At 43.2% G+C, this 144,179-nt stretch overlaps 1 protein-coding gene and 1 non-coding gene across 2 annotated transcripts; one reads left to right on the top strand and one right to left on the bottom strand.

Annotated features, from left to right (window-relative positions):
- The first annotated feature begins 20,352 nt into the window (after positions 1–20,352).
- JCAD (junctional cadherin 5 associated) lies at positions 20,353–91,907 on the top strand. Its single transcript, XM_023548811.2, has 5 exons — positions 20,353–20,416; positions 23,178–23,240; positions 47,048–47,387; positions 80,644–84,395; positions 90,164–91,907. Exons 3-5 carry the CDS (start codon positions 47,107–47,109, stop codon positions 90,196–90,198), a joined length of 4,068 nt encoding a protein of 1,355 aa, XP_023404579.2. The 5' UTR covers positions 20,353–20,416; positions 23,178–23,240; positions 47,048–47,106; the 3' UTR covers positions 90,199–91,907.
- A 22,146-nt stretch (positions 91,908–114,053) lies between these two features.
- Positions 114,054–114,160, bottom strand: LOC111750876 (U6 spliceosomal RNA). The gene has a single exon (XR_002785933.1). It is a non-coding gene; the product is annotated as a U6 spliceosomal RNA (small nuclear RNA).
- Positions 114,161–144,179: the final 30,019 nt, after the last annotated feature.

Here is a 144,179-nt window from a genome sequence, read left to right on the forward strand (position 1 = left end):
CTAGTCCTCGCCTCAGACTGGTGTGTCCCTTTAGTTTCGTTTTGTTTTATGGGCCTGTCTAATCTTTGGCTGAAGGGTGAACCCCAGGAGTGACCTCATTATTGAGCTGAAAGGGTGTCCGGGGGCCATACTCTCAGGGTGTCTCCAGTCTCTGTCAGGCCAGCAAGTCTGGTCTTTCTTTTTGAGTTAGAATTTTGTTCCATATTTTTCTCCAGTTCTGTCCGGGACTGGAAACCCTGGTGGTGTAGTGGTTAAGTGCTGTGGCTGCTAACCAAAGGGTCAGCAGTTCAAATCCACCAGGTGCTCCTTGGAAACTCTATGGGGCAATTCTACCCTGTCCTATAGGGTTGCTATGAGTCAGGCTTGACTCAACGGCAACGGGTTTGGTTTGGTTTTTTTTGTCCGGGACCCTCTGTTGTGATCCCTGTCAGAGCAGTCAGTGGTGGTAGCCAGGCACCATCTAGTTGTACCAAACTCAGTCTGGTGGAGGCCGTGGTAGACGTGGTCCATTAGTCCTTTGGACTAATCTTTCCCTTGTGCTGTTAGTTTTCTTCATTCTCCCTTACTCCCAAAGGGGTGAGAACAGTGACTATCCTAGATGGCCGCTCACAGGCTTTTAAGACCCCAGACACTACTCACCAAAGTAGAATGTAGAACATTTTTTTTTTAATTATGTTAAGTCAATTGAACTAAATGTTCCCTGAGACCATGGTCCCCACAGCCCTGAGCCCAGCAATTTGGCCCCTCAGGAAATTTGGATATGTCTATGGAGCTACCTTGGCCCTGCCCTATACAAGTTGTGCTGGCTTCCCCAGTATTGTGTACTGTCTTATCCTTCACCAAAGTTACCACTTATGTATTGTCTATTTAGTGTTTTTTTCATCCCCACCCCTCCCCTACCTGGTAACCATCAGCGATTGTTTCTTTTTGTGTATAAACTTTTTTGGTACAGTAGTGGTATCATATAATATTTGTCCATTTGTGATTGACTTATTTTACTCAGCAAAATGCCCTCCAGATTCATCCACGTTATGAGATGCTTCAGAGATTCATCGTTGTTCTTTATCGTTGCATAATACTCCATTGCGTGTATGTACCACAGTTTGTTGATCCATTCATCTGTTGATAGACATCTAGGTTGTTTCTATCTTTTTACTTGTGAACAATGCTGCAATGATCACGGGTGTGCCTATGTCTATTTGTGTGTTGGCCCTTATTTCTCTAGGATATATTCCTAGGAGTAGGATTCCTGGATCATATGGTATTTCTATTTCTAGATTTCTAAAGAAGCGCCATATGGTTTTCCAAAATGGTTGTATCATTTTGCATCCCCACCAGCAGTACATAAGAGTTCCAGTCTCCCCATTGCCTCTCCAATATTTGTTATTTCCTGTTTTTTTGATTCATGCCAGTAATGCCAGGGTGAGATGGTATCTCATTGTAGTTTTGATTTGCATTTCCCAAATAGCTAGTGACTGTGAGCATTTCCTCATGTGTCTGTTGGCCACTTGAATGTCTTCTTTGGTGAAGCCTCTGTTCAAGTCCTTTGCCTATTTTTTAATTGGATTATTTGTCTTTTTGTTGTAGAAGTGTTGGGTTTTCTTATAGGTTTTAGAGATCAGACCTCATCTGATTTGTAGTAGCCAATTTTTTCCCCCCAGTCTGTAGTTTCTCTTTTTTACTCTTGGTGAAGTCTTTTGATGAGATTGAGTGTTTAATTTTTAGAAGATTCCAGTTATCTAGCTTATCTTCTGGAGCTTGTGTGTTGTTGGTTATGGTTTGTATCCTGCTAATGCCGTGTATTACGGCCCCTAGCTTTGATCCTATTTTTTCTTCTATGAACTTCATAGTTTTGGACTTTATATTTAGATCTTTGATAATTTTGAATTAGTTTTTGTATGTGGTGTGAGATACAGTTCCTGTTTCATTTTTTTGCAGATAGACATCCAGTTTTGCCAGCATGATTTGTTAAAAAGACTGTTTTTTCCCCATTTGATGGACTTTGGAAGCTTGTCAAAGATCAGGTGACCATAGGTGGATGGATTTACATCTGGGTTCTCAATTCTGTTCTATTGGTCAATGTATCTGTCATTGTACCAGTAGCAGGCTGTTCTGTCTACCATAGCTGTATAGTAAGTTCTAAAGTCGGGTAGTGCGAGTCCTCCTGCTTTCTTCTTCTTCTTTCGACAGTGCTTTACTTATCCTGGGCTTCTTCCCTTTCCATGTAAAGTTAATGATATTTTTTCAATCGCTTTAAAGAACGTTGTTGGTATTTGGATCGGGATTGCATTGTATTTGTAAATCACTTTGGATGGAATTATCATTTTCACAACGTTGTATCTACCTAACCATGAGCAGGGTATGTTTTTCCATTTTTTTGCAGATCTCTTTTGGTTTCTTGTAGTAGTGTTTTGTAGTTTCCTTCGTATAGGTCTTTTACATCCCTGGTTAGATTTATTCCTAAGTATTTTATGTTTTTTAGGGGCTATTATAAATGGTATTGTTTTCCTGATTTCCTTTTCATCATTCTCTTTATTGGTGTATAGGAATCCAACTGATTCTTGTATGTCTATCTTGTATCCTGCTTCTCTGCTGAATTTTTCTATTAGTTCCAGCAGTTTTCTTGTGGGGTCTTTTGGGTTTTCTATGTATAGTATCATATCATCCACAAATAGGGACAGTTGAACATCTTCATTGCTGTCTTAGTCATCTAGTGCTGTCATAACAGAAATGCCACAAATGGATGGCTTTAACAAAGAGAAATTTATTTTCTCATAGTCTGGTAGGTTACAAGCCCAAATTCAGGGCGTCAGTTCCAGGGGAAGGCTTTTTCTCTCTGTCAGCTCTGGAGGAAGGTCTTTGTCCTGAATCTTCCCCTGGCCAAGGAGCTTCTCAGGCCCAGGGACCCTGTGTCCAAAGGATGCACTCTGCTCCTGGTGCTGCTTTCTTGGTAGTATGAAGTTACCCACTCTCTGCTTTCTTCCCTTTCCTTTTATTTCTTGAGAAGTAAAAGGTGATGCAGGCCACACCCCAGGGAAACTCCCTTTATGCTGGATCACAGAGGTGACTTAGTAAGGGTGGTGTTACAATCCCACCCTAATCCTCTTCAACATAAAATTCCAATCAGAAAATAGAGGACAACCACACAATACTGGGAATCATGGCCTAACCAAGTTGACACATATTTTTGGGGAGACATAATTCAGTCCATGACAGGTACCAATTTGGATGCTCTTTATTTCTTTTTCTTGCCTTATTGCTCTAGCTAGGACTTCCAAGACAGTTTTAAATAGGAATGGTGTTAAAGGGCATCCTTGTCTTGTTCCTGTTCTCAAGGGAAATGTTTTCAGCCTCTCTTCATTATGATGATGTTGGCTGTTGATTTTGCATAGATGCCCTTTATTATGTTGAGAAATTTTCCTTCAATACCTATTTTATTGAGAGTTTTTATCAGAAATGGGTGTCAGACTTTGTCGAACGCCTTTTCTGCGTCAATTGAGATGATCATGTGATTCTTTTCTTTCTTTTTATTTATGTGGTAGATCACACTGATTGATTTTCTAATGTTGAACCATCCTGGCATACCTGGTATGAATCCTACTTGGTAGTGGTGTATTATTTTTTTGATGTGATGCTGAATTCTGTTGGCTAGAATTTTGTTGAGAATTTCTGCATCTGTATTCATGACAGGTACTGGTCTGCTATTTTCTTTTTTCATGGTGTCTTTGCCTGGTTTTGGTGTCAGTGTTTATGCTGGCTTCATAAAATGAATTTGGAGGTACCGCTTCCTTTTCAATGTTCTGAAATAGTTTGAGTAGTACTGGTATAAGCTCTTCTCTGAATGTCTGGTACAATTCTCCAGTGAAGCCATTTGGGCCAGGGCTTTTTGGGGGGGGAGTTTTTTTTTATTATTATTATTACCTTTTCAATCTCTTCTTTTGTCATGGGTCTGCTCAGATTTTCCATATTATTTTGTGTTTGTTTGGGTAGGTAGTGTGTTTCTAGAAATTTGTCCATTTCCTCTAGGTTTTCAAATTCGTTGGAGTATAGTTTTTCATAATACTCTGTTATGATCCTTTTTATTTCAGTTGGGTCTGTTGTCATGTCTCCCATTTCATTTCTTATTTAGGTTATTTCTGTCCTCTCCTGTTTTTCTTTTGTCAGTTTGGCCAGTGGTTTGTCGATTTTGTTTATCCTTTCAAAGAACCAACTTTTGGATTTGTTGATTCTTTCCATTGTTTTTCCATTCTCCATTTCATTTATTTCTGCTCGATCTTTATTATTTCCTTTTTTCTGGTGGCTGTGGGATTCTTCTGATGTTCTCTATTTGTTCAAGTTGTGTAGCTAATATTTTGATTTTGTCCCTTTCTTCTTTTTGATGGGTGCATCTATTTTTTTTTTATTTTTATCTATTGCTATAAATTGACCTCTGAGCACTGCCTTTGCTGTGTCCCAAAGGTTTTGGTATGATGTGTTTTCATTCTCATTTGATTCTAGGAATTTTTTTACTCCATCTCTGATTTCTTCTATTACCCAGTGGTTTTTAAAGATGGTGTTATTCAGTTTCCATGTAATTGATTTTTTTCCCCCTTGCTCTTCCTGTTGTTAATTTCTACTATGAGGGTGTTGTGGTCAGTGAAGGTATTTTGTATTATCTCAATGTTTTGAATTTTGTTGAGAGTTGTTCTGTGGCCTAAGACGTGGTTTATTCTGGAGAATGTTCCATGTATGTTGGGAAAGAATGTGTGTTTTGCAACTGTTGTGTGGAGTGTTCTGTATATGTTGATGAGGTCAAGTTGGCTGATTGTGCCCTGTAGCTTTTCTGTATCCTTGTTGAGTTTCTTCCTAGATGTTCTGTCCTTTACTGAGAGTGGTGTGTTGAACTCTTCTACTGTCTTAGTCATGTAGTGCTGCCATAACAGAAATACTACAAGTGGATGGGTTTAACAAACAGAAATTTATTTTTTCACAATCTAGTAGGTTACAAGTCCAAATTTAGGGTGTTGGCTCCAGGGGAAGGCTTTCTCTCTCTGTTGGCTCTGGAGGAAGTTCCTTGTCCTCAATCTTCCCCTGGCCAAGGAGCTTCTCAGGTGCAGGGACCCCATGCCCAAAGGACATATTCTGCTCCTGGTGCTGCTTTCTTGGTGGTATGAAGTCTCCAACTCTCTGCTTGCTTCCCTTTCCTTTTATCTCTTGAGAGACAAAAGGTGGTGAGGACCATACCCCAGGGAAACTCCCTTTACATTGGATCTGAGTAAGGGTGGTGTTACAATCTCACCCTAATCCTCTCAACATAAAATTACAATCATTAAATGGAGGACAACCACACAGTACTAGGAATCATGGCCTGACCAAGTTGATACACACATTTTTGGGGGGACATAATTCCATCTATGACATCTACTGTTGTTGTGGAAAGGTCAATTTCTCTTTTCAGTGCTGTTAAGAGTTTGTTTTATGTATTTTGGAGCCCTCTCATTGGGTGTGTAGATGTTTATTATGGTTAGGTTTTCATGATGGATCGTCCCTTTAATGATTATGTAGTGCTCTTCTTTGTCTTTTATGGTGGATTTTGTTTTAAAATCTATTTTACCTGAGATTAATATTGCCACTCCTGCTCTTTTTTGGTATCTTTTCTTTTTTTTTTTTATTGTACTTTAGATGAAGGTTTACAGAGCACACTAGTTTCTTTTCAAACAATTAATATGCATATTTTGTGACAATGATGGCTGACTCCACGACATGTCAACACTCTCCCTTCTTGACTTTGGGTCCCCACTATCAGTGTTCCTGTCCCCTCCTGCCTTCTTGTCCTTGCCCCTGGGCTGGTGAACCCATTTAGTCTTGTTTATGGGCCTGTCTAATCTTTCACTGAAGGGTGAACCTCAGGAGTGACTTCAGTACTGATGTGTTTGGCATTTCTGATGTGATATCAGCTTCACTTTATGCAAGGATTTTTATCCAGAATAAATGTAGGCTCCTAGGGTGAGTTAAGGGTACAGCTTCTGACCAAAATCTAACAAACTCAGAGGAAACTGGGATTATTCTATCTCCTTAGCTGCCCATTGGCTCTGACACAAACCTTAAATCAATTAAGCCATTCCATGCATTTGGGATAAAGCTGTGTGAAATGTCACTAGACTGACAAGTTTAACGAGAGTACCTTTCTCAAGAGTGTTACTGAAAACCTTGAAAGTAGCGTGTAACATTGTCTTCTCTGTTAAAGAGCACTGTTATTGTCCTAACAGATTAGAGCAATCCAATTCTAGTCCATTCTGGATTCCAAGTCCTTTTTCTTCCTGGGAAGATAAGATGTGTTATAGAAGTCTATATAGGTTTCTTATTTGTGTAACCAGAAGTGAAATAATCCAACTCTCTGAAAACTAGTTTGGAGTGGGGAACGGAAATGAGGGGGCCTACCTGCCTTAGAATAGACAGGTATTCGTTCTTATATGAGAAAACAATATTTTGTTGAGATGCGATGGATAAAGTGGAGTACCTAGATGGTGCAAACAGTTAACATGCTCACCTGTTAACCGAAAGGTTGGAGGTTCAAGTCCACCCAGAGGTGCCTTGGAAGAAAGGCCTAGGGATCTACTTCTGAAAAATCAGCCATTGAAAGCCCTAGGGAACACAGTTCTACTCTGACACACAGGGTCACCATGAGTCAGAATCGACTTGATGGTGACTGGTTCATGGATAAAGTAAAAGAGATGATGGGTATGCCACAGTAATCTTCCCCTCCCACCACTCACTCTGTGGATTGCAGTCATGCCCTCTGAACCCGTTCTGGATTCTCCCTCCTTATGGAGATCTCTGGCAGCTACAGATCCTGTGTTCTTTCCCAGGAAATCATTGCTATTATCTGTTTTGGGTGGATGCCAAGCGATGCCTATCAGCACTACCCCTGCCAGGACCCACTGAATTGTGAGGTGAGCTATGATCAGCTTGGGAACCCAGGGGGGAAAGCCCCAGATAGCCAGGTGGGCTCCAGATACACAGAGAGAGAGTACTCGAGCTTGAAATCACTGAAGTCTCAGTGAGTTTATAATATGGTCACATTACTTTCCAGTTGGCCAGTTATCTGCTTGGCACCCCCCATTTGGAAGAGAAAGGTGAAGGGCAGGGAAGGATTGTCCTATCCACAGGTACAATATGCATCAATGTCTAGAAAAAGTTGTGCCAACTTGTCATGCTCCTGTAGGCCTCAAGGAATGTTCTTGATTTAGTATCAGATGGCTATTTTTTCCATTCCACCCTTTTTAAGATTTCCAAAATGTTTGTTCATCCTCTTGCCATTGGTCCAAAACTACTTTTCTAAACTCTGAAAGCTAGTGCTTTCAGGCATGTGTGCCCTCTTCAAACACACATGTGCATACACACACACACACACACACACACACACATGCTCAGATTAAACTTTAAAACTTCACATTTCACATTAAATAAGAATCCTTTTATTGAAGTGTTCTCCTGAAGCCTTGTGATAGTTGGGCTTCCTGGCAGAAAAAAGGTAGCTCTGAATACACTGCCTTACATACTTGGGAGCTCTGGTGGTGCAGTGGTTAAGTGCTATGGCTGCTAACCAAAAGGTCAGCAGTTCAAATCCACCAGCTGCTCCTCGGTAAAAACTATGGAGCAGTTCTACTCTGGCCTATTGGGTTGCTATGAGTCAGAATCGACTCAAGGGCAACAGTTTTGTTTTGATGCAGTTGAGGCTCTTTACGATATTTTCATAGACTGGAGGAGCTCTGACACTTTGTTTTAATCTGAAATACAAATACTCTTATTTTCATCAGAAGGAAGGAAGGGAGGGAGGGAAGGAGGAAGGAAACCACAATCTTGTTTTCCAACTAAAAGGCTAAGTGGGATGGTCCTTCCTAAATTTCTTAATCATCTGTTATCTCTCTAATACTTTTCTGAAAAGAGAAAATAAAAAAGGAAATAGTTTCCTTCTTTGGTTCTCAGCAAATGAAGGAACTATGCTGGTAAGTTATATTTAGCCACCAGAAATTGAAGATACTAATAGCTCCCGTTTGCAGAGTGCTCTGACATGCCACGTGCTTTGCATTTCTCCCATTATTTCTCACATGAAGCCCATGAAGGGTGTGGCAGAACAGCTGACGTTTACAGAGTGTTGACTGTGAGCGGAATGCTCACATGCAGCATCCCATTTAATCCTCACAACCAGACTGTGGGGTGTTCTCATATAAGCCATCTGAGGCTCAGAGAACTGAAGTGCTTTGCCCAAAGACACATAATTATTTAAATACAGGATCGAGAGCCAACTGAATCCAAAGTCTAAATGCTCTTTCCTCCAGATTATATTACCTCCTGACAAGCAGGAAAAATGTGGAAAGTACCTCACTGTGAATGCGTTCAGTTCCCCAAATGTGGCAGCAAGTTGCTTTGTAGTTAATGAGATCTGCTGAGCCAGTGAACAGGTATTACTAAGAGAATATCATCTGTATCAAGTTAATATTGTTGTTCTTAGCTGCTGTCGAGTTGGCCTCGACTCACGGTAACACCACGCACAATGGAATGGAACACTGCCAGGTCTTGTGCCATCCCTGTGATGGGTTGCAGATCGGACCGTGTGGGATTAGTCAAAAGCTGTGGTTCTCAAATGATGGTGCAGGTCGAATCAGGAGAATTAGTTCAAAATGCAGATTTTTGTGCCCCACCGCTAGGTTCCTAGCCAATAACAGCAAAAAGCTTGCATTTATTTCCCCAAATGGTCCACAAATGTGCTGATTCATACTTTGATAGAGTGGGACTATGACATTTCCAGTCTTAATGGTCTATTTTGTGAATGGCACTTGTCATCAGGCATCTTGCCATTAAGAAACTTACCACCTGGCATGATGAATGAGGCCTTTATGCGTGTAGATATGCCGCAAGGAGGCAGGCACTTATTTTGAGATATTAGTAGAAACAGCATCTAATATAGTGTGGAACACAAAATAAATCATGTAACCTAGAAAATGAGAATGTTAAATAATTATACTTTACAGAGTAGCAAGGAACTAAAGGTGTTTTGTCGCCCTTAATTTATATGCCAGGCAAGTGCCCATGAGTCCTATGACTGGTGGTGCAAATGGTTTGTGCTCCTGTATTAGCCTAAAGGTTGGTGGTTTGAACCCACCCAGCGGTGGCATAGAAGAAAGGCCTGGCAATCTGCTTCTGTAAAGATCACAACCAAGAAAACCCTGTGGAGTAGTTCTACTCTTACACACATGGGATAACCATGAGTCAGAATTGGCTTGACGATGATGGGTTTGGTTTTAAGTGCTTATGCTACTAGACTCTGGTCACAGGCCTTTATGAAAAAAAGAGTTTATTTCTCTGTCTCTCTTCTCCCAAAGAAATGATGTATTGGTATCTGTGGGATTCTTTTTTATTGTCTTTATGTTAAGGTTTCAAATCTAAATGTAAAAAAAATCTACCTGTCTTTTAACTTTTATGTATATTTCTTAACTAGAGTTATTAGGACCTTAAATTTTTACATCAAGTGGCTGAGATCAGATTTACCCTCCTGCAATTGCTTTGACATTATAATATTTGTCCTCGCCTTTCTCAGGTTGTTACCATCACCCATTCTCCATGTTCTAGGGCCTTGTTTTCACTACAGTTCAACAAATAGAAAAGCTGGCAGAAGTAAAAAAAAAACAAACAAAAACCTATATAATATTTATATATAAAAGCCCTCAGCTGCTAATTGAAAGGATGGTGGTTCAAATCCACCTGCTGCTCTGTGGGAAAAAGATGTGGCAGTCCGCTTCTATAAAGATTTACAGCCTTGGAAACCACATGGGGCAGTTCTACTCTGTCCTATAAGGTCACTATGAGTTGAAATCAACTTGACAGCAATGGGTTTACATATATGTTAGAAATAATGTACTGGAAGGCTATCAGGTAGCAGCAAAAACTAGCAATTGGGAAATGTTCTTCTACATTTTTTATTAATTCTTCAATCTGCAAAATCAATCAAACTCCATATTCAGATATGCCTACTGACTAAATAAACAGGTGGCCCTGACTACACGTAAGGCAGTCTTCTCTGGGAAAGGTAGCCGTATTGCTTATGAAGAGCATCTGTTCCAAGGACTTTTCATGTTATGGCTCCAGCGTATGCTGTAAAAGAGGGGGGAAAATCGGAGTGGATTTAATACTACATCTGTGACGAGTTAAAAAAACTCCAGGTATTTGGTGGTTTCAGCAAAAAGTTCTAATATACATTCTAGGCATCAAAAAGTATAGGGAAAACTGTCAAAACATTTAGACAAACAATTAATGCATTCACTAGCTTGAGAAAATGAAGAAGTACCTGCAGTCCCCTGCAGACTTGAAAACAGCTCTCTGATCATCCTTTCACAGGACAGCGTGCTGTAGCCACTGCCCAGGTTCCCACAGGGGGAATGGAGCCTGCAGTGAGGACATGTGTGGAAATGGCAAGTCCCGTTACCTTGTCAGCCTGGTTGGGAAGAGCCTATAGGTTATCATAGGAGCAGGGGAGGGGGCCTGACAAAGGAAACAGAGTTATCTAGGAGCTTAGAGACACAGTCGCTCCAGCTAGATGAGACACTGGGTTTCAACTTTTGTTATTATTTTTAAACTATTACTGGTGAAAAGTTGATTCTCATTTGATTTATTTTCTTGTCTCTGAGTTACATTTCCTGGCTCTTAGTCACCTTCCTGCAAACCACTGATTTTCCTCTTTGCCCTCTGTCATTTGCATGCTTTGATTTTATTTGCTTTTACAAAATTTAATTTTGTTGTATTAAGCAAAACACACAAATAGCATGCAATCTGCTTAATGAACACATTATCCAGAGACTTGGGAGGCAAAAAAACAAACCAAGCAATCAAAAATAATAAAGGAAAAAAAACAGAATTTTTGGACAGTGTACTGAGTTTAAGACAGAACATGGAAAACACAAAAGTAAAGCCCCAATCACATTTAAATCAGGCAAAGAAGTCAAGAAAATCTAGGTATTTTCCTTACATGCTGGCCATTTTGTGTCTTCTTCTTTGGTAACCCTTGGCCCTCGGCTGATACCTTTTTTGACCCCCTTCATACGGTTAGGATTAGATATGCATAAAAATTCCCTGTTTCCATAATGTGAGTTTGTAATCATTTTTTACTTCAAAAATATTCAACAGTTCAATTCAACAGACAGTTGTTTCATCAGTCTGTACAAAGGAATGGTGCTAGGTTTTGGTGAACATTTCACCAAGGAATGAAGAATCTAGTTGTTGTTGTTGGGTACCATCAAGTTGATTCCGACCCCACGTAACAGAGTAGAGCTGCCCCATAGGGTTTTCTTGCCTGTAATCATCACAGAAGCAGATTGCCAGGTTTTTTTTTTTTTTCCCATGGAGCCCTTGAATGGGTTCTAACCACCAACCTTGAGATAGTAGCCGATAGCTTAACCATTGTGCCACCAGGGCAGAACTCAATATGTACGTAAACAACTACAAGATATGGCATGATAACTGCTGTGCCAGAAGTATAAACAAATTGCTATGGGAGTTTTAAGGTGGCAGATAAGTAAAGATCTGGGAAGTTTTTTTTGATATAGATTTATATTTTCATCAATACTCAATTAGAATAACTACTTCAAAAACAGACAACCCTGTTAATAAATGCTACCTTATATATATATGTAGAGAAGCCCTGGTGGCAGTTAAGTGCTCATCTGCTAACCAAAAGTTTGGTGGTTCAAACCCACCAGTAGCTCCACAGAAGAAAGATGTGGCAGTCTGCTTCCATAAAGATTTATAGTCTTGGAAAACCTATGGGGGAAGTTCTACTCTGTCCTATAGGGTAGCTATGAGTTGGAATCCACTCAATGGCAATGGGTTTGGTTTGGATTATATTACATGCAAGAACATAACCCAAAGCCTAGCTTGGTGTCTGGCATATAAGAAACATTAAAACAAAATTAGTTTTTATCTCTCCCTTCCCCCTTGATGTCTTATTTCTGTTGCTAGCCGTCACTGACTTAATGAAAGCCCGATACATCACTCTTTCCCCCAAATGGAAGCATTTCCTTACATTTAATGTTGGTAACCAACTTGATTCATAGTTGTTCCTATAGTTCCCATCTTTTAAATAAAAACTCACTGGGTTAAAGAAAGTACTCTGGTTAATTTTGTTTGGTTGTTGAACAGCTGGTGTGTGATAGCAGGAGAGACGGCCCAGGGGTGCCTGGTGTCTGGACCACTCTTGTGCTGGCCACATCTCAGTTTTCTTAAGGCCACATTGGCATCTCCTTTGTGCCAATGGGAACCCAGCCAGCCATTGTTTTTCCCAGAGGGCAGCAGCACCACTCAAGGGTTTTCCTTAAGAATCTGGCAAAGCATTGCAGACTGCAGGCAGGGGACATGCTTTGAATGTTCTGTCAACCATGGATGAATAGCAGCCCTTTGCTATGGGTGAGTGGTGACAGCAATTGGGAGTGAGGCAGAGAGGCTGGTTTCTAATCGTGTGTAGACTTATGGGGAGAAAAGGGGACAAATAGATAGCAATAATTAGGAAATAATTTTGCTCATGTAGTAACCGTCCACATTCAGTCTCCTTGGAGTGAAAGTACATGATTGAAAAAAAAAATTGTTATGCTTTTCTTAATTCCCAGGGTTGTAAGCTTTCTGTTTTTGGTTAGTGTCAAATCTTCTAAGTCACTTTAGTATTTGTTCACAAGGGGCATTGCTATGGTATTTTTTATCATCATATAATGATGTTGATGCTACTGTTTTTTGAGGGTTTATTATGTGCCAATCATTCTGTTAGGCTCTTGACACACATTATTTCTATTTCCTGTGCTCTGTCCCTGCTTCTCAAACTTTAACATGTGTAAGAATGATCTAGGCATTCACTTAAAGTACAGATTCCAGGGTCTCACATGTACAAATTAAAAATTCTGATTCTGTGCATTGTTGATGGTACTCAGGAATCTGGCTTTAACCAAATCTCCCAGTGGATTCTGAAGTTGGTAGTCCATGGAGTATATATACTTTGAGGAACAGATTTCTACTTCATGGTAAAATGTAATTATGTAGCATAGCTGCTGAATTAATATAAAGCAAGTCGATATCTAAAAATAAGTTTGATTAACACATGTTGACATAAAAAAAACCTTTCTAGTTTTTATATAACCTTCATTGTCTGACTTTCTAGAAGAAGCCAACAAGAAGGACTTCTAGATTTTCTTAAGAAAACTAATCTTTTAAAAATAAGAATGGATATTGCTTTGTCATTGTTACTGTTGTTGTGTGCCATTGAGTCTATTTCAAGTCATAGTGACCCCATATGACAGAGTAAAGCTGCCTATTGAGTTTTCTAGGCTGCAATCTTTATGGGAGCAGATTGCCAGGTCATTCTTCTGTGGAGCCACTGGGTGGGTTCAGACTACCAACTTTTCAGTTAGCAGCTGAGAGCTTAAACATTGTGCCACCAGGGCTCCTTTGATAGTGATTTACAGACAAAGAAAACCATTGGGGGATATCTTAAGCAGCTAAAGGAAACCTTTAGTAGGTCATCAGAGAAGAATTCCAAAGCAAGAAGGATGAGGGTTATTCTAGGTCCTTTAAAGAGTAAAGAGCCATGTTAAAGAACCAAGGGGGTGTAAAAGACCTATACAAAGAAAACTATAAAACAGTACTGCAAGAAACCAAAAGAAAACTACATAAGTGGGAAAACATACCACGTTCATGGATAGGAAGACAACATTGTGAAAATTTCAACAGTACCCAAAGTGATCTACAGGTACAATGCAATTTTGATCCAGATTCCAACAGCATTTTTGAACTACGTGGAGAAACAAATCACTGACTTTATATGGAAAGGGAAGAGGCCCTGGATAAGTAAAGCATTAATGAAGAAGAACAAAGTGGGAGGCCTCATACTACCTGATCCTAGAACCTATTATATAGCTATGGTAATCAAAATATCCTGGCACCAATACAACAAACACATAGACCAGTGGAACAGAGTTGAGAGCTCAGACATAAATCCATCCATCTATAAGCAGAAAGGACCAAAGTCCATTAAACGAAGGAGGAGACAGTCTCTAACAAATGGTGCTGGCATAACTAGATATTCATCTGTAAAAAAATGAAACAGGACCTATACCTCACATCATGTACAAAAACTAACTCAAAATGGATCAAAGGCCTAAATATAAAACCTAAAATTATAAAGATCTTGGAAGAGAAAATAGGGCCAATGTTAGGGGCCCTCCAAAAAAAAAAAAACCATTGCTGTTGAGTCAATTCTGACTCATAGGGGCCCTAATACATGGCATAAATAGCATAAAAACCACAACTAACAATGTACAAACACCAGAAGAAAAACTAGACAACTGGGAGCTCCTAAAAATTAAACACGCTCATCAAAAGACTAACCTACAGACTAGGAAAAAAAATTTGGCTACAACATATCCGACAAGGGTCTAACCTCTAAAATCTACAAAACACTTCAACACCTCGACAACAAAAAGACAAATAATCCAATTAGAAAATGGGCAAAGGATATGAACAGACACCACCAAAGAAGACATCCAGGCTGCTAACAAATACATGCGGAAATGCTCAAGATCATTAACTATTGTTAGGTGCCGTCAAGTCGGTTCTGACTCATAGTGACTCAATGTACAACGGAACAAAACACTGCCCAGTCTTGCATCATCTTCGCACTTGTTGTCTCTGCTTGAGCCCATCGTTGCAGCCACTGTGTCAACCCACCTCGTTGAGGGACACCCTCTTTTTCACTGACCCTCTACTTTACCAAGCATGATGTCCTTCTCCAGGGACTGATCCCTCCCAATAATGTGTTCAAAGTATGTGAGACAAAGTCTCACCATCCTGGCTTCTAAGGGGGATTTTGGCTGTACTTCTTCCAAGACAGATTTGTTCTTTTTTTTTTTTTTTTGGCAAAAAAAAAAAAAATTTTTTTTTTATAATATATTCAATATTCTTCACCAATACTATAACTGAAAGGCATCAATTCTTCAGTCTTCATTATTCACTGTGCAGGTTTACACACAGAAAAAAAAATTCTTTGATGGTTATGAGGATGGAGAGGGAGGAGGAGGGGAAAACACTAACTAGGTAGTATACAAGTATCAACTTTGGTGAAAGGAAAGACAACACACAATAAAGGGGAAGTCAGCACAACCTGACCAAGGCAAAAATGTAGCTGTTTCCTAGACACATCCACACAACTTGAGGACCAAGTTGCTCGAACTGAGGGCTGGGGACCATGGTCTCCAGGGACATCTAGGTCAATTGGCATAACACAATTCATAAAGAAAATATTCTACATCCTACTTTGGTGAGTAGCATCTGGGGTCTTGAAAGATTGTGAACAGCCATGTAAGATACATCTATAGGTCCATACTGTCCAGAGTAAAGGAGAATGAAGGAAACCAAAGGCATGAGGAAAAATATTAACCCAAAGGACTAAAGGACCACATGAACCAGAGCCTTCACCAGCCTGAGCCCAGAAGAACTGGATGGTGCTCAGTGACCACCACCAACTGCTCTAACAGGGATCACAACAGAGGATTCTAGACAGAGAGGGAGAAAAATGTACAACAAAATTCAAATTCATGGAAAAAGACTAGACTTACTGATCTGACAGAGACTGGACCAACGCCAGATACTATGGCCCGGACACTTTGCTAACTCTGAAATGAAACCACTCCCAAAGCATACTTTTCAAAGATTAAACCAAAAAAACCAAACCCAGTGCCGTTGAGTAGATTCCAACTCGTAGCGACCCTACAGGACAAAGTAGAACTGCCCCATAGAGTTTCCAAGGAGTGCCTGATGGATTCGAACTGCTGACCCTTTGGTTAGCAGCCATAGCACTTAACCACTACGCCACCAGGGTTTCCTTCCAAAGATTAGGCAGGCCTATAGGAAATCAACTTGATGGCACTGGGTTTGGTTGTTTTCTTTTAATAAAACAAATAATAACATATGTGAGGTACATGCTTCTTAGTTCAATCAAATATACGAGACCGAATGGGCAACTCCTGCCCGAAAACAAGACGAAAAGTCAGGAAGGGGCAGGAAACCTGGACAAATAGACACAGGGAACCCGGGGTGGAAAGGGGGAAAGTGTGGTCACACTGTGGGGATTGCAACCAATGTCACAAAATAATATATGTATAATTTTTTAAATGAAAAACTAACTCGAGCTATGAACTTTCACCTAAAGCACATGCAAAAAAAGGTGCAAGGGTTTTGTCTTTTAAAGCAAGTTGTTAAACATTCTCTTTCTCTGGTCATTGCATATCTGCCTCTACTGACTCAGTAGCCCACGTTCCTTCCTGAGTCTGTGAAATCCCCTCTCTAGGAGTCCGACGAAGGTGGGTACATTTGGGCATCCAGGGAGGGATCCCTGCCTGTATTCCCAGGCAGTGTTAGGTTTCTAACAGTTTCATGCCGAACATTGTCTTAGATCTTATTTTATAGTTTACATCATATAAATAATAGGTATTTTTTCTATGTTTAAAATTCCCAAATCAAGTAGGTGGGAGAAAGGGACAGAAGTTGCAGGATGGTGGGAGTGGGCAGGGATTAGGAGAAGGGATGTGTTTCTTCTTATGATCAAAATAAAACTTACACAGGTGCTTTCTGAGGTACAAATACCTGACTTGTGAAAAAGTTCTTTTTTTGTAGGCATTATTACATATGTATATGTGTCTCTATGAGTCGGAATTGACTCGACAGCAGAGTATTTTTTTAGATGTATATGTGTGTGTGTCTTTATCTGCCATCAAGTCAGCTTTGACTCATGGTGACCCTATACATAATGTGTGTATACATATAAAAAAAACAACATATATAATATGTTATATATAACATGTTACATATGTATAACACACATATATGTGCCATCTTCATGATTGTTGGCATATTTGAGTCCAGTTGGACAATATTCTGTTATGATCTATAGGGTTTTTATTGGTTAATTTCCAGAAGTAGATTGCCAGCCCTTTCTTCCTAGTCTTAGCCTGGAAGATCAGCTGAAACCTGTTCACCATTGGTGACCCTGTTTCTATTTGAAATATTGGTGGCATAGCTTCCAGCATCATAGCAACACTTAGGCCACCAGAGTGTGAGAAACTGACAGATGAGTGGTGGATACACACACACACACATTGGTTTTTCACATCTCTTCCACACTATCCTATCTCTATGCACTGGTAGACCAGTGTGGGAAGTTGTCTGACCCAATTGATGTTCCTCACCATCTCTTATCTTCATTGCCATGGTCCCCTTTTCCTCTTCCTCTCTCCATTTAGAATTCAGATTATTGCTCACTCACATTCGTGTAGTTTTTAAACTCTGCCTTCCATCCTATTCATAATTGCTCCCCTTTTCTATCCTCATTTCTTCATTCTGCTTGTTCATTTGAAATGGCCTTAGTCATGGCTGGAAAGCCTTAGAGCAGAGCTGATAATGTATATCTGTACTGAGGAAAGAGGGAAGTCAAACATTTTGAAATAAGGCCATCATAATAAAGAACCATGAAAATCTTTGAAATCGTGAAGTCATCTGTTATGGATTGAATTGTGTCCCCCCAAAATGCGTGTCAATTTGGCTAGGCATGATTCCCAGTACTGTGTGATTGTCCACCATTTTGTCATCTGATGTGATTTTCCTATGTATTGTAAATCCTACCTCTATGATGTTAATGAGGCAGAATTAGAGGCAGTTATGCTAAGGAGGCAGACTCCAATCTGTAAGATTAGGTGGTGTCTTAAGCAAATCTCTTTTGAGATATAAAAGAAGCTAGCACAGAGATGGGGCGGGGGAGGGGGTGTGGGGGGGCTCATACAGCCAGGAAAGGTGCAAGGGGCAGAGTGTGTCCTTTGGGCATGGGGTCTCTGTGCTGAGAATCTCCTAGAAGAGCGGAAGATTGATGACAAGGACCCTCCTCCAGAGCTGACAGTGAGAGAAAGCCTTTCCCTGGAGATGGCGCCCTGAATTCTGACTGGAAGCCTCCTAGACTGAGAGAATAAACTGTTTGATAAAGCCATCCACTTGTGGTATTTCTGTTATAAGCAGCACTAGATAACTAAGACATCACCTTTTTCAGAATCTCCAGTATCTCAATCTTACCTTCATCTAATTAAATTTGCCTTTACCAACCTTTCTGCTAAAACAGTTGTGGTAGGATGCTTTATTTGGTTTGATTTAGCTTAGTTCCTAGCATTGCAACGATGTTGTTTTCTAGTGCAGCTATACCACATTTCAGCTACATTGTATAACTTGTGTGGGGTTGACCCAGAAACACAACAATATAACATTGTTCTACCCAGAAGCAGTTTCTAATCTCAATTCACTGGCCCTTAAGAGATTTTGGGGGAACTTTTGGCTCTCTGTCTATGTAGCTACACAGCTCTGGGTAATACAGGTATCCCACAACAGCAAAAGTTATTACATTGAATTGACAAATTGAGAAGAAATAGGAATCAGATGTTATTGAAGCAATCCAGCTTTGAAAGATGCTTTTATAATAAGTATTGTCACCACTGCTAATGACTGTGACTCCCCAGAAAAAACCTCCTGCATTTCATTTTCCACTTCCCCCCTCATCATTCCCTAGCTTGGAGATGATGCCCTTTGTGTTTCTGCCTGGCAACAACTTACCTGTCCTTTAGTTCACTCCCCAAAAGCCTTCCCTGGTGGCTCCAACCCAAGTGGCATAAGTAGTACAAACATTAGCAGTCAAGGCTAACATTTTCAGCATTCTTAATATGCGCCTGACACACTGCTAATTTATTAAAAAAAAAAAAAAAGCTGTCACTGATTTCTCCTGATTCCCCTATGAGGTGGCTGTTTTATTAGAGAAGAGATGGAGGCTAAGGGAATTTAGGTAACTCATCTAGAAAGTGGTAGAAGCAGCCAAAATTAGGACCTAAGCTACCTGACACTTGAACACTTGACTGTGCGGCCCACTGTCAACTCTTCATCTGGTTTTCTCAGATGCACTGTTGATAAAATACACAATACAGCACTTGTTTACAGTGTTCTCTCTTTTCCAACAATAGCGTGTTGGCTTTTTTTTTCTACTAGACTATATACACTCCTCATAGTTAAAAGCTGTATGGTGGTTCTTCCGAGTAAAGGTCTTAAGCCAGATTCTGCAAGTTGCTAGCTAGGTGCCTCCCTGAGCCTCAGTTTCTATAAAGTAGCACCCACCTCATGGGATGGTGGTGAGGATTAAGACCTAGGAAAGGTTCAGTCTGGGGACGCACATGGTGACAGTAGAAATAATTTGAGGAGTTATTGCAGTTAGCACAGTCCTAAATCCATGCTGTGACTAAATGGCTTTCTGAAAACTCACCTTGCAGGGAAACCAGTCTGCTCACCATCCATTTTTGCTTTGGCGGATTTGACGTAACCCAAACCCTTCTGTCTCTCCCCAGCAATTTAACATTGTATGTCTTCTCTCTGCCTCCCAAAGCCCAAGGACTTTTGCCCCTGACCAGGCCCAGATAGCAGTCTAACCTTTCTGCCCTCCACTACTGCAAGAGGAACCTGGAGGCGGGGGTGGGGAGTCAGGAAACGTTCATTCCTGTGTGAACTCTCCCCCTGATCTCTTCCTACTCTCGCCTTGAGGAAAATTATACTCTGGGCAGGCTCAGTGTCCTCATCTGTCAAGGAGAGGACAGGCCAGCTGACTTCTAGAGTCCCTTCCAGCTCTGCAGATGACTCTTAGGTGTCTAGCTGTTGTCAGCTCTGTCCTTGTTTTCAGCTCTTCATTCATCCGCGTGTGTGTGTGTGTCTGTGTGTGCGAGTTTACATGTATCTGTGTTTATGTGTGTGACTGTATGAGTGTGCTTGAGTTGTGTGTTGAGTAGGTATGTCTCTGTGTTACTGTTTGTGCATCTGAGTACAAGTATTTGTGTGTGTGAACACTCACAGAGGGTTGAAACTCCCCAAGCCCAAGTGACAGGAAACGAGAGGGGAGTGGACAGGCCACCTGTGCCTTCCCCAAGACCCAAGAGGCGGGGAGGGCGGCCCGCGCACGTCTCTGGGCTCCCCTACCGCCCTCCCGCGGAGAGAGCTGGAGCTCCCGGCCAACGCAGCGGGGCCCGGGAGGTGGGCGGGCGGTAGGCGGGGTCGGGGCGATGGGTGGGGCCGATGGCGGCGGCTCCGGACGGCTCGGCAGCAGGGGCGGGGAGATGGGCGGGGCGATGGGCGGGACCGGAGGCGTTGGCTCCGGGCATGCTCGGCAGCGGGGGCGGGTCGTGGGCGGGGCCGGGGCGGTGGGCGGGGCCGGCGGCGGCGGCTCCGGGCATGCTCCGCAGCGGTGGCTGCAGGCGGGCGGGTCGCGCTGGTCCCCGGCCGGCCGGAGCGGCGGCGGCGGCGCTGGGCAGCATGAGGGAACCGCTCGGTAAGTCCCAGCGTCTCTCGTCCTAACTGACTTCCACCCTCCATTTGACCCCCACCGACGGCGCTTCGCGGGCCTCGCCCGCAGCCTCCGGCGCTTTCCCCAACTTCTGCAGCCCAGGATTTTGCTCCTTCCCTCCCCTTCCTCAGGGCTGGGGGGTGTCAGGTCGCACCCACCCAGAGCCCCCGCGCGGTGCCCCAGCTCGGCAGTCGGCCACGGTGGGCCCCCGGCGCCCGCAGCTGTGGGGTGGGGGCGTCTGCTGTGTTGGGGAGGGGAGTCCCCCGCCCTCAGGTGCCCATCCCAGGGCGGGGGGACGGGGGTCCCCGGCCCCCACGGTCGCTCCGCGGACCGCCGCTGGCGTTGGCGCTCGCGTCGCCCCTCCGCGCGGGGAGGGCCCTGGAGGGCGGGGTCGCTCCCTGTCGGAGCCGCCCCCCCCCGCAGCCCCGGGTCCAGCCAGCCTACTCTCTCGCCTGCGCGCCGCCACTTCGCTGACATCTCCACCCCAGGAAGTGTCATGACAGCCGGTCCTTGGAGTCCCCGTGGCCCCCCGGTTCCCACGCCAGCCAGGGAAGCCGTGCGGCCGGCAGCCGGGACCTGCGCGCGGGGCGTTGGAGCCGCCTGTCTCCGCGCGGACCCCTGGTGGCCGCGCCCTGGGCGGGGCTGGGCGGTCAGTGCCCGGCCCCGCGCGCGCCCACAGTCCCGCGGGTTAGAGCTGGGATTAGGGCGCTAATCGCTCTGTGCCTCCCAGCGAGTGCCCGGTGCAACTCGGCCGCGCGGCTGCCTGTGGTTGTTTAAAAATAAAAGGGGGTGGATGGGGAGAACGGCCTGAAAGTGCTGTAAATCCCGTTAATCAGCTCGTTTACGGGATCTGGAGCATGCCGGCGGTCTTGGCTCTTAGATCCCCGCGAGTACCGCTCCGATTCCCCCTATTCTCTATCTCAGTGATTTCACCATGAAATGCCAGGGTTTTCCTGCGCGCCCAGACCACAGCCGCCGCTCAGCACCTACAGTTAAAAGCGCGGCTCTGGCTCTTCGTCACTGGCAATGGAAGCTGAGCGCCTCGGATTCTTCTGGGGGTTTGAAACTGAAGCTGTGATTTCACTGCTGTAGAAAAATAAAAAATAGAACAAGAACTTTACGCCAGCACAACCTGTGCACGCCCTAGTCCTTGCACGCCCCCACTTTCTAGGATCAGAGAATTTGGGGGAATTAGCTTAGGCAAATCTATCTGCCAGCACCACCACCTACTCCACCATCTCCCTCACCAAGTCCCATTGCCTGGCTCTGCCTTAGGGAGAGGGGTGGGGCAGTGTGGACCACACAGCTCCAAGGTTTTTCGTGCCCCTGACAATCTAAAGTGATGTTTCTCCCACGCTTTGTGTTTTCCTGCTCTGATTTTTGTCTTTTCAAATTTGCAAAGAATAGGCATCTCAGGGATTTGGGGTGAGGGTGGGAAAATGGGGGAATCCTGAGAGGGGTGGGTGGTGGGATTTCAGGCCCTGAGAAATGCTCTGACAAAAATAGCAGACTTCACAGTGTAAACTGAGTGGTCAGGGGCTGTCCAGGTAAAATTTAAGAAGAACTGGGCTTTATGTGAGTAGTTTAGGGTTTAAGATGACTGGATTAAGGCCATTCAGCAAGGCAAGGGCATGTAAAGTATTTTTTGAAATCATACCCCGATTCTGTTTCTTGAGACTTGGATTGGAACTTGGGAGCTTGGTAATTCATTTGGCTTTCTAGAGTGTTCTGTGGGTTTGGATTTAATTGTTTACCTTGATAAACCCACTGCCTTCGAGTCGATTCTAATTCATAGTGACCCTGTAGATATTAGTGTCTAATCTTAGCCACCATCTAAACAAGCTCCCTGAGGGTTCTTCAGTGTTTCCCTGGGCAGGCAGCATGTAGCAAACTGTTTTAACTCTGGCTGGAGTGGGCAAGCAAATATTTGTTGAACAGAGGCCTTTAATCTGCTGAGCTTTCCTTGGGCGAAACTTCACCCTTTGCTGCAGAGACTGGAAGGTCAGGCCCTTGGCGAGAACCAAGGGATTTAGGAGGATTGGGTGGGTGGAGGAAGCTTGTTTCAGGAAAAGAAAAAAAAAAAAAGAAGTTTGTGTTTCCACCCCCTTGGAACATAATTTAAGATGTCTGAGTATCCACATGCTTTGGAGGGCTTGACAAGCTGATCAGAGTTTATCTCTTAACCCATCTGAGTGGTCACAGATTCTGGTATTGTTCAGTAGCTACAAAATTTAACTGGAGATCAGGAGTGAACAAGGAAAATAAACAAGGACCGATTTTTCAGTAAAAAGGAAAAAAAGCAAACATGGTAAGAACATGGGGGTCTAATAAAAAAAAAAGGCAGTTTAAAAAATGAATCCTGGAAATACTATCAGTAAGTAAAGAACTCCCAGGATTCTGTGGTTCTCCCACGTTCTCATTGTACTTGCTGCAAGAGCCCGGTAGTTTGGGAGGGCAGTAAACACAGCCAACTGTCCTGCAAGAGTCCAGAGTTTGTTTTAATGAGCTTGGCCAGACTCCATGCTAATTAATCCAGAGAGAGTTTAGAACACAGAGTTTAGAGTGAAACAATTGTTCTGTTGTGGTTTTTATTTTGATAAGCAACGACTATCTCTGAAATCCTCTGGCCCTAATGCTGAACCCATTACTGCAGTTTATTTGGTTTTTAACAGATGTTGTTTTTCACCGTTAGGATGGAAAGGGTTATCTCGCTCATTAAAACCTTGCTATTGTGCTTTGTTTCAAGGGTCTGCTGACTTCAGGAATGTCGAGGGCCCCTCACTGGCGAAAACCAGCCGTCCAAGGAAGGGTAGGTCTGTCTTCCAGTACTTTGATATAGCCCTTAAACACTAAAAGTCGTTCAGATAATACCGGAAACCCCAGAATACTAAAACTTCATTTATCTTGTTTTGCATTTGGGTTATTACCTTTATTTTCTTTACGTATATTTTTCAACAACTTTCGGTAGAGAGTATGGTTGGCTACATTGGCAAAGATTTATTATCAGACAACCACATATCTTATAGTTGGCTTATTGGTTATCTATTTAGAGCTTACCTATTACGCGTGTTTCCTCTGTATGTAGATGAAAGAATTTAGATACTTTTATGAAGGGACACCAAGAATATTTCATAGAGCAGGGAAAATAGCAAGTACATGTATAGGAAAAATAGTTGGAGAAATAGAAACCTCACTGTTAACTGGTGGCTATCTCTTGGTAGACTGGGATTCCTGGGAACTTTTACTTTTTGCTTAAGTAATGAACTTTGCAGTGTTTACTTTTGGAATAACTTTGTATGAATTTTGTAATTTGAAAATTAATAAGAATATAAAAATTATGTGAAATAATTTAAACTGTCCCAGTTTTATAAGACCTTGACTGTTTTATTCTAAAGAGATTTAAAAACAAAACCAAAACTAGTGAAAGTTTAGTAGAATATTTTAGAAAACTTTACATGTGGTCCTTGACATACATGATGATAAAACCAAACCAAACTGATTGCCATCAAATTGATTCTGATTCATAGCAACTCTATAGGACAGAGTAGAACTGCTCCATAGGGTTTCCAAGGAGCCACTGGTGGATTTGAACTGCCGTCCTTTTGGTTAGCAGCCGTAGCTCTTAACCACTACGCCGTCTATATGATGATAATGGAATAAAATTCTAACCTATTATAAATTTTACAGTTATTATTGCAAATAGCCAAAAATCCCAGAAGATTTAAAAAAAAAAAACCTCATCCAATTTCTGTCCTTTCTTTAATGACTTCTAATCTTTCAGAAATGTTAATGAGGTACTTAGGGCCTCATAAAAATGGGATGAGGAAGCCAAACCAATAATTGTGTGATACAGAATTTAGAGTCGAACGAGAAAGCAGGAATGTGTGTGTATTCACGTAAGTTGTGGGGAGAAAAGCAAAAAAGAGGAGTTAGAAGAAATACTGTTTATGAAAAAAGTAAAGGGCATAATACTGGGCATTTTCCCTCTTTGCTGTCTTTTTGCATCAATGTCTTAACCCTGACCCAATCCAGCAAGATTAGCATTCGAGGATCTTAGACCCAAGTTTCTCGTCTCTCTCTCTCTCTTTTTTTTGGTCACCTTTAAGAAATCTAACTTGGTGATGGATGGATGCCCTATTAAAATGATGACTTCACAGATTAAATATGCTTTATTATGAGATTTTTAACAGCTTTTGGGCCCTGGCAGCACTGCTTTTTGCCCTGTGGTATGGGAACAACGGTCTGTAAGAACTTATTGTCCCAGGACTTCAACTGGAACTGTGGAGTTGCTTTATTTAATCATTAAGACTGAAAAGGGAAATGGCAATCCTATTGCTCATAATAAAATACGCAGTTCTCCCGTTTAAAAAAAAAAAAAAAAAAGCTGTAGGAAGCATCAAAAATCCATGTATCAGCAACCTACTTAGTTCTGGCTTGTTTTATGTCTTGGCTATTTACCTCTTGTATAAAGAAAGTACTTTGTTAAATATTAATCATAACATTAGACCTAAACGTTGTCAGTTGAAGAGCTATTTACACCAAACTGCCAACAATTTAAGAAACCAATTACATCTTAAGTATGGAATGTCAGTGAATACAACTTAGAAGTTGTAAATTTTTTAGAGGAGTGACAGTGTCTAATCAAGACCTTTAGAATACTGTCTGAAATTTTGCATTAGTTTTTTGCAAGCAGCAAAAAAATTCTAGGCTTACTAGGAACAGGTTAAGATTTTCTATAGCAAATAAGATGCGTTTACTATATACAGGAACTTATGTAATTAGCTATTCATGTATTATTTTCTTCAGGGTTGTTTGTCAGTTGTCAATGAGTCTTCCAAATACGTAGTATATTTTCAAAGACATATTTTCCTAATCCCACCTAGGCAATTCTTTCTTTTTAAATGCCCCCCTCCCCCATGATGAAATAACATTAGTTTAAATTATACCAAATTGTCAGTATTTGATCATTTTTGACCTAGTACATTTCAGGGCAAACAACAAAAAACCAAACCAGTTGCCATCCATTCAATTCCGACTCATAGCAACCTCCTAGGGTTTCCAAGGCTTTAAATCTCTATGGAAGCTGACTGCCACATCTTTCTCCTGTGGAGGTGCTGGTGGTTTCAAACTTCTGACCTTCCTGTTAGCAGTCAATTGCCAGAGTATGGTAAAATACAGTAAAGTCTAAAGGAAAAAAAAAAAAAAAACAGTCTGATAACACTGCTCATATTTTGGCGTGTTTCCTTTTAGTGTCCCCCACCCCATGCCTCTGTGTGTGTCTGCATGTGCACATGCACATGTCAGTATATATACTTGTATATGTGTATATATGTATATGTGTATTTATGTATGAAATTGGGATCACATGGAATCTACTGTTTTGTAGCCTGTCCTAATTATTTAACATGGTATTGTGAACACTTCCCTGTTCCATTATGTATTTGAAACAGTAATTTTATACATGTGTACATATTATAGTCTACCTTCTGAATATATCAGAATTTTTTAAACCATCCCTTAAATGGATATTTAGTCTAATTTTCCATTATTAGAAATGAAACTTGGATAAGCATCTTTACATAAAATTGTATGTATCTGATTATTTCATTAGCGTGGATCCCAAGAAGTAAAATTACTAGTTCACAAGATTTCAAAAAATTTTAAGATTTTATTATATATTAATAATTTTTGAGGAAGAAAATTATTTCCTTAAAGGAAACACCCAAACCCCCACGTTTGTACACCCACAAACAGGATAGCCCATGTAGCTCACCATAATAAATATTACTCTCTAAAAGCTTTAATAATTTGATAAGTGAATGATGGTATTTTGGTTTAATTTATATTACTTTGCTTATAGGTAAGGGTGAACTTTTTTTTTTCCATATTTATAATTGGGTGTTTGTTACTTTATTAATTTTCACTTCATATTCAGGGCAAATTTTTAAAAGGAGGGGAAGGTCTAGCTGATTTAATGAGCTTATTAATATTTTGTTTCATCTCAATGTCTTAAGGAACCCTATAAGTATAAATATCAGAATAAAAAAATTATTTTTATACATGGAAAATAAAAAAAAAATTTTTTTTTTTTTGAGGAGAAAATGGTACTTGTCAAATAGCATTCACTCATTTGTCTCAACCTCTAGTGATGAGAGTATCCCTAACTGAAATAACACCACTTAGACCGTAACAGAAACCCTGGTGGTGTAGTGGTTAACAGCTACGCCTGCCAACCAAAAGGTCAGCAGTTCGAATCTACCAGGCACTCCTTGGACACCCTATGGGCACGGGTTTGTGTCTTTTTTTGTTTGATTGTTTGTTTTAGACCTTAAGATCCATAAGGGAAGGTGTTGGTTGCATCTCATCTGTCTTTACATTCCCTAGCACAGAGCTCAGTGCCTCGCACATCCAGTGCAAAACACGTCCTTTGATCAATTTAAGTTGGAAGGAGTGTGCAGCACCTACTTCCTTGGCCTGACTCCCCTGCCCACCCCAGCCCCCCAGTCCTTGCCTCCTCCTCAGCCCTGTGGCTGTTCGGCTCTGTTCTCCTGGTTGGCCTCTGCAGGGTGCTAATGAGGCCAAGGTCAGAGATTCTATCTTCCTGTGACCTATTTAGCTTTGTTCTGTGTCGGGACCACAAGCTGTACTCTCTTTGCTGTGGCCAGCTGTCTTAGAAAGATATGTTGTTCATCATAATGGAGAACACACTAGAGAGAGTGGGTAGATTTCTACAGCTAGGGGAACTCTAAAGAACCTCTGGTTCAGCCTTCTCATTTTCCTCTTTCAGGACTGAGGTCCAAAGGGGTTCTCTCCTTTTCTCTTGTGTGGCACCTCAGGCTCAACTCAACCCAACAGATATATAGGTGGAGAAACAGAAATTCATTCCTACAATGAGGAGGGTGGACGAGTCAACTCCATGTTTAGATGCTACAGGATTGTTAATAACTTCCTAAATTTGCAGTCCTTTTCATTTGAACATAAATGATACATCCACTATTTAAAGAATAAAGAAGTCTGCCACACAGTAGGATTACTTTAAGCGGTATCATTCAGGTTCTTTGGAAGGGACAAATAATTTATCTTTGATAAAAATCCATATGACAGTGATTTTGGAAAAAGGAAACTTTGTCAGAGTAGCCTGGTTAAAGCAAAATTAAATTACCTATGATCCTCTCAAACCCGTAAGTATTTCCTCTTTCTGTATTTCTCTCAGTGAAATGACCATTACTCCAGTCACCAAGGTGAAAACCATTGTAATTCTTCCCTTGAAAATTACTCTTTTGTTCCTTTTTCCCTCTTTTCCCTGTACAGTACAGTATAAGGGGCTTTTAACTACTTGGCCTCCCTTATTTCCTTGCTCTAATCACTTTCCTTCTATGCTTTCCTGCCAGATTCATCTTAAAGCAACTTTCTCTTGCCCAAACCCTTTTGTGGTTTACCATTGTCTACTCAAAGTCCAAATTGTATTAATATTGCAGATAAGAGTCGCTATTTCTATATATTTTTTTCTTTCAAAAAAATTTTTTTTATGTGGCTGTTACTCATTGCTCCCCGACTTATCATAGATGTAGTTTATTTGTTTTTCAGCTTCACACAACAAATTCAGGGGTAGCTGCATGTTACCAACGAAGAGCCTGAAACCCAAGGTCTGCTGCAGGTCACAAAGCAATTGCATGGTATATTTGTGAAGTAATCATAGTTTTGAGTGTTTAAAAAATAATACTAGTGTTGCAGTCAAGACACTGCCCTCAAGTGAGGCATCAACCCTTGTATATCTGTGTGTGTGTCTGTATGTGTGTAAGGAAAGAAGTCAACTCGAAGAGCCACCCCAGTCCCAGAAAATAAAGAATTCTTTTCCTTTTTGGTACACAGTTTTTATTTTACTGCCACCATTGTTTCAGTCTTTTCATGTTTATATTTGTGCATTATTTGGAAAATTAGGAAACTTTTTGTTGCTGCTAAGGAAGGAAATAGATGGGTAATCCTAAAATAGTAGCATGTGCTTTGAAGCTAGACAAATCTGGGTTCAAACCTTGGGTGGCTGCTTGGAAATCATATAACCTGAGATTCTCAGCCTCAGATTTGTTGTCTGGAAAATGGGCACAGTCATATCTGTATCAGCAAATTTTCTGGAGTATAAAATGAAATAAAGCATGCAAAGCAACTAATATAGTATTTGGCATATTTGAGGTACTCAATGGGTGGTTGCTATTATACCTTGCATGTATATTGCTATTCTGAGCTTATAGGGTAAGCTTTTCCATGTGATTTGTGTGTGTGTGTATATTTTTTTTGGGGGGGGGAGGGTGGTAGATTAACCATGAATTGGAGGATGGCCTTGGTGAACAGAGACCTGTGTGTCTACTGGCGAGCTATTTTGAACACTTGACAGCTTGTCATAAGCATTTTCAAGGGGGGCAAAAACTAAGGGTAGAACACAAACCTAGCGATGGCATGAAATCAATCAAACAAACAAAAGGCCTATCTGGAAAAACCTGACTTTTCAGCACCGTCATTCCTACACCGTCCTTTAAACCATCTAAATTAGAGATTGCATGCTAATAAGTATTTCTTTTTTGGTCTCATCCCATGAAAGGGTGATTTAAACTGTCCAACAGAGGTGAGCAAGAGAATTGTCACTGACCCTGTCTTCCCCCCCCGCCCCAGTTGAGTGTCACTCGTACTTTGATGCCTTCACTGCTTCTTCAAATACAAGTTCTAAAGGTTGTCAGTGTGTATTTTAATAACAGAAGACAGGAAAGCCCCCAAAAGTTTACATTTGTCTTAACTATTTTTTTCTGCAAATGTTGCACACTTGTCACAAAATCTACTACGAAAAGAGAATTTTTATAATTCCAGGCTTTCCTCTTTCTATATACCCCATTACAAAGTTTATTTTAATCAACAGCTTGTTTCGCATACCTCAATTTGGGCAATACCCAACGAGGGAAGGACACGGCTGGAGGCAGGTAAGAGGTTCTCTGAGTCAGGTGGCTGGGTCTAGCCCTGACTGCTCTCTAGTTGAACAAACATTACCACTCTCTTAGCTGTGTAGTGCTGCTATTAACAGAAGTACCACAAGTGGATCATTGCGTCTAGTTTTTGAGATAAGTGGCAGACCCATCCATTTTACAGATGAGAAAACTGAGGCTCACAAGTTAAGTAACCAGATAAAAGTCACCTAGCAAGTAGAAGAGCCAGGGTTTTCGGTTTCCAAGTCCATGGTATGTTTACTGTACTCTGTCTCCTCTCTCTGTGTGTATGTAGGAGAAAGACTTAAGTAACTTCCACCTGAGATGAGAAGATGCTGTTTAATATACATTGTGGTTCAGTGGTAGAATTCTTGCCTTCAATGCAGGAGTCCTGGGTTTGATTCAGGCCAATGTACTTCCTATGTAAAACAGTACAGTGGTACGGTGGCTAAGCATTCGGCTGCTGTGCAAAAGATTGACAGTTTGAATCTGCCAGCTGCTCCTTGGAAACCTTGGAAACCCTGCTGGCATAGTGGTTACGAGCTAAGACTGCTGAAAGGTCAGCAGTTCAAATCCACCAGATGCTCCTTGGAAACTCTATGGGGCAGTTCTATTCTGTCCTATAGGGTCGCTATGAGTCGAAATCAACTCGATGGCAACAGGTTTGGTTTTTTTGGTTTTACCCGTCTCTCAGTGGAGGCTTAGGTATTGCTGTGATGCCGAACAGGTTTCAGCAGAGCTCCCAGACCAAGGTGGACTAGGAGAAAAGGCCTGGTGATTGATTTCCGAAAAACCAGCCACTGAAAACTCTATGGATCACAACGGTTCGGTCTTGTGCATGGGGTTGCCATGAGCTGGGGGCCAGCTGAACAGCAGCTAACAACAACAACCAGTCAGAGAAATAGATCCCTAAGGATACATATCTCGTTTACTGGATTGTCAGTGTTTATCGTGCTGGTAGAGTTTTAAAATTGCCATATGATTTTTTTTTTTTAATGGTGGACTTATTCTATGAATATATGGATTAGCAAATAACAAGAAAACCTGAAAAGAAAAATAGTGAAGCCAAAAGGGGGAAAAAAAAAAGCTGCCACCTGGCTTTCTCAAACCAAAGAGGAAGAGAGAATAGAAGTCTCAGCATTGAAGATCCAAGTAGTTTCAAGGGATTTCAGGTTTCCCTTTTGCTTCAGCAGTTTGGGTTTATCTGACAGCCGGTGAAACAGTGGTTAGAGGCTTTGGGGTGCCAAGGCCCTAGTAAGCTGTAGGTAAAGTGAGGCAGGAAGCAGAAGACAGCACTTTGCCTTAAGGAGATTGATTTCTTTTTATGCTATGCTCTCAGAACTCTGAAAGTAGCTTCGGTTAGTAGCTGGGAATTTTCTTGGAAATGATAGACTAGCCACGTTTGCTATAGAGAACGGAGCAGTGAACTTGTTAGACGAAGGAGTTTCTCACAGGTCGATGGGATCTTTGAACCTGAAAACTGTTTCGGAGATCATCTGGTTCACCCGCCTGACTATCGCAGGAATGACTTCTGTATCAGTGATTTTCGAACTCTAAGTGGGGACCCACTAGTGGATCATGAAATTTGTTTAGTGAGTGGTGACCATCATTTTTAAAAAATTAAATAGAACAGAAAACAGGACAGTGCATTTCAGGCTGTAAAGGTAAAATATTTTTCATTTAATGTCTCAGTTGATGTGTGTGTACACACCTACATCGGGTTGCTATAAAAACAAAAAAGTTTAGTATCCACAGTTACCTGAACAAACCAGTTGTTGTCCAGTCGATTCTGATTCATGACACCCCCATGTCTATCAGAGTAGAACTGTGTTTTCCGTAGCTCATTTTCTGGAAATAGATCACCAGGTCTTTCTTCCAAGGTGCCCCTGGGTGGACTTGAACCTCTGACCTTTCGGTTAGCAGCCAAGTGTGTTAGCTGTTTGCACCACCCAGGGACAGTGACTGTAACCTCTGTTTAAGAATCTCCTGGGTAGCGCGCTCACTGTTTTCAGAGGTAGACCCGACCTTGGTAGACTGTGCTGTTAAAGTATTTGTTCTTATGTGAAGCTTAAATGTTTCCTCTGCATTAGTGTAAAAGAAGATATTGCCCATTAGATATTTAAGTTGGTAAAGTGGGGCCATTTGTCTTTTGTAGTTGTATCCTTGCTCAGCCAATACCAGAACTTTCTTGCTTATCTGAGATTATATCTAGGCATCCACACTATCTTGGCCAGTCTCCTAGATGTTTTACTGAGTATGTGATACAGTGGAGTAGGAAAAAGTAAACATAGTGAAGAAAAAAGTTCTTAACTGGCTGGAAAATTATACTTACAAGGTGATCTTACAGCAAAGCCTGGAGGTAGAGCATTTTTGACTTAGAATTAATCTTCCAGAAGCCTTCTGTGGCCTCTTGGACAGGGTCCCTTACATGTCATCCTGTTCTTACCACTATCATCGTGCTGTGACGTCATGGACAGGTTGCGGGCTCCCTGCCACTAACAAATGTGTATGCTGTGTTTTCATTGCCTGTTTTCCAGTTGTCTCCTCAGCTAGACAATAAACTCCTCATGGGCAAGGAACATGTCTTATTCACTATTACAGTCTTAGTGCCTGGTGCTTTATCGGCACTCAGACTATGTGTTTTAAAGTTTGGAACTATATAAAAGAATGTTGTTCTAGGTGATCTCTTATGGAGGTTGAAATGTCCATTTACAAAAGACTAAATATGTGGGTGATGTAAAGCTGGCCTGAATTTGGAAATTGAAAGTAACCTACCAAATGATACGGAAGGAATTAGGAAATGGTCTAAACTACATGGTAAAAATTAGTACTAATGTGAAATCTTTCCATAAAGCAAGTAGCCCTTCAAAGACAAACTAGAACCATTGTTGCATAATAAGTCCATGATCTTATATATGCGTGGCGATTTGCACTTTTGCATATTCCTATGGGGCCTCAGGATGGCCTCGTGAGATGGGAAGATAGTGATATCCCATTTCGCAGATCAGAAAACTGAGGCTTGGTGAGGTAAATGACCTACTCCAGGGGCCATAGCTAGGAGTGAGTGACAGGTGCTGTTGTTAGGTGCTATCCAATCGGTTCCAACTCATAGCAGCCCTGTGTACAGCAGAAGGAAACACTGCCTGGTCCGGCACCATCCTCACAATTCTTGCTATGTTTAAGCCCATTGTTGCAGCCACTGTGTCAGTTCTTCTGGTTGAAGGTCTTTTTCACTGACCCTCTACTTTACCAAACGTGATATCCTTCTCCAGGGACTGGTCCCTCCTGATAACATGTCCAAAGTATATGACACAAAGTCTCGCCATCCCCACTTCCAAGGAGCACTTTCATGTACTTCTTCCAAGACACATTTGTTTGATTCTTCTGGCAGTCCATGTTATATTCAGTATTCTTCACCAACATCATAATTCAAATGCATCAATTCTTCTTCAGTCTTCCTTATGCATTGTCCAGCTTTCACATGCATATGAGGTGATTGAAAATATCATGGCTTGGGTCAGATGCACCTTAGGCTCAAAGTAACATCTTTGATTTTCAACACTTTAAAGAAATCTTTTGCAGCAGATTTGGCCAATGCAATAACTTGTTTGATTTCTTGACTGCTGCTTCCACGGGTGTTGATTGTGAATCCAAGTAAAATGAAATCCTTGACAACTTTAGTCTTTTCTCTTTTTATTGTGAAGTTGCTTATTAAGCAAATTGTGAGGATTTTTGTGTTCTTTATGTCGAAGTGTAATCCGTACTGAAGGCCGTGGTCCTTAATCTTCATCAGTAAGTGCTTCAAGTCCTTTTCACTTTCAGCAAGCAAGGTTGTGTCATCTGCACATTGCAGGTCGTTAATGAATCTTCCTCCAGTTCCGATGCCACATTCTTCTTCATGTAGTCCAGCTTCTTGGATTATTTGCCCAGCATACAGATTGAAAAAGTATGTGAAAGAATACAAACCCTGATGCACACCTTTCCTGATTTTAAACCACAAAATATCCCTTTGTTCTGTTTGAATGACTGCCTTGTGGTCTATGTACAGGCTCCTCATGAACACAATTAAGTGTTCTGGAATTCCCATTCTTCGCAATGTTATCCGTAATTTGTTATGACCCACACAGTCGAATGCCTTTGCACAGTCAATAAAACACAGGTAAACATCTTTCTGGTATTCCCTGCTTTCAGCCAAGATCCATCTGACATCAACAATTGTATCCCTCCTTCTATGTCCTCTTCAGAATCTGGTTTAAATTTCCCGTGGTTCCTTGTCGATCTATTGCTCAACCACTTTTAAATTATCTTTGGCAAAATTTTACTTGCGTGTGATATTAATGATATTGCTTGCTAATTTCCGCATTCTGTGATATCACCTTTCTTTGGAGTGGGCACAAATATGGATCTCTTCCTGTTGGTTGGCCAGTTAGCTGGCCACATTTCTTGGCATAGATGAATGAGCACTTCCAGTGCTGCATCCATTTGTTGACACATCTCAATTGGTATTCCGTCAATTCCTGGAGCCTTGTTTTTCCCCAGTGCCTTCAGTGCAGCTTGGACTTATTTCTTCAGCACCATAGGTTCTTGATCATATACTACCTTGTGAGTGATTGAATGTTGACCAGTTCTTTTTGGTACAGTGACTCTGTGTGTTCCTTCCATCTTTTTTTGATGCTTGCTGTGTTGTCCAATATTTTGCCCATAGAATCCTTCAGTATTGCAACTTGAGGCTTGAATTTTTCTTCTGTTCTTTCAACTTGAGAAATACCGAGCATGTTTTTCCCTTTTGGTTTTCTAACTCCAGGTCTTTGCACATTTCATTGTAACACTGCCTTCTCGAGCCACCCTTTGAAATCTTCAATTCTTTTACTTCATCATTTCTTCTTTTTGCTTTAGCTAGTCTACATTCAAGAGCGAGTTTCAGAGTCTTTTCTGACATTCATTTTGATCTTTTCTTTCTCTTTCCTCTTTTTAATGACCTTTTTGCTTTCTTTGTGTATGATGTCCTTGATGTCATCCCACAACTCATGTGGTGTTTAGTCATTTGTGTTCAGTGTGGCAAATCTATTCTTGAGCTGGGTTCTAAATTCAGGTGAGATATGCTCAAGGTCATGCTTTAGCTCTTGTGGATTTATTTTAATTTTGTTCAGCTTTAACTTGAACTTGTATATGAGCAATTGACGGTGTGTTAGTCAGTCCCTGGCCTTGCTCTGACTGATGATATTGAGCTTCTCCATCATCTCTTTGCACAGATGTTGTCGATTTGATTCCTTTGTTTTCCATCTGGCGAGGTCCGCGTGTATAGTCACCGCTTACGTTGTTGAAAAAGGTCTTTGCAATGAATAAGTCATTGGTCTTACACAATTCTATAATGAAATCTCCAGCATTGTTCCTGTCACCAAGGCCATATTTTCCAAATACAGATCCTTCTTCTTTGTTTCCAACTTTTGCCTCCAATCACCAGTAATTGTCAGTACATCTTGATTGCATGTTTGATCAATTTCAGGCTGCAGAAATTGGCAAAAATCTTCAATTTCCTCATCTTTGGCATTAGTGGTTGGTGGATAAATTGGAATAATAGTTGTATTTAGTGGTCTTACTTGTAGGCCTATGGATATTATCCTGTCACTGACAGCATTGTACTTCAGGATGGATCTTGAAAAGTTCTTTTTGGCTATGAATGCAATGCCATTTCTTTTCAATTTGTCATTCCTGGCATAGTACACCATATGATTGCTTGATTCAGAATGGCCAATACCAGTCCTTTTCAGCTCACTAATGCCTAGGTTAAAGATCTTTATGTGGTCCATTTCATTTTTGATGACTTCCAATTTTCCTAGATTCATACTTTGTACATTCCATGTTTTGATCATTAATGAATGTTTACAACTGTTCCGTCTCATTTTGAGTCATGCCACATCAGCTAACAAAGGTCCCGAATGCTTGACTCCATCTACATTCTTGAGGTTGACTCTGAGGAGGCAGCTTTTCTCCAGTCGTATTCTGAGTACCTTCCAACCTAAGGGACTCATCTTCCAGCACTATACCAGGCAGTGTTCCGCTGCTATTTGTAAGGTTTTCACTGGCCAGTTTTTTCAGAAGTAGACTGCCAGGTCCTTCTTCCAGTCTGTTTTAGTCTGGAAGCTCCACTGAAAACTGTCTACCATGGGTGGCCCTGCTAGTATTTGAAATACCGGTGACATAGCTTCCAGCATCACAGCAATACCTAGTCCTCTGCAGTATGATAAACTGACAGCATTTGTCAGCACTAGAGCTGGGATTAGAACCCAGGATCCCACCCAGTACTGTGCATTTTAACTATACATGCAACCAGGTTGTGAAGTGTAATGTTACAGTAACAGTCACGATAACTTACATTTTGTCAATTTTGGGGGTATGTGTACTCTGTACAGCAATCCTTTGAGTAAGTTAAAATGGGAATTATGAATACGCTATTTTTTTTTAATTAGGTAGTGGTTGGATAATAGAGTTAAATGCTGTTGATTTAGAAGGCTGGTATCTCAGATTGGAAACAGTTTATTTTTATTTACTCAAATGATTTATTTTTTGTTGTTGAAAACATACCCAGCAGAACATACACCCATTTAACAATTTCTACGTGTATAGTTCAGTATCACCGATTACTTTCTTCAGTTGTGCAACCATTTCCACCCTCCTTTTCTGAAATGTTCCTCCACCGTTATTATAAACTCACTGCCCTCTGAAGCTTCCTAGCTAACCTTGGAGAGAAACTTTAAAAGGGCTGTCCTTCTAGTCCAGGAACACTTTGAATGCCCATGTCCTCTCGGAGTCTCAGCATTCCCTCATGGGGGCTAATGTAATTGATGTGTTAGTGATGGGCAGCTTGCTACATCTTGAGGTAGCCCATTCCATCTTAAGTAGATAGAGATGCAGTGCAAAGCTGATGATAGTAAGGATTAGCACAAGCGTGGGATTGTCTGTTAGGGGAGGAGGTTAAAGTTAGTGTGGGTGTGGAGATGTTAGGATGGAGAAGGTAAGAGTGTAAGCCCAGGGATGAGAAGCCATCTATGAATTTGAATGGCGGCTAGGAAGGGGCTGCACTAGTGGGTTCTCCACTAGGGCTGTGGCTGTCCCCCACGTGCCTTCTCCCTGACCTGCCAGCTCTGTGCACTGTGGGCAGAGGCACTTGTACTTCCTACTGTTGTGTCCCACTGGCCTTTGAGAGATGAAAACAAATGAGTTTCCAACAGTTAAAACACTTTTCACCTTTAAGGTCATAGTGTGCCGTTTATGAGTTTAAATCATTTTTGAAAGATGTTTTTAGCTCCATGCCATTTAAGGTAGTATAATTATTGTGCAACCTTGTCCTTATTGGACCAACTTGCCTAGCCCCAGCGATTAAGTGCTCAACTACTGTACTAGCCGAAATGTTGCCAGTTCAGACCCAGCCATAGGCACCTCAGAAGACAGGTCTGGCGATCTACTTCTGAAAGATCACAGCCTTAAAAACTTTATGGAACAGCTCTACCCTGCACACGTAGAGTCATATGGGGGCACCAAGAGTCAAAATCAACTCAACGGCAACTAACATCATACATATTTTGTGGGGCAATTTCTTCTTTAACACCTTAACAAATGGACTGCATCACCAGCCAACTATGGGTTGGATTCTGGCCTGGTCCTTGGTGTGTTAGGCGTCCAGTTTGAATGCAGTGTAATTTGCTGTTCTTTTAAGAGCCTGAAGCATTAAGAGAGAGAAACTCTGTGTCTAAGGCCTAAACTGTGGTGTGGACTGCACGTGTGACACTGAGCCAGTGGGTCTAGGGACCTTGGCCTACCAAAAAACAAAAATACCAAACCTATTGCCATTGAGTCGATTCTCACTCATAGAGACCCTATGGGATAGAGTAGAACTTCCCTGCAGAGTTTCCAAAGAGCACCTGCTAGATTCAAACTGCCAACATTTTGGTTAGCAGATGAGCTCTTAACCAGTGCACCACCAGAATTCTGTTGCTCAGTGATTTCTTTACTCCTGGTGTAATTGTACCCAAAGTCTATTCTAGATGCCACCTCCCCCTCTCATACACATGTACACACAATTTATTTAATGAAGTCCTAATCATCCTTTAAAACCCAGGTCAAATATCACTTTCTTTCATCTGTGCATTTAGTTAGCGTTATTTATTGAAAGCATACTGTGAGAGAAGCTAGGGATATAGGATTGAACCAAACATCACGCTCGCATTCCATATGCCACAGCATTATCTACACGCCCCTCTTATAGGACCTGCATGTTGTTCGTAATAGGATTTCTTACCTCAACAGTAGTAGCCCAGTGACTTGCTCAGCCACACAAAAGAACAAGTGCTTGCTTCCCTGGCACTTCCATTTCTGTCTAAGGGAATGACCCAAGCCAGACAGCACTCTAAAAGACATAGCAGAAGACATGGGGCCAAGATGGCAGAATAGCCAGATGCTTCCTGTGATCCCTCTTACGACAAAGACCTGAAAAAACAAGTGAAATGATTATATTTATGACAGACTATGAGCCCTGAACATCAAAGGCAAAGTTAGAAAATGGACTCAGCGATGGGGAGGGAGAGACGGTTCAGAAGCGGAGAGGAGTTGCCAGACCTGAATTGCTGGGATTCCTCAGGCACCATTCCCAGGAGTGGGTGCAGCTGCCTGGTGGTAACATTTGGCCGCGGTTTCCTCAGGGAGAAGCAACCAGCTGCACAGCCCACTCACACCTCCGGAACCAGAGAAGAATAGTGCTCTTGGCAAAAGCTAAGTACTTGTGTATATTTTAACATGCCCCCAGCCTCCAAGCCAGCTTCAGTGGCTGTTGATTTTCCTGGGCCTGAGATAGGCCCTACTGAGCGCACTGAGCCATCCTCCTGGCCTTGGAGTAGGAATAAATTCACAATTGGGGGAAAAGATAATTTGCCAGCTCCACAAATCTGGGGAGCTCAGGACAGAAGCGGATCCTGTGCAGGCATAAACGGTCCGTGAACTTTGAATACCTTTCCCCCTGCATGGACCTCTGTGGGCCTATTATCAGGAGAATAGGCCCTTGTTGGCAGACTAACCATTTCAGCTGTGAGGTGAAGAGGTGGGTGTTTGATATTTGAAAACTGCTTTGCCTGTTGAGCAGGGTCCTCATCTACCCACATCAGGGTCCTAAGGACTGGTGGCTCCACTCAGATCACCCAGCCACCTGCAACAGAGGTCCAGGGATAACTTGTACCCCTTGGTCCTTACAAAAAAAGCATTGGGTGCCCATGGTCTGTCTGCAGAACACACCCACCTGTACACCCTAGGGTATAGGGACATGCTTTCCTCACAGACACTCAGGGGATGGTTCTCAGCCCCCTGCCTTGTTCAGAGTGTGACCCCTTGCTGCAGCCAGACACTGGTACCTACACCAATCACCCCTGCCACTCTAAGACTGTAGGACAGAGCCTGTACCACACACTTGATCAGTTATGTAGACACCTGAGCTGAATTCATATAAGAAAAGTGAATGGACTCCTAGACTGATATACCTGATAATAGCTCTAGCCATCTGGTGACAGGACGTCAGAGCTTCAAAGGTGAAAATAATCCAGCTAGCTCACTCACGCAACCCATTTTGGTATGTCAACACAAAACAAAGCAATAAGCCAGGATACAGTAAGCAAGCATGAAATAAACTAATACAATAACTTAAAGATGGCTCAGAGACAACAGTCAATATCAAGTCACATAAAGAAACAGACCATGATTGCCTCAACAAGCTCTCAGAACAAAGAATCAGTGGATCTTCCAGATGAAGGTACCTTGCTGGAATTACCGGATGCAGAATTCAAAAGATTAATATACAGAACTCTTCAAGACATCAGAAATGAAATTAGGAAGGAGATCAGGCAGTACGTAGAACAAACCAAGGAACACTCAGATAAAGTAGTTGAAGAAATTAAAAAGGTTATTCAAGAACATAATAAAAACTTTAATGAGCTGCAATAATCCATAGAGAGAGAGCAATCAGAAATTCCGAAGATTAACGATAAAACTACGGAATTAGACAACTCAATAGGAAGTCAGAGGAGCAGAATTGAGCAAGTGGAAGGCAGAATTGGTGAGCTTGAAGATGAAGCACTTGGCACCAATATATTTGAAAAAAAAAATCAGATAAAAGAATTAAAAAAAATGAAGAAACCCTAAGAATCATGTGGGACTCTATCAAGAGAAATAACCTATAAGTGATTGGAGTACCGGAACATGGAGGGATAACAGAAAATACAGAGAGAATTGTTGAAGATTTGTTGGCAGGAAACGTCCCTGATATCGCGAAAGATGAGAATGCTCCTCGAACTCCACATAAGGTAGATTCTAAAAGAAAGTCACCAAGACATAATCAAACTTACCAAAGCAAAAGATAAAGAGAGAATTTTAAGAGCACCTAGGGATAAACGAAAAGTCACCTACAAAGGAGAGTCAATAAGAGTAAGCTCAGACTACTTGGCAAAAACCATGCAGGCAAGAAGGCAATGGGGAGACTTATATAAAGCATTGATGGGGAAAAAAATTGCCAGCCAAGAATCATATATCCAGCAAAACTTTCTCTCAAATATGAAGGTGAAATTAGGATATTTCCAGATAAACAGAAGTTTAGGGAATTTGTAAAAAACAAACCAGAACTACAAGAAATACTAAAGGGAGTTCTTTGGTTAGAAAATCAATAATATCAGGTATCAACCCAGGACTAGAACATAGGACAGATCAATTAGAGGTAAACCCAGACAGGGAAACCACAAAAATAAATCAAGATTAAAAAAAAAAACAAAACGCTCAGAACAGGGAAACAGCGATGTTATGTAAAAGAAGACAACATTAAAACAATAAAGAGGGACTAAAAAATGTAGTCATAGATCTTTCGTATGGCGAGGAAGACAAGGCGATAAAAAGAAATAAAAGTTAGGTTTAAACTCAGAAAAATATGGGTAAATATTAAGGTAACCACAAAGGAGACTAACAATCCTACTCAACAAAATGAAATACAAGAAAAAAATAGAGACACAGCAGAAACAAAATCAATAACAAATAAGAGGAAAAGGCGATATATAAAGATAACCTACTCAGCACGAAAAATTAAGTGGGAAAAAGAAACTGTCAACAACACAAAAAAAGACGTCAAAAGGACAGAACTAAGCTCATACCATTTTGTAATTATGCTGAATGTAAATGAACTAAATGCACCTATAAAAAGACAGAGAGTGGCAGAATGGATTAAAAAGCACGATAGGTCTATATGCTGCCTAGAAGAGACACACCTTAGACTTAGAGATACAAACTAAAACTCAAAGGATGGAAAAAAATATATCAAGCAAACAACAATCAAAAAAAAAGCAGGAGTGACAGTATTAATTTCTGACAAAATAGACTTTAAAGTTAAATCCACCACAGAGGACAAGGGGCACTATATAATGGTTAAAGGGACAATATACCAGGAAGATATAACCATATTAAATATTTATGCACCCCCAATGAAAGGGCTGCAAGATACATAAAACAAACTCTAACAGCATTGAAAAGTGAGATAGACAGCTCCACAATTATCGTAGGAGACTTCAACACACCACTTTCAGTGAAGGACAGGACATTCAGAAAGAAGCTCAATAAAGACACGGAAGATCTAAATGCCACAGTCAACCAACTTGACCTCATAGACATATACAGAACACTCCACCCGACAGCAGCCAAGATTACTTTCTTTTCTAGTGCACATGGAACATTCTCTAGAATAGACCACATATTAGGTCATAAAGCAAGCCTTAGCAGAATCCAAAACACTGAAATATTGTAAAGCATCTTCTCTGATCATAAGGCCATAAAAGTAGAAACCAATAACAGAAAAAGCAGGGAAAGGAAATCAAACACTTGGAAACTGAACAATGCCCTGCTCAAAAACAACTGGTTTATAGAAGACATTAAGGATGGAATAAAGAAATTCATAGACTCCAATGAGAATGAAAACACTTCCTATCAGAACCTTTGGGACACAGTGAAAGCAGTGCTCGGAGGTCAATTTATATCAATAAACACCCACATACAAAAAGAAGAAAGGGCCAAAATGAGAGAATTATCCCTACAACTTGAACAAATAGAGAGCAACAGAAGAAACCCTCAAGCACCAGAAGAAAGCAAATAATGAAAATGAGAGCAGAATTAAATGAAATAGAAAACAGAAAAACAATTGAAAGAGTTAACAAGACTTAAAGCTGGTTCTTTGAAAAAATAAACAAAATTGATAAACCATTGGCCAAAAACTGGAGAGGAAGCAAATAACCCGAATAAGAAATGAGATGGCTGATATTACAACAGACCCAACTGAAATTAAATAATCAGATTACTACGGAACATTATAATCTAACAAATTTGAAAATCTACAAGAAATGGATGAATTCCTAGAAACGTACTACTTACCTAAACTAACACAGACATTGGCAGAACAGCTAAAAAAGACCCATAACAAAAGAAGAGATTGAATAGGTAACCAAAAAACTCCCAACAAAAAAAAAGCCCTGGCCCTGATGGCTTCACTGCAGAGTTCTACCGAACTTTCAGAGAAGAGCTAACACCACTACTACTAAAGGTATTTCAGAGCACAGAAAAGGACAGAATACTAACAAATTCTATGACGCCAGCCTATCCTTGATACCAAAACCAGGTAAAGACTCCACAAAAAAAAATTACAGACCTCTGTCCCTCATGGGGAAACCCTGGTGGCGTAGTGGTTAAGAGCCATGGCTGCTAACCAAAAGGTCAGCAGTTCAAATCCACCAGGTGCTCCTTGGAAACCCTATGGGGCAGTTATACTCTGTCCTATAGAGTTGCTATGAGTCGGAATCGACTCGATGGCAATGGGTTTGGTTTTGGTATCTGTCGTGAGCTTAGAAGCAAAAATCCTCAACAAAATTCTAACCAATAGAATTCAACAGCATATCAAAAAAATAATTCACCATGACCAAGTGTTGTTCATACCAGGCATCCAGGGATGGTTCAACACTAGAAAAATAATTAATGTAACCCATCATATAAATAAAACAAAAGACAAGACCCACATGATTTTATCAATTGATGCAGAAAAGGCATTTGACAAAGTTCAACACCCATTCATGATAAAAACTCTCAGCAAAATAGGAATAGAAGGAAAATTCCTCAGCATACTAAAGGGCATTTATACAAAGCCAACATCATCCTAAGTGGACAGAGTCTGAAGGCATTCCTCTTGAGATCAGGAACCAGACAAGGATGCCCTTTATCACCACTATTATTCAACATTGTGTTGGAGGTTCTATCCAGAGCAGTTAGGGTAGATAAAGAAATAAAGGGCATCCAGATTGGTAAGAAAGAAATAAAAGTATCTCTGTTTGCAGATGACATGATCTTATACACAGAAAACCCTAAAGAATTCTCCAGAAAACTACTGAAACTAATAGAAGAGTTCAGCAGAGTATCAGGATACGAGATAAACATAGAAAAATCAGTTGGATTCCTCTACACCAACAAAAAGAACATTGAGGAGGAAATCACCAAATCAGTACCATTTACAGTAGCCCCAAGAAGATAAAATACTTAGGAATAAATCTTACCGGAGATATAAAAGACCTATACAAAGAAAACTACAAGACACCACTGCAAGAAACCAAAAGAGACCTACATAAGTGGAAAAACATACCTTACACATGGATAGGAAGACTTAACATTGTAAAAATGTCTATTCTACCAAAAGCCATCTATAGATACAATGCAATTCTGGTTGAAATTCCAAGGACATTTTTTAATGAGATGGAGAAACAAATCACCAACTTCATATGGAAGGGAAAGAGGCCCTGGATAAGTAAATCATTGGCACTGGGTTTTTTTTTTTTTTTTTTTTTAAACTGAGAAAAAAGAATAAAGTGGGAGGCCTCACTCTGCCTGATTTTAGAACCTGTTATACTGCCACAGTAGTCAAAACAGCCTGGTACTGGTACAACAACAGACACATAGACCAATGGAACAATTGAGAATCCAGACATAAATCCATCCACATATGAGCAGCTGATATTTAATAAAGGCTCAAAGTCTGTTTAACAAATGGTGTGGCATAACTGGATATCCTTCTGCAAAAAAATAAAAACCCATATCACATACCATGCATAAAAATGAACTCAAAATGGATCAAAGACCCAAATATAAAATCTAAAACAATAAAGATCATGGAAGAAAAAATAGGGGCAATGCTAGCAGCCCTAATACATGGCATAAACAGTGTACAAAACATTACTAACAATGCAACAGAGAAACCAGATAACTGGGAGCTCCTAAAAACCAAACACCTATGCTCAATCCAAATACTTCACCAAAAGAGTAAAAAGATTACCTACAGACGGGGAAAAAGTTTTTAGCTATATTTCCTATCAGCATCTGATCTTTCAAATCTAAATGATACTGCAAAAACTCAACTACAAAAAGAGAAATAACCCACTTAAGAAATGGGGAAAGGATATGAACATGCATTTCACTAAAGAAGACATTCAGGTAGCTAACAGCTACATGAGGAAATGCTCAAGACCATTAGCCATTAGAGAAATGTAAATCAAAACTACAATGAGATTCCATCTCACTCCAGCAAGGCTGTCATAAATCCAAAAGACACAAAATAATAAATGTTGGAGAGGTTATAGAGAGACTGGAACACTTAAACAGTGCTAGTGGGAATGTAAAATGGTACAACCACTTTGGAAATGGGCTTGGCGCTTCCTTAAAAAACTAGAAATAGAATTACCATACGATCCAGCAATCCCATTTCTTGGAATATATCCTAGAGAATTAAGAGCCTTTACACAAACAGATATATGCACACCCATGTTCATTGCGGCACTGTTTGCAGAAAGAAGATGGAAGCAACCAAGGTGCCCATCAATGGATGAATGGATAAGTAAATCATGGTATATTCACACAATGGAATACTACACATCGATAAAGAGCAATGATAAATCCCTGAAACATTTCATAACATGGAGGAGTCTGGAAGGTATTATGCTGAGTGAAATTAGTAAGTTGCAAAAGGACAAATATTGTATAAGACCACTATTATAATAACTGGGGAAATAGGATAAACAGAGAGGAAAATATTCTTTGATGGTTATGAGAAGGGGGAGAGAGGGTGGGCCGGAGAGGGGTTTTCACTAATTAGATAGTAAACCCACTGCTGTTGAGTCGATTCCAACAATTAGATAGTAGATATGAATTATTTTAGGTGAAGGGAAAGACAACACACAGTGCAGGTGAGGTCAGCACAACTATACTAAACTGAAAGCAAGGAAGTTTCCTGAATAAACTGAATGCTTCGAAGGCCAGCACAACAGGGGCAGAGGTTTGGGGACCATGGTTTCAGGGGACATCTAAGTCAATTGGAATAATAAAATCTATTAGGAAAACTTTCTACATCCCACTTTGGAGAGTGGCATTTGGGGTCTTAAACGCTAGCAAGTGGCTATCTAAAATGCGTGATTGGGTCTCAGCCCACCTGGGGCAAAGGAGCATGAAGAACACCAAAGACACAAGGTAATTATGAGCCCAAGAGACAGAAAGGACCACATAAACTAGAGACCTGCGTTGGCCTGAGACCAGAAGAGCTAGATGGTGCCCAGCTACAACCGATGACTGCCCTGACAGGGAGCGCAACAGAGAGCCCCTGAGGGAGCAGGAGAGCAGTGGGATGCAGACCCCAAATTCTCATAAAGAGACCAGACTTAATGGTTTGACTGAGGCTGGAAGGACTCCGGAGGTCATGGTCCCCAGACCTTCTGTTAACCCAAGACAGGAGCCATTCCCAAAGCCAGCTCTTCATACAGGGGTTGGACTGGACTATGGGGTAGAAAATGATACTGGTGAAGAATGAGCTTCTTGGATCAAGTAGACACATGGGACTATGTTGGCAGCTTCTGTCTGGGCAGGAGATGAGAGAGCAGAGGGGGTCAGAAGCTGGCTGAATGGAGACAAAAATAGAGAGTGGAGAGAACGAGTGTGCTGTCTCATTAGGGGGAGAACAATTAGGAGCACATAGCAAAGTGTATATAAATTTTTGTATGAGAGTCTGACTTGATTTGTAAACTTTCACTTAAAGCACAATAAAAATTAAAAAAAAAAAAAAGACATAGCAGGAGTGGGTCAGGAATGGCACAGTTGCTATGGAGATTTTTTCCATTAGTGCAGTAACTGCCAGAGCTTGTCCACCTTCCATAAAATATGGGTACATAAAAATGGAAAGTTACAGACCTCCAAAGTCTGACATGCTCCATGCTGACAACTGGGGCGTTTGTCCAGTTGTAATCTAGCATGTGAAGAGCGGGAACACGCACAGTCAGCAGAGTTGTGTGATGGACCCCAGCAAGAATTCCCACCGACAGGAAGCGCATGCGTCTTCCTTTCACCTGCGCACCGGCCAGCAGGCATTTCCTGGCCATTGTTCTTGGTGCCTGCAGCAGCTCTATTTCCCTCCACTAGCCTGCTGTGACTGGAGCTGGCCTCGCTCTCAGGAGAGCCTGACTTTGGTGTGCATCTTGCTCATGCCAGGGTCACAGCCTCTGTGGAGTGACTCACGCACTCTGTGGAGGCTGTGGCAGATGCCATCCAACCAAAACCTGTTCCTGCTCTATTAACAAAGGGAAGACTTAGGAAATTAGGCTCCCTTGTGTGAAAATAAACATGGCTGCCCCACCTCTTTTCACACATGCGCTCTTAAGTACATTTCTGTCCATTTTTATTCTTCTCTCTTGGTACTATTGCCTTTGGGTGGCTTACTGCCGGGAAAGTCGCTGCTGTTGAATTATGGACACGCTTGACTCAGAGATGCCAAGCTTTTCCAAAGCCAAGACCCATAGGGGCAGAATTTGATTCTTAAAGGTTTCATGTGGAAAGGAGAACTTTCAGATTGTGTAGTGGGCTGGGTGTGTATGCTTGATGAGTGTGCTATTTGTTTTCTCATTATGAGCCTAAAGCCTTAAAGTCTATTTTCAGATGCTAGTTAACCACCATGTGGTAGAGTCCCTGGCAATTTCCATTTAGACTGCTTTCTCCAAATTTGAGCATGGCTATTTGTTGATTAAATATCGCACTCTGCCCTTTTTGAGCAAAAGGTATGTTTGCGACATGAAAGCAGGGAAGTATAGTTAAGATTAAGCTGGACGTTGGCAGTTTCCGTTTTTAGAAACATGAAGCAGTAATTGCAGGTTCGGGGCCTGTATTTATTTTATCCTCACTCCACATGCCTGTTGTTTTTAGATGAGTGGGGCAAGGGGATGGTGGATACGGTTAATCATTTCATTGCTTAAACACTATTCTGGAATCTTCTACAAGAGGCATTCATCAGACAGTGAAATCCTCAGAATTACTACCACATCCTGTAGAGCCAATGTGGCATCCACCCACTCTACTTGAGAAAGATTGAGTGTGGCTTCAGGTAGAGCAACCCACATTTCTTCTTTACCTGCAGAGATGCTGTGGTCATCAGCCCTGGTTTAGTTTGGTGCATGTAGAGGGAGGAGGAGGGGACAGACTCAATTTTAGGGAAAACTGGTGACACAGGAGTGGTGACTCCTCACAGACAAAGCTCTCTGTCTTCCCCCCTCAGTGATGGATCCTGCCACCAAGATGTTTCTAGTGACTGAGCTTTGATAGACCCAGTGCACCATGTACAGTGTAGAAGACCTCCTGATCTCTCATGGATACAAATTGTCACGGAACCTTCCTGCACCACGAGAGGACAGCAATGAGGGGCATCAGCCTGAGGTGACGAGAGCTAGAGCCGGCCGCAGCTTGTTGAACGGGTATGAGAACGATTCTGCAGCCTTTGCACCAAGTAAGAAATCCCTGGGGAGAGGATGCCTGGGTAGCTCCGAGAGCTGCTGTGGCACCCCTAGAAGCTACAGGGAGCCCCAGAGTTCTTCTGCTTTCAGAGCTTCGGAGGCGGGGTAAGTCTCAAGCTTAACCCATCATTTTCTTTTGATTTGGATTTTTGCCAGTGGATTATTTATGTAAGTAAACTCCTCCAGCACCTTATATTTGACTGGGGTCTGGGAGGCAGAGAGGAGCTCAGGGACAAGAATCTTTTTTTTCACAGAGGCATTTGGAATGTTCTGGCAGCACCTAGCACAGGGCCTGGCTTGGAGCAGGCCTTGAATAAATAGTAGTTGAGTACCAATCGCTAGAAAAAGATATCCTGTTTGGTAAAGTAGAGGATCAGCAAAAATGTAGGAAACCCTTGATGAGATGGATTGACACAGTACCCACAACAATGGGCTGAAACATACCAACAGTCAGGAAGGTGGTGCAATACCAGGCAGTGTTTTGTTCTGTTACATATAAGGTCATCCCGAGTTGGAGCTGACTCAATGGCAAACTAACAACAACATCAAGTGAATCCTATCATGCCAAACACTGTTATTTTAACATTTGGCTTCTTTGTTCCTTTATAATTTCTTCATATGGCCTCAGATAGGTATCATTTTAAAACTCTACAAAAGCTAGTTCATGTCATGCACACATTCATAGTACATTTGGCTTTTTAACAGTTTCAGTATTTTGTACGTTACAGGGAGTTGAAAGGGGGTATGTATTCCCCTCCATTTGTGAGAAAGAAAATCTGTCTTCTGATATATTCACATAATTCTGTTGGCTTCCAACCCATCTTTCTCTTGCACACACACTGGCCCTAATATGGGTATCCCATCTGAATACCCATATTAAACATCTGTGGGTGTTTCTTTACATAAAAAAAGAGGGCAGTTGGTGGGGTGGACAGGGTGGTTGAAAAAAAAAAAAAGGAAATTTAGGCAGCTTGCTGCAGAGCCAGCCTGGGAGAGGAGTCTTGAAACTCCATCAGAGCAGTTTTAACCTAGAGGAAACTTTTGTCATCACTTCATAAAAGAGTGTTTGTGCTTTAGTGCTGCCTTGGGAGCAGGCACAGATTGGACAAGAAGGGCCGTGGTCATATACAGCATGTTATGTAACTGTGTGTAACAGGCAAAAAATGGACAGAGGAAACAGATTGAAGCAGAGGCCTAACTTTAAGAGCAACAAATAAACAAAAACGGCAACGAATTAAGTCCAAGAGGACTGACCCTAGTCTGCTATGGTGGTGGTGGTTGTTAACTGCCGTCAAGTCAACTCCAACTTATGACGCCCTCATGTATAACAACGAAATGTTGCCGGCTCCTGGACCGTCTTCACGATCGTTGTTACAGCTCCATTGTTACAGCTACTGTGTCAGTCCATCTTACTGAGGGTTTTCTAGCAACTGGTACTCAACCACCTTCTCACAGACAGGATCTTCGTTGTTGGTTGACAACTTTCAGGCAAAAGTGGGAGGTATTTTGTTCTTAGAGTTCAGAGCACTCAACACCTTGGTTATGGAGTCAAAGCGAAGGCAACAGCTGTTTCTTCACACTCAACGTAGTAAAAGCAGGTTCATGTAGCCCAGTCAGAACTACTTCTCCATGAAGGGCAAGTGTTGTTATTGATGGTGCCAGGTTAAGGAGGAAAACGCAGAATGGAAAAGGACTTGTAGCCACTTTTATTTAACTCTGCCCTTCAAAACTTGTATCTGTGTCCACACCACCTTGGGCGTAACTCTGTTAACCACGTTCCCTGCAAAACATGCCCACCCTGGCTCCTGGAAAAGGGAGCTTATAGATGAGTTGGCTGTGGGTTAACACAAAAAATCACAACAGTTGCTGTTGAATCGATTCTGACTCAGTGACCCATGTATGTATGGAAGAACTGTTCTCCGAGGGTTTGCATGACTGTGACCTTTCAGAAGCAAATCCCTAGACCTTTTCTTCTGAGGTACCTTTGGGTGGGTTCAAACTGCCAACCTCTCAGTTAGTAGTCCAGTGCTTAGCTGCTTGGGTGACCCAGGGACTCCTGGCTGTGGTTTAGGACAGCCTGAATTACTGCTACATAAATTTATGCTTGATTTTATCTCACCAGCTATTGTTTGTAGCTTGGTGCTGAGTACGTCTGTGCTGTCCCTCTTGGATTTCAGGGTACTGAGGTTGTACTTTGTCTCCTCTTTCTTGTTGTGTTTCCAGCAGAGCTTGTCTCAGTACTGGGTCCCCAGTGGTTGTTTAACATATGCTAATGGATCCAATGTATTCTTTCCACCATTGTAACAGCTGTTGAAAAGCAGGAGGCTCAATTTATAATGAGGTAAAGGCAGTGACCGTGGAGTCCCTATGAATGTGCCCGGTAAACTTGAGGGAGCAGATCAGAGTTGGGTCCTGGAGCGGGAGGCCATACATAGAACCCGCTTTAGAATTCTGTGTTGGAAGTATGGCTTCCAGCCTCTTCCACAACTTGCTTAGAGGTTTCTAGCCCAGGGACCACAAGAAGCCATGAGCTGGCCTCTGCATGGCCAGACATAATCAGATCTGAATGAGATCTTTTCTTTATGTCGTTAGCGAAGCGCTCAGATTAGTGGCTCTGAGTAGCACTGGGATGTGTTTGTATAGATGACAGAGCATTCAACAGATCTGGCCTATTTTCTGTGTTTCTGAGGTTTGCTGATTAACCTGGGAGGTGGATAGTAGCTTTTGGATTGAAGGTTGCCTTGTAGAGGAGAAAGAGAAAATGCATACGTGTTTGCAAAACTCCACCCCAGTGCCCAAAGTCTCAGATAACAGCTGCAAGGCTTGGTGGGCTGAGATGAAAAGGTGTTTCCTTTCTTTAGTAGACGGTAGACCACTTGGCCTTGAGAAAACAGGAGGCAGATGGAAAGTTAGGCGTGGAGCACATTTACTTTTTCCATCAGAAAAGACATGCTTTGGGAGGTGATTAGTAGGTGCTAACAGATTTTTTTTTTTTTTTAAAGATTAAAAAAAGAAAAAGGGAAATCTACTTTGGTTCCCATGAATTCTGGATCAGAATGAATAAAGATACTTTGCCGGATCCCAGCTCCAGGCACCGGACAAATGCAGCTGCGTTCCCGCCGCCCGGCCCGCACAGCAACCTCTGTGGGCTGGCTTCATGGTCTGGGGGCGGATGGTCCCTCATGGCTCTAACTTCAAGCCATCGGGGTGACTGGGGTGTGTCACAGGTCTCCTCTCCCTGCAGTTCTTGGGTGGGTTGAGGCCTGCCCTAGACTGTACCCACCACGGAACAGGATAGTCCTCAGGCCCCACTAAGTCCCCAGGGAAGATGGAGGTCAAAGCTAGGGAGGGTAACGGGCATCCAGGGGCAATCTCTAAGTTTGCGTTCCCCCCTCCACCTCATCAACAGGGGTGGGGTGGGGGGGTTGATTCACCAGCCCGCCTCGTCTGGCACCCCCTCGGACTCCCACCTGGGCAAATGCCCCCTCTAATCCCCTACTCACTACGTCTCTGGGTCGAGGTGGTTCGGAAGGTCCCAAGGGCTGAACACAGGTCACTTTGTTTTATTTTGGTCGGGTGGCTGAGGTGTAGGCAGGAAGGCAGTATCCTTACTTTATAGATGAAGAACGTGAAGCCTAGAGAATGTCTGCAGCTCTTCAAAGGTCACCCAGCGAGGTTGTGGAACTCGAGTCCAGGCCTCTGGAGGCTGCTGCGCTGAAGCAGTGCTGGCCTGGCTGACCTCTCTCTGCAGGAACCCTCGTCCAGGTGTAAAGGGACGCACAGCTCTGTGAGGTCCTTCTGCCATTGCCCTGTGTCGGGCTGACCAGCTCGCTTCCTTGTCCTCCTCCCCCTCTATGTGCCGTGGATGTGTAACAGCTCTCGGACACACTGTGGCCCTTTCCTGCCTGTGGGAGCTGTATGAGGAGTTCATCCTGCCCTGCCTCTGTTGGCTAAACGTACACAATACTGCTTTGGGCACATGGTTGAATGCCACATAAGTGGAAAGCCGTACTGTCTGCAGTCAGGCTTCGCTAGAACATGAAGATTCTGTGGGGAGAATGATCAGAACTTGCTTTTCCTCTGAAAATTAGCATCATCTTAGATTGGTGTTTCCAGTTTAAGGGCCAGTTATAGTCAAAAGATGCACTCAACTACTAACCTAAAGGTTGGTGGTTCAAACCCACCCAGTGGCACCACGGAAGAAAGGCCTGGCAGTCTGTCTCCATAAAGATTACAGCCAAGGAAATCCTATGGAGCAGTTCTACTCTGTAACATATGGAGTCACCATGAGTCAGAATTGACTTGACAGCAGTGGGTTTGGTTTTGGTTTTGGTTTCTAGCCAGGAGACCTTTTAAAAGCAGGGCTTCATCACTCTAAATGGAGAGAGCCTGAAAGCATTTCCCTTGAGAACGGGAACCAGACAAGGATGCCCTTTATCACCGCTCTTATTCAACATTGTGCTAGAGGTCCTAGCCAGAGCAATTAGGCTAGACAAAGAAATAAAGGCATCCGGATTGGCAAGGAGGAAGTAAAATTATCTCTATTTGCAGATGACATGATCTTAATACACAGAAAACCCTAAGGAATCCTCCAGAAAACTACTGAAACTAATAGAAGAGTTTGGCAGAGTCTCAGGTTATAAGATAAACATACAAAAATCACTTGGATTCCTCTACATCAACAAAAAGAACATCGAAGAGGAAATAACCAAATCAATACCATTCACAGTAGCCCCCAAGAAGATAAAATACTTAGGAATAAATCTTACCAAAGATGTAAAAGACCTATACAAAGAAAACTACAAAGTACTACTACAAGAAACTAAAAAGGACCTACTTAAGTGGAAAAACATACCTTGCTCATGGATAGGAAGACTTAACATAGTAAAAATGTCTATTCTACCAAAAGCCATCTGTACATACAGTGCACTCCCAATCCAAATTCCAATGACATTTTTTAACGTGATGGAGAAACAAATCACCAACTTCATATGGAAAGGGAAGAAGCCTCGGATAAGTAAAGCATCACTGAAAAAGAAGAAGAAAGTGGGAGACCTCACTCTACCTGATTTCAGAACCTATTATACAGCCACAGTAGTCAAAACAGCCTGGTACTGGTACAACAACAGGGACATAGACCAAGGGAACAGAATTGAGAACCCAGATATAAATCCATCCGCATATGAGCAGCTGATATTTGACAAAGGCCCAGTGTCAGTTAATTGGGGAAAAGATAGTCTTTTTCACAAATGGTGCTGGCATAACTGGATATCCATTTGCAAAAAAATGAAACAGGACCCATACCTCACACCATGCACAAAAACTAACTCCAAGTGGATCAAAGACCTAAACATAAAGACTAAAACGATAAAGATCGTGGAAGAAAAAATAGGGACAACGTTAGGAGCCCTAATGCAAGGCATAAACAGAATACAAAACATTACCGAAAGTGATGAAGAGAAACCTGATAACTGGGAGCTCCTAAAAATCAAACACCTATGCTCATGTAAAGACTTCACCAAAAGAGTAAAAAGACCACCTACAGACTGGGAAAGAATTTTCAGCTATGACATCTCCGACCAGCGCCTGATCTCTAAAATCTATATGATTCTATTAAAATTCAACCACAAAAAGACCAACAACCCAGGCAAGAAGTGGGCAAAGGATATGAATGCGCACTTCACTAAAGAATGTATTCAGGCAGCTAACAGATACATGAGAGAATGCTCTCGATCATTAGCCATTAGAGAAATGCAAATTAAAACTACGATGAGATTCCATCTCACTCCAACAAGGCTGGCGTTAATCCAAAAAACACAAAATAATAAATGTTGGAGAGGCTGCGGAGAGATTGGAACTCTTATACACTGCTGGTGGGAGTGTAAAATGGTACAACCACTTTGGAAATCTATCTGGCGTTTTCTTAAAAAGTTAGAAATAGAACTACCATACAACCCAGAAATCCCACTCCTCGGAATATACCCTAATGAAATAAGAGCCTTCACACGAACAGATATATGCACACCCATGTTTATTGCAGCTCTGTTTACAATAGCAAAAAGCTGGAAGCAACCAAGGTGTCCATCAACGGGTGAATGGTTAAATAAATTGTGGTATATTCACACAATGGAATACTATGCATCGATAAAGAACAGTAACAAATCTGTGAAACATTTCATAACATGGAGGAACCTGGAAGGCATTATGCTGAGCGAAATTAGTCAGAGGCAAAAGGACAAATATTGTAAAAACAGGGCTTCAAACTAGTTCCTTCCAGTTCAAAACCCTGCTGAGAACTTGCGTTTCTAACAAGTTCCCAGGAGATGCTAATGCTGCTGGTTAGGGATCGAGGCTGAGAACTCCTAGTAGAGCAGTGGGTCTTGAAATGTATTATGCATAAGAATCACCTGGGGATCTTGTTAAACTGTAGATTCTGATTCAGTATATCTGGGGGTGGAAATACAAATCTTTCGCAGGGATTTGAACTGGAATGAACCAGGTCAAAGCCCTTTTTAAAAACAAAAAAGGAACACGGACATGGAGCATTGGGTAGCTTTCCCAACATGAAGGATGCTTGTTTCATAACTTGTTGAAGACACTGTGCTTTGTCTTACTAGATCAAGTGAGACTGAGCACCGAAGATGGGGAAGAGGGCAGTGGTGGTCCACTGGCAGAATTTTTGTCTTCCATGAGGTAGACCCGGGTTCAATTCCCAGCCAAGGCATCTCGAGCAGCCACCACCCACCTGTCAGTGGAGGCTTGCATGTTGCTGTGATGCTGAACAGGCTTCAGCGGATACCTTCCAGACTGAGAAGGACTAGGAAGAAAGGCCTGGTGATCCATTTCTAGGAAATCAGCCAGTGAAAACCTTATGCATCACAACGGCCCGATCCCATTGTGCATGAGGTTTGGGAACTGACTTGACAGCAGCTAACAACAACTACAGAGATGGGGAGAGAATGATGCGTCCACTGTGAGATGCAAAAGAGCTAGTGAACTTGCCGGAAAGTTCTTAGGCTCAAGTGGTAGGGGCAGGACAGTGAAGCACCTCTGTTTGGACACAGTTTATACCAATTAATGATTAGATCATTTTCCAAAATTAAATATCAGAGTGTTTCCTGCCCAGTCTTACAGACAAACACTTTATGAACATTGAAAGCACAGTGTGGACCCTAAGCCCTGGCTGTGCAACTCCCACCAGTGGTCGTGATGGTTATTTCGTGTGTCAGCGTGACTTGGCTGTGGTGCCTAGCCATTGGGTCAAACCCCAGTCTAGACGTTGCTGTGACGGTATTTTGTAGATGTGATGAACATTTACGGTCCACTGACTTTAAGGAAAGGAGATTACCCTCAATGTGGGCAGGCCTCATGTAATCAGTTGAAGGCCTTAAAAAGCTGAGGTTTCCCGGAGAAGGAATTCTCCAAGATTGTAACATAAAAATCCCGCCTGAGTTTCCAGCCTGCCGCCTGCCCTGTGAATTTTGGACTTGCCAGCTCCCACAATCACATGAGCCCATTCCTTGCTAGTTCGTTACACTCTCTCTCTCTCTCTGTGCGTATGTATGTGCATACATATATATATGGAGCCCTGGTGGTGTAATGGCTAAACACTCAGCTGCTAACCAAAAGGTCATCGGTGGGAACCCACCAACAACCCAACAGAAGAAAAGACCTGGTGATCGGCTCCTGTAAAGATTACAATCTAGGAAATCCTATGAGGCAGCTCTCCTCTTTCCTGTAGGGTCGCTATGAGTCAGAATTGACTCAACGGCATGAGCCAGCGGCACAGAACAACTATATATGTGTGTGTGTGTGTGTGTATATATATATATATATATATTTTTTTTTTCTGTTTCTCTGGAGAACTGTGACTAATACAGGGTCTCCTGTGCCCTCCTTTCCTACATAGCCAAAACCCAGTGTGTCAGCGGAGCACTGCTGGCTACCCCCCAGAGCCTGACCGGCCTTTCCTGCGCCTGGCCCTGACTCTGTGTTAGTGGGGCACTGCTACCCTCCCAGAGCCCAACAGGGCTTTCCTGTGCCAGCCCCCGACTCAGTGTGCCCCCCACACTCTATCCCCCCTGCCTAGAAAACACCCACAAGCCTCTATACCCCAGCTGCCGCTGAGAACCCCAACTTGTCCCCATGGGCCTCATGAGGTTCAGCAACTTTTCCAGGTTCCTTTAGTGGAATGAATGATTTTCTCCTCCACATTCTTCCAGCACTTTCTCCTGGCTCCAGCATTGTCAGTTTCCTGAAGACTGGTGCCTTATCTAATTCCTCTCTGACTTTGCTAATTCCTGATACAGGATTTTGCATTTAGGAAACACTCAACTTTTTAAAAAATAAACCCCGTGGACCAAACCTAGTATTTATATGCAAGGCAGTTGTGTTAGTGCTGAGTGCTTCAAATCACTGGGCTAAAATAGAAGTAGAGAAGGTTGTCCAGGCAGAGGGCCTGTGGGAGGTGAGTTTGGGAAGGGCCATTGGCTTCTACGTTGTTCCCAGTGGCTTCCATCCTTACCTGCCAACTCCTTGGGGAGGAGTAGGGAGCACTGGAGGGAAAATAAGTCAGAGACACGGCAGAGCTTGGAATTGGCTGAAGAGTACCTGGTGCTTGTTTCCCACCTCTGTAGATCTTTTGGATGCAAGAAACTGGGACCCACCTGAATGAACAGAAAGGGAGGGGCTGTCGTAAGGACACAACAGAGAATCTCATCGAGTCTCTGTAGGTAGAAAATGAGGATGGCCCAGACTCATCAGAAGTGGGATTGAGGAAGCTGGGAACCAAGATGGCTCTGCCCACAGATGTCTCTCTAAGTTGTGGATGTTACTCTGTGGGATTCATTCCAACTGTCCCTGTCACCATGCTGTCGCTTGTCTCTGCATCTCTCTGCCCTTCCCTACCCTCCTCTGCTAAACAGCCTGTTCACCTCGCTGATGGCTACTCCTCCCCAGTCATTGGCTGATGATGACTTTCATACTTCCCTTGACTTTGGTTTCATTGATGGTTTAGTTGCAAAGCCCACCATGGACTACTGTCCTTGTCTCTTGGTTTAAATTTCTGAGAGAAGGAATCAGAGGGCCAGTGGATGCTCTAGCCTTGATCAGGGTGTCTGTCCTACTCTACCAGTGGGCAGAATGGGAGAAGAGGGACTGGCCCTGGGAGGAGAGAATGACCAGACATCACCAGACATGGATGGCTGGGCCTGACACTCACGAGGGCTGGGAGGAGGACAGTAACTGGCCAGCAGGGTTACTGTCAAAACAGGCTGTCATCTCTCTTCACAGACCATTCATTCTGTAACTCTAAAGACGTGGCATAATTCCCTTTTAAAGTCATTTACTTCACAGAGAACTCATTTAGACAGTAGACCTCTTGTAAATAGTCTCAGTAACAGATTGCAATGATGAAACGGGCCGAGGCTTTGCACGAAAATCACTCATACAGTACGGGGGAAAAAAACCACAGGACATGTCAGATGTCAGTACCGTATTATTAATAGGCTTATAGCTAGAAAGCACTGAGTGTCTGTAAAGCTGCAGACAGTTTGCTACATATGAAATGATTTAATGCTAGATTTTCAATGTATTCAGACTTTTGCCAGGTAGACACTGACAGATACTTACTAAATGTATTTTATATGTACCATTCCTGGCTTCTCTCTGGCAATATGAAGAGAGGATGCTTCCGAAAGCTTGTGTTTATATCTTCACTCAAAGATGACCATGGGAAGTATTCTTTCAGTTCAGCACTTCTGTTGTTTTTGTTGTTGTTAGATGCCGTCAAGTTGGTTCCGATTCACAGTGACACTGTGCACAACAGAATGAAACACTGCCCCGTCCTGTGACATGCCCACAGTCATTGTTATGCTTGAGCCCGTTGTTGCAGCCACTGTGTCAGTCCATCTTGTTGATAGTCTTCCTCTTTTCCGCTGACCCTGTACTCTACCAAGCATGATGTCCTTCTCCAGGGACTGATCTCTCCTGACAACATGTCCAAAGCATGTAAGACATAGTCTCATCATCCTTGCTTCTAAGGAGCATTCTGGTTGTGCTTCTTCCAAGATAAATTTGTTGGTTCTTTTGGCACCCCATGATATATTCAGCGTTCTTCGCCAACACCACAATTCGAAGGCGTCAGTTCTTCTTCTGTCTTTCTTATTCATTGTCCAGCTTTCTCATGCATATGAAGCAGTTGAACATACCTTGGCTTGGGTCAGGCGCACCTTAGTCTCCAAGGTGACATCTTTGCTTTTCAACACTTTAGAGAGGTCTTTTGCAGCAGATTTGCCCAATGCAATGCGACTTTTGATTTCTTGACTGCTGCTTTCATAGATACTGATTGTGGATCCAAGTAAAATGAAATCCTTGACAACTTCAGTCTTTTCCCCATTTATCATGATGTTGCTTATTGGTCCAGTTGTGGGATTTTTGTTTTCTTTATGTTGAGGCGTAATCCATACTGAAGGCTGTAGTCTTTGATCTTCATCAGTAAGTGCTTCAAGTCTTCTTTCTTCACTTTCAGCAAGCAAGGTTGTGTCATCCACATAACGCAGGTTGCTAATGAGTCTTCCACCAATCGTGATGCTGCATTCTTCATTGTATAGTCCATCTTCTTGGATTACTTGTTCAGCATACAGATTGAATAGGTATGGTGAAAGGATACAACTCTGACACACACCTTTCCTGACTTTAAACCACTCGGTATCCCCTTGTTCTGTCCAAACAACTGCCTCTTGGTGAGGTTACTCACTAGCACAATTAAGTGTTCTGGAATTCCCATTCTCCCCAATGTTATCCATAATTTATTATGATCCACACAGTCGAATGCCTTTGCGTAGTCAATAAAACACAGGTAAACATCCTTCTGGTATTCTCTGCTTTCAGCCAAGATCTGTCTGACATCAGCAGTGATATCCCTGGTTCCATGTCCTCTTCTGAATCCAGCCTGAAATTCTGGCAGTTCCCTGTCGATATACTGCGGCAGCTGCTTTTGAATGATCTTCAGCAAAGTTTTACTTGCATGTGATATTAATTACATTGTTCCATAATTTCTGAATTCGGTTGGCCAGGTAGCTCTCTTCCAAATGTCTTGGCATAGATGAGTAAGCACTTCCAGGACTGCATCCATTTGTTGAAACATCTCAATTGATATTCTGTCAATTCCTGGAGCCTTGTTTTTTGCTAATGCCTTCAGTGCAGCTTGGACTTCTTCTATCAGTACCATTGGTTCCTGATCGTATGCTACCACTTCAAGTGGTTGAGTGTTGACCAATTCTTTTTGGTATAATGACCCTTCTTTGATGCTTCCTGCATCATTTAATGTTGTTCCCATAGAATCCTTCACTACTGCAACTCAAGGCTTGAATTTTTTCCTCAGTTCTTTCAGCTTGAGAAATGCCGAGCATTTTCTTCCCTTTTGGTTTTCTATGTCCAGCTCTTTGCACATGTCATTATAATACTTAACTTTGTCTTCTCGAGCTGACCTTTGAAATCTTCTGTTCAGTTCTTTTACCTCATTATTTCTTCCTTTTGCTTTAGCTACTCGATGTTCAAGAGCAAGTTTCAGAGTCTCTTCTGACATCCATTTTGGTCTTTTCTTTCTTTCCTGTCTTTTTTAATGATCTCTTGTTTTCTTCATGTATGATGTCATTCCACAACTCATCTGGTGTTCAGTCTTTACTGTTCAGTGGGTCAAGTCTATTCCTGAGATGGTCTCTAAATTTGGGTAGAATATACTCAAGGTCATACTTTGGCTCTCATGGACTTGTTCTAATTTTCTTCAGTTTCAACATGAGCTTGCATATGAGCAATTGATGATCTTTTCCACGGTCGGTCCCTGCCCTTGTTATGCCTGATGATATTGAGCTTTTCTATCATCTCTTTCCACCGATGGAGTCGATTTGATTGCTGTGTATTCCATCCAACAGTCGCCATTTATGCTGGTGAAAAAAGGTATTTGCAGTGAAGAAGTCTTTGGTCTTGCAAAATTCTATCATGCGATCTCTAGTATCGTTTCTATCACCAAGGCCATATTTTCCAACTACTGATCTTTCTTCTTTGTTTCCAACTTTTGCATTCCAATCACCAGTAATTATCAATGCATCCTGACTGCATGTTCAGGCAATTTCAGACTGCAGAAGTTGGTAAAAATCTTCAATTTCTTCATCTTTGGCCTTAGTGGTTGGTGCGTAAATTTGAATATTAGTCATATTAACTGGTCTTCCTTGCAGGCATGTGGATATTATCCTATCACTGACAGCGTTGTACTTCAGGGTAGATCTTGAAATGTGCTTTTTGAAATCAATGCAACGCTATTCCTCTTCAAGTTGTCGCTCCTGACATAGTAGACCATATGATTGACCCATTCAGAATGGCCAATACCAGTCCATTTTAGCTCACCGTTGCCTAGGATATTGATGTTTATGCGTTCCCTTTTATTTTGATAATTTCCAGTTTTCCTAGATTCATACTTGTACATTCCATCTTCTGATCATTAATGGATGTTTGCAGCTGTTTCTTCTCATTTTGAGTCATGCCACATCAGCAAGTGAAGGTCCTGAAAGCTTGACTCCGTCCACATCATTAAGGTCACCTCTGCTTTGAGGAGACAGCTCTTCCCCAGTCATCTTTTGAGTGCCCTCCAATCCAAGGACTCATCTTCTGGCACTGTATCAGACAGTGTTCCGCTGCTATTCGTAAGGTTTTCACTGGCTAATTCTTTTCAGAAGTAGACTGCCGGGTTCTTCTTCCTAGTCTATCTTAGTCTGGAAGCTCAGCTGAAACCTGTCCTCCATGGGTGACCCTGCCGGTATCTAAATACTGGCGGCATAGCTTCCAGCATCGCAGCAACACACAAGCCCCCACAGTACAACAAACTGGCAGACACACAGGGGCAGTTCTAACTAACTATCTATTTATGCACCTACTGTCTTTTTGCAAGGCTTGCTTGCCTAAACACACAGACACACACACGTGTGTATATGCACACGTACACATGAAGATTAAGGTGGGGAAAAGAGGAAGTGGGCAAAGGGGGGGGAAGCTAAGTGTTATCTGTACGTGAAGGAAACTGCCTGCTTAGAATGCAAGTCGCTGCAACTGAATAATACTGAGCTACCGTGAAAGCTTGTAAAAGCCTGTTATCAGACATTCAGGGCTTCCTTAATGTGTTTCCTTTAGAATATTATAATCAGAGGAAGCTGTAAAATAACTTAACTTAGCAGAGGTTTGAATCTGGAAGTCACACCATAATAGGTTCTTCTCTACTCAGCCCCAGGAATTCTGGTAAAAATGTTTGTTAGTTAACCATGAGAATGACTTGTAATTATCTCACGTCATCAGCGGCGGTTGTGCTAATTGCAGACTTAGCCATCTAGAAGAGTCTCTGATGTCGCGGTCTGGGGCCCTCATCTTGGGCGGTGCATACTTGATCAGTAAGCGTCTATTCTCCACGGTGCTACTGGATATGGTAAACAGTTGATTTTCAGAAGCTTTGTTAGCTTCTCTCAAATCATATCCTGCTTATAATGATTTTCCAAAAAAGGAACGCTTCAAGTTGAACATCTGTTTCTAGGTATCTCTTTCTCTTTATAAAATTATAAATCCATAAACATTATTCATCTTTTAGCTGCTTGTTTCATATCTTAAGTTTCTTTCTTTTCTTTTTTTGCCATTGAGTTACTTCTGACTCATGGCAACCCTGTGTGTGTCACAGTAGGACTGTGCTCTGCAGCATTTCCAGTGACTGATTTTTTGGAATTAGATCGCCAGACCTTTCTTCTGAGGTGCCTCTGAGGGGACTCAAACCTCCAACCTTTCTAATTAGCAGCAGAGCACTTAACCATTTATACCACCGAGGGATTCCAATCATACATATATATACATTTTTTACTCTCTTTTTGTTATCCTGAAGTGAATGGAATAATGTAACCTATCTCACACAAATCCACATAACTTAAAGCCCAGAGAATGCCAGTGACTTGTCAAAAGCCCAGTCAGTGAGGCAGTGGAGGGATGTCAGGCTCTGTGGACACACACCCCAGGCCACCAGGAGGCTGCTGTGCTAAATCAGCGATGTCCTGGCCAAACTCTCCCCCTGTGAGGCCTGTTGCTATTTGAACCGGTTGCCAGTTGCCATCAACTCAGTTCCAACTCATGGCAACCCCTTGTGTGTCAGAGTAGAACTGCGCTCCAGAGGGTTATCCGTGGCTGATTTGTCGGAACTAGACCGCCAGGCGTTTCTTCTGGGACACCTCTGTATATACTCGAACCTCCAAACTTTTGGAGAAACAAGCACATTTACTGTTTGTATCAGCCAGGGACTCAAGTGTTGTTGTTTTTGTTGTTAGGGGCCATCCAGTCACTTCTGACTCATAGCGTCCCTGTATACAACAGGATGAAACACTACCCAGTTCTACGCCATCCTCACAGTCCCTTGCTATTTGAGTCTGTTGTTGAAGCCACTGTGTCAAGCCATCTCGTTGAGGGTCTTCCTTATTTTCTCTGACCTTCTTCTTCACCAAGCGTGATATCCTTCTCCAGGGACTGATCCTCCTGATAACATATCGAAAGTATATAAGATGAAGTCTCACCATTCTTGCTTCTAAGAAGCATTGTGGCAATACTTTTTCCAAGACAGATTTGTTCGTTCTTTTAGCAGTCCATCGTATATTCAGTATTCGTCTTCAACACCATAATTCAAAGGCATCAATTCTTCTTCGATCTTCCTCACTTACCGTCTGGTTTTCACGTTCGTGTGAGGCGATCGAAAGGCTTGGGTCAATACACCTTAGTCCTCAAAGTGATATCTTTGCTTTTTAGCACTTTAAAGAGGACTTTTACAGCATATTTGCCTGGTATAATGTGTCATTTCATTTCTTGACTGCTGCATCCTTGGGCATTGATGGTGAATCCAAGTAAAATGAAATCCGTGATAACTTCAGTCTTTCCTCCTTTTATCATGATGTTGCTTATTGGTCTAGTTGTGAGGATTTTTGTTTCCGTATATTGAGGTGTAATCCATACTGAAGGATGTAGCCTTTGATCTTCAGTAAGTGCTTCAAGTCTTCTTCACTTTCAGCAAACAAGGTTGTGTCATTTGCTATTGCAGGTTGTTAATGAGTCTTTTTTATTTTATTTTTGTTGTGCTCTAAGTGAAAGTTTACAGCTCAAGTCAGTCTCTCACACAAAAACTTATATACACCTTGCTATGTACTCCCAGTTGCTCTCCCCTTATTAAGACAGTCTGCTCCCTCCCTCCACTCTCTTTTCGTGCCCATTCCACCAGCTTCTAACCCCCTCTATCCTCTCATCTCCCCTCCAGACAGGAGATGCCAACATAGTCTCAAGTGTCACCTGATCCAAGAGGCTCACTCCTCACCAGCATCCCTCTGCCCAGTCCAATCCCATTGTCCAGTCCAATCCCTGTCTGAAGAGTTGGCTTTGGGAATGATTCCTGTCCTGGGCCAACAGAAGATCTCGGGGCCATGACCGCAGGGGTCCTTCTAGTCTCAATCAGACCATTAAGTCTGGTCATTTTACAAGAATTTGGGGTCTGCATCCCACTGATCTCCTGCCCCTTCAGGGGTTCTCCGTTGTGTTCCCTGTCAGGGCAGTCATCGATTGTATCTGGGCACCATCTAGTTCTTCTGGTCTCAGGCTGATGTAGTCTCTGGTTTATGTGGCCCTTTCTGGCTCTTGGTCTCGTAATTACCTTGTGTCCTTGGTGTTCTTCATTCTCCTTTGGTCCAGGTGGGTTGAGACCAATTGATGCATCTTAGATGGCCGCTTGCTAGCATTTAAGACCCCAGTCGACACTCTCTAAAGTGGGATGCAGAATGTTTTCTTAATAGATTTTATTATGCCAATTGACTTAGATGTCCCCTGAAACCATGGTCCCCCAACCCCCGCCCCTGCTATGCTGGCCTTTGAAGCACTGAGTTTATGCAGGAAACTTCTTTTTTTTTGGTTTAGTCCAGTTGTGCTGACCTCTCCTGTATTGTGTGTTGTCTTTCCATTCACCTAAAGTAGTTCTTATCTACTATCTAGTTAGTGAATGTCCCTCTCCCACCCCCTCTTGTAACCATCAAAGAATATTTTCTTCTCTGTTTAAACTATTTCTTGAGTTCTTATATAGTGGTCTTATACAATATTTGTCCTTTTGCAACTGACTAATTTCACTCAGCATATGCCTTCCACATGCCTCCATGTTATGAAATGTTTCACAGATTCATCACTGTCCTTTATCGATGCGTAGTATTCCATTGTGTGAATACACTGTATTTATCTGTTTATCTGTTGATGGGCACGTTGGTTGCTTCCATCTTTTTGCTATTGTAAACAGTGCTGCAGTGAACATGGCTGTGCATATATTTGTTCTTGTAAAGGCTCTTATTTCTCTAGGATATATTCTAAGGACTGGGATTCCTGGATTGTATGGTAGTTCTATTTCTAGCTTTTTGAGGAAGCGCCAAATCCATTTCCAAAGTGGTTGTACCATTTTACATTCCCACCAGCAGTGTATAAGTGTTCCAGTCTCTCCACAACCTCTCCAACATGGATTATTTTGTGTTTTTTGGATAAATGCCAGCCTTGTTGGAGTGAGATGGAATCTCATTGTAGTTTTGATTTGCATTTCTGTAATGGCTAATGATCGTGAGCATTTCCTCATGTACCTGTCAGCTACCTGAATATCTTCTTTAGTGAAGTGCATGTTCATATCCCTTGCCCATTTTTTAATTGGGTTATTTGTCTTTTTGTAGTTTTTTGCAGTATCATGTAGATTTTAGAGATCAAGTGCTGATTGGAAATGTCATAGCTAAAAACTTTTTCCCAGGCTGTAGGTAATCTTTTTACCCTTTTCGTGAAGTGTTTAGATGAGCACCGGCGGTTGATTTTTAGGAGCTCTGAGTTATCTAGTTTTTCTTCTGCATTGTTAGTAATGTTTTATATACTGTTTATGCCATGCATTAGGGCTCCTAAGTCCCTATTTTTTCTTCCATGATCTTTATTGTTTTAGATTTTATATTTAGGTCTTTGATCCATTTTGAGTTCATTTTTTGTGCATAGCGTGAGGCATGGGTCTTGTTTCATTTTTTTGCAGATGGATATCCAGTTCTGCCAGCACCGTTTGTTAGACAGACTGTCTTTTCCCCATTTAACTGATTTGGGGCCTTTGTCAAATATCAGCTGCTCATATGTGGATGGATTTATGTCTGGATTCTCAATTCTATTCCATTGGCCTGTGTATCTGTTGTTGTACCACTACCAGGCTGTTTTGACTACTATGGTGGTATAATAGGTTCTAAAATCAGGTAGAGCCAGGCCTCCCACTTTGTTCTTCTTTTTCAGTAATGCTTTACTTATCCAGGGCGTCTTTCCCTTCCATAAGATGTTAGTGATTTGTTTCTCCATCTCATTAAAAAATGTAGTTGAAATTTGGATTGGAATTGCATTACATCTATAGATCGCTTCTGGTAGAAGACACATGTTTACAATGTTAAGTCTTCCTATCCATGAGCAAGGTAGTTTTTCCACTTCTGCAGGTCTCTTTTGGTTTCTTGCAGAAGTGTACTGTAGTTTTCTTTGTATAAGTCTTTTACATCTCCGGTAAGATTTATTCCTAAGTATTTTATCTTCTTGGGGGCTACTGTAAATGGCATTGATTTGGTGATTTCCTCTTCGATGTTCTTTTTGTTGGTGTAGAGGAATCCAACTGATTTTTGTATGTTTACCCTGTATCCTGATACTCTGCTGAACTATTCTATTAGTTTCAGTAGTTTTCTTGAGGATTCTTTAGGGTTTTCTGTGTATAAGATCATGTCAGCTGCAAATAGAGATACTTTTACTTCTTCCTTGCCAGTCTGGATGCCCTTTATTTCTTTACCTAGCCTAATTGCTCTGGCTGGGACCTCCAACACAGCGTTGAATAAGAGCAGTGATAAAGGGCATCCTTGTCTGGTTCCTGATCTCAATGGGAATGCTTTCAGGCTCTCTCCATTTAGGGTGATGTTGGCTTTGTATAAATGCCCTTTAGTATGTTCAGGAATTATCCTTCTATTCCGATTTTGCTGAGAGTTTTTATCATGAATGGGTGTTGGACTTTGTCAAATGCCTTTTCTGCATCATGTGATAAAATCATGTGATTCTTGTCTTTTGTTTTATTTGTGTGATGGATTACATTAATTGTTTTTCTAATGTTGAACCATCCCTGCATACCTGGTATGAATCCCACTTGGTCATGGAGAATTCTTTTTTTTGATATGTTGTTGAATTGTATTGGCTAGAATTTTGTTGAGGATTTTTGCATCTAAGTTCATGAGGGATTTAAGTGTGTAATTTTTGTGTGTGTGTGGTGTCTTTACCTGGTTTTGGTATCAGGGATATGCTGGCTTCATAGAATGAGTTTGGGAGTATTCTATCCTTTTCTATGCTCTGAAATGCCTTTAGTAGTAGTGATGATAACTCTTCTCAGAAAGTTTGGTAGAACTCTGCAGTGAAGTCATCCGGATCAGGGCTTTTTTTTGTTGGGAGTTTTTTGATTACCTTTTCAATCTCTTCTTTCGTTATGGGTCTATTTAGTTGTTCTACCTCTGTTTGTGTTAGCTTAGATAGGTAGTGTGTTTCTAGGAATTCATCCATTTCTTCTAGGTTTTCAAATTTGTTAGAGCACAATTTTTCATAGTAATCTGATATGATTCTTTTAATTTCAGTTCAGCCTGATTTAATATTGCCCATCTCATTTCTTATTCAGGTTATTTGCTTCCTCTCCTGTTTTTCTTTTGTTAGTTTGGCCAGTGGTTTATCAATTTTATTGATTTTTTTCAAAGAACCAGCTTTTGGTCTTGTTAATTCTTTCGATTGTTTTCTGTTTCATTTAGTTCTGCTCTAATTTTTATTATTTGTTTTCTTCTCATGTCTGAGGGTTTCTTTTGTTTCTCTTTATTTCTTCAAGTTGTAGGGATAATTCTTTGATTTTGGCCCTTTCTTCTTTTTTGTATGTATGCATTTATTGATATAAATTGACCTCTGAGCACTGCTTTCACTGTGTCCCAAAGGTTCTGATAGAAAGTGTTTTCATTCTCATTGGATTGTATGAATTTCTTTATTCCATCCTTAATGTCTTCTGGAAACCCTGGTGGCATAGTGGTTAAGTGCTATGGCTGTTATCCAAAGGGTCGGCAGTTCGAATCCGCCAGGAGCTCCTTGGAAACTCTATGGGGCAGTTCTACTCTGTCCTATAGGGTCGCTATGAGTTGGAATCAACTTGACGGCACTGGGTTTGGTTTTGGTTTTGGTAACGTATTCTATAATCCAGTCTTTTTTGAGCAGGGTATTGTTCAGTTTCCAAGTGTTTGATTTTCTTTTTCCTGCTTTTTCTGTTATTGATTTCTACTTTTATGGCCTTATGACCATAGAAGATGCTTTGTAATATTTCAATGTTTTGGATTCTGATGAGTCTTGCTTTATGACTTAATATGTGGTCTATTCTAGAGTATGTTCCATGTGCACTAGAAAAGAAAGTATACTTGACTGCTGTTAGGTGGAGTGTTCTGTGCATGTCTATGAGGTCAAGTTGGTTGATTGTGGCGTTTAGATCTTCCATGTCTTTGTTGAGCTTCTTTCTGGGTGTTCTGTCCTTCACCAAAAGTGGTGTGTTGAAGTCTCCTACTATTAATGTGGAGCTGTCTATCTCACTGTTCAATGCCGTTAGAGTTTGTTTTATGTATCTTGCAGCCCTGTCATTGGGTGCATAAATATTTAATATGGTTATATCTTCTTGGTATGTTGTCCCTTTAATCATTATTTAGTGTCCTTCCTTATCCTTTATGACGGATTTAACTTTAAAGTCTGTTTTGTTAGAAATTAATATTGTCACTCCTGCTCTTTTTTGATTGTTGTTTGCTTGATATATTTTTTTCCATCCTTTGAGTTTTAGTTTGTTTGTGTCTCTAAGTCTAAGGTGTGTGTCTTGTAGGCAGTATATAGACTGATAGTGTTTTTTCATCCATTCTGCCACTCTGTTTCTCTTTATTGGTGTATTAAGTCTATTTACATTCAGTGTAATTATGGATAGGTATGAATTTAGTGCTATGATTTGGATGTGTTTTTTTTGTGTATGGTTGACGGTTTCTTTTTCCCACTTAATTTTTTTGTGCCGAGTAGATTATCTTTATATATTGTCCTTTCCTCATATTTGTTGTTGTTGATTTTGTTTTTGCTGAGTCTCTATTTTTTTTCTTGAATTTTATTTTGATGTGTAGGTGTTTGTCTCCTTTGTGCTTACCTTATTATTTACCCCATTTTTCTAAATTTAAACCTAACTTTTATTCCTTTGTATCACCTTGTCTTCCTCTCCATATGGAAGATCTGTGACTACATTTCTTAGTTCCTTTTTATTGTTTTAGTATTGTCTTCTTTTACATGATAACATTGCTGTTTCCCTGTTCTGAACATTTTTTAATCTTGATTCATTTTTGTGCTTTTCCTGTCTGGGTTGACTTCTGTTTGTTCCACCTAGTATTCTAGTCTTGGGTTGATACCTGATATTATTCATTTTCTAACCAAAGAACTCCACTTAGTATTTCTTGTAGTTTTGGTTTGGTTTTTACAAATTCCCTAAACTTCTGTTTATCTGGAAATGTCCAAATTTCACCTCCATATTTGAGAGACAGTTTTGCTGGATATGTGATTCTTGGCTGACAATTTTTTCCTTCAATTTTTTATAGAATTCGTACCATTGCCTTCTTGCCTTCATGGTTTCTCCCAAGTAGTCCGAGCTTATTTTTATTGACTCTACTTCGTAGGTGACTTTTCGTTTATCCCTACCGGCTCTTAAAATTCTTTCTTTCTCTTTGGTTTTGGCAAGTTTGATTATAATATGTCTTGGTGACTTTCTTTTAAGATCTACCATATGTGGCATTCCATGGGCATCTTGGATAGATATCTTCACATCTTTCACCATATCAGGGAAGTTTTCTGCCAACAAATCTTCAACAATTCTCTCTGTAATTTCTGTTATCCCTCCCTGTTCTGGTACTCCAGTCACTCATTATTTATTTCTCTTAATAGAGTCCCGCATGATTCTTAAGGCTTCTTCATTTTTTTAAATTTTCTTATCTGATTTTTCTTCAAATATATTGGTGCCAAGTGCTTACTCTTCAAGTTCAGAAATTCTGCCTTCCACTTGCTCAGTTCTGCTCCTCTGACTTTCTATTGAGTTGTCTACTTCTGTAATTTTATTGTTAATCTTCTGAATTTCTGGCTACTGTCTGTCTATGGATTTTTCCAGCTTATTAAATTTTTCATTATGTTCCTGAATCTTTTTAATTTCTTCAACTGCTTTATCTGTGTGTTCCTTGGCTTGTTCTGTGTATTGCCTGATTTCCTTCCTGATGTCTTGAAGGGTTCTGTATATTAATCTTTTGTATTCTGCCTCTGGTAATTCCAGGAAGGCACTTTCATCCAGAAGATCCCTTGATTCTTTTTTTTTTTTTTTTGAGAGCTTCTTGAGGCGATCATGGTCTGTTTCTTTATGTGATTTGATATGTACTGTTGTTTCCGAGCCATCTGTAAGTTACTGTATTAGTTTATTTTATGTTTGCTTACTGTGTCGTAGCTTCTTGCTTTGTTTTGTTTTGATATGCCCAGATGAATTGCTTGAGTTAGATTAATTATTTTCACCTTTGGATCCCTGACGTCCTGTTCCCAGATAGCTAGAGGTGTTATCAGGTATATCAGTCTAGGAGTCCATTCACTTTTCTTGTATGAATTCAGCTCAGGTGTCCAGGTAGCTGATCATCAAGTGTGTGGTACAGGCTCTGACCTATAGTCTTAGAGGGTCAGGGGTGATTGGTGTAGGTACCGGTACCTGGTTGCAACAGGGGGTCATGCTCTCAACAAGGCAGGGGGCTGAGAATCGCCCCCCAAGTATCTTTGAGGAAAGCTTGTCCCTCTTCCCTAGTGCATACAGGTGGGAGGGTTCTGCAGATGGACCATGGGCACCCAGTGTTTTTGGTTGTAAGAATTGGGAGGTAGCAGTTATCCTCAGACCCCTGTCGTGGGTGGCTTGGTGAGCTGAGTAGAACCACCAGTCCTTAGGCTCCTGATGTGGGTAGGTGAGGTCGCTGTTTAATTGGCAAAGCAATGTCAAACATCAAATACCCACCTCTCCACTGCACAGCTGAAACAGGTGTAGTCTGCCAACAAGGGACTATTCTCCTGAAATAGGCCCACCCAGGTCCATGCAGGGGGGAAAGTTATTCACAGTCCATGGACCATTTAGCCTGGACAGGATCTGCTTCTGTCCTGAGCTCCCCTGGTTAGTGGAGCTGGAAAATTATCCTTTCCCCCAATTGCGAATTTATTTCTTCTCCAAGGGCAGGATGATGTCTCTAGGCGCTCAACAGGGCCTATCTCAGGCCCAGGGAAATCAGCCGCTGAAGCCGGCTTGGGAGCGGGGGGCACAGTTAAATATACGCAAGTACTTAGCTTTTGCCAAGAGTGCCGTTCTTCTCTGATTCCAGAGGTGTGAGTAGGCTGTGTGGCTGGCTGCTTCTCCCTGAGGAAATTGTGGCCAAACATTAGTACCAGCTTGCCGCAGCCACTCCAGGGAATGGTGCCTGAGGGCTCCCGGTGATTCAGGTCCGGTAACTCTTCTCCACTTCTGAACTGTCTCTTCCTCCCCCTGCCCCTCAGTTCATTTTCTAACCTTGCCTTTGATGTTCAGGGCTCCTAGCTTGTCATAAATATATTCGTCTCACTTGTTTTTCGGGTCTTTGTTGTAAGAGGTCTCGCCAGAAGCACCTGTGTATTCTGCCATCTTGGCCCCTCCTCCCCTGTTAATGAGTCTTCCTCCACATGTTATGTGTTGTTATTTTGAGCTCTTCGACAGAGAAAAGTGTGTATTTCTTGTGCTGGTGTGCTCATGAACACACATGAAGACTAGACCCCCATTTTCCTCAGTGTCATTTTGTAAATTCTTCTGAGTTGCTTTGTTCTCGTTCATAAGCATGTAACCTCCAAGGAGTGTTTTCGCTGGTTCTCGCTCCTGCACATTTTCCCAGGTTGCTTGACCAATACCGGTTTCTCCCCGCAAGAAGCAGGTTGGACCTTTTGAACCTGTGATCCTGGAGTACAGTGGTAAGAAAGTACTTTGAGAGTCTGTGCAAAGACTTGAGCAGCAGCACAGCCTGGAATTTCATTTGTCCGGGTAGCCATGTCATCACCCAGAGGAGAGTTACTAGTGCTGAGTTTCTTCATTGCTTAGAGATTTGGCTTTGCTAATGAGCTAGGAAGTACCCAAGTGAGACACACTGGGTGGTAAGGGCATGAAACATGGGTCTAGGAAAGACCTGAGTTGGTCTTCAGGGCCATTCACTTTGCTTCCAAGAGGCCTGTCCCTCGGAGTTCTTGACCATGAAAAGCCTGGACTAAAGTCTGGTTGACATACTGATATGTACTAGCTGTGTGATGTCAGGGCCATTCTTTAGCTTTCCTGGGGCTCTTGTCCTCATCTATACACTGGAGAGAGCAACTAGAGGGTCTCTGCAGCCCCTCAGACATTCTGCTGTATTTGCTCCCTAGTGGCTACCCCCCTCCAGTCTTCATGACTCTAAGGTTAGCTTCCAAAGCGCTCAGTAAAGTGTTCACTGAATAAATTAAAGTAAGAGGTGGTGATAGTAACGTGGAAGGGAAGTGAGAAACTAGGGCTTTTTGATTGCTGTTATATTTTGTTTTTTCTCTTTTATAGTGACAGTATATGGACTATAAGAGTGAAGACATTTTAACATGGTATAAATCTGATATAGCCTTACTAAAGAAAAAAAATGTGAAAATACTGAAACCCTCTGCCTTACCAATTGAATTTACACAGGAGAGAATAGATTAGAGCTTGTGCTTCCTGCTTTGCTTTAATAAACTAAATATTAGTTTGTCCTGCAGCATCACTATGGAAATGGGTGGAGCTTTTTCCTTAGAGACCAACCATCACCCGGGAGTGGCAGTCACGTTCTGACAGCTATATCATTGTTTCCTGTTTTTATTGATTACAACTTAGGAAAAGACAAAATGGATCTAAAATAATCATCAGTAAGATAAACACTCAGTTCTTCTCCTCTCTTCCCTTTGTGCTGCCCGTGCCCCAAGCCCTGGGTGATGAAAGGCAAAAGAGTTTCAGAATTATCTCCACCACTGAGAATTTAAAGGTCTAGTCCCTGGATGGTACAAATGGTTAACACACTTCGCTGTTAACCAACATGTTGGAGGTTTGAGTCCACCCAGAGGTGCTTCGGAAAAAAGGCCTGGTGATCTACTTCCAAAAACAAAGCCACTGAAAACCCTATTATGGAGCCCAGTTTTACTCCAAAACACGTGGGGTCGCCATGAATCAGCACCGACTCAATGGCAACTGGCTTTTTGGTTTCAGGGTATTTTAATGGGTTAATCATGATAATAGCTAAAATCAAGTGTTTGCTATGTATTAGAGACTATACTTAAATGTGTCATCTCATTTAATCCCTCTCAACAAACCCACAAAGGGAGCCATGGTTGCCATCCCCTTAACACAGGTGCAGAAATGGAAAGAAGTTGTAAAGCTGTGGTGTTGGCATGTAAACCCAGGCAGCCAGGTCCCAGGGCAGACACATATGCCCTCAGGACAAATTTACCACGAAGTGGTCCCTTGTTGTTGTTATTGTATGCTGTCAAGTTCATTCTGACTCATAGTGACCCTATAGGACAGAGTAGAATTGCCCCATAGGGTTTTCTTTGCTGTCACCTTCTTGGGAGCGTATTGCCAGGTCTTTTCTCCTTCGAAGTCAGGACAAGTGGCCCAACCTGTGGCAGTTCTGTTTGACCTGACTCAGCTGTCTTTGGGGGTTGGCTGCATGTCACTAGGCTCCCCCAGGCCTAACCCAGGCAATGTCTTTTCCTTCTACTTTTTTCAGCCTAAGCCCTTCCTTGCTAAAGCTAGGAGATTAGTTAGAATGTGATTAGGAACCTGTGCTAAATGAGGGTACAGCTACTAAGCAGCCAGATGGGAAAGCCCCACATCTGGGAAGGAGGAAACAGCATCTGCTGCTACTTCTACTGGGGCTTTCCCTGGTGACATGGGCAGGGAACCATTTCTCTGCTGATTCCTGTCCCTCACTGGGAAGACATTCCCTGAAGGTATGGCTTTCTCATAGGCTCTAAGGATGAACCTATGTCATGATGGTAGACCAGGTTATTTTTTCTGTAGCTGCAGAATGGTAGAAAGGTCTCTCCTTGGGAATCCTTGTGTGGATAGGAATGTTTGGGCATGTCCTTCTGGGGAGGCTGCTGCTGGAGTTAGGAGGACTTCAAAGTGGCTTCTTGCCTTCAAATGCAAAGTCATTAGTGCGCCCTTGCCATTTTAATCAGGAAAATGGGTGGTATAATTGAGACAACTAGAGTTCCTTGGTGGTACAAACAGTTACTGCACTTGGCTGCTAACTGAAATGTTGGAGGTTTAAGCTCACCCAGAGGCACCTCAGAAGAAAGGTGTGGTGATCTACTTCTGAAAAATCAGCCCCTGAAAACCCAAGGAGCACAACTCTACTGTGACACACATGGGGTCATCATGAGTTGGTGTCAACTCCACCACAGCCGGTTGTTTTTATTGAAGTAACTGGCTTGAATCAGAGATGGGACGTTTGTAAAATAGGTTCCTTCTCTCATAAGTGAAGCTGTAGGAAGGATGTTGTTCAAAGGGGGACAGGGGTCACTACCAGAGGTTCTAGCACTTTCTATTGAGGACGACTCAGTTCGTGAAGTCAGTGGCTCACACCATGGGTGGTCCTCCACCAATTCCTACCTACCTGTTCTCTGTGTTAATATTTTTCTTCTTCCATGCAGATCTTATACCCCCCTTCCTTCATTTTTATTCTTTTGCCCCCTCCCACTTCCCATTTCGTTTCTCTCTCTATGGGTGGGTTTGTTAATGGTTCACATTGTTGTTGTTGTTAGTTACTGGTGAGTTGCTCCCCGACTCATGGTGACACCATGCACTGCAGGATCAGTCCATTGTGATCCATAGGGTTTTCAGAGGTTCATTTTTCAGAAGTCGATTGCCAGGCTTTTCTTCCTAGACTATCCTGTCTGGAAGCTACTCTGAAACCTGTTCAGCATCATAGCAAGATGCAAGCCTCCCCTGACAGATATGGTAGTGACTGCACATGGGGCACGTTGGCTGAGAATGGAAACTGGTCTCCACATGGAAGGCGAAAACTCTACCGCTGTGTTGTTCACACAGATGAAGCTTAACCTCAGCAATACCCTTTTCAGTGGGTGGTTTTCCTAGTCACAGATTTTGTTGGTATTAAAAAGTTATAGTACTAGGATTTTCAGCACAGTTTATAAAATGGGTCAGTATTTCACCAGCAACAGCAGTGAATTTACTAATTTATGAAAAACAAGCATCAGCCCCAAACCACATTGCCTGAGGTGGGGCCTCTCGAGTGGAGTCCCTTACCTTACCCTGCAGACATAAAAGGTCTTTACGAGATCTTGCAAAATGGAATGTCTATTAAATTCCTTTCCCAAAGACGCTTCAGAACACTGCTGGCAACCACAAAAGAGTAATTTGTGCCTGTTTCTAGCCCTCAAGGCTTTAAAAATATTATGGACCTGTGGCTAAGTGAGTTGGGCCTGCTTTAGGGATGCCTTCCAACATGACTTCTTCCATTCTGAGCTTTAAAGAGCCCAGACCTAAGCTTAGGAGTTCAGATGCCTCTGCTGTTGTGTAGCTGTGGCTCCAGGTGCTTCTGCTCAGGTGCGTGAACAGGTGCCTTTCCAAGGTGAATCCCATGTGGCTACCATTGTGCTCATTGTTGCCTTTAGTGACTTTGAATTGTTTTCTTGTTCTCCTTGTTCACATGTCTACATTTAGCATCATTTGCAAGTTCCAGTAGTTTATTATGCTTCCTCTGCCAGACTCATTAAGTTTATGTCTTTTTAAGAATAACAAAGCATTAATCTCTTGTAATAGTCCACCAGTGCTTTATTTCAACGGAATCTATGCCGTTTATTATTAATATTCATTATTGTGACATTGTAAAAAGCAGGCATAAGAGTATCTCAGCAGCCTGACCAGGCATTTGGGTGTTTTCTAGTTATACTGCTGTTCTTGTTCAAATCGAACTTTCTAAATAGAGATATTTACCCATTGATGTTTTCAGGGCGGCTTTATCTTTTCTCATAGACCTTTACCTCATGTAACCATTAAGCTTTAATCTCTTGACCCCATATTTTCCCTTTCCCAAATTAACCTATTTGTTACTCTATTCCAGAGGGTTATTTCCACAATATAGTATATTGAATATGCTAAGGCATGCTGAAAAAGAAAATTGCAGGCTTCCCGGCCTGAAGAGCACAAAGCACAAATTCTGTAGGGAAGGATGGCTGTCACCATCACAAAATCATATCAGACATCGCACACCAGGGCTGGTGAACATGAATCACTCTGAAGAGATGCCCAAAGAGTCCCTGGGTGATGCAGTTAATACAATCAGGTGCTAACTGAAAAGTTGGAAGTTCGAGTCCACCCAGAGGCACCTGGCAAGAAAGGCCTACTATCTACTTCCAAAAAATCAGCCATTGAAAACCGTATGGAGTGCAATTCTGTTCTGACATACGTGGGGTGGCCATGAGTTGGCATCGAATTGACAGCAACTGGTTAGAGATGCCCCAAATCCTTCTGCCAATTCAGCAGAAGGGAGTTACTTGTTGGAAGAGTATGCTGTTCTTTAAGTGACACGTGCAACCTTTATGCTCATGTTGCCTGAGTAAGAACGACTGGCCCATCTGGAGCCAGGAGGAGCATCTGAAGCGAACAGGTTGTCAAAAAGGGTGGTAGCTGTCCACTGGTCCAGACTGTGACTCCTGAGTGTGAAGGCCATCGAGAACAACCGGCATCTGCCAGGCCCCAGTTGCAAACGGAGAGGACCTCACTGGACCCGGAGACCACTGTAGTGAGGCAGCCTACATCCTGACCTACACAGTGTCATATATCTGACTAGGCTTTTGGACCACCGATGATCCAAATCCAGACCAGGTTAAGGGATTTTGCTCACAAGTCCTCAATGACATATATATGCCTATGTTTCACTTCCCACTGAGCCCCCAGTCCAGTCAGACAGGCAACACAACTCCATCCAATTTTTTATTAAGCCACATGTCTCTCCATGCTCACAAGGACCTTGCAGGCTCCATGAACATAGTCTTAGAGCGTGTGAAACAATGGTTAAAAGTCATTCCAAATATTGCCACTCTTGAGTATGCTTTTCCTTCTTTAAAAGAAGAAAAAACAGTATTTTCTATTGTGGCTGAAAAGGAGTCCCATAGAAAAGCTCACCTCTTTCACAATTCACTTTTGTATGTTCAGTGAACAGTTTTGCTCTTTTTCCTTTTAGCCATGTTGTCTCCCTCGTGCTCGTATCGCAAATAATTTTCCAGATGGTTTTTATCAGAGATTTTGTTGGCATCAGGTCCCTCTCCTGTGATAAGGCAGGGGTGCGACCTGGGTCTTGTCGCATAGAGACCCTGCACAGAGACCCTGCTTGTCTTGTCAAGCTTGTCAGCACCATTGATTTGTGCTCTGGCCTTCCACTTTGCTTTCCTTATCTTTTTCCCACTATGTTTTGGTGTGTTCAGTGTGTTTTCCTAAAAAGTCCTTTTGTTGACATTTGTTTTTAAATGTAAATCATTAGCTTCATTTTTTAAAAAAAAAGAAAAAATGACCTCACCTTATTTTCTCAAAGGCATTACGGAACATATTCTTGACTTGAGACCACATGTGGTTGCACATGGATGTTGTCCATGGAAGCCAGTAGAGTACTCACACTTGATAACTTGTCTGGAGGAGAAATTTACCCTATTTGGAAACCCTGGTGGCGTAGTGATTAAGTGCTACAGCTGCTGACCAAAAGGGTGGCAGTTCAAATCCACCAGGTGCTCCTTGGAAACCCTACAGGGCAGTTCTACTCTGTACTATAGCGTCGCTATGAGTTGGAATCAACTCCGACAGCAATGGGTTATCACCATATGAAAGGAGCCTGGTAGCGCAATGGTTAAATGCTTGGCTGCTAACCAAAAGGTTAACAGTTCGAACCTATCCAGCCACTTTGTCGGAGAAAGACCTGGTGATCTGCTTCCTTAGAGATTACAGCCTAAGAAACCATATGGGACAGCTCTACTGTGTCTTACGGGGTCACTACAAGTCAGAATCGACTTAATGGCATCCAGCAACAACAACCTTACCATGTGGGGTCCATATGTGCCTGTCAGAGCCTGGCTCATACTAGTCCAAAACAGATGAATGCTTCATAATTTTCTATGTAATGTTACTATATTGTTTAACAAATTCTTTAAATTTTCCCAGATGACCAATATTTTCCTTTTACTGGGATTTGGTATATTGTGTAAATAGGGGGGAAAAGAGTTTAATTTGTAATGCTTAGTCTTTTTTTGATAAAGTATAAATGGCAATTTTGACAAATGTAAGGTAATAATGTAACATTTTTGGGAGAGAAAACAGATTGACTCTGTAGAAAACCCTCCACATTACTTCTCTAGGAAAGGAGCTTTTTATAGTGTGCTTGTATTCTTCTTGTCCTATTTATGTCATTTTTTAAATTTTTCTTCTGATTATGTGCCTAGCACACACATAGACAAATAACACTTTGGGATTTCAGCCACCTCTCTTGAGCGCGTTGAGTGTTTACTACTGTGAAACCAATGTATTGATTGTGAAAATGAGTAAAGCCACATAGTAAGTGTTGTTTCTTCCATAAACTTGAGAACTTTAGGAAAATTTTTGTAGGGCTGTGAGGAGTGAGAATGGTATTTAATAAAGCCTTGTGCTATATAGCATACTCACCATTGGCTGAAGAATAGCGGAGACCATATGCTTCCCAAAGATTTATTTTAATCTCTCTTTAATTGGGTCTGTGACAATTCTGCATCTGTTAACATGCTTGGCTGCTAACTGAAAGGATGGAGGTTCAAGTCCAGCCAGAGGCACCTCAGAAGAAAGGCCTGGAAATCTACTTGCAAAAAATCAGCCATTGAAAACCTTATGCAGCACAGTTCTACTCGGACACACATGGGGTCACCACAAGTCAGAACTGACTCGACAGTAACGGGAATGAAAAGGAATTAATTGTAATAACCAGGGTTGTGAAAGGTTCAGCAAGAGAGGCTCTCCTCTGCACGGTAGCTGGAAGTGTAGATTGGAATGGTTTGTCTAAGGTCAAGTCTGGCAATACGCACACAACAAATTAATACACCATGATAGACTCATTCCTTTTCTAAGGATTTATTCTAAATAATTGAAGCTATGGATAAATAAATGTTCGTGAATGATTGTCGTTAGTTGCTGTTGAGCTGGTTCTGACTCACGGTGACCCCCTGTGTGCAGAGTAGAACTGCTCCATAGGGCTCTCAAGGCTGTGGCCTTTCGGAAGCAGATTGCCAGGCCTGTCTTCTTAGGTGCCGTGGGTGGGGTTGAACTGCCAACGTTTCGGTTAGTAGTGCACCTCTTATCCATTTGCAACACCAAGGGACTCCTTGTAGACAATAGTATTCATCAGAGCGTTCCAGGAATGAATCTACATAAATGACAAATAATGGCACAGTGGTTAAATAAATCTTGTAACTATGGGTAGAATACTACTTATCCATTAAAATTATGCATTTGAAGAATTTTTTCATTACATGGGAAGAAGTAAAATGCACCTTAAGTTTCTATTTCTTGGATTTGAATCCGTTTTTTAAAAAAAATACTATGCTTTAAGTGAAAGTTTACAAATCAAGTGAGTCTCATACAAAAATTTATATACACATTGCTATATACTCCTAATTGCTCTCCCCTTAATGAGACAGCCCGCTCCTTCCCTCCACTCCCTCTTTTTGTATCCATTCTGCCGGCTTCTGACCCCCTCTGCCCTCTCATCTCCCCTCCAGACAGGAGATGCCAACATAGTCTCAAGTGTCTCCTTGATCCAAGAAGCTTATTCTTCACCAGCATCTTTTTCTATCCCATTATCCAGTCCAATCCCTGTCTGAAGAGTTGGCTTTGGGAATGGTTCCTGTCTTGGGCTAACAGAAGGTCTGGGGGCCATGACCACTGGGGTCCTTCCAGTCTCAGTCAGACCATCAGGTTTGGTCTTTTTATGAGAATTTGGGGTCTGCATCCCACTGCTTTCCTGCTCCCTCGAGAGCTCTATACTGTGTTAGATTTGAATCCTTTTCCCTCTACTTAGAAGCTGTGTGACTTGGAAAAGTTATTTAACCTCTGTGCCTCAGTTTCCTTATCTGTAAAATGGTGAACATAATGGTGGTAGGAAGTTTAAATGAAATAATTCCTTTGGTGAGCTCAGCACAATGCCTGACACAGCATACGTGCCCAATAAATGTTAGTGTTAAGCAAGTTAACTTCTGGTCCTCAGTTTCTTCATCTGTAAAATGGGAATGACAGTAGTATCTACCTCAGAAGAATGCTTGTGAAGCTTAAATGAGTCACTATATAGACAATATAGACCTATTGTTGTTAGTTGCCATTGAGTAGGCTCCAACTCATGGCGATATTATAAATAACAGAATGAAACATTGCCCAGTCTTGTGCATCAGCATTTGAAAAAGGCTCCCAGGGTAATTCTAATGCCCATTTGTGTGGCATGCAGCTAGCTGGAACTAGGTTGCATTTGTTACTACCATTTCCTGCCTCAGAGCAAGTTTTGCCCCATAAAAAGAGCCTCCCACCCCTTCCTTTGCGTCAGCCTCCAAGTTGGTCCTAGCTGTAGTTCCCAAATCACCTGAAGATAAGAATCACCTGGAATGCTAGTTAAAACTACAGATTCCTGGGCCCTAACCCAGACCTACAAGGTCAGAATTTTCCGGGCAAGAGACCTGGTAATATGTATATTTAACAGGCTGCCCAGGTGATTCCGACCATCAGGGAAATGTGGGAAATGGCTAGAGCTGTGTCTGTCAGTCCTGGCCACACTGGAAATACCTGGGGGGACTTGGAAAGACATGATGCCTCGGCCCCCCTTCTCCCTCTGAGGTTCGAACGCAGCCAGTCTAGGATACCTGGGCATCAGGATTTTAGAAGCTCCTCCAGTGAGTCTGATGTGCCGTCCAGGTGGAGGACCGCCAGCGCTGATAGTCCTCTAAGGGTGCTCCCCAGCCAACAGCGTCAGCATCACCTGGGCACTTGTTAAAAACGCAAATTTTGGGCCCCACCCAGGCCTAAAATAGACTACTACACAATGAAAGCAGCTGCTGTGGAGTTGGTTGTGAGTCATGGCAGCTCCACATGTGTCAGAGTAGAGGTTTGTCCTACAGGGTTTTCAGGGGCTGATTTTTCAGAAGTGCAGTCATTCCTTGAGTTACGAACTTCCAAGTTACAGGCAGCTCGTCCTTGTGCTTTAATGTTACATAAATTTGCCCTCACTTTGAAACGATTGAGCCAACCCCGGCTTGCAACAAACTCATCACAATCGTCTTCGCTTGCTGCACACCCACCTTTTAAGTCATTGAAAAGGCTTCGAGCCTTTTCTTGCACCAAAGTAGGGCTAAATAAGAACCATATGCACCTGTTCTGACTTACCTACAAATTCTTAAAGACATTCCTAGGAACGGATCGCGTTCGTAACCCAAGGACTGCCTGTAGATCACCAAGCCTTTCTTCTGTGGCACCTCTGGGTGGACTAGAACTTCCAGCCTTTTGGTTAGTAGCCGAACACGTTAACCGTTTGCACCACCCAGGGACTCTCTATCCAGACCTACTGAATCAGAAACTGGGCATGGGACCCAGGAACCTGTTTTAGCAATGCTCTCAGTGATTCCGATGCACGCTCAATTTAAGGGCCACTGCTGTACAGCAGTGTTGTTAGAGGAGTCTCCCAGACCTCTTTTCCAGAGATTGTGCAGTAGGTCTGGGCTGAACCAGGAATTTACACCTTTAATTGGACCTCCAAGCAGCCAAAGACCACACCTTGAGAAACCCTGCTGTAGGCTTCCTTTTGTTCCCTTGGGCATGTTAAAGTTCTCAGGGCCCTGGCATATCTCAAGTCCAGCCGACATCCCTGGTGTTCTTGTGGTCAGCCTGCTGCTGCCACGCCTAGGCCATTGATGGCAAAACACATGGCCTTCTTCCAACCATAATTATTGGGACACGTTGTCCTTAAAGGTGACAAGCACCATGGTTGGGATAACTTTTTTAAAAGCCACTGCCCTGATTTTGACTTGAATGCTGCTCACAGAAGCAGAGAAGTACGTGTTTTTTTTCCATGTGCTTCTTCTCTTCATGTAACCTCTGTGCCTTTTTGTTTTGCAGGTTCTATAATCAACCACCATTAGCGCGGTCCTCTCAGCTGCAGACTGGGAACAGCCAAGCTGGTTGGAGAAGAAGGGGACAGGAGTACAGTGGCTTGCCAGGTCCGAGCGACCGAGAGGACCTGGAGGTCAGAGGATTGGCCCAAGCCCACAGCCAGCCTGGCCACTTGAGGGAGAGCCCATGGGATGTCGGAGCAAGGACAGAGAATGTGACAAAGAAGGCAGTTTTGGAAGAAGAGCTGAGAATGTCGGGTGCTGCCAAGTGGCAGAATGTAAGCCTGGAAAGCTGGAACCAGCCACGGAAGTTGGGGAGGCAGATGTCTGATGGTGGTGGGGAGAAGTTGTTTCAAGATCTGTATCCACTCATTCCAGGGGAACACGCACTGAATCCTCAAAACAAAGGGAAATCCCAGTTGTTGCCTAGAGTTCTTTCCCCTGAGAGCCTGAGTTGTGTGGAAATGCCGATCTCGCTAAATGATAGACATTTACCCAGTATCCCTAAGATGCCACTGTATCCTCCAAACTGTGCACCAAATTTGGAAACCACAAGGAACACCGAGAAGGGTGTCTTCATTGTTCCTTTACCACAACCTAAGTTTGGGAGACCCCTCAAGCCTCCATCTTATGAGCTACACCAGCAATCCAGGGGGGGAGTGGAAAACAGTGAATACCAGGATGGCCAGCCGATAGACGACCTGTATGTTCCCAGGCAGGAACACTGTGGGTTGGACTCCAGTTTGGAGCCTCCAGTCTATGTGCCTCCTCCATCATACCATTCACCCTCCCCACACATCACAAACCCATACCTGGAAGATGCAGCGCCCAGACTTGTGTGTGGGGGTCGCAGTCAGCAGTACCCCCCGACCGAGAAGACCAGTGCCAGTTGCCAGCGTTCTGCTGGCTCCCTGGGAGCTGGGAACGAGTACGGTGCAAACCCACGCTCTCCTCACGGGCTTCCCCAACACCCCTGTCCCACCACTGCTCATGACAGCTTTGTTCAGTACATTCCCTTTGACGACCCACGCATACGACATATTAAACTAACTCACCCCCAAGGCCTCTGTGAAGAAACCAATCTTTATGAGAAGTTGTATAGCACTGGGCCCACTGCTCCCCAGGAGCCAGCTCATGGGAAAATACAACCTCGCGGTGCCTTTTTGAACGTGCAAAGCATGACACCCGTAGCCGGGAAGGAGTGGGCTCCTTCCATTTCTGATCCTGGCCCCCAGTGGCTCCTGGGCCGGCTCCCCAGGGGTGGAGAACCCAGTGACATTGCTGACCAAAGAGACAACTGTGCTGTGAGAGGAGAGCAGCCTGACATGAAAGGCACCCAGCACGGACACTCAGAAGGCCATGCATCCTCCCCAAACCCACAGGGCGAGAGTACCTGCGAAACCATAACCAAGCTCAAAAAGTTTGAAACTGGGCTCCAGACCAAGAAAAGTTCAAAGAAAAAAAAGAACGAGACCGTATTTTGCTTGGTTTCCATCCCAGTTAAATCCGAATCACATCTGCCAGAGATAGATACGAACAACAATGACTTAAAGCAGAGCGCCGATAAAAAGAATGGGCTTGATAAGAGCCCAGCGTTGCAAGAACAAAGTCTCCTGAGCATGTCTTCCACCGACCTGGAGCTGCAGGCCCTGACAGGAAGCATGGCCAGCAGAACAGACCTAGAAAAACAAGGTCTGGGGGAAGCAGAAGAAGACAAACAAACAAATGACCTCAGATTCGTTCACCCTACAGGACACAGAGCGCTCAAGTATGCTGGCTCCTGGCCAGGACACCAGTTCAGAGACCAGCAAACGCAAACCAGTTTCACTGAAGAATCCAAAAACTCCCATCTCCTGCCCAGTGCGAAACCGGGAGGTTCGACTGAAGCGGCGCTGACTCCCCATTGTTTAGACCCCACTGCCGCCGGTGCCCCGACGCAGACAGCATTAGCTCCCAGTGACCAAAAGCAGAAGTCAAGTGTTCATTACTTAAAAGGTCAAACATGCCTCAGCCCATCGACCAACAGTGCTTTCTCCAGGATGTCCTCTGCCGTGAATCAGGCCCCTGCACCCAAAGCATGCCATAGTCAGCCCCACGTGGACGTCCATGGACGCAGAGCCAGCCCTGTGCCCAAGGACAAGGTGGTGAAGGGCGAACCGACTAGTCCATGCAACAGTCAGCAGCTATTTGGTCAGTTTCTTTTGAAACCCGTGAGCCGTCGTCCCTGGGATTTAATAAGTCAACTAGAAAATTTTAACAAGGAGCTTCAAGAGCAGAAAGAGAGCAGTCACAGTAGCAGTGAAGGTAGCAGTGAAGAGAGTGAGGCAGAGGGCCAGCAGGATGACTGTACCGACTCCAGACGGGAGAATTCCGCGTTCGCTGGATACAGCCAGGCAGTGAGGGGGGAGCAGTGGCCAAGGATGCTGCTGCCAGAGGAGCCTGTGCTGAGGTCGGGAAGAGTGAAAAGTAGGTCCAAGAGCTGTAGTGAGGAGCAGAAGGCTGCCCCTCCATCCCAGGGTGTTTTGCAGGCAGAGGATAGCAGAGGGGAATTGTTCAGGTCGGCAGATGGAAACTGGATCACAGGGAAGAGAAACCAGGAGGTTGGAACTAGAAAAAGCCAGCTAGCAGTCAGCCCAGGTCCGGTGAAAAGAATGATGGCATTTAGATTAAACGACACAAAACCAGCCCCCCTACTCTACCCAGCTGAATTGAGGAAGCCACTGGAAAGCCAGAAAGTTACCAGTGATACGAGTTTTGTGAAACTGAGCACAGTGGTCACTCCAGAGGCAGAGAGCGGGGACGAGAGGGAGACAGTGTTTCCACTGTCTCTTGTGAACAAAAACCGAGGACTCTCAGCACCAGACTTGCGGTCCATGGGGCTTCATACAGGCCAAGAGCAGAGTGCCAACAAGTCAGATGGCTCTTTCGAAAAAGCAAGTGCAATAGAAATCCCCCCAAATGAGTCCCTTCAAGAAAGGGCTGAGCGGATCCTGGGCATCGAGGTTGCCGTGGACTCCCTCCTGCGGGCCAGCGGGAGAGGTGGACACAACCGGTGCCCTGTGTCTGACGATAGTGCCTTCAGGCCAGATTCACCCAGGGAAGAGCTGCTGACCAGCTCAGCCCAGCCAGATGGCCCCGCAGCATCCAAAGACGCCTTTTATGGCCGGAGAAAATGTGGCTGGACCAAAAGTCCTCTCTTTGTAGGGGAGAGAGACGTGACTAGACAGACTCCCCATGCGTATGCCCACTCAGGTCTGGAGGGGGCCATCACCTGTGATGCCCTCAGCCCTGAGCCCCAGCCCAGCCCCCTGGACCCCGAGTCCTTGGGTCAGAAGGACTCGGAGACAAAACCACCCTTCAGGTCCACTTTGTTCCATTTCATCGAGAGGAGCCCAAGCGTGGCAGGCTCAGAAAAGAGGTGCAGAAACACTTCCAAAGTGATTGAAAGTTTGCAAGAGAAACTAGCCTCCCCTCCAAGGAGAGCAGACCCTGACCGCTTGATGAGAATGAGAGAGGTGAATTCTGTGTCCAGGATGAGGCTCCTGAGCTCCAGGAGCACCGATTCCACAGAGGAGGCTGAGGAACTGAAGGCAGAAGGAGGCCAGGGGGAGCAGCCAAGAGGGTTTGCGTCCCTCAACGGCGGGGACCTGCCGAGGAGAGCGGCCCCCATCCCCAAGGGCATCATCTTGCTGGAGGACAACGGGCATCTGGCAGCACAGAGCACAAGGAAGAAAGGTGATCAAGACTTCTGGTGCCCAGGTGAGGTGTCGAGCAAGAATGCAGACTTTGCAGTATTAATTTAGAATCCTCAAAGTCCCTGGGTGGTGCAGACAGTAACTCAGCTGCTACCTGAAAGGTTGGAGATTCGAGTCTACCCATAGGTGCATCAGAAGAAAGGCTGGTGATCTGCTGCCAAAAAATCAGACATTGAAACCCCTATGGAGCACAGTCACACTCTGACACGCGTGGGGTCGCCATGAGTCAGAGTCGACTAACAGCAACCAGTAGGCCGTAAAAACATGAGGCTGCTAGATAAGGAAAAGTTGTCTATACAGTAAAGATAAAGTTGAATTATTTTACCAAAATACTTCTCATTTTACAAAGAATTATCCAGAAGCTGCCTTTTAAAATTTAGATAAAATGATTATATAATTACAGAAATTATGTAGGCTACTTTTCAAGCCTGTATAGAGAAGTAAATCATTTAAGCATTCCAACATTGGTGCCGACGCCTTGATAAACCCTTTTGGAAACCACAGCATTCGTACTCTATAATATCCCCCTGAAATAATAGGCATTCACCCCAGTCTCCCTCATTGCTCTTTATTAACCAGATAAAAAGACACACACCAGACCCTTAAATTAACTATCCTGTTACGCTGTGACTTCCATTCACACCTTCCAGAATCTTTTTTTCACCTGTTTTCCCTACCACTCCACTGATGAAATTTTAAAAGATTTAGTAGACAAGATTGACATTTTGCACTCTCTCGACACTCTGCCCCAGGTCATTGTCTCCCCAGCCATGCTTCTTAAAGTCCCCTGGGTTTTGATCGCTAACGCTCAGGTGAGATACTTTGGCAACAGCATCCTGCAGGCCCGTCAGCTTCTCCATCCTCTTAATGTATTCCCAGAGCCTTCTCTGCTTCATAAAACCACAAGGAAGTTTCCCAGATGGCAGTAAAAGTGATTTTCCACAAGCACAGTTTCACTATCTGAGCTCTGACACAAACAGGTCAGGAGAGTGGGACCTCCCCGCATCTGTTGCAGGTACCAGGCATTTGCTTCAGGGGCTGGACATTCATCATGAGCATTAATGATTCATCCTAGGAGTGATTAGAAGCAGAGCTGACATAGATGTCAGAAGGTCCACGTCATAAACCATGTGTACCTTAAATCATTTAGTCCAAGCCTTTATTTTTATAACACCTTTGGCTGCTAACCTTAAGATTGGAAGTTCAAGTCCACCCAGAGGCACGTCAGAGAAAAGCCCTGGTTATCTACTTCCAGAAACATGAGCCACTGAAATGCTATGGAGCACAGTTTAGTCTGACACACATGGGGTTGCCATGAGTCAGAATCAACTCAAGGACAACTGTTGTTTGGTTTGTTTTTTCAAAAAGCAAGGAAAGACTATAGCCCCAGGAGTTGTGCTTTACCTAGCTGCTGCCAGAACCCCCGCCTGCCTCCTGAGCCTACCTCCCTTCCTTTTTACTGTGCTGCCCCCAACTGGCTGCTTCCACCTCCCCCCCACCCCACCCCCAACTTTTCCCTTTTCTGTTTTGAAATCCAAGGATTCAAAAGTCGATGTAAAAGAGCAGTTGTTGTTAGACCTGGAAGAATCCAGAAATTTGTTGTTAAACAAAAAATCTACTTGGGTACTTTTTATACTTTCTCCCAAATACAGTATGATTCTCAGGGGTGTTAGCCAGTGTTGTTCTGTTTCTCATGCATTACTGAAAGAATGTATTTGTCAGGGTCCTCTCGGCTTTTCTTGTTATGTATGGCACATTCACTGAGAGTATGAAGGCTTTGCCATTATGGTGGAAAAAGTTTTACATGGATGGGATTTATTGCAGGTTTAAGCACGGTCTATCTCCCTGCCCCCCATCCCCACCCCCAGTATATGCCCACTTGCTTTTAAGTGCTGGTTTAAGCTTGGTAGGCTCCTCGAGTGAGCTTTCGTCTCCCTAGCGCGGAGGCGAGCTGTTCAGTGTCCCATGTCTTTGTAACTTGGGGCTCGGTAGATGCTCATCCATAAGATTGAGATAGTTCTCTCAGTGCTACGTCTTCCTCAGAATTATAAGGATTTTAAAATAGAACAAAATCTGGCTGTAATTTAACACCAGTTTGTAAATATTTCCATGTCTTAGTCCACGGCCACGTATCTCAGGAAGTATTTCATAGCGTAAAATTTCTAGTTCAATAAAACGGTCCCTCAATTATTAGCTTGACCACTTGGCATGTGAAGGGGGTTGGGCAGCTATTCAGAAACATCCAGGTAATACAAATTTGATTTTAGCCAGCCATTAAAAGCTTACAATTATTTTAAAAATTAATTAAAAAAAAGTTAAAATTATGATTTTAACCATAGTTGCTAACAAGTAGCAATTGTAATTATTCTTTTTCGCCTCACTGTCTGATGCATTTGTTAATAAACAAAATGACCAAAACCCTGAGGGCAGAGGGCTACCCCTCTTGACAGTTGACTGTAGTACCAGATGTCTCTGACATTCCTGAATCATTGGATAGCAGGGTACCACTTAGCGGCGAGTTCTCGCATACTCTGTTGCTCAGCTGGACGTCCGTGGACCTTTTCTGTGATGGTCACTAGGCCTCCACATTCAAAACTGATCACTCTGAGAGGAATATGGGTCATATAACTGAGCCAGTGATGCTTTTCCACTCACAGATTAGCAGGGAGCGTTTTTGCTATGCTGTTGATGAACTTTTGGATTTTTTTCTTTCCCTTTTTGATCACTTTATAATTTTCAACACAAGAGTCCTCCTCTCCATCTCCACCTCTCCCCCGTCCCCCATCACCCAGTGTGCTGGGACCACCTCATTGCTCCTGACTTTAGAGTCCACTTCAGATTTTCTTCTGGGACTGTGAAATAAGACTTTACTCTGTGTATCTGTATTCCCCCTACAGGCATATACGCACACTGCCACAACTTTATTATTTGTGTTGTATATATCATATGAAAGTATCTCCATTTCAGATGAAAGATGGTCATTTCAGCTAACATCATTTTAGTGGTATTTTTTGGCTCGGCCTAAGAAATCACCAGCTCAAAACTAATTCAGGTCACAGGATCCCGTCTCAGCTGGATGGATTACATTCCAGTTCCGAAGTGTTCTGACAGGCAGTGACTGCCCAGAACCTGCTAGTTCCATCAGCCTCGGTTGCATACCCTCTTAGTATGACGACTGGAGGCAAATGCAGAGGCTGTCTGTTCCAGGCTCCAAGTGGGGGAAATCTGGGCAGGCCAAATAATGCCAAATACTGCCATTTGGAGGCTAGGCATTTGCCCATCTTCAAGGGCAATAGCTGTCCAGGGTGTTAGTACCCAGCAGGGCTGACCTTATGAGATGTCATCAGCTGAAATAGAGCCCACAGGAACCAGGATTCTAAATATTCAAGGTGACCGACCACTCCATCTCTGGGCCTGTGCTGTCCCACCTAGTAGTCCCTAGTCACATGTGGCGGCTGCTGCGCATTTGAAACGTGGTAGTCCAAACTGAGATGTGCCATAAGTGAGCCCTGTGGCGCAGCGGTTAAGCACTTGGCTGCTAACTAAAATGTCAGTGGTTGGAACCCACCTAGCCACTCCGAGGGACAAAAGACTTGGCGAACTACTCCTGTAAAGACTACAGCCTAGAAAACCTTATGGGACGGTTCTCCTGTGTCACATGAGGTCGCTATGAGTCATAATCAACTCAATGGCACCTAACGACAATAACAATGTAAGTGTAAAATACCAGATTTCAAAGACATAGTACTCCCCCCCAATAAAAAAAAAGAATCTAAACTATCTTAATTTTTATATTGAGTACATGTTGAAATGAGAATATTTGGATATATTTGGTGAAATAAAATATATTGCTAAAATTAATTTCACCTCTTTGTTTTAATGTGGCTACTAGAAAAATTTAAGTAATATATGTGTTTACATTATTTTATTGCGCCTAGCCCTCCCTGCTGTGAAAAGGAGCCCATTGTCCTACAGAATTCTTACCATGGCTTCCCTTAGCTTCCACCGTGGGTCTCTGGGGCCTGGGTACGTTCTGTGGCGTTGTCTCCAGTGTCCTTAGCACTGAGGTGAGCTGTTCAGTGCCGTGTGTCTTTGTAAATCGGGGCTCAGCAGATGCCCAGCTTTATCCAGGCCTCCAGCCAGCTGAAAGTTTGACCTTCTCACATACCTACCCATTAGTGACTGGCCTGCCCCATTCTCAGTGAAGAGGAAAACACCTTTACTCACAGGAGGGCCCTCTCAGAACCAGCACACATGAGGCTGAGTTAGCACGGAAATGCACTGCTCAGTGGTCACTCTCCTGTCATCACATGGAGTGTTGTTAAGTGTCAGATGTCAGGAGAGGGTCAGCTCCTGCAGTTCTGCATTCTCTGAGCACAGACAGGCACTCGATGCCGTGAGTCGTGTTGGAGGGGCAGCAGGCTGCCTTTCCAATCTGGTTTATAATGCCTGACTCAGAGTGCTGTACACATGGTTTTAGTCGTTGCAGAAATATATTGTAGATCAGTTGAGAAGGTGTGAGGAGGGCATGGTAAAACCCATTTGCTGCTAGAGAGATTGGACTTTATGTGGTCTTCATAGTGCATGGCTGTACCGATGGATTTGGGAAGAGATTGCTTGGTAATTGTTTTCTAACTCTCAAATTGTACCATCCTTCCAGATTTCTTAAACATCTCTTCAAAAATTAGAGAACCTTTCTGCTGCTGTCGCAGACATTCTGACTGTAAAAGTAACATGGGTAAAGCTCAGTTTCCCTGTAGTCCGGAGACCTGTGGACCCAGACTTTGTCATGCTCTGTGACACCCAGCTGCAGCATGAATGGCCATTTAGGATTCTTTTTGTGTGGTATCCCATTTGGGAAATCAGGCCATCTGGGCACAGTGTGGGATTTTCCAGGATGGGCTGGAGAATGGATCAGTGTGTCAGCCCACATGTATGTGTGTGTGTGTGTGTGTGTGTGTGTGTGTGTATGAAGGCCTTAGAAGACGGTACTTGCAGGCGTACTGCCAGCCCTCTGGCCTGGCTGGTGGCAGTCGGGGACAGGAGGCCTCTCGTTGCCTGCCAAACAGTCAGAATTTCAGGGTCCCTGCCTCCCAGAGAACAGCATTGGATCACAAAGGTGGACATTCTAATGCAAGCTTTCTATCAACTAGAATTGTAATTTACCAAAAAATAAAAGTAAAAAAAAAAAATCCTCTTTAGCATCAGCCAAGCACAGCGTTGCCAGTTTAACAGGCATTGCATTAAAATGAATTATATTCCATTATAAGCAACAGGAAAAGATCATCAAAATATCAAGCAACTCACATTTTCCTGTCTGTGTTTGGGTATCAGTCCTACCAAAAGAACCAGACCGGTTGCCGTGGACTTGAATCTGACTTGTGGCAGCGACCCTGTGGGTGTCATAGTAGAACTGTGCTTCATAGGGTCTTCGATGGCTGGTTTTTCAGAAGTAAATCACTAGGTCTTTCTGAGGCGCCTCTGGGTGGACTCGAACCTCCAACCTTTTAGTAAGCAGCCGAGCCCGTTAACTGTTTGCACCACCCAGAGCTGCAAACAGCCTTTAACTTCTTAGGAAAAACGAGATTGTTTTTCACTTCTTAGTAAAAATGAGATTGTTGACATATCTGAAGATTAACTTATAAAAGTTAATACCCTTGTGGATTTTGCTGCCCGAACATTTTTATTTACAGTCAGGATTAAACACAGAATGGACCAGTGGAATATACCACTAATTCTCTCTCTCTCTCTTTTTTTTTTTTCTTTTTACAGATTCATATGATCCCAGCAGAGTGGAAAGGGTGTGATGAGATACTAGTGAGGTTTGGGACCACTTTGGTGTGCTGAGTATTCTCTGACTTGACTTGAGTCCATCAGCCCAACTGGCCCACGTACAAGCTGGGAACAGCAGGGTTTTAGTGTTGATGTGTCCATTACCACCGCCACTAGGAAACCAGCCATTCATTCAGTGTTGCTTTGTGCAGATAAAGCTCTAGTCCATTGAAACCATCTGTTTTTACAGCATGAAGATGTAATCTCTATATTTAGAAAAGAGTTTTCAGATAAACTCTCCTTAATGATAGATTTGGCCAGGTTGGTATATAGTTTGGTGTTAATCTGGCTCTGTGTGAACGTGTAAACATGGGAGATCTAGTGAGTGGTGTTGAAAGGATGGTGAACGTTATAAATTCCCCTTCCTCATCACCACAGCGTGTGCCCTGCCGTCACGTTCAGGAGTTGGGGGCACAGGCCTTGGCCTAGCGTTCCGCACTCTGTATGGGGGCGTGGGATGGATACATACAACCCACTTCTCATCAGTTTGGTCTGCTGCTGCTGGAAGTAACTTTACTTAGGAGTGACTTTCCATCAGAGAGTCAAAGCAGTATCCTTTAAGTTCCAGAAGGATTGAAAGCTGTGCTATATAGTGTACTAAGAGTATTATTTATCTGGCAATGAAATACTTTGAGATCATTTGCAAACATGCCATTGTCTGCTTTGCACTCAGTATTATCTATTTTTATTTTCTGTATGGATGTTTAGAAATTCTTTATATGAAAAATAATTGCTGGTTTAAAATAGACCATTTTAACAAAGTAACTATTTCTTTTTACAATAATGCTATTTTTCTATGATGTAAACAATTGTCAGGTGGCAGATTTTTAAGGAAGTATTATTTTATTTAAAAGAGTTGGTATCCCTTGGTGTGAAAGGAACCCACAAGGGGTTCACACTTGCTTTAAAGCATATACTCTGTCCCTTACCCGCTGACAACACCGCTACTTTTATTGTAGAACAGAGATGTCAGTACATACATTACAGGGTTAATGAAACAGATTCTCACAAGAATGTTTTACAAACGTAGCTGTAAGGTTATATTTGAAAATAACCCTCCCAAAACCAGCCAACATCCTTACAACCGTTTTTGCTGTCATATGAACTATAATTACCAAAATGTTGTTTTACCCTTGTACGTCTGTGGGGGTCTACCCTGAGACTATGCTTTCCTGCCCCCTGCCCTACCCCTTTAAAGAAATATGTATTTTTTATCTAGAATGCTCCTGAGTTAGTCTTTCCATATTTTTACAAAGTGCTTGGAGACATTATATATATATATATGCCTTTACAGAAGTATCCTGAGGCCTATGTAGTCTGCTGTGTTTAATATTGCATTTACCTGCACAAAGTTTATGCATTTTTTATGCGTTTATCCCCGCTTTCGCGGTAAGGTATTCCTCTTAGCTAACATTTCATAAAGTTTCAGTAATGCCCTTCCTTCCTTCCTTCTTCCCTCCCTCCCTTTCTTTCTCCCTCTCTTCCTTTTTTTTTTTTTTTTGTGAAACCACCTTATCTATTTTTAGACTTCTCAAATTCCTAAAATGTGAACTGTTGGGTGGTCTGTAATTTGGCCCTAAAACAACTTTTCCTGGGTTGTCATGGCCTGTTTTTATCTGTACCGTATGATTTTATTTCACAAGAACGTCATGTATTTGGACTGTAATAAACAAAACAGACTCTACCTAAGTAATCCTGAAAAATCTTTTCAAATACACTTATCTGCATGCAGTCTTGGTTCTTACCTGTTACTCACAGTCGCCCCTTCCCAGATCTGGGCTCTTCTGAAAAGTACTAGCAGGCTGTAGTTTTCACAACGGCAATAATCTGCTCCAAGTCTCTGCTAGGAATGGCTGCAGTGGTCTTTTCTCAGGAAAGACTGAGTGGGGAAGAGGTCAGTGACGCTGCTATAGTTGGCTAATCATTGGAGTCATCTGGTAGAACTAAATGAGGGCTGAGCAGTCTGGAGGTCTCTGTGAGGTCGTCCTTCCCTCTTTTAATGCAAATAAAAGTAGGTATATGTGTGTGTGTGTATATATATATATGATATATACCTTCTTACATATAGTATATATATACACACATAGATACACATGTGGATCACACATACATAACTATACTTATACAGTAAAACCTGTGAAAGCCGGAACCTGTGTAAGGCAGAAACCTGTCAGAGATGGAAAACTAAAATATTTTCCACTATTATGAGCAATAGGAAAATGGTAAGACTGCACCCTGTCAAAGGCAGAAAACCTGCGAGACCCAGAAAAACAAGGCCGTCCCATTAAGTTCTAGCTCTCACAGATTTTACTGTATTGTTCATATATATATATAAACTGTTTTGACTTCCTCCTCAATTTTGTTGACACCATCTAAAGACTTCTTTTATTCAAAAGAATAAAATTTTAATCTTATTCCTCAGGGGAAAAAATTATTGCACCTTATTGCACTCAGCTGGCAACCAGAAGGTTGGTGGTTCAAACCCACTAGTCCCTTACTCTGGAGCAGTTCCATTCTGTCTCATGTGGAGTCGCCATGAGTTGGGATCAGCTTGAAGACACAAGACAACAACCACATGTATATGTCAAGCAAACCAAAATATGATACTCTGCTGCTTTGTTTTACTCTAAATTGTCATATCTTGCTGAAGCCATCCTGAATTTATTTGAAGTTATCACTATTTATGCTTCTAAGCTTAATTTCTAGATTCCAACCTGTGTATCTAGCTTCTGGGGTTAAAGAGAAAAGTAGCTTTAAAAATTTAAGCCACTTTAAAAATTTGATTTTTACATTTGTGTATTCTGAGATAAAGAAGACAGCCTTTAATCAGAAATACCTTTTCCAGAGGTTTTGAATTCCATGCTAATTATTGTTTTAATTGCATCTGTTTACCATACATACACAACTCTTTGTTATTATTTGTGGCTGGAAAAAAAGTTCTCATATTTTCTGTTTGTCATTTTTCCCTCCTATGAGTAACACTTGGTGTTTATAGTTTGGGATTTACACAATTCAAATTTCGGATTTGGACCACTTGTTCCAAAGCTGACATGAGAAATTGCATATGAAATCAATATGTATCTCTTGATGTACAAAAGAAGAAACAAATGATGGTAATGTGGCTAATTGCCTCTCTGAAGAAAAACTCTGAATGACCGAACACCAAATATGAGCATTATCATCCTCAGTCTTATGTTTCTCCAAAGCACAGAAAACTCCTCCCCAAAGAGGCAACCAGCCGCTGATTGGCTCTTCAGGATTCTTGTCCATGTTGTTCATGACTATTTGGATTTCTTTTTTAAAAGCCATAAAAGTTGTATCTACTCTCTGAGATTCTGGTTTCCTGACTAGAATGACAGGTTGAGGTTTTGGTGCCCATGGAAATTCTAAGTGGAACTTGTTTTGTTCCATTGTACTGTTGGTGAAGGGCCGCCACGCGTAGGTCAAGTGTTTTAAACTCAAATGATTCTGAAACGAGGGCTCTAACCACTTTCTGCAGCAACAAAGTGATTTATTCTGGCAACAGCCTGGTTTGGGGCTTCTGCAGGAAAATGGTGAAGCAGATCACCGTTGAAACTGCTGCTTCCCAGCTCTCGGCAGCCGGGACTGATGGAAGATAACATTAACCCACCGTTTGCTCCTGTGACCCCCAGGGATTATGTCTGTGTGTTTTGGCTATTTTTTTTTGTTTGTTTGTTTAAAATGATTAAATAATCTACAATTAAGTGTCAGGTTAGCATCTCTTGGAAAGGAGCCAGCGCAGCAGAATTCTCTCTATAAATATTTGAGGTTAGAGAAACACTCCTGATTTTCTAAGGTCTTTTTGTAAGCAATTGCTTTAGTGTTTGGGACCATTATTCTGCCAGGGAGACGGTGGGGGAGAGAATGTGTTTCTTAGGCTGAGCCCATGGCAGGCCTGGGCAATTTTGGCATTTCTGTTTTGTTTTTAACTGTAGAGTCTGTACATCCGTCTGCGGGAGGAGTGTTGCTACTCAGGACAGGATTTAAGAGACACATTCCAAATGACCTTTGACAGTTTGCATGGTGGGAGGTCCTTCAACAGCAGTGTGGGATGGTCCACTGTGGGACCCACCAAGCTCAGGGGGAGATGATAAAATAGTGTTAAAGGAAGAATGGTCTCAGCCTGTATATTTTAAGAAAAGGAGGGGTTAGTTAAGACTGTAATTCAGATCGAGGTTATTTGAAAAAGTTGATTGTGGTCTACCCACCTGTCCCTGGAAGCTGTCCTTGGGTGGCTCCTCAACAGTGTGGGGCTAGCAGGCAGAGTGCCTGCAGATTCCTGGTTTGACTTAGGAGCCCCTGGCACAGTTGTGTGTACTGATACAGCAGAGGACAGGGTGGTCCTCGTTCTGTGGCCTCAGCTAAGTGATTGAGACATGAACCTGAAGGCAAGTCCAGCTTTTCGAGCCTAGAGTCCCAATGCCTTGACTGGGAGTGAGGAGGACACGCTCACCCTAACATAACTCCCATCCCCACAGGGAAGCCAGGCTCCACTGGGCCTTGCAGTCAAGCCAAATCAGCAGCACTTCTCTCTCCTGCCTCCCTTCACCCCTACCCCACAGCCAGAGCCAAGATGTGTAACGTTCACTGTTCTGGAGCGAGGAGGAGACAAAAGCAAGTTCAAGCTGAAAAGCATATGGCAGAAATTAGAAATGAAAACCATATGTCCCAGGGAGAAAAGCAGTAACCTACAGATCATAAAAATCAATGAAGTACTCTCCACCTGGGTCAGCTGAAATTCTAGCCATCACATTCCGGTAAGAAAAAAACGGCATCTCAAAAAAATAAAAATAAGGCCTTGTAACCCCACAGAAACTGTATCAGCTCATTTCCCTGGGTGCCATTCATACATAAGGTGGGTGCAGAGGGAACCAGGAAAGACACAAGTGGCAACGAATGGCCGGTCGCCAGGCATGCAGCACAGGCCACCTGGTGATGAGAGGTGAGGGTGGGTGACGAATAATGACCACTGGGAAGTGGAAGCAGAGGGAAGCAGTGGATAAAACAACAGCCAAGCAAAGATGAATGTCTTCAAGGCACTCTGTATTCTCTGCACAATGTAAATACTTGGTTGCTATTTCAGGGTGGCCAGCCTGCTCAGTAACACACATGTTCCAAATAAAGATTTTGCATGAAAGTTCCTACGTCCGTTGTCTTTAGCTGCGGAAGCAAGAGCTGCTCTGTTAATTTTAAAGGCTGGTCCCAGGAAAGCCACACCCCCAGGCTCTGAGGAGAGCAGCTCTGATGGGAGAGGTGCTGGGAGGGGGTTCATGCACCTTGAGTCTCCACCGGGTACTTCCGAGAGTTAACACGCCTGTGTGTGATTCCCTGAAAGCCTGGCTGACATGGCCGAAAGAGGACCAGAGTCATTTTGGAGACCGGCACTAACCACATGGCCTTGTACATGGCTTTTATTTTCTTTCTTATGGTTTGAAAAAAGAATGAAGCATATCTGAAAGCCTCTGGCACCTGGTGAGTGTTCAGCACATGTGAAATGAATCCACACCTGTACAGGAGGAGGAAACACTTGTGGCAGCTTGTAGGTCATTGGTCTTCCTTCAGAGGTTTATTACCACGTTTCCGGGATTGCAGTGCTGGAAGCTGGTGCAGAGGCTCTGCACCCGTCATGCTTTCAAACTTGTTATTTTTCTAGTCATACCACAAGGGTGGTGGTGGTTCAGTGGTAGAATCCTTGCCTTCCGTGCAGGAGGCCCAGGTTCGAGTCCCAGACAATGCACCTCACGTGCAGCCATCACTCCCCTGGCAGTGGAGGCTTGTGTTGCTAGGATGCCGAACAGGTTTCAGCGGAGCTTCCGGGCTAAGACGGACTAGGAAGAAAGGCCTGGCCATCTACTTTCAAACAGCCAATGTAAACCATATAGATCACAAGGGAACATTGCCCAATTTGAAACAGATCACGAGGGTGACACAGGACCAGGCAGTGTTACGCTCCATTGTACGTGAGGTTGCTGTGAGTTGGGGCTGACTCGAGGGCAGCTAACAACAACAAATAGACCAATAAACTTACGGGTTGTTGCTTCTGGGTTATGAAAAACTTAGCCCTTCTTTGTAAGCTAGGCTTCTTTCTCTCACTAGCTTTTGCGAGCTGTTTTCCTTGTTTTGTACTCATCTCTGCGTGTGTGGCTTTCTTGGAAGGCTGAAATTTCAGATCACATTAAGAGGTGGGTTTTAAAGTAAGGACTCTTCCCAGTTGCTTGATGATTGAATCCACATTTAAAATATAACTCCAAAAGAGCTTACGAGACCAAATTGATGCTGTAAGACTAAATACACCAGCCTGGGAATCGGGAGACCCAATTCTGACCCAATTCACTGGGCCTGGCTCTGCCATTAACTAGCTGTGACCTTGGCCACATCCCCGACCCTCCCTGGAACACTTCCCTCTGTACAGCAGACAAGGGGGAAGGAACGAAATTAGCTGGTTTCTTCCAACTCTGAGATTATATGACCATTTTTTTGGCAAAAGTGCAATTCCATAGGGTCTTTGGCCCTGCCAGGGGAATCCAAGAGAGAGAAATAACTTGAAAACCACAGATGGCTGTGCCTGAGACTGAGGACCAAGTCATTCCTGGGGTAGGGAGCCCTGCCTCTTTCACCAGGGTGGTCCACCACCCCCCCCCCCATTCCAATAACCAATCATGGTTCTTTTCCCCCTCCTCATGTCTATGGACCAGCCCGGAGACTGACAATATTGACTTCTCCCTGGATATTTTCGTCCATTAGGGTAGGGCACTTGGGTGTCTATGGCCTGGCGGTCAGCCTGAGCATTAATCTACAGTGGCCTACATAGACCACTTTTCTCACGGTTTGGCTACTTGGGTTCCTTTTAAAGGCACTTAAGTTCAGAGACATTTGCGTTCCACCAGCTAAGTCAGCCCTTCTGCTCGCACCCCACACATGGATCTTTCCTCGGGTGGCCAGCTCACATTTCGCCGGCTGCAAAAGCTCTCAGTCACTCCATTGCACAGCATTTTGAAGACAACTGCACAGAAAACCGTAACACCAGCGCTCACAGGCCCAGTGGGCCGCTCGCCTCATTTCAGCCGGTGAGCCCAGGTCTTCTTTCAGTTAAAGGAAGTTTGTTCCGGATCATGCAGACTTCAGTTGCTGTTTCTTCCCTTGGCTAACCCTCTCTGCCCTGTGCTTCCTTCTGCCCCAAGTGTGGCTGTTTTTACCTAGCCACCAGGGTATTCCTAAGGGTATGATAGCAGGGTTGGCTTGTGTGGAAACAAGCCCAAAAGTGCATTTACCTAGAATTTTTTCTCAGTACTTAAAATGTTTAACAAGGGGAAGACAAGGAAACTAATGTAGAGTCCCTACTGTGTGCCAGGTATGGTATGTGCCTTAATTAATTTAATGCATGCCATTTTACAGAAGATGAAACTGAGGCACAGAGAGGCTAAACGGTTGTTCGAGGCACACAGCTAGCAGCACAGCAGGGATTCCAGCCTATTTCTATCAACTCCAAAGCCCATGCTGCCCATCTTGGCTTGTAGCATCCCAGGAGGATGAGAGAATGAGCCTCCAGTTAATACTAAATATATTTGTTAGGATTGGGTTCACCTGCATATATGGTAAGAAAATTGGAAACACCTGTGGCTTAAGCAGGATGGAAGCTTATTTACCCCTCACTTAAAAGGAGTCGAGGCAGGCAATCGAACAGGGGCTAGGATGGTAGCTCCATGGCAGTTGTGGACTCCTGTATCTTTCTGTTCGAGCATCCTTGCATCATAGCTTCCATCCTCAAGGTGACCTCATGTTCCAAAATGGCTGCTGGAGTGCCAGCTATCTTGGACAGTTTCCTGGTAGCTGATAGGAGGAAGGTTCTCTTCCCAGACAAGTCAGGTTCCTTTATAGAAGCTTCCAGGAAGTTCTACACTCTTCTGCTTAGATTCCATTGACTACAAGTTAGTGACACGGACAAACTCACCATAAGAAAGGTTGGGAAAGACAGTCTTTTAACTGGGCACCATTGTGATTCTGAATAAAACCAAAGTTCTGTTACTAATAAGGAGAGTGACAGATATTGACTGGCAGCTAGTGTGTCTGCCACATTAAACTGGCCACAAGCATTAGCCCCAGGGCTGATGGGTGTTCACAGAGCAGCGACACAGTGCAGCTTGTGGGCCTCTCTCTCTGTGCCTCTGTGGAAAGGTTGTGCGACGGGAACTCAGAGGCAGCGCTGAGGATTTTGTCTCACAAAAGACAAAACAGGCTGCCAAAAAGGAAGTGGAGTTTTAATAGCAGCTTCAATCCAACTAGGGAGCAACCACAAGAACAAAAGAGCCAGCTTTAAGCAACTGCCTTTCCAGTCTGATCTTATGGTCTGTCAAATGGACACTCTAGCTTTCGTGGGAGATGCACCTTCAAGTGACAGAAATGACTTTGCCACTTTGGTGGCCCTTAGTAGTCACAAGGAAGTGTGAGGAGAGCATTGAATGGCAGACAAAGGGGTCTGGAGGCCAAGTTTCTAGGTTCTGGACACAACAGGCCTCGTGGCGAGGTCCTCTGTAAAGATCTCACCACATCTTCCAGCAAGGGCTGTCGCCGTCATGTGTCCCCAGCTGCCTTCAGGGGACAACCTCCCGCTGGATACGACTGGGGTGGAGGGAGGGCTGTGCCGGTGGGCCATGGAAATGGGATAGAGTCAGACCCCAGGAAGGGTTTATGTCGGTGCCTTCTGGCCTGAGATGAACTCTCCAGCCCTGAAAATCTTCCCCTTGACCACAAATGAACCAGAACCGAATGCTGGAGGGCTCTGGGTATCAGGCTGTACTGCTGAATATCCCGCCTTTCTAGGTAGCCATTTTAGCCAATTTCAGTTACAGGGAAGGGTTATGAACCCTCTTTCCTGGTTAATGGGATTTTTGTTTATGGGGATTTCTCTATTAATGAAGAAAATACATCCAGAAACACTCTTTTTTTGGCAGAAACTTCATGACTAAAGGAGCTACAAGGAAGCATTTAAAGATGTGGGGGAGGGGGCAGGGGTTGGGTAGAATTGTGGTGGGCAAAGTTCACACAACACAAATTTAGGTTATGTTAATATTCTGGAGGACGCACACTCTGCCTCTCAGGTGGGCCCTCTGTGTGAAGGAGAAGAGTCGGGTTAAAGTGGGGAGTGGCTGCTGAGATGAAACGTTTGCTGAGCACAAAAGGACAGGCTGGGAGGGGGTGAGAACGACCTGACTTCAACAAATCTAGAAAACACGCAAGGAGCCCTGGTGGAGCAATGGTTATGTGCTTGGCTGCTAACCAAAAGGTCGGCGGTTCGAACATACCAGCTCCCAGCTCTATGGGAGAAAAGGCCTGGCGATCTGCTCCTGTAAAGGTGACAGCCTAGAAAACCCTGTGGGGCAGTTCTACTCTGTCATATAGGGTGGCGATGAGTCACAATAGACTTGACAGCACACAACAACAGGAGATGTGCCATTATTTGTTCCATTCTTAAAAAGATAGAAAATGCTGTTGATTGAATTATGACTTGACTTCAGTTATAAGGAGCACTCCAATTCCAGAGAGATTAAAAATGTGAAAAAGAAATGTGCCATATGGTTGGTGAAATTTGACAACTCACGTTCCTTCACTCAAGTATGCACGGGGTCCGCGTACTCCCCTCCGCCTGTGAGGTGCCCGCTCTGCTGGTTCTGGAACGAGGGCGTGAAGAGCCTTAGGACCGTCCTCCAGGGGCCCAAGTAGCAGGGATGCCAGGGCTGTGGCTGTCAAACCTGGAGGTGCACCCCAACGCTGAAACTTGTTAAAAGAGAAAATGATTTAGTGGGTCTGCAGAAACCTTGGTTTTAACTAGTACATCACATGCTTTTAATACAAGCAGTCCGCATAGAGCACTCCAGGGAACACACCTGTAGTGCTCAGCCACAGTGTTTCAATGGACACCAGCTCTTCTCTCAGCCCTTCATCCCTGCCAGTGCCTGCACATGTGGGCCCTCCTGCCGGACCGGCCTTTCCCTCCTCCTCACCTGGCAGGCCTCACCTGAAGCCTCTGGGTCCTGCAGCAGCCTGCCCTGACCACGTAGGCTCATGTCTCTGTGGCATGCTCTCGGAGCACTTTCTGCTTCTCCTTCCTGGCACTATGACAACTATAAAACCAGTTGCCATCGAGCCAACCCTGACTCATGGTAACTCCATGTGTGTCAGAGTAGAACCATGCTTCACAGAGTTTTCAATGGCTGGGTTTTCAGAAGTAGATCTTCAGGGCTTCCTTCCGAGGTGCATCTGGGTGGACTTGAACCTCCAACCTTTCAGTAAGCAGCTGACCATGTTAACCATTTGCACCACCTAGGGACTCCAGTAACAACAGTAATTAAGTGTCATTAAGTGCTGGATGTTGCTGTCTCTTCCTTCCAAAGGCGAGCTTCACGAGGGCTTGGATTGTGTCTGCCTCTTGAACCACAGGGCCTAACCCAGGTTCTGACACATAGCAGGCTATCAATAAATGTTTGTTTTGAAGCAAGAACACAAATGCTCAGGTGTTAGAAAAGGAAAGCAGAGTATACTAGATACTTTATTTCATTTTGGTTGGGCAAGAAGTTAACACTAGTACAACAGCAACACATTTAGGGCAAATCTATAAGTTTTTTCCATCCGCATTTTAGCAATGATTATCTCTGGAATTGGAATTATGGGCATTTGTTTGTTTTATCCATATTTTCTGTAAGAAACAACTATTGCATGTAAAAAAAAAAAAAAAAGGAAAAAATTGAACCAGATCCTGAAGCCCATGGAGAGCAGTTGCATGGATTGAGGTGGGGACATTGGAATTCCAAACAGGGGAAGGTTGGGGAGCAGGGGGAGACTCAGGGCTGCCTTAGCAAAACAGAGAGGGTCTAGGACCAGGTGTTCAGGAAGGTGAGCAGAGAAGCAGCTGCCAGCTGGAGGTGAGGAGGGCTGCCCGCCTAGCCTTACCTGCCCACTGTGGCTGCTCTTCCCCCAAACACAGTCTGGGCTGGGCCCACATTACCTTGACAGATGGGACCTGTGGGGATTTGCCAAAGGGAAGATCCCATTGCTGGAGAAAGCCAGGACAGCTCAAGGAGCCTCTTCCAACCCACTCACTCTCAAAAGGTCCAGTGAAGGTTTACCCTCAATTCTGACCTTATATATAAGGTCAGCAGAAGGTGACTTCAGGGGTCCCTATTCCTATTTGCTAATCCCGCAATTCTTTTCATATGGGGCAATGCCTTTATTACAATTAGAGATTAAAATTCAATGCTGGTTGAAGTAACTCTTGACTGAAACTCACGCTGAAATCTAACCACCCAATGAACCTGTGTAAATCATTACTATAAGATGATTTTCAGTTTTAGCAGAAGAGAGGAGTCTTTTTTTTAAAGGCCCCTGAAAGTGACCTAAAGGTTCAGTAGCCAGCCTCCAAAATGGCCCCAATGAGCCTCACTTCCAGATATTCAAACCCTTGTGTAGTCTCCCTCCGCATTAAATAAGGCTGAACTTTGTAGCCGCTGTTGTTGTTAGGTGCCATTGAGTCAGTTCTGACTCATCGCAACCCTATATGACAGAGTAGAACTGCCCCATAGGGTTTCCAAGGAAAAGCTGGTGGATTCAAACTGCTGACCTTTTGGGGAGCAGGCAAGCTCTTAACAGCTGCGCCACCAGAGCTCCCATTGTAACCACTAGAATATTGCAAAATAATGGTGTGGGAATGCTGAGGCTAGACCATAAAAGACATCATAGCTTCTACCTTGTTCCCTTTGAGGGAGACCAGTTGCCTCACACAGTCCACTGGCGAGGTCTACGTGTTGAGGAACCAAGGCCCCCTGCCAACAGCCGGCACCAACTTGACAGCTGTGTGAGTGAACCATCTTGGAAGTGGATCCTCCAGTCTCAGCTGAGCCTTCAAGTGACTTCAGCTGACATCTGGAATGCAACCTCACAGGAGATCTCACAACCGTCAAGCTAAGCTACTTACAAACTTCCAACCCAAAGAAACTGTGTGAAAAGATAAATGTTTATTTTTTAAAACCACTAAGTTGGGGGGGCAATTTGTTATGCACAAGTAGAAAACTTAATCAGAAGGTTTGACCTCTATCCTAAGACAGGAAGTTAGAAAGCGAAAGGAAACGTGAGGTTTTTTTTGTTTTTTGGGGGGGAGGAAAGGAAAAAATACAAGACTGGGAACGAAGGGAAGGATTCATTTTGATAGCTTCATAATTTTGCCATAGGATCTGCTCTTTTTGCCTTCAACTTTGGAAGTTATAAGGAGAGTTATTTCTGCCTTGGGAAGCTCTATGTGCCTAAGCTTAGACAGAGTGCTGTGTTTGAGTCATGCCAATATTGTGGCACACAGTTTATACCAATATTTAAAAATCACTCCTTATTACAAAGGTTTTTACTCTCAGGAGATTCCCCATCAGAGCTGTAACTATTCAGATCCATCCCACATATATAAGGTTGCACCATGAAAAAAAAATAAGCTAAACTTTGCAGAATTTTTTTTTTAATTACAGTGTTGTTGTTGTGGTTTGTTAGCTACATCAAGTAGGCCCAAACTCATGGTGACCACATGTACAATGGAACAAAACCCTACCTGAACCTGCTATCCTCATAATCGGTTACAGTTGGGACCCTTGTGATCCATAGGGTTTTCGTTGGCCGAATTTCAAAATTAGGTCGCCAGGCCTTTCTTCCTGGTATGTCTTAGTCTGGAAGTTCTGCTGAAACCTGTCCAGCATTTTCTTGGTTATCCAGGGCTGCTGTAACAGAAATACTACAAGTGGATGGCTTTAACAAAGAGAAATTAATTTTCTCACAGTCTAGCAGGCTACAAGTCCAAATTTAGGGCATCAACTCCAGGGGAAGTGTCTATCTCTGTTGGCTCTGGAGGAAGGTCCTTGTCATCATTCTTCCCTTGGTCTGGGAGATTCTCAAGGCAGGAACCTCTAGTCCAAAGGATGCGCTCTGCTCCTGGTGTTTCTTTCTTGGTGGTATAAGTTCCCCCTGTCTCTCTGCTCACTTCTCTCTTTTATATCTCAAAAGAGATTGGCTTAAGACATTATCTATCATATCTCATCAATATAACTGCTGCTAATCCCTCTCATTAACATCATAGTGATAGGACTTACAACACATAGGAAAATCACATCAGATGACAAAATGGTGGACAATCACGCAATACTGGGACTGAAAGCCCAGCCAAATTGATACAAATATTTTTGGGGGACATAATTCAATCCATGACAAGCATCATAGCAACACACAAACCTCCACCAACAGACGGGTGGTGGTTGCGCGTGAGGTTCATGAGAATCTAACCTGGGTCTCCGGCACAAAAGGTGAAAATCCTACTACTGAACCACGAGTACTAATTTTGGGGGCCTCCAATGGATGGCACTGACGAAGAGTTTCATGTTCTCTTGATCCGGAGAATTTTAAAACCATAGAACCACTGCATTAATCCTCGCATCTCCATACTATGGAAAGAGAACACATTGGTGAAATAAAATGTGGTTGCCCAGGGCAGGTTTCTTAAATGTGCCTTGGTCATGAATATCTAAGAGTCTCTGCTGGGCCACCAGCTTCTAGAACTGGGCACTGGGATCAGAATCGAGGTCCCACAGACAGAGTAGCCATCTCTACTAGCTACCTTACAAGAACTTTGATTTCCTGCCAAGGTGGAGAAAACTCAGCCCTAGGAAATTATATCATCCCTTGAGCCTTTACCAAATTCGCCTACATTATTTTGTTCATTTTTGAGTGATTTTTATGAAAAGTCATAATTGATCGTTTTTCTGAAGCATACATGCAAAGCCTTCAGTTTGAAGGTGCTGCATAGCAATAAGTCACTCAACGGGGGGTTAGCCCAGCCGACCACCTGGCATCTCTGTCTCCATATAGCTCTTTTGTAGCTACCCATTACTTTGTTCAAATGTACATTAGAGTCTGAAGAGGGGTGATTGTTCGGATGACTGTTGAACAAGTTTTTATTCTCTACCCCCCAAGTCCCCGCAACACACGTACTGAAGGTAGAATAGACAACCTTGCCCATTGATTTTGGCTTTGACCGTGTGGCTTGCTTTGGACAATGGTATGTTAGCAAAGACTTGAAATGTGCTCATGTGGTTGGCTTTGTTCTCTTGTGCTTCTCCCATTGCCACGAGAAGAACATGCCCTAGGCAACTTCTCATTTCAGAAGGAGTGACACACACAAGACAGTCACTCCAGCCAGCCTAAAGACGCATGGCTTGAAGTAGGGTTGCCACACTGAACCACAGGGTATGAGTGAGAAACAAGCACTTACTGTGGCCTGTCCTCAAAGTGCTTATGCTGTTTGTTATACAGCATTACAGTGCAATAGCTGCCGACTGAGACATGAGTTCATGGGGAAAATTGTATGCTCTTATTAAACTCTCACCTTCCATGCAAGACACATGGGTTTGATTCCCGGCCAATGCACCTCTCACACAGACACCACACATCTATCGGTAGAGGCTTGCACGATGCTATGATGCTGAACAGGTTTCAGTGGAGATTCCACACTAAGACACACTAGGAAGAAACGCTTGGAGATCTACTTCCAAAAATCAGCCAGTTAAAACCCTATGGATCACAATGGATGGACTTGCAACTGATTGTGAGGAGGGCACAGTACTAGACAGTGTTTGGTTCTGTTGTGTATGAGGTCAACTGTACGGCAGCTAACAACAACGTAATAGCCATGAATTTTATGATTTGCAAATGCCTCATGTCAGGGCCTTTAGGAATAGCTAGAATCTCCTGGAGAGGGCATGTGCTCAAGGGTTGTGCCGCTCCCCCGCTCCCACCCTGTGCCTACGCTGAAGGCTTAGCGCCAGCTCCATCCGGACCCATTCTTGGCAAGTCTTACCATCCCCACCCCCAGCTTATACCTGAGGGTCAAACTGAACTCAGACTTTCCTCCTATGTTTCAAAGGTCAAAAATCATTAGAGCCTTCCTCTGCATTTTGTAAATGCAGACATTCTCTAAAATCCTAACGCGAGGGGCTGCTTTGTTCCTTAGTGTGCACTGATTTCTCCTGAAATACACTCCATTTCCAAAGGGAAGTTGACATGAGAGAGAATAGGAAGTATATTTGGGATTTGTGGAATCCAAGTGGAAAATCCAAACCAATGTCAACATGTGTCATTAGCCATTGGGATCAAAGGCTTTAGGGATGACTGTCTAGCAAACGGTGTACAAAAGCCAGCATCAGGGAAAACATCCTTCATCACAGGGCAGAGCTTTCTGAAGGTGAACAGTGGCCCACACAGCTCACTGACTCATGGGAATGTTTTCATGCAGGGACCTTGCTGTTTGGGTGAAACAGTCCTCTGAGGTAAACCATGCTTTTTTTTTATTATTTTATTTTGTTTATTTTGTTGTTGGGAATCCACACAGCAAAACATACACCAATTCAACAGTATCTACATGTACAATTCAGTGACATTGATTCCATTCTTCCAGTTGTGTCAAATAACCCATTCTCAAGATTTCTTTTTTTTTTTTAAGAGCAGAGAAAACACTGAGCTCTGTTCTGCCACTTTCCCAGGACAGAGACTGGGGGGCCACCTTGTGCATCCTGAGCAGAGCCGGCAGCCTGTCGATGTTTAAACACTAGAGGGCAGCATGTGTCCATGCCAAGAAAAGAGCTGGTTTTGAGCACTCCACATTCTGGGCAGGTTATGGCAATCGCTTGCAGTTTTTCTTGCAAACAGAGGCCACAGACTTGGTTACCTGTAGGTCTAGGCTGAGGTACTTTGCTGCAATGTGCTGGGGGAGAAAGGTTTTTAAGGGGTTCTGCTCCTGGACCCCTATTTTATTTGTGGACATGTGTAGGTAACTCATGTCTTTGCTGAATGCATAAAAAAATATATATATATATATACAGGATGAGTGGGAGCTCTGTCACTTACTGTGTGACTTGGGCGTGTCACCCATAAAGAGGGTTGTTGTGAGGATTCAGAATTCAATAAGACAGAGCACGTGAAGAAGTCTTAGCATAGGCCTGGCGTGTGGTAAGTGTTCAATCAAAGCTAATAAGCCACTATATTGGTGGGCTGGAAAAGGGGCCCATGATGAGCATAACCCCAGGAGGACACAGTGTAGGAACAGCCCCCAGGCTGTCTTGAGCTTGGCCACCCTCGTTGCATAGAAAAAGCCCTCAGGTATGGATCCTGCTCAGGGCAGAGCAGCAGTGCCTGAATAGATGTGAGAGTCAACAGCTCATCCCCCCATGCCTCCCAGGCCTCTCACCCCCTACGCACCCTACAGGCCTCTCACCCCCACATGCCCTCCAGGCCTGCTCACCCCCCACCCCCACATCCTCTAGGCCTCTCACCCCTACAGGCCCTCCAGGCCTCTCACCCCCACAGGGCCTCCAGGCCTGCTTACCACCCAAAGGCCTGTTCACCCCCCACACGCCCTCCAGGCCTCTCACCCCCACATGCCCTCCAGGCCTGCTCCCCCCACACATCCTCCAGGCTTTTCACCCCCACAGGCCCTCCAGGCCTGCTCACTCCCCACGGGACCTCCAGGCTCACTGCCCGCTCCCCCACAGGCCCTCCAGGCCTCTCACCCCCAAGGCCCTCCAAAGCTGCTCACCACCCGCCCCACATGCCCTCCAGGCCTCTCACCCCCACATGTCCTCCAAGCCTGCTCACCCACACACACCCTCCAGTTCTGCTCACCACCCAAATGCAATCTAAGTGGAAAATCCAACCAAATGGCAACACTCGTCATCAGCCATTGGGATCAGAGGCTTTTGGGATGCCCCCCAGGTGCTGAAGGAAACTTGAAGCAGTGCAGGTAAGATGTCCTGTGGCTCCTGCTGTCTGGGAACTCCCTCAGTGACCCCATCACACCCACGCTGGTACATCTGGAGCAGGCTATAGAGGGATTCTGATGACCCAAAACAAAGCCTAGTTCTTCAGAACATGTATTACTGTTTTCAAGTGAGCTCAGCCCGGGAAGCTTCAGAAGTTTCTCATGGCTGGGCTGGCTGAATGTTCATGGGCGTCAAGATTTTCAGATTATAGCAGGCATGGAGGCTTGAGTGGCATTCGAGAGCATCTTGCCAGGGTTTGGAAGAAATAACACAGAGCCTTGAGTCTAGATTTCTCAGTGGTAGACACGGAGGTTCACCACAGAGCTGAGTAGCCTTGTTGCTGTTAGGTGCCCTTGAATCAGTTCCCACTTATAGCAGCCCTATGTACAACAGAACGAAACACTGCCCAGTCCTGCACCATCCTCACGATTGTGTTATGCTTGAGCCTGTTGTAGCAGCCGCTGCATCAGTCCATCTCGTTGAGGGTCTTCCTCTTTTTCGCTGACCCTGTATTTTACCACACATGATGTCCTTCTCTAGGAACTGATCCCTCCCGACAACATGTCCAAAGCGTGTGAGACATAGTCTTGCCATCCTTGCTTCTAAGGAGCACTCTGGTTGTACTTAGGCAAACTCTTTAACATGTCCATGCCTCAGACTTCTTAACTGTAGAAAGGACATGAGGATATAGTTTTTGCCCTTTATCTCCTCACAGGAAAATTATCAGGATAAGTAAAATAAGAATACCCTATATATACATTGTACTTACACTTTACTTTTGTGGGGAGACAGTTCTCCATGGATCCCTCGCCTTTCTGGGCATCTTGCTAACAGAAGAACTGACTGACTTTGTTCCAACTAGCTATTCAAGGATGTTTCTGTAGCAAAGAGCCTTGGAAGACTAAGACAGTGTCTCCCTCCAGAGAAAAGAGCAGGTTTGTTTCCTGAGTCCCTGGGCGGTTCAGATGGTTAACACGCTTGACCTCTAGCCAAAAGGTTGGAGGTTCAAGGCCACCCAGAGGCACCCCAGAAGAAAGGGCTGGCATTCTACTTCTGAAAATTCAGCCACTGAAAATCCTGTGGAGCACAGTTCTACTCTGACATTCATGGGGCCACAGGGGAAGAGCAGGAGTCAACTCTACGGCAGCTCGTGGTGATGGATAATAAAGATAGTGCCTCCCCCGGAGCAAAGGAGGAGCCCTGGTTATAACAGTGGTTAAAGCTATCAACTGCTAACAGAAAGGTCAGTGGTTCAAACTCACCAGCAGCTCTGTGGGAGGATGATGTGGCAGTCTGCTTCCACAGAGATTTACAGCCCTGGAAACCCTATGAGTTGTAATCAACTCAACGGCAGCGGGTTCTGGAGCAAAGGGCAGGCAGGCTTACTACCTGTTATAAAAGATTTGAGTTTCCTAAGCAGGGGTTCTCCCCTGTACCCCACAGTGTACACAGGCATCATCTGGCCCTCTTCACATCACCCTGTGGAAACTGGGGTTAGGGATCGGGTGCAAAAATATGCTGATACTGTGAATAAAGCCTTTATTCTCTGATCCAAGTGTCTCGTGTCTTGTGCCACATCCATGAAACTGTAGCACACTACTTTGTTAGCTTGCAAGTAGGTGAAAATCTCCACTCCTTTACAGTTCTTGGCAGCTTTCAGCCATGTTTCCTGATCCAGTTTTTACAACAAACCTGTGAGCTGAGCATGGCAGATTTTTTTTTTTCTTCCCATTTTGCAGATGACATAACAGAGGCTCAGGAAGTTTGGGAACATTTCCAAGGTCAGCTAGTACCATGGCAGAGGAGATACTTAAGTCTAGAAAATAAATGCTATATAATTAAAATCAATATTTTCTCCAAACTTCTTCCCTAACCCGCAAGGGTTTACTAGGATTCATGTGGGCTTTTAAAATTATTAGTTTTCAATTTCCCCAAGAGACAAAGAAGTAAAGGGTGAGTTTGTTCTATTACCTTCTTCCACCCCTCCTCTTAGACAGTTGCCTCTGAGTTGACTCCAATTCATGGTGACCTTATACACAACAGAACAAAGCTGAGTGGCCCTGCGCCATTCTCCCATTCACCAGCATGTTTGAGTCCATCATTTTGGCTACTGCGCCAGTCCATCTCACCAATGGTCTCTCTCGCCCTCACTGGCCCTCTATGTCACCAAACACGATGTCATCCTTTAGCAATTGGTCCCTCCTGATGATGTGTTTAAAGCAAACGAGTCAGACAATGTTCTATTGTGATCCATAGGTTTTTACTGACTAATTTTAGGAAGTAGGTCACCAGGCCTTTCTTTCTAGCCTGTCTTTGTCTGGAAGCTATTGTAGGGTAGTATATTAGACTCGATGCCCTCATTCTCTGCTGTCCAATGCAGCAGCCACCGGCCACATGTGGCTACTGAGCCCTTGAAAACTGGCCTGTTCCAAGTATAAAATACATACAGCTGGATTTAAAGATTTCATACCAAAAATAGGAATGTAAACTATCCCAATCATTTTATACTACCTAATGAAATATTTTGGTTAAGTTGGGTTAAATAGACTATTCTTAAAATTAATTTCACCTGTTTCTCTTTGAAAACGTTTTAAATGGAGCTACTGTAGAATTTATAATTACAAGTGTGGCTTGCATTTACGGCTCACATATTTCTACTGGACAGCGTTGCTCTACCAACCATTTCATGTTACAGAAAAAGAGAAGCCATCCGGTGGCTTATCTGATATCACAAATCTAGTCAGTGCCAGAGTGGGATCTAAAGCAGTGACTCTCCCATGCCCAGCTCTTGAGAGCATTTCAGTGAAGCTTAGTCATGAAGGAAGAGACGTTTCCGTTTTCTTCATTTCTGCCCCACTAAAGGACCTTTTTTTTTTTTTTTTTAAAGGACCAGCACAACGCCTGGAGCACACAGTAGGTGCTCCATAAAAAAAAAAAAAGGTTGTAAAATCTATTAATCCTTTCGCCTGCGGTCTCTGAATGCAACGCCCTACAAAGCCTTTGCAATGTTGCCCCCAGCTGGCGGGTTGGTGGAAGTGCTCAGGGAAGTCCTTCCGAAGCCAGCTTGGGTGCGCATGTTGTGTGAGTCTTGTGTGCACGCGTGTTGTGTGCGTGTGTGATTGGTGGTGTGTGTGCACAAGACCCAGGCTTACTTTAACACTCCAAAGTGATAGTATTCCTTAGCTTAACTCTATTCTCCCCATCCCTGTTGCATCAGATGCTGAGTCCACACATCCTTAAGCAATTGTGGGAAATTGTTGGATGCTTTTTTCTTATCTAGTGGTTTTTAGACTCCGAGTGACCCCACGTGACAGAGTAGAGTTGCCCCCATAGGGTTTTTGGGAGTAATCTTTGTGGAAGCAGATTGCCAGATCTGTCTCTTGCAGAGCCATTGGGTGAGTTCGAACTGCCAATCTTTCAGTTAACAGCCAAGTGCTTAACTCTTGCACTACTAGGGCTGCTTATTGCGGGAAGAGTCCGCTGTTTACATGGGGGTCCCCAAGCCCCATGAAGGTCTTGTTGCAGTGTTGGGTCTTCTTTCTTTAACATAAAAAAATTTTCCTCAACAGTACACTAATGTCTCTGGGGGCCTCGAGAAGTCTCCAGCGGGAAGTTCTGGCTCCAGCCTGTGCTGGTGTGCAGATGTTCCCTGCTCCACACGAAACAGCTTGCGTTCGCGCTCTGGACGTCCTGCTTGGGCACGGAGGCAATGAGTGATTGAAGGCAGCTGTTGGACAGTTGGATTTGCCAGGCGGCGGGGGGAGCCCAGGGCTCCAGCATGAAGCCCCACTTTGTGCCAGACAAGAAAGAAATGAGAAATGTGTGTTTAATGATCGAGCTTCCTGGAGAGCCCAAAAACATGTGGTACAAAATGTTCACGTGCTGAAAACACGTGTAAAACACTGACGGAATGGTGCTTACCTCCAGCATGAAGGCTCAGGGCCCCACCCGGAGGACGATACCTGGAGAATGCAGGTGGGAACCCCAGTTTTTCTGATGGCTTCGGGTCACTAACCTGTTTTTTTATTCCAACATGCATTTAATCAAATATTTAAAACCTCTGAAATAACTGAATGTTTTCCTTTCAGAAATAAAAATAATCAGTGTTAGATTGGCAAATATAAGAAATATATACGGTGAAACCTGTGAGAGCCGGAACTAGACGAGACTGTCTTGTTTTTCCGGGTCTTGCCCGTTTTCCACCTTTGGCAGGGTGCAGCTTGCCACTTTTCTATCAGTGGAAAATATTTGAGTTTTCCTTCTCTGACAAGTTTCTGCCTTACACAGTTTCCAGCTTTTGCAGGTTTCACTGTGCTTTCTATATGTTGTTGTTGTTAACTGTTGTTGAGCTGGCTCTGACTCATGGCAACCCTCTGTACAACGAGTGAAACATTACCTGGTCCTGTGTCATCCCCACAATCGCTGGTATGCTTGAGTCCACTGTTGCGGTCATTGTGTATTTTGGTGACTTCCAACCTACAGGGCACATCTTCCAGCACCATATCAGATAATATTCTGTTGTGACCCATAAGGTTTCACTGGCTAATTTTCAGAAGTAGATCACCAGGCCTTTCTTCCTAGTCTGTCTTAGCCCAGAAGCTTAGCTGAAACCTGTCTGTCATGGGTCACCCTGCTGGTATTTGAAATATTGATGGCATAGCTTCCAGCATAATAGCAACATGCAGGCCATGACAGTACAGCAAACTGACAGTTGGGTGGTGGTTTTATAACATAATTCAGGTAAATTCTTAATTCCTATTCACTTCAGAAAAATGAAATACTGCTCATCTTCTGCATTATTAAAAATGCTACGAAGTAATGTGAAATAAAATACTAAAACTGGAGAAAGACACCCTGCTACCATGATTCTTCTTAAATGCATGCTTTCTTTTTATGTATCTTGCAACTAGATCTCATAAGTATAAATATCTGTCATGATAAAATTTTTCACTGCTTTCAAAATGATAGAAAATACAGGATTGCCATTTCAAAGCTTTAGCACTAGAACCAGCAACCTATGTTTCCAGAAAGATTAGTCAGAAGGATTCTTAATTTTGATAAGTGTCTTATGTGCCTGGTGCGGCCATAACACAAATACCACAAGTGGGTCACTTCAAAAAACAGGAATTTATTGTCTCATAGTTCTGGAGGCTGGAAGTCCCAATCAGGGCATCTACTCTAGGGGAGGCTCCTTCCTTGTGAGTAGCCCCAGGAGTTTCTTGGTTTGTGTGGTAGTTCCTCAAAAGACTAAAAATGTAACTAGTATATGACCCAGCAATTCCCCAAGGGACTTGAATATACGCCAAGGGACTTGAAAGCAGCAACACGAACAGACTTGTGTACACCAGTGTTCACGGCAGCACTATTTACAATTGCTGAAAAGGTGGAAACAGCCTAAATGTCCCTCAGTGGATGAACAGATAAAATATGGTACATACATACAAGAGAATGCTATTTGGCCAGAAAGACAAATGAAGTTTTGATTCTTGCTACAGCATGGATGGAGCTTGAAGGCATTATGTTGAGTGAAATAAGTCAGTCACAAAAGGACAGGTATTATATGACCTCACTTATATAAAAAGACAAGAACAAGGCAAATGTACAGAGGCCAAGTTTATTAGCGGTTATGGCGGGGGGGAGGGAGGAGGAGAGGCAGCTATTGTTTATGGAATACTGAGCTCCGGTTTACAGTGATGGAAAACTTGCATTGATTAAGGGCAGGGTTGCACAGCCAATTAATGAAATAGATGTCAATAAGTTGTGCACCTGTAAAAGTTGAACTGGCAAATGTTTGTGATAGATACATTTACAACGACAGTAATTTCTGTTTTTTTTAAGCCACCCAATTTTGTTACAGCAGTCATAGAAAACTAATACAGCCAAACTCTTCCCAAATCTTGGCTTGTGCTGAGTGTCATATGATGGATGCATCTGTCATTTAACTGTCCTCTAGGTGCTGCCAACAGCAGGCGGCAGGACTTTGCGAGGATGGTAGATAGGTTGACTGACATCTTACTTCACCTGGGCATCAGGGAGTCTTGGCTGTAGGTTGAACCAGGATCAACTTTCCCCACAGAAATATAAGCCCCAAGGCCAGCCCAAGCAACCCTCAGCTTCTCTTTGGACTTTTAGGTTCTGTTCCCTCCTTCTCTCTGCCCTCTGATCTGCCTTCTGCCTTTTTCACAGTCTTCTTCCCTTGGCTAACTCATCCCCAAGGCTGCTCAGGAGGTAAGTAAGGGGAGGGACTCACTTCTGTTCCCTTATCCAGCCCTGCCCAGACACAGGCTTCAGTACTGTGCTTAGGTGCCTAGACCAAAATAAAAAGGAGAAGCTCTTTTTTTTTTTTTTTAATTTTCCAGTAGTCCTTTTCAGAAGAAAGATTTACTTCTTGAGAATTTTGAACTTGAATTCCTAGTTTGGCACACTGCTGGTATCCTCCCCAGACCTGTTATCTCCTTCTTCCTTGGTACATGAGCACACAGGTGAAGTCTGCCTCTCCCAGTCTTCCTTGTGGCTCACCAATGGAATTTGAACAGGAGTGCTGCTTCTACCTTGCTTGCTCAGGAAGGAATTTGCTGCCCTGGTCTCTCTCTCTCTCCTTCCAGTGGCATTCTCCTGACCTGGCTTCAGCCATGTAGCCAGGCCAACACCTTAGGAGGTAGTGGAGTCACAAGACAGAAGACAGCTGCGTTCTTGCCAGTAAGTGGCAAAGCTCCGATTTTGTTCACAGAGCCAGTTCCCCAATGTAGAGTCTGTCTCATGAGAGAGAAATAAACGTCTGTCTTCTGAAAAGCACCATATTTTTGGTTTCTTTGTTACAGCAGCTTTGCTTGTACCCTAGCATGCTAATTTGCCAGGTAAGTTTCACGGACCCTATCCTCTATACTTTTTTTTTTAATAATATTTTATTGTAATTTCGGTGAAAGTTTACACAGCAAATTTGGTTCCCATTTGACAATTTCTGCACAAATAGAAATATGGAACACTTCATGAATTTGCATGTCATCCTTGAGCAGGGGCCATGCTACTCTTCTCTGTATCGTTCCAGTTTTAGTATCTGTGCTGCCGAAGCCAGCATTCTGTCAATCTTTCTTGTAATCCCAGGAGAGACAGAAGGCAATTTCAGTGATGTAGCGTACGACTTGGAGATTAGGGTCTCAAGTTACAGCATAAGGTGAAAACCGTAGATAGTTAGGGCTATCTTTTTTGTTTTTTTAAAGTCCTTTCTTAAAAAGAAAGTCTCTGTGTTAGGAGCATTTCTCAAGAAGCCCGATGTGAGCCACTTTTTCATCCACCCCACATAAGTGTTTGGACTGCATTCACAAGCCATGCAGCCGAAGAAATGTCTTTGACTCATGCTCAGTTTGGCAAGAGGCTCACAACATGAGAAGGTCTTGGGTCCTGAGACACATGGAGCAAATAGCAGCATCTTATGTTCAGCTCACTCTAGGGCAGTGGTTCTCATTTGGGAGAAATTTTGCCTCCCAGGGGACACTTGGCAAGGTCTGGAGGCAGTTGTGGTTGTCATAACTGGGTTGGGGGTGCTGCTGGCATCTAGTGGGTAGAGACAGAGATGCTGCTAAATGTCCTACAATGCACAAGACAGCCCCTCGCGACAAAGGATTATCTGGCCCAAAATGCCCATAGTTTTGAGGCGAGAGACCCTGCTCTGTAGCGTCAACTTATTAAGAGGAACGGCAGGGTAAATCCTTGAGCGTGCACTTCCCAGAAACCATTCCCTTCTTGCACATGCTTATTTTAGTTTGAATAAATTAAATATGCTGTTCTTGCTGTTCGTTTGAACCAAAGAGGTTAATGTTGGCAAAATCGTGGATCTTTGGCAATTCCTTCATGTCTTAATGTTTTAGAGAGCAAAGATTCCCTATTTGGGGGATTATTCAATTCCTGGCCAGCTCAGGAGGTTTCATCTTTAACGACCATCCATGCTTTACCTTGCCGAAGCTTTTCCTTTCCAAGTGGCGGGGGCTCCTCCTCTCCTGTCGAAAGAATGCTCCGCCGATCTGTTGCTTTCCTGGTCAGGGATACTTTCCACAATAGCCAATCTCAAAGGCTCTCTTCTTCATTTCATCTTGTAATGCTTCAAGAAAGATCCACCTCATGCCAGCTTCAAAAATAAATAAATACAAAGCAAAACCCCAAACCTCAAACCCATTGCTATAGAGTCAATTCCGACTCATGGTGACCCATATGCTGCAGAGTAGAACTTCTCCGTAGGGTTTTTTTTTTTTTTTTTTGGCTGTAATCTTTGTGAAAGACAGGGATGGGGTAGAGGGTAGGACTGGCCCTTAGGGCCTATGCTATTATTAATTTATCACAAGTTATTCAAAAAAGATTAGCTCCATCTAGAAAGTCTGGGTCTTGGAGGTTTTAAAAGCCTTTGCAAGCAATATCTCATTCAAGTGGATTTTTCCAATTTTTAGATAAGGAAATTGAGAAGATACAAGATTTGACTAAAATTACTCTGCATTAATGGCTGATGGGATCTACCCTCATTTCTTCCTCATGCTTCTGCCTCCATTGCATTAACCTACTGTTTGCGTGTCCTTTTCATTCCACGGGGTTTGGACTGTGTCTTAGGCTAGGTTTTCTAGAGAAGCAAAACCAGTGAAGCATTTATATAAACATAAAAACAGAGAGAGATTTGTTTTAAGGAAATGGCTCAGACATTATGGAGGCTGGCAGGTCCCAAATCCATGGGTCGGACAGCAGGTTGGAGGTTTATTCTGATTCACATGGTTGCAGGGGCTGATGCATCCAAAATCTGTAGGTCAGGTGGCAGGCTGAAGTCTTCCCATGCCCCAAGAACCAGAGACCAGAGGATGAGATGAGTGCAGGATTGAGAGAGAGAGCACGAGCTTTGCCAGAATGTCCATGTGCATATTGGATGCAGGCCATATGCCCAAAGAAACGGCTATTCCAGCTCATTGGCTGGTCACATCAGATCACAAAATGGACGATGATTACATAATGTCTGCCAAACCACTGAGAATCATGGCTTAGCCACGTTGATACGTAACAGTGACCGTTACAAGCCACCAATGCTCTGTGAGGGGCCAGCAGTACTTAAGGTTTCCAGGCTGAGCTTGGTGCTCTTTTCTCTTCTCTTGCTACAAGTGCCCTGTGTTTAATGCCAACGCTTCTCACCCGACATCAGACCCTAGCACCATTGAGGCCCTTGCTACTCCAAGTATGGTCCAGGCACCAGCAACATTGATGTCACTTGGGACATTGAGAATCTTGTTAGAGATCCAGAATCTCAGACCCCACTCCAGACCTGATGGAGCTGCATTTTGACTTGCTTGTGGGTTCCATGCCATCTCTGCCAGAGTTTGGCCAGGATTTCTGGACGTGCCAACCCTTCGCAGCTACCTACATCACCTCTAGCAGATTTAGCCGCTTGTGTAGACCAACATCGTTGGTGAGTTACAACAGGACTCTTGAGATTTTCCAGCCAAGAACAAAGCCAGCAAGCACTGGAGAGAACAGGTATATCATTTGATGCTTTTTGGGTTTTTTGTTTGTTTTTCTTTTTTAGTGGTTCTCAAAGTGTGGTTGTGGTCTCTGGACCTGTAGCATCAGCAACACTGGGAACTTGTTAAAAACACAAGTTCTCAGACCCCAGACCAGCCCCACTGAATCAGAAGCTCTGCACGTGGGGTCCAGCGATCTGCATTTTAACAAGCAATTCTTCTTCCCACCTCATGGCTAATCAGAAGTGGCTTTGTGTAGAATGCCTCTCATTTAGAAAGGCAGACCATTTCAGGTGAAGTCACCAGCTTTCTTAAAGTGTATGACAATTGGTATATTGATTCCCATCTGCCCCCATGGGCTTATTGATTTTATAAAGCAAAATAAAAGACATGAACAACTACTGAATGCCATCTCAAGTAGGCCGACTGCAGAGGGCATTTCAGACCATTGAATCTGAGAGGCCAAGAAGCAATATCAACCCATTATGTGAGCCTGTCCCCCTTTGCCACTTACGGCCTAAGTAGGAAGGCAACCTATCCTCCAAGTAATTACAGACCCTGCTTACTCAGGCAGCCCTCACCCCATGTGATGGGAAATTGGTCATCGAGCTGAGAAGAAATATCGAGAAGCAGATCCAATTTTTCTGTGCAAAAGATTTTCGTTTCAAAACTGCACTTCTGTCCAATTAACCAAAAGCATCATTTTTGTAAGTCAGAGATGGGTGATGAATGAGAGTTCAAAAAGTGGTTTAGATCTTAAGTTATACAAAATAGTGCAAAAGTTCAATGTAAATGTATTTCAAAAGCTTATTTTTCTCCTTGGTACTCATTCATTTTCGTTAGTAACAGGGAGAGATTGTCAGGCCCTTGAAATCTGCAGGGATAATTAAGGCCCTTTTTGCAGACAGAAATATCCTGGGTCCTGGGTTCCTGGAGGAGACAAACAGCAACAGCATTAACAAAAGGAAAGGACAGGGGGCACTATATCCTCTGTGAAGCCTGAGAGACCACCCTGATGCCTCCTTCCAACTCACATTCAGGGCCATTAAATCACTGAGTTCTATCTCTGGGCCCTCCCAGCCCTTCTTACCCCACACCTCTTCTTCCATCCCCTGGCAAGTTCCTACTCATCCTTCAAGTCAGTTTAAATGTTTCCTCAGAGAGAAATTCCACAACGGCCCAGACTAAATCCCTTTGTATGGCTTCCCTCTAGACCTAGTCCTTCCCCTTCCTAATACAGAGAATGCTACAATGTCTGTAATTTACTTCAAAATACTGCAGTAGAGACCTTGAGAAATTGTGCCAGCCCGGTCGCTGAAGAAAGACATCATGCTTGATAAAGCGGAAGGTCAGTGAAAAAAAGGGAGACCCTCCGTTAGATGGACTCACACAGTGGCTGCAACAATGGGCTCAAACATAGCAATGATTGTGAGGATGGCACGAGACTGGACGATGTTTTCTTCTGTTGTCCATACGCTCAGTATGAGTAGAAGCCAAATGTATAGCACCTACAACAAAACTTAAGGGCCTCTGCTTAAGCAGGTACAATCGGCTAACACATCAGGAAGGCCGGGGTCCAAAAGTAGCTGCTACAAGTGCTTCCGTTATCTGTTCTTGATCGGCTCTCTACAATTTGCTAATTAGTATACAAATACTAGAATCAAGGTTTCAAATGGTGAAAACAATGGATTCTTAACCAGGATGTTGAATGTTAGCTATAAGTTCTCATCAGTGAAATTAAAGGAGTTCAAGATATGTGGATTGGCTTAAATATTTTAGAAATCCTCCTCACCCTTGTATAAATAGGGTGTAAAATCTAGGAAGGCCTGTAGGCTTTATCCTCAGGGATGACCCCTATGGTCCTATTTCTGGCCACAGTTCCAGAAAATATTTTGTTGCCTGATGCCAACAGAATTCTGTCCACAATACTCCATAGTAGGCTCCTATCTGGAGTCATATCTTCATGCAAGATGGTACTTGGGCACCTAAGCAGGCAGCAAACTGGGACTTTATCAAACTTTCCAAATGGTTATCTAAACTCTTTGGGCTGTAGGCTAATAAACATTTTGTTTAATAATTGTCCCTGTGTGTGGCGTAAGGCTTGCTTTGATTACTGTCTGGTAGAGGAGGCATGCTGGCGCAACAGCAGCTAACCAAAAAGTTGGTGGTTCAAACCCACCCAGTAGCTCTGTGGGAGAAAGACCTGGTGATCTGCTTGCATAAAGATTACAGCCAAAACAAACCATGTGGGGCAGTTCTAGTCTGTTACATGGGGTTGCTAGGAGTCAGAATCGACTTGACCAGCACCTGATGGCACCTAACAACAACAGAGAGGTGGAGGACAAGAGTCAACTCTCAACCACCTTAAATTTCTTCAAAGGACACGGTGGCCTGGCAAAAAGAACCCAAGAATTGCACCAGATCTAATTTGTGATTACTTGCCTTAAGTCAGAACCCTGGTGGCACCGTGGTTAAGAGCTCGGCTGCTAACCAAAACGTCAGCAGTTCAAATCCACCAGCCACTCCTTGAAAACCCTATAGGGCAGCTTTACTCTGTCCTATGTCTGTCCTATAGGGTTGCTATGAGTCGTAATTGTCCCGATGGCCATGGGCTTACCTTAAGTCTGGTTGTTCCTGGTCAACTGTCAGCTCAATAAGGGCAGGAATCACTTATTAAACAAACTATAGGAGCTAAACAAATTTTGGAATAGATGGCCAAATATTCAGGCTTGTCTAAACAGCTACATGGAGAAAGCTCAGAAACACACAGAAGAAAATATAAACAGACGTGTAGGGAATAAGTATAAGAATACATTTGCCAAAGAAATATTGTGTTTCATATAATTTCACAGAAAAGAATATGGCAATGTATCAAAACAGCAAGAATTTTCATATGTTGACGCATTTTTTACTGACATAATTTTTCTTTTGAGGTTTGGTCTTTATTTTCTGTAATTTAAAATTCTTTGTTTCCATAGTAACTGGAGATTATTCACTAACATAGGTTGGGAGACAGAGATTTTAAATCTTTTTAAATTACTGAATTCATTACCAAGTTATTCCACACCTCAGTTTCTGTCATTTTCTTATACTTCTGTGTCAGCAGGGTACAAAATATAGCCTGTGTAAGGGAAAGCAAAACAGGAAAAGACACTTCAAGTAGAGATGTGTGACAATTATTTGTTAGATTGAGCTGGGAGAAGCTCAAAATTCCTTCCTTCTTGTACTTATTGTCGTCATCTATCAGTTAGGAGATTAGACTTATCACAGTAGCCTAAAATCTCTTCCGATTATTCCAGGATAGATGACTTGTTTTATCCTGGGCTCACTTGCATTTGACCAGCCAGGAGTTGAAGGCTAATCAATGTTGTTATATAGATTATGCTCTAAAGTTTCTGTGTACAATATGACAGCCACTGGCCACATATGGCATTGAGTACTTGCAATGTGGCTAGTCTGAAATGAGATGTGCCCTAAGTGTAAAATACACACTGGGTTTTAAAGACTTAGTGTGAAAAAAAGAATGTAAAATATCTTAGTTATAATTTTTATATCACATATTGAAATAATAATATTTTGAAAATATTGGTGTTATGGACTGAATTATACCCTCAAAAGATACACTGAAGTCCTAAGCCCCGGTACCTGTGAAGTGAATTTGTTCAGAAATAGGATCTTTGAAGATGTTACAAGTTAACATGAGGTCATACTAGAAGAGGGTGGGTCTTGATCCAATATGAGTGGGGTCCTTATAAAAAATGGAGAAGAGACACAGAGAGACATGGAGGTAAGACTGTCATGTGAAGATGAAGTAGAGATTGGAATGATGCATCTACAAGCCAAGGATTGCCAGGAACCACGAGAAGCTAGAAGAACCATCAGAAGAGGCAAGGAAGGATCTCCCCCTAGAGCTTTCAGAGTGAGTATGGCCCTGTTAACACCTTGATTTCAGACTTCTACCCTCCAGAACTGTAAGAGAATAAAGTTCTATTGTTTTAAGCCACCATTTTGTGGTACTTTATTACAGCTGCCCTAGAAAATTAATACTTTTGGGTTAAATAAAATATTAAAAATTAATTTCATTGATTTCTTTTTTACTTTTTTAATGTATACACTAGAAAAATTTTAATTGAATATGTGGTTTGCATTTATGGCTCTCATATTTCTGTTGGATAGTGTTGCTCCAAGTAAAGGTTCTATAGGAAAAGGAGCTGATAAGATAAAGCTGGGGATTATCTGTGCTTGGCAGTCTTTGCTGGCACTTGGCCCTGGACATTCAGTGTTCCTGATAAGGCATGCCTTCTGGACCCAACTCAGGCCAGGCCTAAAGTCCCTCACTTCTACTTATCCATTGCCGTGGAGTTGATTCCAACTCACTGCAACCCTGTAGGACAGAGTAGAACTGCCCTATAGGGTTTCAAAGGCCATAATCTCTATGGAAGCAGACTGCCATATCTTTCTCCTGTGGAGCAGCTGGGAGGTTTGAATCGCCAACTTTTTGGTTAGCAACTGAGCACTTAACCACTGCAGCAAGAGGACTCCTTTCATGTCTGCATAAACCCCATTGTTTTACATACCATGCTCATGGATAGGAAAACCCAACATTGTGAAAATGTCAGTTCTACCCAAAGCAATCTACAGATACAATGCAATCCTGATTCAAATTCCAACAGCATTATTTAACAAGATACAGAAACAAGTCACTAACTTTATATGGAAATGGGAAAGGCCCTAGGTAAGTAAACCATTACTAAAAAAGAAGAACAAATTGAGAGACCTCACACTACCTGATCTTAGAATCAAAACAGCCTGGTACTGGTATAACAACAGATACGTAGACCAATGGAACAGACTTGAGAAACCAGATGTTTAAGTTCATACATCTATGAGTAGTCGATATTCGACAAAGAGCCAGTCCATTAAATGGGGAAAAGACAGTCTCTTTAACAAATGGTGCTGAAATAACTGGATGTCCATCTGTGAAAAAACGAAACAAGATTCATACCTCACACCATACACAAAAACTTACTCAAAATAGATCAAAGACCTAAATATAAAGTCTAGAATGATAACGATCATGAAATAAAAAATAGGGACAACGTTAGAGGCCCTAATACATGGCATAAATCTAATACAAACCATAACTAACAATGCACAAACACCAGAAGAAGAGAAACTAGGTAACTGGGAGCTCCTAAAAATTAAACACTTATGCTCATCAAAAGACTTCACCAAAAGAGTAAAAAGAGAACCTACAGACTGGGAAAAAATTTTTGGTTGTGACACATCCAACAAGGATTTAATCTCTAAAATCTACAAAACAACTTCAACACCTCAATAACAAAAAAGACAAATAATCCAATTAAAAAATGGGCAAATGATATGAACAGACGTTTTACCAAAGAAGGCATTCAGGTGGCCAACAGACACATGAGGAAATGCTCTCGATTATTAGCCATTAAAAAAATTTTAGAGAAATACAAACTAAAATTACAATGAGTTACCATCTCACCTTGGCCATACTGAAAGTAATCCAAAAAGCAGAAAATAACAAATGTTGGAGAGTTGAGGGAGATTAGAACTCTTATGCAGTGCTGGTGGGAATGTAAAATGTACAACCACTTTGGAAAATGATTTGGTGCTTCCTTAAAAAGCTAGAAATAGAAATACTAGAGAATCCAGCAATCTCACTCCTAGGACTGTATCCTAGAGAAATAAGATCTGTCACACGAATAGACATATGCACACCCATGTTCATTGCAGCATTATTCACAATAGCAAAAAGATGGAAACAACATAAATGCTCATCAACAGAAGAATGAAAAAATAAATTATGATACATACATACAATAGAATACTATGCAACAATAAAGAACAATGATGAATCCACAAAACATCTCACAACACGAGTGAATCTGGAGGGTATTATATTGAGTGAAATAAGTCAATCACGAAAGGACAAATATTTTATGAGACCACTATTATAAGAACTCAAGAAAAGGTTTACACACAGAAAAAAACATTCTTTGATGGTTACAAGGGTGAGGAGGAAGGGAGAGGAGAAGTCACTAACTAGATATTAGGAAAATGTCAACTTCAGTGAAGGGAAAGTCAACACACAATATAGAAGTCAGTACAACTGGACCAAAGCAAAAGCATAGAAGTTTTCTAGACACATCCAACCACTTCGAGGGACCGAGTAGCTGGGGCTGGGGGCTGGGGACCATAATCTAGGGGCACATCTAAGTCAATTGGCATAACATAGTTCATAAAGAAAATGTTCTATATCCCACTTTGGTGAGTAGTGTTTGGGGTCTTAAAAACTTGTGAGTCACCATCTAAGAGACATCTATTGATCCCGTCCAGTCCAGAGTAAAGGAGAATGAAGAAAGCCAAAAATACAAGGAAAGTATTAGCCCAAAGGACTAAAGAGCCACATGAACCAGAGACGTCACCAGCCTGAGCCCAGAACAAGGCTACCACCAACAACCACTTTGACAGGGATCACAACAGACAGTTCTGGACAGAACGGGAGAAAAATGTAGAACGGAATTCAAATTCATGAAAAAAGACCAGACTTAGTAGTCTGACAGAGACTGGAGGAACTCCGGAAACTATGGCCCTCAGACGCTGTGCTGACCCAGAACTGAAACCCATTCCCAAAGCCCACTTTTCAGACAAAGAATAGACAGTCCCATAAAACAAAAAATAATACACATGAGGAATGTGGTTCTTAGTTCAATCAAATGTGTGAGACCAAATAGGTAACTCCCGTCCAAAAGCAAGACAAAAAGGCAGGAAAGGACAGGAACTGGACGAATGGATACAGGGAACCTGGGGTGGAAAGAGGTAGTGTGCTGTCACATTCTGGGGATTGCAACGAATGTCACAAAACAATATGTGTATAACTTTTAAATGAGAAATTAACTTGAGCTGTAAACTTTCACCTAAAGCCCAACTTAAAAAAAAAAAAATGCACGTAAGAAGAGACAGTCATTATTTGCAGACAATATGATCACCTATCAAGATATCCAAGATAATCAACTGACAAGTAAAACTGAAGAGTTCACCAGGGCAAACTGACACAAAAAATCAGTAAGCAAAAACCTACAGATTATCTATACATCAGTAACCAACTACAAAAAAAAAAAGAGCTCATTAAAATAGCGATGCTGTGGTTGCTGTTAGGTTACGTCAAGTCAGTTCCGACTCATAGCGACCCTACGTACAACAGAACAAAACGCTGCCCCATCCTGTGCCATTCTCACAATCATTGTCATGTTTGAGCTCCTTGTTATAGCCACTGTGTCAATCCACCTTGTTGAGGATCTTTCTCGTTTTTGTTGACCCTTTACCTTACCAATCATGATGTCCTTCTCCAAGGATTGGTCCCTCCTGATAATGTCCGAGGCACATGAGATGAAGCCTTGCCATCCTTGCTTCCAAGGAGCATTCAGCCTGTTATTTCTTCCAAGACAGATTTGTTTGTTCTTCCGGCAGTTCATGGTATATTCAATATTCTTCACCAACACCATAATTTAAAGGCAGCAATTCTTCTTCAGTCTTCCTTATTCATTGTCCAACTTTCGCACATGCATAAGGCGATTGAAAATAGTACAGCTTGGGCCAGGCACACCTTAGTCCTCAAGGTGACATCTTTGCTTTTGAACACTTCAAAGAGATCTTTTGCAGCAGATTTGCACCATGCAATACATCATTTGATTTCTTGACTGCAGCTTCCATGGGCATTGATTGTGGATCCAAGTAAAATGAAATCCTTGACAACGTCAATCTTTTTTTCTGTTTCTCATGATGTTGCTTATTGATCCAGTTGTGAGGATTTTTGTTTTCTTTATGTTGAAGTGTAATCCATACTAAAGGCTAGAGTCTTTGACCTTCATCAGTAAGTGCTTCAAGTCCTCTTCACTTGCAAGCAAGGTTGTGTCATCTGCATATTGCAGGATGTTCATGAGCCTTCCTCCAATCGTGATGCTGCATTCTTCTTCATATAGTGCAGCTTCTTGGATTATTTGCTCAGCATACAGATTGAATAAGTATGGTGAAGGGATACAACCCTGATACACACCTCTGTTAGTAGAAATATGGATGGTAATAATTCTGGTAGTGAGTACTAAGAAGGAAAGAACACAGTAAAGAAAACGAAATCACCTTAGAGATACTTACATTTTCATGAGTAGACTGTTAGCTAAAAGAGTTTCTGGTGAGGGCTTAGAAGGAAATGAGGAGCATTTAACTGGAAACTGGAGGGAAGGAGATCCTTGTATAGTGGCAGAAAGCTTAGTGGAATTGTGTCCTACAGCTATGTGGAAAACAAAACTTGTAAATAATGGCATTAGACATTTAGCTGAGAAATTTTCAAGCTAATATTAAAGGTACAATCTGGTTTCTTCTTCCTGCTTATAATAAAGCACAAGAAGAAAGGAATAAATTGAGAGAAGAAATACTAAAACAAAAAGAAGCCAGGGTTTGATGATTAGAGAAACTCTCGGCTTATCCAGATTGCAAAAGATGGTAAAATTAAGAGGTTCACAATCAGGAAAGTGTGCTCTAGAGAAAAAGCCAGGAGAATGGCTGGATGACCTTTTGCCAATAATAATAAAAAAAAAATACCTCAGAATAATCAAAAGATGGGAAAATTCAATCACAAAAAAAGTCTCTGAAGAGATTAAGTGTATGACTCATAGATCCCCTGAGCATCTCAGCAGGAGTCAAAAGTAGACATGGGATTATCTTGGAAAGATCTGTGGAGGAGTCTTTTGTCTAATGAAGTGAATCCCTGTGACATATATAGGGAATCCATAAGGTTCTTAAGAAGTTAATATCAGCAGAAAAACTGTCAGCTTGGACCAAAAAAGGCATAGAGTATGAAATGAAAGAAGGGTGTCGGATCCACAAAATTCCACAGACAGAAAGCAAGCTGATATAGCTACTCAGCTGCAAACATTTTCTTCCTTTCTTGAAAAAAGAAGGACGATCAAGAGGGTAAAACTGCAATCCCAGAGGGTGAAACTGTAAGCCGAGGGGGTGAAACCGCAAAGCACAGGCCTTGAAATCTAGTGGAGTTTGCCTGGCTGTGTTCCAAAATTGTTTGGGACCCGTGAGTCCTTTTTTCCTCCCATGTTCTTCCTTTTTGAATGACAATTCTGTGACTGTTGCCCTATGCCTGTGCCACTGTCGTGTTTGGGAGCAGACAACTCGGTTCTTTAGTTTCACAGGTTCATAGATGGAATTTGCCCCAGGATCAGTTACACCCAAGGGCTCATCCACATCTGATTTACATTATTTACATGATGAGATTTAGGACTTTCGGGAAGTATTTATTTAGATTTGTTGCTGCAGTAGTTTTGAGACTTTTATGGTCCTCAGAGTGGGATAAATGTATTTTGAATGCAAGATAGATGAGAATTTGGGGGAACCAAAGTGAATATAACTACTAAATAAATGAAAGAAAGATTGTGCTTTGAAAAACATTGTTTTAGACCTCTGCTGTGAGCCAGGTGACAGCCAGCTGGCTTGACAAATGAATCCTTGTGAGTGAGTGCTAGGTGCTAATGGATTAATGTGTTATCCCTTTTCAGGTCCCATTTCTGCACTTCCACCTGGTCCTCTGGATATACATAATCATGTATTGTTCATTCATTCAACAAATATCCGCTGACTACTTACTGTGTACCAAACCATAGTCAGCTCATAGGCTGAAAGCACTTGCTATCTTTTCAGAGAGAGAGGAAGAGACTGATGCAAAGAGGCAAATACATAATTTTAATGTAGTGAACAGGATTATAGAACAAAGGTACACATAAAATAAATGGATTTGGAATCAGGGAAGATAACGTGACTTGATGCTCAGAGGTCCCGGAAGCCCTTACAGAGGACCTAGAGTTTGAGAAGTGTTTTGGCAAGTAGTCAGTGAGCTCTGGAGAGGAGTGAGGAAAGACTTTTCTCATACAGGGGAACTGCAGACACAAAACCGCAGAGCTTGGAATGTCTTGACTCATTTGGGGAATGCTAGGCTCAACATGTGGGGATTTTAAGTACCTCAAAACAAGCTAGGACATTTGGCACTCCTCAACTCTGGGTTTTAAAAGGTTCTCTTCCAGCTTTTGTTTCAAGAGATTGAAAGGAAAGAGGCCACATCTTGGGTAACAGATAAAAGTGTTATTTCTGATTAGCATTAGAATGGGGGGGTGGGGCGTAAATGATTGTTGAACAAAGTCTTCAAGGACTTCTAAACTTCCATGCTAATTAAATTAGGAAATTCCAAAACAGAGTAATGACTAACTTCATATGAGCTACTTAAAGCACCTCAGTTGGAATAATCTTTTGTTCCTGATTAAAAGGAGGGTTTTTTGGGGGGGTGGGGAGGAGGAACAACCCCATTACTCATATTCAAACCAAACCAAACCTATTGCCTTCGAGTCGATTCCAACTCATAGGACAGAGTAGAACCGTTCCATAGGGTTTCTAAGGAATGCCTGGTGGGTTCGAACTGCTGACCTTTTGGTTAGCAGCTGCAGCACTTAACCACTACGCCACCAGGGTTTCCTTACTCATACTAGATAACAATTATTATAAGCAGTAGTCTTTTGGTCCATACTAAGTCACTTATGGCCTGGAAGTGGGACCCTCTGGTTGTATCTGGGGTCTCACGTGCTTTTGCCTCGAGGTCAGAGGTTGTTGGCAGCTGCAGTGAGTGGGGATAGATGGTTGGCAGTCATGCCCTGTGATCCTCCCCCTGTGGACCTGGGGTCGGGGAGGAGGTACTCAGCAGTTGTTATCAGTGCCCTGCTTCCTGCTGGCTGTCTCCTGGTTGGACTGGTACTCACAGGGTCCTACAGGCCCAGGCCTGACCTGGCCACGATACCAGCCTTAGAAATAAAAAAAATTCCTGCAAAAGAGTATAGTTTCCATCCTCCAACTTTCCATTAGGAAAAAATTGAATCTTATGGAAAAGTTGAAATGTTCATTGAATACCTGTACAGCCTTTTACCCATTGTTAACATTTCACACGCTTTCTCTCTCTCCCATCTGATAGTCAAAAACATCACAACACTTCATTCCTAAATATTACAGTATGTGTCTTCTAAGAGCAAGGATCTCCTACAGAATTAAAATACCATCATCACACCAAATGTAATGTCAACATATCAAGTATAAATTTACGTTCAAAATCCCATTATTATAATGTCCTCTACAACTCTAACCAGAGTTCACACACTGCACCTGGTCTTGCTTCCTTAGTCTTCTTTAACATGGAGCAATCCCTTGCCTTTTTCTTTCTTTCTTTTGTTCTTTCCTTCCTTCTTTCTTTCTTTGTCTTTGAAAACACTGTTTCTGAAAAGCTCAGGCATTTTCTTGCGCAGTGTCCCACACTCTGAGTTTGTCTGATGGTCCCTGGCTATTAGATCAGGGTAAGCGTCTTTGGCAACAACAGTGCACAGATGATGTGTGTCCCTCCCCCTGCGTCTCACCAGGGAACGTGTGGAGTCAGTTTGCTGGCAAGGTAGGCTTTTATGAGCTACTTGCTTGAAATTGTCCCAGACGAGGGGTAGCCCTCAATACTGTCACCTGTGCAGCCCAGCTGTACTAAATAAGAAAACTGAGAGAGCTGCATTTGTCCAGCTATTTAGTAATAAAAAATAACTTAGAGGCACAGAGAAAAATGAAGAAGACTGTGTTCTTTTGGGGATCCCAACAGTGATAGAAAGGGCTTCTCCTCTCTCTATCTTGATTCCCTTGGGTTACTAATCTGATGGTAATAGTGTGTAATCACCCTCTTACTTCCACTCCAGCTCATATTAATGAAATCTTCCGCCTAGCACACAGCTCTGCCTACACAATGCCGGCCAGGGCCTTCTCTCCCCCGTAGGGAGCCCTTTGCTTCCCTTGCACATGTGGAGTTAAACTTTTCCTCTCCGCTTTCATTCTGCTTAGTAAGCAGACCCCGACTGATGCAACACCTGCATCCTATTCACTCTGCTGCTCGAGCCAGAGGTTGGAAGAAGCAGATCTTCGAGTGAGCGGGGCAGACAGGGTTGGGCGTAGCAAAGAGATTAGAGGGCCCGATGTGTCTTTTCTTTTCCTATTAAGGGAGGCACCTGGGAGGTTGCATAGAGGTTAATATTGCAGCTCAGTAGATAACTGCATTTATTGTTTGATTGTATATCCATTCCGGCTAATGACCACTGACGGTCAGTCAGCTGGTAGCCCTGGCTTCCTAGTTACTTCCCTTTTAGCCTAACATAAACTTAACTCTTTAGTAGGGTCATAAGAAATTAGAACTTGGAATAAAGGAGAAAACAAAAACACAATTGTTTCCTTCCCATACTTTGCACTTTGAACGTTTACATCCTAAAAGCACTTATATACAACTTATAAAGACAGTAGCTATTGCTTAATTAAACCACCAGTTTGAAAATAGAATCATCCACATGGATACCAAATACGTATGTATTCACTCTTAGTGGTTAAAACCCATTGCTGTCCAGGCAATTCGGACTCATGGTGACCCCATTAGTGGACAGAGGCTTAGTATATATTCATATAAATACTTGCCAGATCAGCGCATGCCACAACATAATTATTTCCGGTATCTCAAAACGCTGTTGCCAGGAGCTTGTTAGCGTAAGAATTACCATTGTCAGGCCCATTGCCCTGATCATATGTGGTTTTCTGTAAACTAACATTCAGGCTACATTCTCCATCCCTTTCTCAATCTGGGGTTGAGCAAGGACTTCTCAGATTGGGTTGCATGCTGGTTAGTTGTCATGAGCTGCCATTGTGGATAGGGTTGTTCAGATGCATAGTTTTCATTTCATACATCACGAGACCTCTCCTTCTGATCCATCTTAGTCTGAAAGCTCTGCTGAAACCTGCTTAGCATAATTGTTGTTGTTGTGTGCCATCTAGTTGATCCAGACTCATAGCGACCCTACAGGACAAGGTAGAACTGCCCCATAGGGTTTCCAAAGAGCTGCTAGTGGATTTGAACAACCGATGTTTCGGTTAGCAGACTGACCTCTTAGCCATTGCTCAGGAGGGCTCCCTTAGCATCATAGCAACACATAAGCCCTGACTGCCAGAGGAGTTGTGGCTACACATGGGGTACATTGACCAGGAATCCAACCCAAGACTCCCACAAGGAAGGTGAAAATTCTACTACCGAACCCGCTCAGAATTGACTCCATGGCAACATGTTTTTTTTTCTTTACTGATTAATAGCCAGGATCAATACAGCCACCTAGTTATTGCCAGGGAGTTTCAGGTCCACATGTGAATGTCATTTCTCACTCAAGAGATGAAAATAAAAGCTAATATCTACTTACTACACACTCACTGTACTCTGGGCACTGTGCTAAGTGTCTTACATACTGTCATGGATTGAACTGTGTCCCCCAAAGATATGTGTATCAATTTGGCTAGCCCATGATTCCCAGTATTGTGTGATTGTCCACCATTTTGTCACTGATGTGGTTTTCCTATGTGTTGTAAATCCTATCTCTATGATATTGATAAAATGGGATTGGTAGCAGTTATATTACTGAGGCAGGACTCAAGCTACAAGATTGAATTGTGTTTTGAGCCAATCTATTTTGAGATTAGAGAGAAGCAAGCAGAGAGACATGGGGACCTCATATCATCAAGAAAGCAGCACCAGGAGCAGAGCATGTAATCATCCTTTGGACCTGAAGTTACTGTGCAGAGAAGCTTCTAGACCAGGGGAAGGTTGATGACAAGGATCTTCCTCCAGAGCCAACCAAGAGAGAAAGCCTTCCCCTGGAGCTGACACCCTGAATTTGGAATTCTAGCCTACGTGACTGGGAGAGAATAAACTTCTGTTTGTTGAAGCCATTCGCTTGAGGTATTTCTGTTATAGCAGCACTAGATAACTAAGACATATACCAAAACAAACAAACAAAAAATAAACCCATTGCCGTCGAGTTGATTCCAACTCATAGCAACCCTACAGAACAGAGTAGAACTGCCCCACAGGGTTTCCAGGAAGTGGTTGGTGGATTCAACCTGCCGACTTTCTAGTTAGCAGCTAAGTTCTTAACCACTGTGCCACCAGGGCCCCATAGACAGCCTCATTTATTCTCCACTTTTTGAGGTAGTTAGTAAATAGAAGACTAAAAGTAAAAATACTGTCATGTAAGAATTAATGCTACAAAGAGAATTTCCTATTTAGGAAGTATGAGAATTACTATCCTGAAACTCCTTAAAACTGTAGATCTAACACTGGTTTTTTAGTAGTAGAGATAATTTTCACTGAACTATCTATACAGCCTTCACTCCATTGTCCTAAAAGGATGTTTCTCTCTTCAGTTTGTTGTTGGATATATAATTTGCCTCTGGTTGACTTTCCTAAGTCCCCCTGAATGCGTGTCTCCTGGGTTCACTGCCATACCCTCCTTAGCAACTGAACAAAAATGTTCCAACCTGCCTGGCCTAAAGTGACCTGGCCCAGTGCTCACACCTGCTGGGCCTGGACATCCCAAGCCAGGAAATCCACAGTGCTGAGGATGGGTGATGGCTTTTATCATGATGCAGGTATTTAAAATATAGTCTTGTATGTAAGGCGTATGTTGGACATTGTCCATGATTGAGCTCATTCCTGAAATTGACTGGACTAGCAGATCATTGCCAAAGGTTGCTTATTTCTGCAGAGACCTTTTATGCTATGCACTGAGGATAATAAATTGCTGGTAATTGATAATTTGCTATTGTACTTTACTATTTCTAAAGTGCCTTCATTAATTTATTTGACCCTAATAACTTTATAAGGTAGGTTGCGATATATGATTTTTACCATTTTTTGTGTGAGGAAAACAGGACTCACCGAGATTTCTCTAAGGCAAAACCAGTTTCCATGAGTTGGCTCTGACTCATGGCGACCCCATGCGTGTTAGAGTAGAACTGTGCTCCATATGATTTTCAGTGGCTGAATTTTGGGGGCAGTAGATCACCAGGCCTTTCCTCCCAGGCACCTCTGGGTGGACTCCAACCTCCAACCTTTCAGCTCCTGGCCAGGAACATTAACCACTGGCACTGCCCAGGGACTTGGCTAAGGCAGTGGTTCTCAGATTTTGAGTGTGTTCTAGAATTTCCCGGAAGACTTGTTAAAACACAGATTGCTGGGCCCCACTCTCAGAACTTCTGATTCTTAGGTCTGGGGTGGGGCCTGAGAATTTGCATTTCTCACCACCTCCCAGGTGAAGCTGCTGCTGGTTCTACTCTGTCCTACATGGGTCCTGATGAGTCAGAATCAACTCAACGGCAATGGGTTAGGTTTGGCTTTGTCCTAAGATCCCAAAATTGTCAAGTGGCAGAACCCAGCCCAGTGTTCTTCCTATTCCGAGTACTGACCACCAGTTGAGAATGTGTGTTCGAGGTGTGGTACAAATACAATGATCCCACAATTTATTCTCCCAAATGACCTCAACATTTTATAATTAGGCAACTGGAAGCCCCTTGAGGACAGAAATCACAGCCTTCACCCCTTTCCCTCAAAGTTTCTAGCTGCAGGTGGCTGTTGGCTAATAATGAAGATATTATTTACCAAGATAAGTAATTTGTACAATCAGTATATTGATTTCTAAGGTGTACTTTGTAATCGCTGGGAAAACTAGTGAACCAAGTGTTCCTCCATGGCACCCAAGCTGGCTTGACCATTCGTCGTTATCATCTAACTCAGCTTGGCCGTGATGAATTGAACATTCCCCTTTCTCCTGCCTGCGACACAGAAGGCTCAGCTCCTAGAAACAAAATCTATAGCAAAACGCCAAAACATCCATAAATCTCCTTTTAATGAATCGGGCCTGTAGGCTGAGTTCAACATGAACAGAGTGGCGTCTGCAGCTGTTGGCAGTGCCACCACCACCGAGGTACGCACTGCCTGTGGGGGCTGGAGAGCTGAGTGCAGTGCAGGCGATCTCAGAACCCCCAGGCTTCAGTGAGTCAGAGCCGGGCCAGATGACTTCACCAGGGCAGGCAGTGCTCCTGGATTGTGTTCTTTATCTAGCACACACACGCTCAGACACACACACACATACACAATGTCACATGGATGGGCAGTGCCCCTGGAGCGTGTTCTTTATCACACACATTCACACTCACACACACACATAGAAACACACATACACAGACATGACTTAACCTGGATGGGTAGTGCCCCTGGAGGGTGTTCTTTATTGCATACACACACACACACCCCACACACAATTTATTTGTTCAGTCTTCTACACAAATATTTGTCTGTCCTCTGAGTGACACAAATCATTTTGACTTTTGCTGTTTTAATTGCCTAAAAGGTTGAGTTTTGTGGCAAACACAAATAATTAAATACTCAATGTGTGTGTGTGTGTGTGTGTTTTATAGGTGAGGTAGGAACCCATCAAAGTCCCGGAACCTGTTAGGAAGAGGGTCTGTTGATTTCGGTCTGAATTCTGGATTCATTTCGTCCTCACTGACGACGTCTGCGAGTCTACCCAGACCGCCAGGCCTCCAAGGCTGCCTGTCTCCATCTTGAGCATCTTTCAATTCCACATAGCTGCCTATCCTGCCACTTAACTTTATTATTATTATTGCTTAAACCAACACCCATTTATTATCTCACAGGTTCTGTGGGTCAGAAGTCCGGCACAGCACAGCTGGCTTCTCTGCCCAGGGTCTCACAAGGCTGAAATCCAGGTGCAGGCTAGGCTGCATTCTCATCTGGAGCTTGGGGTCTTCCTCCAAGCTCATTCAGGTTGTTTCCAGAACTCAGCTCCCTGTGGTTTTAGGAATGAGGACCATGGCTCCTACAAGACAGTGTTCCCTGTCATGTCTACCACTGTATTTTTGAGAAACGGTTTTAAGCCTGAGATATTCAGTTTGACTGTTAAGAGCAAAGATGTAAGACATGGAAACATGTATGCTGCTGCTGGCCACCTTCCAGGTAGCCAGGAGCTTCTGACAGTAGTCACATGGCAGTGCCCTCTAGTAACTGCCTGCCAGCAACTCTAACTTTTGTGTGGTTTGGTCAAAATATCCAAAGTATACTTTTTTTTTTATACTTACCCAGAATATCAACACAAAATAAAATGTTAAGGCCAGTGGCTTTCCTGCTTTATTGTGATTTCTCCTGGAAGATGAGAATACAGAGAATTGTAGCCAGTGGCACACAGTTATCCAAAGCACTCCTCTTACCTGTGGGCCTTTACCTAGTGGGCCAAAGTGGGAGGGGAATCCAAAAGGCCTCAGGACTGGTAAAGCCAGAGAGAAAGGGTTAAGAGTTTCAGCACTCACTGACAGGAAGCATAAGGATCTAGTTCAGGGGTCAGCATGCTTTTCCTAAAAAGGCCAAATAGTAAATATTTTAGGCCTGGCGGGCCATATGGTCTGTGTCACAACTACTCAACCCTGCCATTTGAGTGCAAAAGCAGCCATAGACAGTATGAAAACAAATGGGCATGGCTGTGTTCCAATAAAACTTTATTTATAAAAACAGGCAGCATGCTGACTTTGGCCTACAAGATGAGCCAGCTTTTTGGTTTGCCAACTCTTGATCTAGAATGCTGTTTCCTTTTACTATTAATGATGTTATGTTAATTTATCTATGTATTTCCAAACCAAATGCTTGGACCAATAACAATAATGATAATAGTTGACATTTATTTATAGAACACATATTACTGCCAGAGCTTATATGCAAAGACTCTCTCACAAGGGTCTGTAGAAATTAACATCCCTCCATGAGGTGAGCCATATACATCTTCTTCCTTAAGGAACATGGTGATCAAAGCAAGGCTTGGGTGCAGCCAATGGAATCAGACCTCCTCCCCAAAAAAAAAAAAAAAAAGGCACCTTTATTAGGCTTAAAAAAAAATCACTGCAGTCAGTCAATTCCAACTCATAGCAACACTATAGGACAGAGTAGAACTTCCCTGTAGTTTCCAAGGAGCGTCTGGTGGATTCGAACTGCTGACCTCTTGGTTAACAGTCATAGCACCTAACCACTACGCAGCCAGGGTTTCCTTATCAGGCTTAGGGCATGTTATGGATTGAATTGTGTCCACCCAAATTATGTGTTGTAAATCCTAAACCCCTATCTATACCTGTCATGTTGCTAGGAGTTGGAATCGACTGGATGGCAATGGATTATACCTGTGGATGTAATTCATTTGGGAATAGGACTTTTTTTGTTATGTTGAAGAGACCCTGTCAGTGTAGGGTGTGTCTTAAACCAAACACCTCTGAGATACAAAAAGAGCAGATTAGGCACGGAAAAGGAAGCACAAATGGAGGGGAAGATTACACAAGAGATAAAGATCGCCAAGGAACCAAGGAACAGAAGCTGAGAAGAGACAAGGACATTCCCTTACAGCCTTCCTCTAGCGCTGGCATACTGAATTCGGGCTTTCACCTCCTAAACTGTGAGAAAATAAATTTCTGTTTGTTAAAGCCACTCACCTGTGGTATTTCTGTTATAGCAGCACTAAGAAACTAAGTCGGGGTGGTTAATACAGAAGAAGGAGCCACAGGGAGGTGGGGTGGCCAAGAACCTGAGCGCGTCGTTCAGTGTGAAGAGAAGCTGCCTGCAAGGGGTCAGAGCTGGGCAATGAAGCCAGGGCAGAGAGAGCAAGCAGGACAGGCCCGGAAGAGAGAGAGGACACACGCTGCCGGCCTAGGACAGGGAAGGACATCTGGGCCAGGACAGATACTGCCTGAAAAGACACACTTTACCATATCATCACTATTATTACATTAGATTCAGACAGCAGGGGCCCCCCGGGCCCACAGAGGCTGGAATGACGTAGGGGCTGTTCTGGGACCAGTTAAAAGCATTCTTCTCATCGTTTCCTGACCTAGCATGTTGAGATCAAAGCCTGCTGTTCAACCCCCTGTGATCCTAGATACATAGTTTGCCAAAGAGCCAAACTTTCCTTTCTCTGCCATATGGAGACAATGAGATATAGAGTTAATGGTGTGAGATCCAGAGGTTGAATCCCAGTTCCACTGCCTACAGCTGATGACCTGGTGAAGATTACCTCAGCCACACCATGCCTCACTGTCTCCATCTGTAAAGTGGGGGAAATCACTGGGTGGGCAACGTTGGTTCCGTGGTAGATTTTTTGTCTTCCATGTGGGAGACCCCACTCAATTCCTGGTCAACGCACCTCAAGCGCAGCCACCACACATAGTGTGTTGCTATGATGCTGACCAGGTTTCAGCAGAGCTTCCAGACTGAGACAGACTAGGAAGAAAGCCCCAGTGATCTACTTCCAAAATCAGCACTGAAAACCCTCTGGATCACAATGGTCCGGTTGGTAACTGCTCATAGGGATGGTGAAGGACCAGGCAGCATTTTGTTTCATTGTGCGTGGGGTTGGCATGAGTTGAGGGCCAACTCAACAGCAGCTAACGACAACAGCCCCAAAGAGAAGTTGTGAGGCGTAGCACCCAGCACATTACAAGTACTCAGTAAATGTCATCACTATTATTACAACAGGAGCCCTGGTGGCACAGTAGTTGAGAGCTTGGATGCTAACCAAAAGGTTGGCAGTTGGAGTCCACCAACTGCTCCTTGGAAGCTCTAGAGGGCAGTTCTATACTGTTCTTATAGGGTCCCTATGAGTTGAATCAACTCAATGGCAATGGGTTTAGTTTGGTTTATATTACAGCAGATTCAGACAGTGGGGACCACCACGAGCCACAGAGACTGGAATGATGTAGGGGCAGTTTGGGGATCTAAAATTTATTTTCTCAATTGGGTTCAAAGTGGTCCTTTGGCTCCTGGTGCAGAACACATCTCCTGGCCTACTCTGTTTCTAGGACCTGAAGCAGACAGGGCTGGGGGAATGGGATCTGGTGAAAATGAGCGCACACCGTCCTCCCTGCCACCGAATGGTGGTATTCCACTGTCCCAAAGAAACGGCCCCAGGGCAGAATCATAGACTTCCTTTCTGGCTCCAAAGAGACACATTACCAAAGCATGGAGGAGGGGAGTGAGTCTTTGATCTCTGTCCCATCCATTCTTTTCAAAATCACAGACCAAGGACCTCCCGCCAACTTCTGATCTTTTGTCCCAAGTCAATTCATGAACTGCCATAAATTGCTTTGAAGATAAAAGCACCACATCAGGGCACCACGATACCACTATTATTTTAATAAGGGAAGCCTGCACATGTCTTCTTGACATATTAGCTGTTCAAAACATTTGTCTTGTTTTTCAGCTGAGCTGCATGGGAAAAGCCCCAGCATTGTCTCCTGTGTATAGTCCTCCATACACTGCTACGTGGTGTGAGCACTGTTTTCATAAAAATGTTTGCTTTCTCTCCAAAAAAAGAAATTGATGTTCCTCTTGGGGAGACTTCTCTGCTAGCCAAAACACTCAAGTAATTATTTTTTAGAGATACGTATTTTTTTAAATGTTTAATTTATTGCGTTGCTCACGAGCTCCAGTAAAATGTGTATGTTCACAAGGCCAACAAAGTTCAGCGTACATTGAAAAAAATCAAATGAGAAGCAACATATACATGGATATAATAATGGATTCGTAGATGTGGGTTCTACTTGAAGAGGAGGAAGATAATAAAGCACTTTATTCTCTAATCCACCACTGATGACTACACCATACCCAGGCTATGAAGAGCCTTTTCAAGGTATTTCCATGGGGAACATATTCTACCATGGCGTGGTACTTTGCTGTGGCCATCCCCACTGAGAGCTCTGCAAATATTACCAACACCTAATGTGTTTTTGGAGTCCCTGAGTGGTGCAAACAGTTAACGCCCTTAGCTGCTAACTGAAAGGTAGGCGGTTCAAGTCCACCCGGAGGTGCCTCAGTAGAAAGCCTTGATGATCTACTTCTAAAAAATCAGTGATTGAAAACCCTACGGAGCATAGTTCTACTGTGACATACCTGGGGTCGTCATGAGTTGGAGTTGACGTGACAACAACTGGTGATGTGTTTTCATTTGCTCAAGTTCACTGGCAGCTCCCCAGTGGGACACTAGGACTGGCCCCCACATGCTGAGAGGCTCCTGCTTCTGAAATTGGGCAGAGAATAAGGAAGGCTGCTGGAGCGGGGAGGTGGGGTGCTTGGAAGAACACGGTCAGTTCATAAACCCTGGTTGGAGGACTAGCGCCGAGGAGCCTCCCTCACATCTGTCACAGACTGCACACTTGGCAACTGCCTTTTCCCTCCAGGCCTGGCCTCCATACTCCCTTCAGCCTGGCTTTGCCTCTCAGCCGGTGACATGACGAAGGAACTCCGCAGCCTGGTCTGCTGGGCTGTGCCCCCAGGCTAGATCTTGCTTCGGGAAATCGAAATAGGCCCATTCTGTGGGAGGACGTTGGAGTCCCTGGGTGGTGTAATGGTTAACACACTAACCTGAAGGTTGGAGGCCCAAGTCCACCCAAAAGTACCTCAGAAGAAAGGCCTAGTGATCATTTCCAAAATACCAGCCATTGCAATCCCTGTGGAGCACGGTTCTACTCTGCTGTACATGGGGTTGCCATGAGTTGGACTTGACAGCAACTGGCTTTTTTGTGTGTGTGGAAGGATGCTGGAGCTTTCCCAGTCAGCCAGGGCTTCTCCTCTGTCTTGGGCTGAAATCCTCTGGGTTCTGGCTTGAACAATTTTCCTAACTCCTGTTTCTTCCAAATGTATCCTCAGAAGCTGACCGAGCTTTCCACAAACTTGGCTCTCTGGGCTCAGCCAAGCACCCTCACTGGGACTCTTGAGCCTCTCTAACCACTGAACCCCACCACCGCCATCCCCTCCTCTGGACTCTTGAGCACCTATGGCCTGTCTCTCATCTGGAATGTACTGTGCATTGTCTTGTGGCATCTCTGGCTTTGTTTGTTCTGCATTGTAATTAAACTTTTGATGTGTGCCTTGTTTTTTCAACTAATTTGTACAGAGCAAGGAAGGAAGGAGCAGCCTGATGAGAACCACACCTAGGAATTTCAATGTCACCCCACCCCTGGACCAACACCTGTTCCTAGTCAGCCAGTGTCCTACTGGGCTGGATTTCTCTGACAGATGCTAGACTAGGCACATCCTGGAATGTCTTAACACTCCAAAAGGCAAGAATGTGTTCCAGAATTCTCCCTTAAATACTTTCTTGGGTAGATATTCTCCACTCTTAAAAAGACAAATGAATACATTCAAAGGCCTTGGACTTATCTCTCACTTGAGCAAATTGTCCACGGTTGTCAGAGGACTCCCCTTTCCCTGCCCCATCCCCCTTCCCTTGCAATGTGGACTGATGAAGAAAACTGCAGCCCTTAAGGACTTGAGCATTTGTGGTCTCCATTTTGAGTGTCGTGGCATTTCCGGGAATAGTTCCAGGGAGTTCCAGAAACATTCTTCCCCGGAACCACAGGTGTGCTCTGATTTGCTGGAGATTTCCAGACCTCACTGCTTTGGATGTGACTTATCCTTCAATATGGTCAGGAATTTTGGATCCATAAGTGAATCCTCCTCCCTCCCTCTCGCCCTCCCTTCCTCTCTCCTTCTCTTTCTCCCTCTCTCCCTCCCCAGTGCCTGACTGTCTGGGCTGCCTGCTGTGAAGTGTATTTCAGCTGTAAAGCTGCAGACTTTGCCTTTCCTATTGATCTGCCAGAGATCAGTCTGTTTTCTCCTGGCCCCAAAACTTACAGAGGCCGGAAGCCTTTTTTCTCAGGGCACACTGAGCTCGGTGCAGCTGGCTTTGCTAGCAGTTTTGAACCTGGGGTGGGAAATCTCCAACATTCACGAGTCCAGCCAAGTGGTGGGCATGTATCCCAGCCGCCATATGCCGAAGCTGAGAACACTGTTTTCCAGACAGCCGTGCCTGGGGGAGCCCCCACCCCAGAACACGTGCCTCCCTCCATGTATAATTGATGACGTAATGAAAACCGTTCTGGCTGCAGGAAAGAGGTGATACCACATAAATCACCCTGCCAGGGCAACAGTGAAACTGAGATCCAAAATTTAAAGATGTCGAAGGAACTTTTGCGCATTAAAGCCATCATCAGATGAAGGATTCTTCCCATATCACCAAACTGCTGAATGAGGAGGGAGGAAAACATCCTGTCTGTCCTGGGGATTTGGGGACCCAGGAGAAAGGGAAAAGTCGTCACCATTCATGGGACGGACAGAGACGCCAGAGTCACTGCTGGGGAGTGAGTCCTGGTTAATCCTCCCTACGACCTGAGTACTGAGAACAAATTATTTGACAAATTTGGAAACCCTGACACTCAAAGAATTAAGAGATTTGTCCAAGGTCACACCATAAACCTGTGATGGACACGGGATTCTAACTTGAATCTTTCCAATATCACATGGTCAAAATGAGAGTTAGGAGTAGAAACCTTGTCCCTAATACACATGTTGTTTTTGTTACTTGCCTTTAGTCCACTCCAACTCATAGTGACCCCATGTACAAAAAAATGAAATGTTGCCCAGTCTTGTGCCATCTTTGTAATTGCTGGTATGCTCAAGTCCATTGTTGCAGCCACTGTGTATTTTGAGTGACTTCTGACCTAAAGAACTCTGTCAGACAATATTTTGTTGTGATCCACAGGGTTTTCACTGGCTAACTTTCAGAAGTAGATCACCAGGCCTTTCTTCCTAGTCTTTCAGTTTGGAAGCTCTGCTGAAACCTGTCCGCCATGGGTGACCCTGTTGGTATTTGAAATACCGGTGGCATAGCTTCCAGCATCATAGCATCATGCAAGCCACCAGAGTACAATAAACTGACACGGCGGGTAGAAGAGACATAGGAAAGTAGAAACCATGGGAGGCTCCAGGGAGAGCAGCTATGGGCTGAGAGGGGAGCAGAGACAGAACAGATAGAACTGCATAGCCTGGCTGGGATTGCAGAATCAGGAAGCCTTAGACTTTCTAAAATGTGCAGCTAAATCCCCAAATTTGAAAACATTCTCTCTGATATGGCAGCATGAATATTGAGATGGGCAGAGATGGTCTTTTTTATCTCCACATCCTCCTCTTTCTCCCCATGGTGCCTAACAGAGAGCTTTGCACATAAGTGCTCAATAAATGTTTGAATGTCTTCGCTGAGTCCAGGGTAGCCATTCCCCATTTCTTTTCCCTCAATGCTGTTTCTCCTTCCTCCTTTCAGTGTGCCTACTCAGATTTAAAAAAAAAAAAAAAAAGTGTCCAACTTTACAGCTCATTTCACACTGACAACATCTAGGGAGATATGTAATGTCACTGGCAACAAGTCTCTAAATCACAGCTTAGAGTGCCTTACTTCTGAGATGTGCCTCGAGGGAATTTCCAGGCTGGGTGGGTTGCACAATCACAGTGCTCATTCTTTCATTGACCTTTTCTCCTTTCAAATACCTTCCTTACTTTGACTGTATTCACCTCCTACAAGATACATCACTGAGACCAAGGAATGAGGTTAGGCAAAAAACACTGACTGGCTTGACAACCTTTTTTGCCCAAAGAGAGAGAAGATAACCTTTTTTGCAAGAGTAGAAACAAGGGACAAGTGTGTCCAGTGATTGATGGCTGTTCCTCCTGTGACCAGGGCTCGGCCTCCTGCCAGGCTGCCCTTGGGTCATTTTCTTACACGAGCCTGAGCCCTGCCTGGCCCTGCCCTTTCTAGAAGGCTCATTACCCCAGCACAGACTGTCAAAGCAGCCACACCTCATCTTCCTGAGAGTGATGGGAATAGAAGAGCCAGGCAAAGAAGGTGATGGGGGAGGAGGGGTCTTAGCACCAGAGACACGGACAAAGGGGCAGAGTTGTGAGGAAGATGAAGAGCAATAAATTCGTAGAATGTAACTTCTGCGGCATCATGCCAGAAGTTCCCAGGGCATTCAAAAGGAGAGTTTTCAATTTGGACAAAATATTTTTCCTGTCACTAAACATGCCCAGGTATTTATGTCTAGGTTCAATACCTATGCACCTACTCATTTCCAGTTTTAGTGGCAGCTGGAGTGGATATAGGAGCCCCGGTGGCACAGTGGTTATGTGCTTGGCTGCTAACCAAAAGGGTGGTGGTATGAACACACCAGTCACTCCTCAGGAGAAAGATGTGGCAGTTAGCCTTCTTCAAACTGGGATGCACAAGTCTCTGGGGATTCAGAGACTTCCCAACCAGAATGTTCCTTGAAGGTGAAGATGGAGAGGCTTTGCCTCTCTTACTTTGGATAAGTCATCAGGAAAGACCAATCACGAGGAAAGGACATCACCGTTGGCAGAGGGTCAGTGAAAATAAGGGAAACCCTCAATGACAATGAACTCAAACATACCAGTGATCATGAAGATCATGAAGATGACACAGGACTAAGCAATATTTGTTCTGTTATATAAAAGGTCACCATGAGTCACAGCTGACTCAACGGCAACTAACAATAGGGAGTATTACTATTATTAGTATTAGTAGAAACAGAAGAGCTCTTTCACTCAGCCATCCTTTATTAAGGTTTCTCACATCCTTCACAGCTTCTGGGATAGAACTTACTGAGGAATCTCCCAGGCTATCTGTTCCACCCTATAAACTCATTGCCATCCAGTCGATTCTGACTCATAGTGACCCTATAGTCTATAGTAGAACTGCCCCATAGGGTTTTCAAGGCTGTAAATGGTCCCCACACCCTCAGCCCAGTAATTCAGTCCCTCAGGGAGTTTGGATTGTCTAGGAAGCTTCTGTGACCTTGCCTTGGACAAGTTGTGCTGGTTTCCTTGGTATTGCGTACTGTCTTACTCTTTGCCAAAGTTACCATTTATCTATGATCTGCTTAGTGTTCTTCAATCCCCACCTCTCCCCTCGGTTGATGTAACCATCAAAGATTGTTTCTTTTTGTGTGTAAACCTTTTCATGAGTCTTTATAGTAGTGGTCTCATACAATATTTCTCCTTTTGTGATTGACTTATTTCACTCAGTATAATGCTCTCCAGATTCATCCATGTAGTGAGATGTTTTGCAGACTCATCATTGGTCTTTATTGTGTAGTACTTCATTATGTATTTGTAGCATAGTTTCTTTATCCATTCATCTCTTATTGGGCATCTAGGTTGTTTTCATCTTTTTGCCCTTGTAAACAATGCCGCAATGAACATGGGTGTGCATATGTCTATTTGTGTGACAGCTCTTATTTCTCCAGGATATATTCCTAGTAATGAGATTCCTGGGTCATATGGTATTTCTCTAGCTTCCTAAGGAAGCACCATATCATTTTCCAAAATGATTGTACCATTTTGCATTCCCACCAGCAGTGCATAAGAGTTCTAATCTCCCTGCAGCCTCTCCAACATTTGTTATTTTCTGTCTTTTTTGATTCATACCAGTAATGCTGGTGTGACATACTATCTCATTGTAGTTTTGATTTGCCTTTCTCTAACAGCTAGTGATCATGAGCATTTCCTCATATGTCTGTTAGCCACTTGAACGTCTTCTTTGTTGAAGTGTCTGTTCATTTCCTTTGCCCATTTTTTAATTGGATTATGTGTCTTTTTGTTGTAGAGGTGTTGGATTTTCCTGTAGATTTTAGAGATTAGACCTTTGTTGGATTTGTCATAGCCAAATTTTTTTTCCAAGTCTGTAGGTTCTCTTTTTACTCTTTAGTGAAGTGTTTTGATAAGCGTTTAATTTTTAGAAGATCCCAGTTATCTCACTTCTAGAAGGAGCAGAGATGATGGCACATAGTGCTAGGTGTTCAGGAGAAAGGAAAGCAAGGATGGTGGAGAGAGACAAGAAATTGAGAAAAAAAAAAAATCCCCAAGGGACCTCACTGGCTTGGCATTGTGGACTTGGAAAGTGGCTCCCAAGCCACTAAGCACTGCACAGCCCATCTAGAAGGGGCAGAGATGGCACACAGAGCCAGATATTCAGGAGACAGGAAAAGAAGAAAAATAGAGAGATATGAGAAACTAAGAAATGAAGAAAAACAAAAAAGAAAAAATATGCTCCCAGGGATCCCACCAGAGTGGTGGTGCAAACTGGGGAAGCAGTTCCCCAGCCAAGCGGCACTTCACAGCCTATCAAGAAGGAGTGGAGATGGTGCATGGAGCCAGGTGTTTGAGAGAAAGTAAGGGAAGGAAATGAGAGAGAGAGAAGAAACCAAAAGAAGCCGAAAAAAGCACAACAGAAACAAGAAAATGGCACTAAAGGAACTGCTTGGTGTGGGTGGGGTGAATCCAAGCTGCACGGAGCTGGTGCCTCCCTTGCTGAGCGACTTTGGCCCACTGGGAAGTGGTGGAGACCCAGCAGGGGGAAGAATGGTGGGGGGGGGGGTGGGAAAGCATGGGTTGATCTGTCTCCTGCTGGGTGCTCTGTGAAGCTGCCTTCCTGTACTCCCTGTCCACCTGATCTCGATGGCTGAGTCCAAGATGGTGAATCCATTATGTGTTAGCTGGTAGGGGACCTCCATTCTGCATCTCTCCTTGCTCTCTGTTCTCTGTCAGTTTCTTATTCCATTCAGTGCTTGGTTGAGTTCTTTATCTCTTCATTTAATGCTGAGAGTTCCAGGATTGACATTCGTCTCTGTTTTACTTAGGTTTTCAGGTCTTTGCTGTGGAGGGATGGTGTGGTGCTTCTGTCTATAGTGCCCTGTTGGTTCCATCTCTAAGTCTGGAGTTTTTCA

Source organism: Loxodonta africana, chromosome 4 (assembly GCF_030014295.1).
Source record: "Loxodonta africana isolate mLoxAfr1 chromosome 4, mLoxAfr1.hap2, whole genome shotgun sequence".
In the NCBI taxonomy this organism is placed as follows: Eukaryota; Metazoa; Chordata; class Mammalia; order Proboscidea; family Elephantidae; genus Loxodonta; species Loxodonta africana.

Excerpts from the sequence above, each read along its gene's own strand:
- JCAD (XM_023548811.2), top strand. The coding sequence starts at position 47,107 with ATGTACAGTGTAGAAGACCTCCTGATCTCTCATGGATACAAATTGTCA. Across the intron at positions 47,388-80,643 it reads TTCAGAGCTTCGGAGGCGGG|GTTCTATAATCAACCACCAT; the intron begins GTAAGTCTCAAG and ends TTTGTTTTGCAG. Across the intron at positions 84,396-90,163 it reads TCAAGACTTCTGGTGCCCAG|ATTCATATGATCCCAGCAGA; the intron begins GTGAGGTGTCGA and ends TTCTTTTTACAG.